General features: G+C 33.0%; 5 protein-coding genes across 7 annotated transcripts; 2 read left to right on the top strand and 3 right to left on the bottom strand.

Annotated features, from left to right (window-relative positions):
• Positions 1-4,836: 4,836 nt before the first annotated feature.
• Positions 4,837-59,895, top strand: LOC126823462 (cytosolic carboxypeptidase 2). The gene is made up of 36 exons (XM_056101829.1): positions 4,837-5,126; positions 5,403-5,457; positions 6,635-6,751; positions 11,493-11,560; positions 12,355-12,428; positions 12,908-12,990; positions 13,677-13,759; positions 14,480-14,613; positions 16,235-16,367; positions 17,592-17,713; positions 18,268-18,388; positions 18,924-19,061; positions 19,686-19,796; positions 20,267-20,436; positions 21,153-21,312; positions 22,185-22,286; positions 23,032-23,157; positions 24,727-24,854; positions 25,387-25,453; positions 25,929-25,946; positions 31,286-31,405; positions 33,258-33,329; positions 34,234-34,335; positions 34,455-34,521; positions 34,962-34,988; positions 35,495-35,626; positions 40,800-40,853; positions 42,704-42,810; positions 42,983-43,061; positions 46,083-46,208; positions 47,322-47,375; positions 50,077-50,344; positions 50,676-50,754; positions 51,179-51,466; positions 55,335-55,383; positions 58,011-59,895. Exons 1-36 carry the CDS (start codon positions 5,076-5,078, stop codon positions 58,136-58,138), a joined length of 3,813 nt encoding a protein of 1,270 aa, XP_055957804.1. The 5' UTR covers positions 4,837-5,075; the 3' UTR covers positions 58,139-59,895.
• Positions 59,896-61,156: 1,261 nt separating this feature from the next.
• Positions 61,157-72,844, bottom strand: LOC126823589 (RNA-binding protein 1). Of its 3 annotated transcripts, XM_050552507.2 has the most exons (7): positions 72,744-72,843; positions 70,771-71,014; positions 67,814-67,948; positions 65,360-65,443; positions 64,474-64,494; positions 63,886-63,921; positions 63,643-63,685 (listed from the first exon to the last, which is right to left on the bottom strand). In XM_050552507.2, exons 2-7 carry the CDS (start codon positions 70,992-70,994, stop codon positions 63,658-63,660), a joined length of 528 nt encoding a protein of 175 aa, XP_050408464.1. In that variant the 5' UTR covers positions 70,995-71,014; positions 72,744-72,843; the 3' UTR covers positions 63,643-63,657. The 3 variants fall into 3 exon arrangements, with proteins under 3 accessions (XP_050408465.1, XP_050408466.1, XP_050408464.1); XM_050552508.2 differs by lacking the exons at positions 63,643-63,685; positions 63,886-63,921 and adding an exon at positions 61,157-61,865 and having other exon boundaries at positions 72,744-72,842; XM_050552509.2 differs by lacking the exons at positions 63,643-63,685; positions 63,886-63,921; positions 67,814-67,948 and adding an exon at positions 61,157-61,865 and having other exon boundaries at positions 72,744-72,844.
• Positions 72,845-74,880: 2,036 nt separating this feature from the next.
• LOC126823734 (importin-7) lies at positions 74,881-94,522 on the bottom strand. Its single transcript, XM_050552704.2, has 28 exons — positions 94,324-94,522; positions 92,737-92,818; positions 92,173-92,329; positions 91,060-91,218; positions 90,130-90,286; positions 89,124-89,213; positions 88,752-88,846; positions 88,473-88,543; positions 87,914-88,016; positions 87,165-87,210; positions 86,195-86,294; positions 85,043-85,236; positions 84,604-84,693; positions 84,249-84,414; positions 83,829-83,870; positions 82,704-82,822; positions 82,217-82,339; positions 81,776-81,842; positions 81,409-81,534; positions 80,883-80,980; positions 80,032-80,124; positions 79,427-79,647; positions 79,062-79,207; positions 78,310-78,378; positions 77,693-77,763; positions 77,389-77,530; positions 76,819-76,935; positions 74,881-76,502 (listed from the first exon to the last, which is right to left on the bottom strand). Exons 1-28 carry the CDS (start codon positions 94,405-94,407, stop codon positions 76,420-76,422), a joined length of 3,111 nt encoding a protein of 1,036 aa, XP_050408661.1. The 5' UTR covers positions 94,408-94,522; the 3' UTR covers positions 74,881-76,419.
• A 205-nt stretch (positions 94,523-94,727) lies between these two features.
• On the top strand, positions 94,728-101,804 carry LOC126823575 (vesicle-associated membrane protein 8). Its single transcript, XM_050552482.2, has 4 exons — positions 94,728-94,901; positions 96,793-96,920; positions 97,158-97,301; positions 99,267-101,804. Coding segments are annotated over exons 1-4 (345 nt in total). The 5' UTR covers positions 94,728-94,899; the 3' UTR covers positions 99,338-101,804.
• Positions 101,805-104,976: 3,172 nt separating this feature from the next.
• LOC126823573 (3-hydroxyisobutyryl-CoA hydrolase, mitochondrial) lies at positions 104,977-109,343 on the bottom strand. The gene is made up of 2 exons (XM_050552481.2): positions 109,220-109,343; positions 104,977-106,945 (listed from the first exon to the last, which is right to left on the bottom strand). Exon 2 carries the CDS (start codon positions 106,868-106,870, stop codon positions 105,728-105,730), a length of 1,143 nt encoding a protein of 380 aa, XP_050408438.1. The 5' UTR covers positions 106,871-106,945; positions 109,220-109,343; the 3' UTR covers positions 104,977-105,727.
• Between the last annotated feature and the right edge of the window lie 5,425 nt (positions 109,344-114,768).

Below are 114,768 nucleotides of genomic sequence, written 5' to 3'. Positions count from 1 at the left end.
CATTAGGTTTACTTTCTAGTGCCAATATATTTTGTACACATAGAAGTTGGAATGGGGTTTTTGGTTACATTCAGACCCAGCATGTTCATAGGGATCAGTTTTTTTGTTGATTTTCAGCCGTTACTCCATCAAGTTAAGCGAGGGACAATGCTCCTATAGTACCATTATGATAGCATATGGACAATTTAACCGGGCATTGGTTTTAGTATACTGTTACTTTCAAAAACAATTCTTGTTCACAATTCTGGTATGTTAATTGACATGAGGCTAATATGATAGATCATGCTCTTAATCTATTTACACTTTGCTAAAGCTTTAGTTCCTGCATGGATGTATAGTAAACATTAAAGGAGATTGTCCTATATATAAATAATGTCCGCTACTCAAATCAATTCCTTTATGATCGACACTTTCCATGACAAAATCCGGCCTCCAATACCTCTGTTTTATATACAAAAGTACCTGGACCATTTCCAAGCCAGGAAATAGTGAAAACCTGAAAGCATATTAGCCAATTTCTAGTTTGTAGAGTTAACTATATTCAGAACTGTTCTTATAAATTGCAGAAATCAATAAATTTATGAAATGGGGGTTTAACGTTCTACTCCGATTGGACTACACCATACAGTGTGCTAAAGGGAAATTTTACCTCGACAGTGGCGATATGGCCTACTCTAACATTGAATCCAACTGCCAAGGGTTATAATTACGAGCCTGTCAATGTGTACACAGGACCTCTTTTTCAGCCCATTAGAACAACTATACATTGTCCCTTGCCAAGCCATCTGCCCTGCACCACTGACGAGGAGATAACCAAGACAGAAAATCCAAACCCAGGATCAAACAAGGGACTTTCCGGTAAGCGAGCAAACGTCTTTTTTTCTGAGCCACTGCAGCTTCCAGAAATCTATAAGACAGTAGGCATTCTACCAAAGTTAATAAGTGAATTAACATTCTGAAGCAATGGATTTATTACAGTTTATTTGTTTTTACAATTTAATGGCCGACAACACATCCACCAAGCTTCAGGTAGAGACTGAATTACACAAAAATAACAGGACATCTAGATCTTGAGCTTTGTTCGTCTCCAGTGTCGGCGTTTGGCATTGTATCTGGAATAAATCAAAATACAACATTTATTATTTAATCATAAAAATGATTGGCATCAAAACACCACCAAAGCTAAGAGTTACATGTAGGTCCAAGTTCTCCCTTATAAAAACATTCAAATTTTATATCCATCTAAAAATGTGATCCCTGACCAGATAACTTGCAAAAGACAAATTGCAGAGATGAAGATCAGTTTCACAATTTATATACATGTACAGTACTTACCATTGAATATCAGTATTGTGTGAATTGCCAGCAATACTCTTTTACAGCCAATTACATAATTACTGGTTGATATCTCTACTAACTAATAATTTTATACTAACCTGATTGTGTTGCCAGTCCTAAGTCGTACCCACTGTGGGACTGGGCGATTCTGTTTCATTTTTCTTGCCAGTTTGAGTTTAATCCTAAGGGATTTGTGTGCCGCCTAGAAACAAAAACAAAACCTTTAACAAAATATATGCAAACAATAAGAAACGGGTGATTATGTGAAAACGTGCCAGATTATTAAATTTACATAAGGAATGGGGGGCATAAAGGGCCCGGGATTTTCCATTGTTACGGCTCACTTCATTGGTGAATCTGCACCCTAGTTTTCGAGGGATTTCAATAGAGCCAATCAAACGATATATAATATTTTGTGATTATCATTATGGTGCATGATACACTGAGCTACAACAATTAATGGATATCCGAATAGTAGTTTCAACACTAAATATTATTCTATTTTGGTCGAGGGCGCATTTCTGCGGGTTTTGGTTTTTAATTTAAGTACTTAGACTGTCAGTGGTTTATGTTTTTCCCGTAAAATCGTGCTTCTGCGCCGAACTTGCAAGACGAGTTGTTTTTAATGTTCCAAAATGGTGGAATATATCAGGAATCGACAACTGCACGTCGAACGGAAGTACGGCTAAATAGTAGGGTGACCCACCATAAATAAATATCTCCAAATATCTCGACAATTACGCCACAATATTTATATATATGCCAAGCCTCAAATCAGTTTCACACAATTATAGTCACTAAATAAACGATTATGTTGTACTTAATTAGCTATGACCATTAATCATCTATAAATAATAGACTGAAAACTGGTTCCAAATGTCGTCCATAACATCCAGACACTTTTGAGTAAAAGATAGGTTACGTGCCCTTGTTTTGAAATTAGTCTCGCTTAACCAGTCTATCGACCATTCTACATCTGATTGACAGGTCGGGATAATCAAGACTACTTTTTTTTACCAAACATAACAGAAAGCTAGAACAAGAAATTGAATTTAGAAATAAGCACTTTAGACAACTCAACAATTGTTTTAAGAAACTTAAGTTAACTTTTACTGCTATTCAAAATCGTCAACAATAGATTTTTTACGGCTGTAATAGTTGATATATTTGTAGAGAATTGCACGAGCCATGGCTATTTATCGACTCAAAAGAGAGTGCGGGGTAGTCAGAAATCATTTCGAGACATGCAACTGAAGCATGCACATTTAGCCGTGTCGAGACCAACTTTCTGTAGAGTGCACGGGTCACCCTACACTGTATAAATAGTAAATAAAGTAAAGAATCGTCGGACGGCAAAATATACACTTCGTAATGATTAATGTGCGGATTTTAGTTTTAAAATTGGTACGAGCTATTCTGAAGAAGGGGTTTCAGGTCAAAGTTTCAAATGACAGAAAAAAAAAAATAAAAATATTTTGTGAAAATATACATAAAATGCTACCCAAATTTGTTTATTTCATCAAAATATTCTAATTAGATCCAAAGTTATGGAATTTTAAAATCCGAGATCGACGTCAATGTAATCAAAATGCTCTATACCAGTCAATGCGTGGCATGACACCAAAGTGAGTGCTTTTCAGTCATATTTGAGTGACGTCATAAGCGGTATTTTCCCTTCAGAATCGCTAGTACCAATTTTAAAACTGAAATCCGCACACTATTGTCAGCTAAAATTTATTAAAATTGTAATAATTTGAATGATAATGTCAAATATTTATAATCTGGATGATACCTCAAGAAAGTTTTTTATATTTAGTCGAAATTTAGCAATTTTCAGTCATCAAAACAGATAAATCCCATTTTCTCCGGGTCTAATTGTCCGACCACATGGTATCAACAAGCATAATAATCACAAAAATGTTATCTATCGTTTGATTGGTTCTATATCAAAATCCCCCAGTAACTAAGGTGCGGATTCACCAATGAAGTGAGTCGTAGGAATGGAAAATCTCATGGCCGCGTGCATCAGAGCGGTATTTTCCCGCGAGCGTCTCATGTAAACAAACGGTAATTTCGCTTACATTTCGATAATTTTTTAGCCTGAATCTTTGCAGATATTGGTATTGATATTAAACTATTGCAATATAATTGCTAGTAATGCATTTACATAAAACAGTAATTCAGAATCGTAGATTGAAGTGGGGTATATTTCAGCCTCTGGCTGTCTGATTTCACGCTAAAGTCACGTGACCTGAAACTCCTATCTGAAGGGTAAATACTGCTTACATCACTGCGATATGACTGAATAGCATTTATTTTGGTGCCATGTGGCACGCACTGACTGTATTGAGCATTTTTATAACATTATTGACGTGAACCTCGGATTTTAAAATTCCATAACATTAACTTGGCCTTGGGATCTCATCATTACATTACCGGTGTAGATTATTTTGACGAGATCAAAAAAATCTTGAGCTGCATTTTTTTCTGTCATTTAAAACTTTGACCTGGAAACCCTACTCACTGAGCCACTCTAGAAGAATACGACAAAATGCATGAATTTGCAAATAATTATGCCAAATCAGAAATACCATTCCATACATCATACATGTATTTATTTTCATGTTTGGCCATGTGTGTAACCATCCCGAATGGTTTTAATTTTCTCGCAAAAATATAATGCATCAGAACCCAATCTCTAAAAAATCAAAATTTTCATTGATTTAGGTGTTGAATTATAGCTTTCATTAGGCTATCGGATGTCTTGAAACATGTGTATAATTCAATAAATGTTTCATTACCATTTTCGGACACCTTGATGTTTCAAAGATGGCCTCGGAAAGACCGGAAGTTTATGTCTTTAGAGTAATCTCGCAGTTATTAACATTTGCAAAATATAAATTTATTGATGGCCTAGTTATTTTGATGGATTTGTAAATTCAGAACAGAACAATAACATGGAACTTTTTGTGTTTGATAATCTAAAATCTAAACCAAAGAGATTCTGCGAAACTGTGTTAATTCCTTAGTTACCGATTCCTACGCATCGGACATTTTTGAGCTATGTTTCCAGTACTATTGCAAAGAATTATAATAAAATTACACAAATAATTTTTGTCCTAGTTTAGTTTTTTATTCAACTGTCAAGACTTCAAAGATAGTGGATATAATAATAAATAACTATATACTTCTGCGAATGGATAAAAGGGCATTATTTGTAGTGATGAGGCACCTGTTATAGAAGCGGTTGCACGAAATATTCGCGTCAAGAAAAAAATACAACTAATTTATGGCGTAACCAAATCCCGTTACCTTGCGCTATCCCGTTTATTAGAATCGACAAAACGAAATGGGACCTATATAATCATATTTACGTGTATTAGGTGGTCCAAATACTATATCGATGTACTTTTTCGATACGAGCAGTCAGACTTTTTTCAGATTTTCCTGCTTTCCTTTGTTATCCGTTATGGTCATTAATATGTTTTTATGAATGCAAATTTAGGCTTAGGCACACACATTACCCCATGCATAAAAACATACACATTTAAAATTGTTACATACGAGAAGTAAAAGTTAGAACTTTAATCTGGATGTCAGTAAATAAAAATATAGCCGGTTTTCTCTTGCCCCTTGATGGTCATGGCTTTAAAAACAACATTCAAATTCAAGAAATAAATATATAGAATTAGTAATTATAAATTAAACTAGGGTAGGCCTAGAAGATAAAGTTAAACATGTGGCAAGATAAAGAAGTGTCTGATGATGAGAAAGAAACATATGAATTGGTAATGTTTTGTCCTATAAACAAAATTTTAATTGCTTTTTGTTTCTTTTTAATTTATAAGAAGACAGTTAGAAAACATGATGTTAATTAAGCAGAATTATGAATTCAGAGCACTTAGCTAACTCGGCCCTTGCTTCCAAATGAAATTGTAATGCTATTGGGTGGGGGTATGTTTATAATAATACATGTAGTGCTATTTAAAACCTATTAACGATCCAATGTCACATTCATATATTATTACTATTACAATAAACTAATAATAATGATTATTTTTTAGAATCCGTATGATAGTTTTATGAGAAAACATCTTCAGCACTATGGATATTTTACAGGTAAATTGATCAGGGTTGTCTTAGTTAACTTCTTTCAAACGATTTGGAGGGATTAATCTGTGTATAATTTGGAGGTGATGTGTTGCTGTAAAATATAAAGTAAAGTCTATTAAGTGTTTGAAAGTTTCTGAACTTTTTGTTAATTAAATCTACAATTATCTACAAAATAAACATTTGTAAATAATAGGTGGGTTTAGAGTCAGTATTTTATGGTTGATTATCTAAAGTCCTTGGAGTCTAGAAGTGTTTGGATCAATACATATTGAACACCATACGTCTTTTATGTGATAACATATTGCACTTATGAAAGATTAGGTCAAAATGTTACATTATTATAACAGGTCTTACAATATTTAACTATATACCTACACAATAATAGTATTATATATCCTCAATGCTATTAAATTATATTAATAGTAACATAATGAATAATGATATAGTTCAGCAGTAGAGGGAATAGTTAGCCTGCAATTAATAAGAAGTATATAATCCCTTGTGGCCAACGGTGTATGTGTGGTTAATCTGTTATATGTGTTTTTAGCTACCGGTACACTGTTCAGTGGAATGATTGAAATATTTGAAGGAATATTAAGGATGCAACAATAATTCAGACTTCAAGGAAGTGATCACTTGTTCAAAATTTGTCAAAGTTTTAATATGCTAGGGACAAAATAAATTTTTGATTAATTAATAAACACCAAATCTTGGATTCTTACTTTATAAAAAAAACTTTTCTGTTTATTTCAAATGGTTATCTTTTATGAGAAAGCTTATCAAAATCTGTGAAATCTCTTTATTGTTTGTCCAATGCTCTCCTGCATTGAAAATGGTTGTTGGGATTTTGTTTTAGAATCATAAACTACATGAATGAAGCATTAGGATTAATAATATGAATAATGAGAGGAAGTTTTCAATATTAGAAGAAATTGACATTTCTTTTCGTCACTTAGAGAAAGGTATTCTGTCTTTTTTGTTGAAAATTTTTGTTGAAAATATTATTAAAATTAACTCATCATATAGTCAATCCATAAAGCGTGCCCCTTCTCCCATGCTATCAATTATCACTTGCTGTATAATCCTATTAATACAGGATACCCTCAACCTTCACAGCGGCTTCACTGGGCATTTTTATATGGAATGTATGAGCAATTTGAAAGTTTCATATTTCTTTTTCCAGGAAGAAATCAGAATCATAGAAATGCATTTCGATCTTATGCTGATTGGGAGAAAACCCATATTTATATTGATAGTGAATCTGAGTCAGATTCCGATGATGCCAATAAGTCTGCCCAAGGTAAGTTAGAGATGATACCTGTTGATTTGAATTATATGTGTTATTTCAAGTTATTGTTTCAACTTATGTCTCGCTATTCATTCATTAATTAGACTTCACCTATTAGAACAGTAACTCAGTCTTAGTAGAACCCCATTGGATTCTTGAAATATTGGCATACGTCAGACAGTGGGTATAGAATCCAAATTTCAAAACACAGAGAAAAAAATGATGGTAATTAGTACTTGGACTTTCAAACAGAATGAAATACCCTATTTGTAAAATTACCATATTTGCTAAAAAAACCCAATTTTTTTCAAAATCTCCTTTTAGATTTTTACATTTACTTGACATGATCGTCATTCCTCAAATTGTGTAAGAAGGAAATCTGTTCAAGACCCCAAAATACCAGAATAAAAGTTAAATAGAGTGTTTAATGTTATCAAAGTCTTTTGTCCATTTTACAGGAGCTAAATCGCTAATATTTTGGACCTAGAAATTGGCACAAATGAGTCGCAACACATATAATAATGTAATATGAATTCATATAAACTGTTTTACATTCAATCGTGCCCGTTTTACTGTGAATTGTCATCAGTTATGTTCGTCGAAATACGCCAGAAGTCTCAAGCGCAAGTCAGTTTCTAGCGTCTGGTTATTCCAGTCAACACCGATATTATTTATTGTGCATGCTCTCCAAATAAGAATATGATATTTCCGTTTGACATGACTTGTGGAATATGTCTAGCCTCTTCTTTGAGCACCTTGTTACAAATGGCGCTGAAACGCATTATGATACACGATTCGTTTACCAATGGTAAAATGTTTATTATGTCTTAAATATCAAAAGCCCATCTTTTCCAGGTAAGATCACAACACCAATGCTGATTTAAATTGCAAAAAAATTTGAGTTTTCAATGTCAAAGATTTTGGATGTTATTAAGTTACGGACTTAGCTATTTTAAAAGTGGAACTAACGTATATATTTGGTACATGATTAAATTCTTTCCCAGAGTTATACTCCCTTTTCCGATTCCTTGTGAATGCATTAGAGGCTACAGTTTTAACTTTTAACACTTTTTTTTCAAATTTGGAATGAAGCATTGAGGTCATGGCGGTCATGAATAAACAAACCCTAATCATAATCACCATTCTGCGCCCTTCTTTACTGGAATTATGCGCCCTCTTCAGAAAAAGATACGTTTTTTTAAAGATTTTATTTTCAAATTTGATGTGAAGCATTGAGGTCATGAGAGGATGAATCCTATCAATGACAATATTCAGCATTCAGCACCCTTCCTGGAGTTTGGGGCCACTTTTTTGGAAATTTTGTGAACATGTCTATCTTTGTTTCGTAATTGAATATTATGGTGAACAACAATAATATTTGTGTATTTAGTTGGTATGACTATTACATGATATTATGTTAATAGTATTACAACAACCATTAAGTATATAGATACTATTACATGATAAATAATAGCCTAGCACATTTCTTACATAGCAGTATATAATATTATCAACATTGTCTTGTCTTGTAACAGAATAGCTGTTGTTAATTTACTGTTTTTCTTAAACTTTCAAACAAACTGTTATAAACCTTGGAGATTGGTTTTAGTGAAGTTATATACAATGTGTATTTTATACTGTTTTTCGGAAAATTTTAAAACCAGCTATTAACAGTCTTAATGGTTCTGAAATGTTCAATATTGGATTAGTGCTTAGAAATTAGGTTGTGAAGTTTGACATGACTGATTTTTAATGATTTAAAAAGGTAGTGCAGTTAAGGAAAGCGATCGGGGTAGATTATAGGTAGTATTATCTTTGATTACTTATAGATTGTCTTGCCCTGGGAGCTGTGGTGGCTCAGTGAGTAAGACCCTGGCTCGCTAACCAGGAGGTCTCAGGTTTACTCCCAGTCAGTGTTGGCTGAGAAAGTTCCTTAGGTTTTTCCGGTGTAGTATCCCATTGTCAGTGGCACAGGACTGAGGGCCTTGCAAGGAACAGTGTTTAGTTGTTTGGATTATATGAAAAATGGGGTCCCCCATAGCACACTGTATGTTGTACACCCATCTTCATTAGCAGTGCAGAAAAGTAGGACGTTAAACCCTATTTCATTTTTGTGCATTAGACTTGATTTGGATGAAGAATTTACAAGTTTCTAGTTCAGGCTACCATATATATTATATATACATCTGAAGACGCCTATAGGGGGCAGATAGCTATCTTATGATTTGATGTTAACAAAGAAGTAAAAGTAGTTGGTTTTTTTTAACAAAGAAGTAAAAGTAGTTGATTTTTTTAACAAAGAATTAAAAGTGGTTGATTTTTTTTAACTGGACGTATTTTTAATTTTTGTATGTATTTGTCTAACGTAAACATAAAAGTGCTTGTACCTTGCTTTAACCAGTTCTATCACATATGTGATAATGACTGACACCAATATTGTCCTTTAATCTATCTATTTATATGTATATATCCAGACAGTCTAATTTAAAACAAAGATTCATCTTCTTTTTTTTTATCAGTTGTTTTAATTGAAGTCTTATCATTTTCATTAATAATAAATGAAGCATGTGTTACTAGATAATCAAGTTGGTGGAGGAAATTCACACCAAGACTTTTATTAGTTGTACTTGATTCTTATCTATCATGATAGAAAATACGCACAGCTAGAATATATAAAGGCACTATATATTCAACCAAAACATCCACATTGCATTTAGAGCATGAATAATTTATTTATATTTCAATGAACTAGCAGACTTGGTGTGAAAGCGAAATCCATTAGATATTGGAAGTGTGAAAAGGGAATCTATAGGATTAGAACTTAGAACTATATCTTAACCATTCTGAGAATAAGTCTAAAAGAAAGTTGTTCCTCACAACCAAATCAGATTTTACATGTACCCGGTAACTAAAAATGGACTACTTTGTGCTTCATTAGTTTTGATTGCTATGATAATAATATTAATATTGTGTTAAGAATATGCAAATAGTGTATTCCATAAAAAAAAAAGATAATTGCATAACAGTAATTGGTTTCAAAACTAAATTGATTTTCTTGTTTACCATGATAGTATAATATTTCATGAAAACAGATAATTATATAAGTAACAATATTTTCTCAGTTTACTATTACTAAATTGATTTGCTTGAAAACAGATAATTATATAAGTAACATATTTTCTCAGTTTACTATAACTAAATTGATTTGCTTGTTTATCTGATCTACAGTAGTTTTGGAGGTGTAGGTAGTACTTATCAATAGATGAATATATAAAAAGATTAACACATAATCCTGGATTTTAAAAGATTAATTATCTTATAATCTGGGTGGAGGAGATTGGTAATTTATAATTATAAGCTGGATTATGTAATTATACAGTAATATCTATTAATAGTGTGTTAGGATTATCTGAATGGCCATAGACTACTATTACAATTTATTGTCCTTACAGTTAGTTCAACTTAAAATCTTGCTGGCAATAGGATCGTAGTGTGTAGACCCATGTGAAATTTGAAAAAAATTGACACTTCTTGAATTATCTTTACTTGTGAATGAGTCTGAGTTTTGTGAAAAGATACCTATATATGCGAGATTTAGATGAAATTGACATAAATTCATTTAAATAATATTTTTGTGATATTATTCTACATATTCTACATAACATATTGGATATTATTCTACATAAGAATTCCATTATACCTTTATTTGTGGAGTGAACTTGTGAGAGTTTGTTTTAAAAGTGAAGACTGTTGTTGATATCGTATCAAAATGAATGAGGTATATGGAGTTATAAGTGAAGACGGTGAAAGTGATTCGGATGTATGGGAAAAGTTTATGTCTTGTAATGAACAACATCAGTGGCATCCTACAGCTCTTGTTAATTTAGATCAAGTACAACTTTATAAAGATGCAGGTATAAAGATAGTTCATCAGAGTTTTTAAACTTTCTTCATTATCTTGAAAGACCTGGTTTTACTTATTGAGAGCCATGGTGGCTCAGTGAGTAAGATGTTGGCTCGATGACCTGGAGGTCCTGTGTTTGATCCTGTTGTTGACTGAGAAAGTATATCGGGATATTCCGGTGTGGTTCCCATTTGTCAGTGCTTCTGGAAAAGGGGCCTGACAAGGGACAATCTATTGTCATTTGGATGGAATGAAAAAACCAAGGTCCTGTGTACACATCGGTGTGAATGTAAAATAACCCTGGGCAGTCAGAATTTGATATAATAGTATGCCATAGCGCCGCTATCCTGGCAATAATTAGCCCAAATGGAGCAGAAAAATAAAACGTTAAACCCCATTTCATTTCATTTTATCTGCTTATTGGTCCCCTACCTGATGTAAACTTGGGGAGACTCTTATAAAATTACATGTATTCTCTCTGCCCCCCCTCTCTGTCCCAATAAACATACATTGTACATCAGATAAATTTATGAAAGTCAAAAACAATTTGCAGTCATAATTGGAAAATAAGGCATGATGACATATCATGTTTATTATTGTTTTAAAGGGTTCACATGCCAAGTATTTGTAAAAGTAATTGACTGTTGAAATGATTTCTACAAAGTTTCTTATGTATCTAAGAAAAGTGTCCTTAACAGTTTTTGAATGACATATTTTACACGAAGGTCAATAAACGAAACATCACATAGGCTTCATTGTTGATGACCACAAAATTCAACGTGGGGTATTTAATATATTTATTAGTTTTATGATAATTGAATTCCATTATAAATTTCGCTTTATTTGTAGACAACAGAACACAAGAAGAACTGTTGCGTACAACTCAACTTATTTATAACTTTGAGTCCGGTAAAATGGTAAGTACTACTCATTTTCTCAAATATGTGTCATCTAGGCAACATACAAGAGAGTCTATAATCAAAGATCAGGAAAAGGAGGTGATCGAGTGGTCTAAAGTGTGCGCTTTAAATTAAGGATCGGGGGAAGGCAGTGGTTGAGTGTTCTAATGTGTGCGCTATAAATCAAGGATCAGGCGAAGGAGATGGGTGGTCTAACGTGTATAATTTAGATCAGAAGCTCTGTCATTGAGTCAAGTGACATGCTTTCGATCCAACCAAAGCATGCATTTGACAAGAAATAGAGTCACCTGCCAACCTCTGGGGTTTTCTCCATGCCCTTATGTAGACCATTGTCTGAATAGATTTGGTATGATGATTTAGCTGTGTGCCCAAACCCATGAACTGCTCAAAAATATGGGATAATTTGTCAGTGCACTTAACCTAAATTTGAGCTAAGAAAGTGACATATCCCCGAGAAGAACCATGAGATTTTCAAGCCTGATCCCTACTTGCCAGGGGCTGCTTCTGCGAGCCTGAAGAGGAAAGTGTTTCTAGTTATTCAGATGGGATGAAAAATCAAAGTTTAACTGAAAGACATCTTGACAGCTTGAATTTGATGAAGAATAGGCAGAAATGTTGCTGTTATCTTGGCAAACTTTGCCTCCTAATAGAGAGAGAGAAATGGGGTTTAATATCCACTCGAGACAGACTGTCATTTCGAGACTAACATATGTTAGTTTTTGTCACAAATTGACTGAAGCATTGTGTTGACACTCCATTTCATTCCTATGTTTTTTTATTCTGTATTTTAGGTTCCGAAGTTACGCGAGCCTAGAAATTTATATGCATTGGCTAAAGAACCAGGACCTCAACAAGCTGCCAGATGGTAAATATTTACAATATTGTTATGTATAATTTAAGATGGGAGTACCCATCTACAGTCATTACATGAATGAGTCCAGTTATTTTGTAAACAAAGCTTGAGGGGGTTGGGGTGCAGTTAATCCAGCTTTCTATAACTGGTCAACATATTTTGCTTCAATACCGGTCGCATCACACCTTTCTTGTAAACCTTACGGCTGGCCCCTGGATCCATTCACTTGAATTTATTTTTGTTGTTTATTTCTTGCAATGTCTGTGTAGTCTTGTCCGCAGGTTTGTCTTATCAGTTTTGTCTTGTGTGTAGTGCGGTCCTCCGCCTGCACTTACTATTTCAGCTGCTCCCTCTTCAGTGGATATTCAGAGGGACAAAATATGATCTGTTTGTGAAAGTGTCTTGTTGTTTAGATGGGATGCCATTAAAATATTCTATAGACAATATGGTTAAATCTATTTTGTATATTAATCTTTTTCTATTAATTTTAGGCCATCTGAATTGCAAGTAGAAAATGAAAGAATAAATCATATTCGATATATACCTACAGAACCAGAACCAGTGTATAAATTTAGTAAGTTATATACTTGTTTCTACAGGTGGGTGGGGTGGAGGTGGGAAGGATCTTCAGTGTTGCACAGTGGATATTATATCTGTCATCATTATTGGTTGGATTCATCAAGAGCCATGGTGGCTCACTAGCAAGTTCACAGGTTCAATCCCAGTGTTGACTGAGAAAATTCCTCAGGACTTTCCAGCATGCTTTCCTCATGTCAATGGTGCAGGATAGAGACTGGCAAGGAACTGCATCTGGTCAGTCAGATGTCATAAATAAGAGAGGTACCGTTACACATTGGTGTGCACTTAAAAGAACCCTTGGCAGTTGAAATTTGACTAAGAGTGGGCAGAAACGCCACTATAAATGCAAAATTTCCCTCATGTCATAGTCATAGTAAACTGCATGATGGTGCTTGTCTTCATTTTGCCTGGATGGTGCCGAACATCCTTTCATTTCATTTCATTTATGATTTATCCATTGTATGTAAAAATAAATGTCCTACTTAATTTTATGAATCTTACAAAAAAGCTGTGGATGCAACCCAGTCATTGAAATAAAAAAAGCAATCATGCAACCCTCTCAAATTCAGGAAAAACAAAAGAGATTAAAACAAAAGCAAAACAATGACCTGTAAAATATATTGTAAGTATCAACATTAATCTGGCTTACTTACTAACAGTAAATGATTTAATGTGTTTTAGCGGGTTTCGAGAAAACTCCAATGGTGAGAGGAGAAGAAAATGGAGGTAAAGTGGTGTTTGATTACGATATAAAATCTAGTTTTGTAAGTATATTTTCTCTATTTGTTTAGTTGAGAAAAAGTCTTCGACATGTATGATTAGCGCTGGTGATTATTTATGATGGTGGAAAATACACGAATGTCATAGCATTGGCCTACATAAATGGAATTCCTATTTTGAAACAAATTTTCACGGCAGCGCTTTATACTAAATAAAAAATCAGTGAAAACTTCCAATCATGTATTCACGTCCCTTCTTTACCACTGTTCATTGACAATAGTTAATCAGTGGCCGATTATTAGTTCAACCATGTGTGTTGTTTTATAGTTAAAGGGGAGCCGCAGTGGCTCAGTGCAAAAGATGCTGGTTCGTTAACCAGGAGGTTTCGGGTTCGCTGTCAATGTTGGCCGAGAAAGTTTTTCCTGCATGGTTCCCCCTTTGTCAGGAGAACCTGACAAAGAATAGTGTCTAGTCATTCACTTGGATGAGACAAATGACCGAGGTCCCATGTACACATTGGCGTGCACATAAAAGAACCCTGAGAAAGTTGGAATTGGGAATAAGAGTAGGTTGTAGAGTCGCTGTTCAGGTAAAATTTCCCTTATACTTTAGCGCACTGTATGGTGTTTGTTCGTCTTCTTTAGCCCTGTCGGTGCAGAAAAGTAGGACGTTAAACCCCATTTCATTTCATTTAACTGATACAAAGCATGCTGTCCTTGTATATTTTAAGTTTCATAAAGGTAAAATTTATATTATTTTTTTAGTTTGTGCGATCAAGAGTTGGTGGGTCTAGAAATGGTTGTGAGAATTATAGTTATCAGCCTACTTCACCAGATGATACAACTCTTGTCTTTGAATCAAGATTTGAAAGTGGAAATTTAGCAAAAGCTGTTAAAGTGTAAGACCCATCTGAATCAATTTTAAAATTATACATACATATGTTTTGTAAGCCAGCATGAATAATAGTTCATTATGTATAACATTTAAGAACCTAAAAACAAATTGTGTTGGGGTTTTCTAGGGTGTGTGGAGGCAATGAGTATATGTGATAATGGCACAAGCTCCAGACAGTATAGACCGGGAGCCCAGGGGGTCAACCTAGCTGAAAAGTGTACCAATTTTCTCCTATATGGTATCAATGTATGTATATCTGGTATCATCAGAATGTAAGTCTGCCAGGTTTCTGGTGGTGGGTGTGGTATTCCACGCCCTAAATGCCATGATCCCCAACTAGGCTAGATTAGCTCAAAAGTGTACCACACGAAAATCTTACTGCAGTGTACCGTACATCTTCAGGTATTACAAAAACACTCTGACAGACATTTCTAGTGGTGGGGTACCCCTGACAGAGCTATGTAATTGCCAGACATTTGTAGTGGTGGAGTATCCCTGACAAGAGTTATCTAATATTTAGACCAAAGCTAGGCTAGATTAGCTGAAGTCTGTACCACCTAAAACAGCTTTGGAGTTGTTCAGTACCACCACAGGAGTCATGAATGACCACTGCCAGACAGTTACCCCTAACAGACACGCCCCAAAATGCCACGCCCCCAACTAGGCTAGCTTCGCAGGCACTGTTTCCGTGTTCTAAAAAATTAGATTTTTAGCCAGGATGCGTAGGATACTAATACCTAGCACGTATGGAAGAGGCGATAAACTGCGATTGCAAGAAAATGATTTTTGGGCAAAAAACATTTTTTTGGGCTAAAAATGCGTTTTTGAAAAATAAAATTGTTCCTACTACCGCAGTTTATCTCCTCGTCCATATGTGCTAGGTATTAGTATTCTACGCATCCTGGCATAATTTTTAATTTTTTGGACCACAGGAACAGTGCCGACTAATCTATCCTAGTTGGGGGTCGTGTTATTTTGGGCGTGTCTGTTAGGGGCAACCCACCGCACAAACTGTCTGGCAGTGGTCATTCATGATTCCTGTGGTGGTACTGAACAACTCCAAAGCTGTTTTAGGTGGTACAGATTTGAGCTAATCTAGCCTAGCTTTGGTCTGGAAATTAGATAACTCTTGTCAGGGATACTCCATCACTACAAATATCTGGCAATTACATAGCTCTGTCAGGGGTACCCCACCACTAGAAATGTCTGTCAGAGTGTTTTTGTAATACCTGAAGATGTACGGTACATTGCTGTGCGATTTTCATGTGGTACACTTTTGAGCTTATCTAGACTAGTTAGGGGGCATGGCATTTTGGGCGTGGAATACCACACCCACCACCAGAAACCCGGCAGACTTACATTCTGATGATACCAGATATACATACATTGATACCATATAGGAGAAAATTGGTACTCTTTTCAGCTAGGTTAACCATCTGGGCTCCTGCTCTAGTACCCATCACATTCATGATCTTGATAAAATCTATTACTTATTCTTGGAAACCCTGCAGCACTCTCACCTATGGGACAACGGCATCAAGCGAAATCGTTCATTCTTCTCAAAAGTCAAAAATATGTACCATACTATTTTAGTGTGATGACTGTTTATATCTTATGTTTTTCAGCGGTGAAAATGATTATGAACTACATCTAAGATATGATTTATTTACATCTAAACATACTCAATGGTTTTATTTTCGTGTTAGAAATACAAGACCTAATATCAACTATAGATTTACTATTGTTAATCTTATGAAGGTAAACAGCATAAACATTTCTAGCCAATGAGAAATGGCTTTGTAGATACATTGATTTTTATTTCAAAGTGATTTGTTTTACCTGAAAATGAAAGAGTGCCAACAAATTTGGATGAGACATATTGACAAAAATGTTATCATAAAAATAAATAATATGTCAATGTAAGAGCCACAAATCAAAATCTGTTTCTCTGCTTTGTTGGTTTTTGCAATGGGGAGTGAGGAATGGGGTTTAGTTTAACCTCCACTTGACGCAAACTAGGTCATTTTGGGACTAGGTCATCTCAGGGAGAGGGGTTTTACATAGGCTAAGCCTGTTCCCCAATCCCATTCAGACACCCTGAATAAAAATATTGTTTATAAAAAAAACAAAAACATATGGTGCAAATTTATTTCAATATTTTACTAGCGATTATGGATCTTAGCTGTGGGAGGAAAACCAGAGGACCCAGAGAAAATCCACAAGGTTGGACAGCGACCATACTCCTTATCACGGGGAATTGAAACCACTCCACTCTACTCATTGACAGACCTTGTGATCTAACACGCATGCATTATACCATTTGGCCACCCAGTCCCACTTTTTGTAAAGGCATTTGAAACTAATATCAGTGAAACTAGATTTAAAGCAGTCTATCAAAAAACACCAGAAATAGTGTAAAAACAAACAAAAGTATTTGAAACAGATATCAGTGGAACTCTGTGGAAAACATACATAATATTGTAAAACTGTTATCATTGGAACTATAATAAAAGAAATATTTAAAAAATCTACTTGGTATATTGGGAAAACTGTGATCAGTGGAACTATATTTTTTAAAAATTATAAAAAAAACAACCCACTAGTTATCAGTAGATCTATATTTTCAAAAAATTATAAAAAACACACTAGGTATATGGTAAAAACAAACTGCTGTCAATTGAACTATATTTAATTTGGTCTATATAAAAAAAACATGTATAGTGTATGAAGTTATAAAAAACTAATGAAACTGGTGTCAAGGAGAAACAGTGCTGGAAAATCAAGAGGGGAACCTCGACCAAATCCAGGATCTAACCCCGAACCGCTTGGTTAGAGAGCCAGCACCTTACTGAACCATCGTGGCTTCCTGTTTGTAATTTAAATAGTCAGTGTTGTACACGATTATAATTAAGCGTACCAGCTTTAGACTATTATTAAACAATATTTGTTCTTGCCCTATATTTAGTATTTTATTTATTATAGCCTGATAGTTTGTATAATTATGGTATGAAACCTCTGATGTACAGTGAAAAAACAGCACAACAGAAGAAAATAGGCTGGGTTCGTGCTGGAAATAATATCAAATATTACAGAAATAATCTCAAGTAAGCTAAAACATATTTTGAGAGAGTAATTAAATTGACTTTTAATGATTTACTATATTGTAGCCTCACTATTGTTCATTAGAAGGCAGACCTAGGTCAGCAGAACTTGCAACAGCATTTTTATGAAGGCCTTAGTTTTAAACTAGCAATCTCTAATTGCTCTATGACACTACATTGGGTATCAGTGTAAGGAAATACTATAAGGTTAGACGAGCAACTATACACCTTATCATACAGTCATGGGTGCAGACACGTGGCATGCATAGATGACAGACTTCGACTGATCTGTTGTGAAACATTTGGATACTCTATCCCCTGGATCAGTTGGTTTTTAATTCTTGAATGTATATTATTAAATTATTCCGATACTCTTAACTAGTTAACCCCTGAATGTTTTCATTTCTTGTATGTATATTATTAAATTATTCAGATAATCTAACCCCTGGATCAGTTGGTTTTCAATTCTTGAATGTATATTATTAAATTATTCTGATACTCTAACCCCTGAATATTTTCAATTCTTGTATGTATATTATTAATCTTTGTTGTTTCAGATATGAAGTACCTAAAGGAGATAAGCCATTTTATTCATTAACATGGATGTCACAGTTTTCACATACTCATGATGATGTTTATTTTGCTCATTGTTATCCTTATACCTATACTGATTTACAAGTAAGACTTGACTTTTGTTAGTTTATTTCCTCTTATTTCTATATTCTTCATGAAACTTGAATAGTGGTAGCTTAGTGAACTTCCCATATTGGTGAGAAGTGGCATCAGGTGTTCTGTAAATAATACATACACTACTTCATACTGGACACACGTCACTACTAAATGAACTGATATAGTTATGAGACGGACTTCCGGTTACGAAACTACTTGTGTGATTGAAGTTATAACCCTTTATCCATGCCAAAAGGGAAATAACCCTGTAATACATTATTGATAAACCAGTGGGGGGGGGGGGGGTCTGAATATCGCTACATCGGCTGCTGCGCAGCCTCGTGCCTCCGGCGTCACAGATTGTCAACATTTTATATAATTTCATTTGCAGACCACTCGAATATATATTTCACGGCTACGCCTCTGGACTCAGGTATGAAACTACCAATAAATTGGGACAAAAAATCCCCTTAAATTAAAGATTTATAGGACAATTTACTTCTTTTGATTTACATATTTATTGAAAATGCATATATTTTTGTAGGATTATTTATTAGAATTGAGCAACGATCCAATTAAATCCCGAATCTGTAAACAGAGAGTATTATGTAGAACATTAGCTGGTAACCTAGTCTATTTACTTACAATTACCTCCCCTTCACAAAATCCAGATGACTTAAAGGTAATTTTTTTTTTTTTTTTTTTTGTTAAACTGGAATATATTTGAGTTAAAATTTTGTGGACACTGTATATTGAATGAAAATATCAACATAATCTGATTTGTTGATGTTGTGGTTATACATCATACTTCTTGATGTCAGGGATAAGTTTATTATTGAAGCATTGGATACAACTTATGACATATGCTTCAATGAGATGATGCCATAAGCACAATGATGTCACGAAAATTAAGGAAACAAAGTAGAATAGATTAAAAAGAAAAAAATAGAAAACAAAGCCTTGAATAATAAATGGACAATAAAACTGCTATGTCAGTACATAAAAGTTAACCATGATTAACGTATGTTGAAGTTCCTTAAAGTCTCATTGCGTAATAGGAATCCCTTGCAAACTACAATATTGTGAAAGATGAATCTCTAATAGAAATATCAGTCTGAAACTGGTTCAATTCCGTTCAGTATTTAGCGTGGATTAAGCTATGAGAAATTTAATATTTTACATTTTAGCGAAAAATGCAAATGGTGTAATGGAACTATAATGTCCATAACATTTTACATTCTGATTACCTCTTTCGATGATAAATGTTGATTGATAATAATATCTATAAAAGTATTTTTTGTTACAGCACAAGAAAGCTGTAGTAATAACATCTCGTGTTCACCCTGGTGAAAGTAATTCAAGTTGGATGATGAAAGGTTTTATTGATTACCTCACTGGAAATTCAGCTGATGCAAAGGTACTTATATCACTACCTGTTGAATTAATTGTCGAGAGCATAAATAATAATATTGAATACTCTAATTATTAAATTGTGATTCTGTCATTAAGTTGAAAAAGCTGTTGGAGACTCGTTTTAATTCCACAATATGTTTCAGTCCACTACATACTCTTTGATATAAGAGATTAGCAAATGAAATTGTCTGTTGATTCCAGCTTTAGTTTAGGTGTGCACTGAATCATGGGAGACAAGTATAGAGCAGTACAAAACAAAACAAAAGTAATATATATATTTTACATTATTCTGTCAAAAGTTCACCTATTTGACTCCTCGACGTGACCTCTGTTGCAAACAGTCATATCTATGTGATCAAAAGTATAAAAAAATGAAATGAAATTTAGATCTGTATGTTAATCAGATTAGATCAAGTTGAAATTTTTTATAATTCAGACATAATGTAATTTAGTAATGATTTTTTTTTCTATCAGCTACTTCGTGATACATTCATCTTTAAAATAGTTCCCATGTTAAACCCTGATGGTGTGATAGTTGGTAATTATAGATGTTCACTAGCAGGACGAGATTTAAACAGAAATTATAAAACAATGCTTAAAGATTCCTATCCATCAGTTTGGCACACCAGAAGTATGATTAGAAAGTAAGCCGTCTTAATTTGGTATTAGATTTACATAGGTAGTTCTAATTTGCAGGGGGGGTGTTGGACAGCTGAAAGGCCGAATGGTTAGTGTGTGCGTGTTGTATCTTAAGGTCTGTCATTAAGTCAACTGGTGTGGTTTCGATTCCTGGGTTGTACATGGTTTCCTCCCACTGCTAAAGACCCCTATGCGCAAGCAAGTTATTGAAATAAAATTGAACCATATGTTAGTCCCGAAATGACCTTGTTTATGTCAAGTGGATGTTAAGCCCCATTTCTCTCTCTCTCCATTTTGCAGAGCACTTGGTGGCCAAATTGTCTAACAAATGTGCTTTAGATCATAAGGTCTGTCATTGTGTCAAGTGGCATGGCTACGATCCCACACTTGCCTGCCTAACCTCATGAGTTTTCTCGGGTTTCCTCATGGCTGCTAAAGATCCCTACACAAAAGCGAATTATTGAAATGAAAAATGCACCATATGTTAGTTCCAAAATTACCTAGTTTGTATTGTGGTAAACCCCATTTCTCTCTCTCGCCATTTTGCAATTCTTCAAGCTATTGTGTATGTGTGTTGTTACAAGTGTTTTCAAGCGAGTTATCAGTTTAAATAGTTTAGATCAAGCTCTTTTTTTTATCTACAAGACAAGACATAAACAGAAGTCTAATTCCATCTCCAAAGTATAATACCAATTGTTCACAAACTCATCATTTATTCCAGATTATTACAGGAAAGAGAAATTGTTGTATATTGTGATTTGCATGGTCATAGTCGTAAACAAAATGTTTTTATTTATGGCTGTGAAAATAAACATCAATCTGAGAGACGACTTCGAGAGAGAATTTTCCCCTGCATGTTAGGAAAAAATGCACCAACAAAGGTATGCTAAATATAGTAAGAATCGAATAAAGAAAATTAACAGAATTAGATCAGCAATATATCTATATATTACCAATTGCTGATTATGATGACTGCTCTGCAGCCATGGAGGTTATTCATGAAAAATGAAACCGGCATTATGCAAGAGCTAAATCTGCCTATTGGAGGTCTTTCTTTATGCCTGAAATGTTATATAAACTATTAATTAGACATTAATGACATGACAAGACCATTATCAACTCTCGATGCCTGCTGATGGATCCAATTTTAAACAAACTGCAATCCGATCAGCGGTTCAACGGCCATTGAAGATTAGCTGCAAAAATAGATAATCAAGACTTTGCTTATTATTGTAACAATGGTAACAATGACAATTGAGGCTACAGTGTTAGTAAAATGAGGATTTCTCGGATCGGAGTGAAGTAATTTGATTGAAATTTTCATTATATTTTTCCTTTACGTTATCTATTTTTTAACTATTTTAGCAAGGAACTGTAAGCTCTTTATCTAATCTCCCAAAATGCTGATTTAAACTTAATTTAGATAAACAGCTTTGTTATTGGCTGAAAGTTAAAATTCAGTACAAATTTTAGCTCCTAGCCGATGAAAATGATAGATCTGACTCCTGTTCAAAAGGGAATTTGTTTGAATCAAGTTGTCTAAACTGTTCTCAGTAGATGATTTTCAGGAATTAAGTTTAATTGGAATTTTCTTCAGTTTTTCCGCTGAACAATGATACAGCTATTCGTAACTGGAAATACTACAAGTAGGGGAATTAACAGTGGGCACATGAATCAATTGGTTTTGTCTTTTTACTTACTAATTATGACAATTTTCAGGATTTGATTGCCAATGTTTTGTTATTTATTACAGTTTAGTTTTGATTCGTGTAAGTTTAAAGTACAGAAGAGTAAAGAAGGTACAGGACGTATAGTTGTATGGAATATGGGAGTATTAAATAGTTTTACATTAGAGGTAGGTCAACATGAAATTTTATTTTCCTCAGATCCAAGAGCTGAGGTCATGTTCATGCCCCTATCCTGAGCCCTTAAAACCACAGTGCGTAAGACATTGCTCGCTAACCCAGAGATCCTGTGTTCATCATGATTTTCCGGCATGGTTTCCCCTTGTCAGTGGTGCAGGATCTGGCAAGGGACAATTTATAGTTAATTGGATGGTACGGAAAACTGAGATCCTGCGTACACATTGGCGTAGTTGGTAGTTGGATTTCGATGTAAGAGTAGGCTTAGAGCGCGCTGCATGATGTTTGTCCATCTTTATTAGCCCACTCGGAGCAGAAAAGTAGTGGCAAGGGACAATGTATAGTCGTTAGGATGGCTTGCACATTAAAGATCCCTTGGTATTTCGAACTCGATATAAGAGTAGGCTGAATGCTGCTGTTCGAGCAAAATTTCCCTCATAGCTTACTGTATGGCGTATTCCTGTCTTCATTAGCCCAGTCGGAACAGAACAGTAGTATGTTGAACCCCATTTCATACAATGATCCTGTTTGATCGAATAAAAACAACTGTGATCATACTCTTTTGTTAAAATACACTCAGTGTCACAATTCTTCCCAAATATTTTAATGAAACCATATGAACATTATATTCCTTTAAATGGTGATGTGCTGCCTTCCAACCATAATTTTCAGAAAATGAATTTATTAGACTACAGTTGACCCATTGTGAATTTGTTACAAACAAACTTTCTTTTACAGGCAACATTTTGTGGATCGTCTTTAGGTAAAACTAAAGGACATCATTTCTCGGTGGCTGATTTTGAGTCGCTAGGTTACCATTTTTGTGATACATTATTAGATTATTGTGATCCAGATAATACAAAAGTAAGTTGCTTTTACTCAAAAATATCCAGAAAATATTTTTTAGAAGCAAATAAAACTGCAACCTTGTTAGTTTTCTTTTATGTGCTTGATTTTAATGCTTAGCTGAAACCTAATTAGCTAATTAATTTATACCTTCCAATTTGATAGAATTCTCTTCTTTCTAAAGTAATTTTACAAGAATCATTGCTATTAATACCATCCTCAATTAAAAAGTATCTATTCTGGATATATTTTGTAAGAATTTAAGCTATAATTTCCAGTCTTGATTAAAAAGTATGAATTTTAAATATATTGATTGTTTATAATATTAGTATAATCATGATTTTTTTTATTAATAACTTACACTGTGGTCTATTGATGTTGTAAAATTATCTATGTTTAAATGGTAACTAAATACTGTTTATCTCCCTTGCATTATAAATGCTATCACATTGCACAATATAGAGACTAGATATATAGTAAATACAGTAGACACAGACAATAGGTCATACCCACCGTCCACCACTTATATACTTTAGCAATTTTGATTTTTTCGGTATAAATAGCTTTATGAATGTTTGATATTTAGTAATTATTTGTAAGCTATTACTCTTCAATCTTCTACTAAACGAGATATTAAAATTTGATTATTGATATTTAGCTAAAATATAGTGTTAAATGCTGCACAGAGTATTCTAGATGTACTTCATCATGTAAATTATCCCCTTTTAGTAAACAAAATTATTTAGATAACAATAATATATATATCAAATTCAGTGATAAATATAATAGATAAATGCCCAGCTTTATTTGTTTTATACATTGCACAAAATTTAATGTCAGATATATGTATGTACTTTGCGATGTGCTAGACATCAGTGCATGGAACCCTGTTTACCCTAGTAAAAAGCTATACATTATGGAAACTTTCAATAGCCCTTTATTTCTCTGGTATGAAATATTTTTTTAAAAAATGTCTTTTTCATGGTAACTCTCTAGAGGAGAATGTAGTACAAAACTTCACAAACAAATGAGAAATGTTTTAGTCATGTTTCATCAATGTTCATGTTCTAATGGCATTATCAAATATTATGTGGAATGGTGTGCTAATATCTCATGGAATAGTGTGTTCTTTAAATATATCTATATGATAGGTGTTATATCAAGGAGTGGGCCAATATCAATATTAGTATATTATTGTAAACAGTGTGCAAATAAACATGTTAAATATTATTTTCAACTGTGTGCTAATATATCTGTTGACTGTTTTTGTGGACCATGTTATAATATGTTTAGATATTATTTCTAGGAGTGGTCTAACATCAATGTTAAATATTAATTTAAGCAGTGTGATATCATAATTGTTAATTAAATGTGTTTTTTCAAATAGTGTGCTGATATCTAATATTTTTTTTTGGGGGGGGGGGGGGGGGGTGAACCATTTACTAATAGCGCTGTTAAAAATTATTTTTGACAGAGTGCTAATATCTCTGTTAAATATTATTTTTGACAGTGTGCTAATATCTATGTCAATAAATGTTATTTTTGACAGTGTGCTAATATCTATGTGAAATGTTATTTTTGACACAGTGTGCTAATATCTATGCTGATTTGGAGGATAAAATAAAGAAGGAGATATTGAGTAGAATGGAGAAGGAAGGTGTATCATCACCACAAGATATAGATCTCAGTGATTTCTCCTCCGAGTTGGAATCAAGGTAAGTCAATAATCTTTACATCTTTAATTATATCTAACCAAGTATTGTGCTCAGTGCCATTAATTCATAGTGTAGTAATACATGTATTGAGTGTCTAAAATCAAGGACTGATATACTACTCAGTTTGTAATTTCCAATGGTGAACTGAAACTAAATTACAATCTTATACACAACTATGTTACATTTAAATCATGTCATATCATTGAGGGGGGTTGGATGGCCGAATGGTTAGCACGTGCGTGCTGTATCATAAAGCCTGTCATTGAGTCAACTGGCGTGGTTTCGAATGACAAGGAGTAGGGTCGCCTGTCCAACCTCGTGGGTTTTCTCTGGGTTCTCTGGTTTCCTCCCACTGCTAAAGACCCCTACGCGCAAGCGAATTATTGAAATAAAATTAAAACCATATGTTAGTCCCGAAATGACCTAGTTTGTGTCGAGTGGACGTTCAACCCCATTTCTCTCTATCTCTCTCTCTCTCATATCATTGAGTTTTTATTGCATTTAAATAGAGTATTATGTTATTATTTTGTAGTGATGGTGGATCTGATAGTTCTGTGTCTGATGGACCTCCAGTACATTTACAGTATTCTAATCAACGAGTAAGTGTTTAAAACAATCTGTTATCTGTTATTTATTTGGAATTTAATTAAAATATAAACGGTTTGATTCTTTTCCAGTCCCCCCAAATTCGTCCAGGGAGGGTCGAGGAAAGCTGCATTCCCCCCAACCTAAATTTGTCCAGAGTGAATTTTCTCCACAGCTTTTTTGCGAAAAAGTATTAATTTCAGTCAATATTCATTGATAAATTCAGGCTAAATTTGTACTGTCCTTCTAAATTTTGGGGTCCAGTATGCCTTGGTAGATATTGTAAATTACATCTGAAATTAATTGATAAAAATCAGTAGAAGAGTGGATTGATTATTGCCAACAGGAATAATCTATAATAGGTGTGTTTACCTTTGGGTTAGAGTTTGAATAATATATTTTTAACCCTCCATATAGGAAACAATTGCCATATTCAGATGATACTCTTGTGAGGATTTGTTCATTTGATCTAATGCTTTTATTTATTAGTTACAAGAAGAATTACAAGTAAAACTTTTAATTCTGTATTTGTTTGTTTGTGTGGCTTGATCTTTTTATACTAACTTTCAACTGCTAGGAATATTGATAAGATTGCTATTGACAAACCTAATGCTATAGAAATTACTGAAAGGGATAATCTGATAAAATTTAAAATTATTTTTATTCATGTTAATGAGATAATATTCTAATTATAACAAGTACCACCATACTAGTAACCAGGAACCACCGAGCATGACGTCATCGCAGTAATCTTCATGTTAATGGTGACCAGGAACCGAGCATGACGTTATCGCAGTCATCTTCATGTCAATGGTGACAAGGAACCGAGCATGACGTCATCGCAGTCATCTTCATGTTAATGATATAATATTCTAATTATAACAAGTAACACCATACTAGTGACCGGGAAGCGAGCATGACGTCTTCGCTGCCATCTTGGATTGTGATGTCATATCAAAGATCGATGTCTGTCAATCGATGCACAATTGTCCAAGGAACAAGCATTCCAAGTTTCACGTCGATCGTACATGAATTTGCGGAACCTTAGAATGTGTTTGAAGTGCGTCACCCCCAGGAGAACAACAAGATAATGAGTGCTTAAGGACAGGTTTCTGGTCAACTGGATCTCCCACAATGTTCTGAATTCGATCTATTATTGCTTTATATGATATTGTGATGTTTATTGCTTGGGGATATTTGTATGGATTATTTCTAAGAATTATTTTGTGATTGCTGCATCTGTATCAACCATGCTTGATCTGTATAAGGAGAGATTCGAGAGAGAAATGGGATGAAACATCCACTTGACTTAAACATATGGTACAATTTTTTTTCAAACAATTAGCTTGACAGACCTTCTGATCTAAAGTGCACACATTATACCACTCAACCACCCAACGTTCTGATCTGTACATATGATTTTTCTACCCACCAATTATGTTGTCAAGCTTCAATATAGATTAAGATTTAGAACATAATTAAAGCATGACAACATATAATTGGTGGGTAGAAGAATCCTATGTACAGATCAGAACATTGGGTGGTTGAGTGGTCTAAGGCATTAATTTTTGAAGTAAATAATAATGCAGTTTGGGGTAAACTGATTTTAATATACAAAATCTGTATTTTGGTCCAGTGTTACTGTATTGTTTTAGCCATATCAGTCACAGGTTGGTTTTTTTTTTTAAGAAACTCGATCAAAAGCCATTTGAGAATGTTTCTCTTTGATTAATTTTGATGAGTGTATATGTTGTTACCTTTTCATTGAGATACAAGTGGCAAAGAAAAATAGATTTTATAGCAAACGAGAAGGTTTTCCCCGACCTAGAGCAGTTCTTGAATAAATTATGACGTCATACACATCCGTTACATGATCTGCAGTAAACAATCAAGTAAATATTTACTTTTTACAGCCAAATTGTTGTATTTTAAAACTTGTTGTGGAAGTGTTCAAGGAATTTACCAAAAATCACATAATCTCGTTTGAAGATAAATAATGAACAAAGATTTTGAAATACTTCGAGTAGATATTTTTTAACATGTTTGGTGTCGAAATGTCATCTATAATCTCTACTTTTGATTGAAGGGAGGGATTATCGATATATCTTTTTAGTATGAACTTTTAGAACTTTCAAGAAAACTCATCATTTTCTGGCATCTCCATGGATACCAGGCAAACCTTGGTCTATAGTCAAGAAGTATCCCTTACGTTTCTTAGGCTTGCATTTAGCATTGTTCATGCCAAACTTGATAAAAATCCATACAGGGATAACTGAGAAAATTTGACTGTTGTTGCCATCAGCACTCATTTTTATTATCATGCTTTTGGGCTAATTTTGGAACACAGTTGGTAAATACAATTGGTACCGGGATTTTTTTTGTGATTTATATGTAGCTTATCGCCCTAAATAACAAAAAAAAAGTCATTTGTTATGAACAAAACTTAGAGTGCTAGCTTTAAAATGTGCATTTGGGAGTACTCAACACCCATAATTGACTGTGGCAAAATCGAAGTATGGTGACCTGCAGTCCTGCACATTCAGTTACATATATTGACATTTATCTTATGATTTATAATACTACATCTATACAGCAGATATTTAATATGCGCAAATAATGGCAGAAAATCCATTGCAAAAAACACTTTTTAACAAACGATATTTGACAGGTGCATTTTCTCCAATACATCAGCATTATATTTTATAAGAAACATAGCAGTAAATTTGTGTATATGGCATTACAGTAAAATATGTGACATGTGCTGGCAAAATGAGTCGCAATGAGGAATTTTGAAAATTGAGTTATTGTTATTTTCATGTTCTCAATTCCAATACCTTGACTAGTATAGATGTCGGTATCTTCCAAAGCAAAATCACATAGCAACCATGCCATTTATTTGCTATTTTGTCGTTTAATAATTCTTCCTATAGGTTTTCAGGTTTTGGTGAAGGCCAAAATCATAGTAAAAATTTGATCCGACAATTTCCACCAAAATGGAAAATAATTTTTATATAACAAAATGTTTTTTCCCGCCAACTGGAATTTTTATCTCAAGCAATGCACTCTTTTCGTAACAAAACATATGGCATGTAGTGTTATGATGTAGAACAAATGAGAATGGTCCATACATTAGAAATCTATGTTTTGTATATTATAACTTTGGTGAGAATAACTTCTGTTAATCTCTTCAATAAATAGCACCTTAGTTATTAGGAGATTAAAATTGTTGATTGGGTAATCAAGTTTAGTGTCTTGATCATCAAATAAACCACCACAGCTGTATGTGTGTTCTGTTAACTTTGTCACATGACTGAATTAAAATAAGGTTTTGCATATACAATAGGTCCATTGTTATTTTCAAGTATTGACCGGTCGTTCTGCTATTATAGCAGAGAAAAATAACCAACTTCTCTGAGAATTTTAAGAAAAAAAAAAGATTTGTGTATTTTGTGAATATGGTACTCTTAAAAAAACATCCAAATAAAGGTGTTTTAAAATGTTTTATTGCTATTTTTAACTTTTGTGAACATCTCAATTTCGATCGAAATCAATATTTTCACTTGTTTTGTCTGTAGCTCGTTATTAGACTTAGCGCATTCCGACTCATTTTGCCACGGGTCACATATTTGTCTATTGCAATACAGATTGAGGGTACAATATTTTATGTTGCAGCACTTTTGTTAAGTATGATATCTTTTTATAAAGTGTTATTTATTCAAGAAAGTGTCTGGAGAAGGATCTGGGAACCAACAAGGACTGTTAAACCCTTCTAAATTAAATATCTTGATCTTAAAGGCACAACAATCCTTCATATCATAAGGTCTGCCATTAAATGAATAGTGGCATCGTTCCGATCCCATGGTTGTATGCGACAAGGATAAAGTTGTTTGCACAACCTTGTGGATTTCCTTCAGGTCTCCCAGTTTCCTTCCACTACACTTGCTCTAACTGTTGCCTTTTTTAAAGCAAAACTGCTTCCCAGCCTGCTAAATACCGCTACGCACAAGCAAAATATTAAAAAAAATTATACCATATGAACCAAGCCCATTTCTCTCTCTCACTCTCTGTTTTTTGCCTATTCAAAAGAAACATATATATCCCCAGTGTATATAAGTTAGGTAAGATATTTACCATATTAAAGTTTAAATTGTACAGGATAACCCATATGTGATGATCATGTAATAAATTACACTATATGCACAAACAAACATCTACTATTTTGAAATTTTGTATTGACTATAATATATTATATATATGAACATGTCACATATGGCCAACTCATTTATTTTGTATAAGCTTATTAAAACTCTTAAATAACTTACAATTTGTGCTTAGATTTGTCACAATCAATATATACACTAAGAATGAAAAATGAGTTATGAGTAAGAAATAATTGAAATCTGTTTTAAAAGCTTTCAAGCTGGTACAATTTATTTCTACATTATATCAGAGATCAGCTGTTTTACATCCGTTTTATTATCTACCACACTGACAATTAATTTCTAATCATTTTTATGTCAACTCTGAGCTGCAAATAATTATTTTCTAATAAATCTACAAACAGTTTTTTTCTAATAAACCTACAAATAATTATTTTCTAATAAACCTATGATTATTTTTTCTTCATATTTACGTCAACTCTTTTAAAAAAACAAAATTTTCTAATAAATCTACAAACAGTTATATTCTAATAAATCTATGAACAGTAATTGTTTTCTAATAAATCTATAGATAATCATTTTCTAATAAATCTACAAACAGTTATATTCTAATAAATCTATGAACAGTAATTGTTTTCTAATATATCTATAGATAATCATTTTCTAATAAATCTATGATTATTTTTTATTCATATTTATATCAACTCTTTAAAAAAAATTAAATCTACAAACAATTCAAAATCATAGCTTAAAGTCATATTAATAAAATAAACTGTATTTTTTTTTTGGCAATCGGTTTATGAAGGAAAACAGCATTTAATATCAATATAAATCTCAGAATTAGGAAGGAAAGCATCTCAGAGAATTGTGCTAGTTTTAAATCTCAAACCGAGCATTTGACTTATTGAAATAATTTAAGTTTTAAAAGAGTTGATATCTTCTACTAATGCCATATTCTCTACTAATTAAAGACAAATCTTTGATTTGCATGATAGGGGAAAGTAGATTTGAAGTGTTCATTATTTAGCTATCCTTAAAATTTTAAGCCTGTGTTAAAATATAACTGTTTTACTTTTAGAACTGATTTAAGCCGAAAACTGAACTAAAATTAATAAGCAGAATAACTTTGTTCACTCTGAAGAAATTAGATTGTAATCTTGGTTGAGAGCAAGTCCTATGATGGGAATAATACGTCAGACTTATCGATTGGTTGTTACTTATTGGCCTAAATAAAAAAAGTCTTGCTCCTTTAAGAAAAGTTACATTAAGGGAGCTGTCTTCACATCTGTAGAAATCTAAAACCTAGCACATATTTGAATCCTAACACCGTAAAAAACAGAAGCACTCTAATATTTTTTAAATTATAACCTTTTTGTGTGGATAAGAAACCTTTAAATTATGTCATGGTGGAGTTATTTTTGTATCATATTAATTTTTAGAATAATGATTATTGAAAATCAATGAAAAGTTTGAATTGTTATTGACACAATGTATTTACATTATCAATAGTGTGACTATAACAAGTATGGATTGAATATTTATACTTTAAAGGGAAGCTAGAACATTTTAACATTTTGAAAATATCTTTAACCATAATGATTCTAATAGTAAGTTTGGAATACAAATGTTTTAAAGTTTCTTAATTTTTTTTATATTAATGGTAATATTTTCTCCCTGAACTTTTAGACCCAAAAGAAGAAGAAGAAATTAAAGTCTCGCAAAGAAAGAGATCGACAGAATCAAAGAATAGTAAAAGAAGAAATAAAGAAGGTTCCGCAGACAACACAATCAGTTCCTGCTATTTCTGTTAGTTTATTTAGTTTTAGTTTAGTTTTACTAACAATTTGCCCCCAATTGGGACTCCATCTTGAATGACCCAATTCCGTGAAATACCTTATACATCCCATTTGTGAAACACTTCCATAAACGACATTATATAAAATATTTCATAAATATTGGTAAATATTTTTAAAAATTGTAATCCAGAACGGAAATGTTCTCATTAAAGCCCAATGATATATTTGATAAGTAATATTTTTGTAAAATCAATCCGTAAAACATATCCATCAACTCCATCTGTTAAATATGTTCATAAAACTACTAGCATAAAACCAATAATTGATATGCTTTCAGAAAACCTAATCAGCAATGTATTTTCATTTGGCCCCATTAAAGATATAATTTGATGTTTTTATTTGGGGGGGGGGGGGGTATAATCTCCTTTAATCAGTAAATTATTTCCATAAACCTCAATCAATCAAAAAATATTTTCATGAACCCCTTCAGTAATGACAGTTATAAATTGTTAATATTTACAATCATACAATAAAATTGACTTTTGCTTTTGAGGGTTTATGGTCATAAATGTAAAGGTAAATAATGGTTTTAATGAAATTTTCCTTGATTCTATGAAATATTATTTTTTTATTTTAATATGTATAGCTTTAAAATTGAACATTTGCGTTATTCTTTGTTTGAATCAAGAAAGTTGCTTAATTACCCATAATTAACTGTCAGCAAAAATGTGTTTATTTTAAGCTTAACATTTATTCGCTTTATAAATGCTTAAATTAAAGACTTGACTAGAATAAGACCATAACTGTAAAAAAAAAAAAAGAAGCATTAATAGACTATCATACTTTAGAATTTTAAAGTGACTTTTTGATTTTTATTTTGAGTTGTTTTTTGGGGTTTTTTCATTATTTCTTTGGGATGGGTTTTATTTTTCATTTTTACTTTTGGTTGGGTTTTATTTTTCATTTTTACTTTAGGTTAGGTTTTATTTTTCATTTCTATTTTGTTTTGCCTTTCATTATTTTGCATTTTAAAATATTTTTTTTTCAATTGCTTGCATTTTTTATGTTGTTTTTAAATATTTAAGTATAAATTACATAAACCAATTATACAACTCAAACTCTTCTGAATTGATTGTTGTTTACATATTTTGGACAATATCTAATTTTTCATGACTTGATCCTTACTGGGAGCTACGGTGGCTCGCAAACCTGCAGGGATCGTTCACGGGACCGATAAAGTTTATTGGGATTTTCTGGATGGTTCCCACTTGTCGGTGGTGTAGAGTGCCTGGCAAGGGACAACGTACATGTATAGTCATTCGGATGGGACAAAAAACGTTACAAATTAACGTTGGGAGAGGGAATTCGATATAAGGGTAGATCGTAGTGCCGGTGGCCGGGCTAAATTTCCCTCATATCATACTTCGTGGTGTATGCCTGTCTTCATTAGCCCAGTAGGAGCAGAATAGTAGAACGTTAAACCCATTTCGTTTCATTGATCCATGCTAAAAAGCACTCAAATTGATTATTGAACACTTTATTAACAACACATAATCAAAATATCTTGGTAAGATAATCTCTCGTCTTTGATTCATTTGCATCAAAACGAGGCCAATAAAAAAATGGTGCTAGCTTGTTTAATATTCTGCATAGGATGGCAAACAGTTTTGGCCTTTTAAAGATTTAACTTTCACAGTACAGTATAGTAATTTGCAAAGGATTCGGAATTCCATTTAATGATGATCAATGGCTTAAACTATCAATGCTAACCATCTCTTATACAAAAGCCAAAAGTTACATGAAGTTTATAGGTACATCTATTTTAATAAGACCATATATTGATGTTATATTTTTTAATTTAGGAAACACCAACAACTATTCCTGTAAAGAAACCATTCAGTGGACATCAGTTATCACATGTTAAACAGGAACAGGTAAATATAGCAACACAAAACAAGACATGTTTGTCTTGAATTTAGTTTAGGCCTATAGCTAGAGCTATACTTTAAATTCATGTCAAATTTCTATTGCTGGAAAAATTAGAATTTTAATACATAATATAACTTGTTCTCACATTTTAGTCTCACTATATTGACATTTGCATTTATTTCATGACTGTTATTTTAAAGATACGTTATGGGAGATTAGATAAAGATTAGATAGTTAAAAACTAGATAATGTAAAGGGAATTTGCTGAAAAATTCATTCAAATTGATCCACCCTGAACCGAGTACTTAGCGATTGAATTATGGGCCTAGCCTCGATCATCGTTACTGAAGTATGATAAAAAAACATAGTCTCGATTATCCATTTTTGATTTAATCAGAAGCAGCAGACTGGGTTCGAATCCGGTAAATATCACAGGCTAGCGATGCCATCGAGAGTTGATTATGGTCTGGATAAGTTAATTATAATGTCTAATTAATAATTTAGATAACATTTCAGGCCTAAAGAAAGACCTGCAATTGGCAGATTTAGCTCTTGCATAATGTATGTTTAAAGTAAAATGTTTTTAATTTGTATGAGATAGATTGGTGTGTTCTGTAAGAACACTTCAAATGAAATATATTCTGTTTTACTTGAATATAAGGAAAGGATGGATAGTTTAATTTGAAAGAAATACCTGTTTTTTATTGACTTTGCTTATTCGGCTCTGAGGACTGACAGAAGGAGCTTCACCAACTGAAATCCAAGTCAAAAGTATTGTATATTTTGGGGTATTTCAGATCCTAACCATTAATTCAAAGGATTGATCTGCACCCTAGCATTGAGTAATAAATTGAAAATAATCCAGCCATTTAATAGACAAATAATTTATAATTGTTTTGCTTTTTTAAGGCAATACCTATCCAGACGCTGAAATATACAATGACACATAAACAACCTCAATCAACAGAAGAAAAAACCAGCGTTCTAGAAAAAGAAGATAAAGCCAAAAGGGTGAGATATTTTTGTAGAGTTTTCCTGCATGCATACACTATTCCATTATTAAAGGATATTGGGACAAATCTTATTTGTAAAATTATTAGAATTATTTTGTGTTTTTCATATGATTTCAGAATGATTATTTAGAAGCTTTGACTGTAGCTTATTTAAAGAATGGAATTCCTTTACTCAATGATCCAGGTTAGTGTTTGATAGACAACTGGTGGGGGTATTATAGACAGAAATATCTTTGTTCATCCTTGTAAGCGATTTGGGGTGAAACCCCTAATTCTAGCATGACATTGATTAGATAGAAAATAAAATTAAAATATCAGATTAATCAATGAATTTTGATTGGTAGATTGATCTGGAGTCGATCAATGACAACCGACACAATTCTAAATTCTCCTTATAAAGAAATGTATCTATAATAAAACTTGTATAATTTGTATTAGACTGAGTTATTTGAAAATATTGGAAACAGACAGAAATAAGGACTCACAACAAAGCCCATAAATGATCTTTTTTGGTCTAATGTTACGAATCAGCTCTAATCATTTTGGAAGAAGATTATTTAATTGTTGAATTTGATTATGTCCAAGGAAATTTGAATCTTTAATAATAATGTATTATTGGTTCAGTCTTTGTTAGATTAGATCCAGAGAAAGGTATCTATACTAGCGAAAACTCATAAAATCATTTGGAATATATTTATACTATTTTGCTTTTAAAATGTTTTCTGGTTAGATTAAAGCTAGTATCTACTTAGGACTTGAAAACATCAGGAATATGACAATAGAAATATGTAGAGTTTAATTTTAAATAAGCTTATTAATTGCAGGTTATATTATCAAACATATAATTTGTATGAAGAAAACCTCTTAAAAATATTTAGTTTGATTTTAACATTTTAGTTTTATTTTGTTTAGTAATTTAGTTTTATTTTGTCTAAGCAGAGATTAGTTGGAGAATTAGGCCTAAATGTGCTAAAAGAATAAGTTTTATATATAATTTTAACATGATATAATATTACATTTTATCACAGGAATTATTTATTACATTTCTTCTCATTATTTTTCACATTGCACATAATTTATGTTCATAATTGTTTATCTATTTAGGTTTAGTCAATTTCTTTTTTTTTTATTCTAAATCACATTTTTCCTATTGACAGTTCCGCACTTCCGATACTCAGGTTCTGATGGATCCGTTCCAAATCTCCCATTTAGTTTGGATGGCTTATGTCCACATCACGAACAAACTTTTGCTGCTCATTACGTTGCACATCAGCTTCACACATATGGAGGTACAGTAATATCAACACAAATTACACTACTACTATTGCCGCATGTTTTCTGTTTGCTGTAGCTTTAACTGTGGTATTTGGTTTGTTGATGTTGACAATTGTATTATTTACCGTTATTCAGTTTGATTTATGATTTAACTATTGTGTGTAGTTTGTATTTTGTTTGTTTGTATCAACCAATAAACTGAAATATTAATACTCCTTTTAGATTGATCAGGTAATCATGACTAAAAATCATTGAATTCCCTTTATTAGTGCATAAATTCATAGAGTCTATACCAAAGGTTGAATAAATATTGATTTTGAGATATGATATAAAATCATTAATGGACGATTCTCTGCCATGTGCATAATAAAAGGCATGTAGCTTCAATTTATTTTCGAATCTCCGGTTGTACATGACAAGGAGTAGGGTCACCTGTCCAACCTCGTGGGTTTTCTCCGGGTCCTCTGGTTTCCTCCCACTGCTAAAGACCCCTACGTGCAAGCGAATTATAGAAATAAAATTGAACCATGTGTTAGTCTCAAAATGACATAGTTTGTGTCGAGTGGACGTTAAACCCCATTTCTCTCTCCCTCTCTTTTTCAATTTATTTAAAATGAATTAGAATGAAATCTTGTAAGTTAGATTGCCACAGACTTTACCTCGTACTAAATGTAACTAAATGAGCATGGGATATCCTTGTAAAGTATATCAAAAAAGGCTCATTTATCATCCCCTTAGCCATTATGTTTGTACAATGTATTTTGTGACATTCATTTCTTAATCTTTCTCATCTTTATTCATAAATCTGCTTGAAGCTTATATTGGTGTCAAAACTATGTGACTAAAATGGGTTTTGTTGTCATCTTTCCTGGTAATGGTTCTCAGTTTTTTTATTCCATTTATGGTAAATGTTACAAGTCTCTGCGTCTTGAATTTAAATCACCAATTATCTGTATAGTATCTAATTGAAGTGTAGTTTTTTTTATCTGAACATTAGTTCTTACCATGGTAGTACTAGAAATAGGGTTACCAGTAGTAAGATTACTGTAGCTGATTGTAGAGAAGTAAATATTGGATCTTAAAAATATTAGATATAGATAACATTAATGTCCAGATTAGCTAGATTAATTTGATCTCTAAACTTAAATATAAAGTGATATCCTTAAATGACATTTAGAAGTGTTAATGTTATTATGAATATTAGATATAAAGGTTTTATCATGAAAAACGGCAGTAACAGCTTTCTACAACAAAATCAGTTTCTCGGGAGAAGAGCCTTTACAAAGAGGGGCTTAATATTCCAGGTTCAAGAAGAGGCAAATGAAAATAGATAATTACTCTTTATTTTTTACTTTTCTCTATTATTTGAAATGCATAGATGGGATTTTATTGAGATATTTGAAGGGACAGACTTAAAAAAACTCTTCTTATGTAAAATTTCCCAGCACCTAACATAGCAGAGGGCTTCATAAGAAAATTAATACTGCCTTAATATCAAATATTAACAAATTACACATTCAACACAATTCTTACACTTAGTTGTACTAGTTGTAGTGATAAAAAATAAACAGTCATATTGTACACCAGCACTTTATAAAAGATATTTTATATTGAAGAATCTAAGTAAATTAAATTTTAATAGTAGTCATAGTAAATTGTGTAATAAGATTTAGATTAAATGATGGATTATGAAAATTTTACACCTACGGGTTGTTGTAGTGATGGAAAAAGAAATCAAACATTCTACACAAGCACTTTATTATAGATATTTTGAAATTAAATTTTAGTAGTAGACATTTAACTAAATTGTGGATGGAAATTTAAAGTAAATTATGAATCGATTAAGAATTTAATTTATTTTAATGTACATACGTGCATTGATGGATAACATGAAGTAGTAGTTAGAGATATATGTTTGTATGGCCATCTGTCTGATTATAGTTTATTGTGAGGGTACAGGGCAATTACGCGGAAGTAAAGTACCTAGTAGAAGTAAAAAAGCTACAGATGCGGAGTTTCGACCAGTGTTAAGTAATCTGAAACTACCAACAGGCGTTAGAGGTATTATTTATTATAAGAGAGTAGACTAGCACAGAACACATAGAGAGAGAAGTACTAACACTAGATATGTACTAACTAACATTTGTGAAATGAATTGTAAAGTGACAGTGTTTTCCATTTTTTTCATGAAAATAAAGCAATCAAAAAGTTAACCACATTCATTTCAATACTCGTATAAATGTAAACAAAGAGAATGGGGACTCTTCAGGACTAAATCCCATTTTTTAGCCATCTGTAGTGAAAGTTTTGAAGTTTGAATCCAGTTTGATTTAAATTGATCCAAATATTGTCTAACTGGTGACATAAAATTTATTTCACAGTCATAGGAGAAATCTGGGGTGGATACATGCCACTTATTGTATAAATTAGCAAAATGAATTTTAGAGTTATTGACAAGGTAACACCCCTCAAGCTCAAAATTAATCAACAGATATGGCAGATATTATATGCTGGAGTGACAAACATTTCTTAAAGTGAACAATGCTAAAACTTAATATCAAAAGTTAATAACCACTATTCAATTTCAGTATGCATTTCTTGGATATCACAAAAACGAAATCAATTTGTAGTATCAGCACAATATTTGATTGTAAGCTATTAATGGAAGCCCATGTCAGTAATAACCGTTTTTTAAAAAAAATCATATCTCCAGTGCTTGATAACTGTAACTCTTTTCTCACAGAAACTTCACTTAAACTCTGAAGTGACTTTAAAAGGTTTAAAACATTGCATCAAGATTAATTTCAGGCACACTAACTGCCAAAAGCATTTTGAATACAATATTAAGTACTTTAACTTGTCTTTAAGTGCTTGAATAATTAAGCCCTACCCTATTTATATGTGTTTTTTGAATATGACAAACCCATAAGAAATTTGCAATCCTCAATACATGTACATTGCTCTTATTATCATATGGTTATGGGTCATTTTATGTGCAAACACATTATTATGGAACAAATTACCAATTGAAATTCACTTCTAATTCTATTGCTAAATATATCTTTTACTTAATGATCCTTTTAATAGATAGATTATCTAGAGCTGTTTATGAAATTTTATCTCAACAATATGTTTGTAACAATAAAAAAAATCTCTCTTGACTAGAGACTACGAAAATAAGATCAATCTTCATTTTTTTACAGTACGTACATTTAAAATGAAAAAATATTGAAACATTATATTTTGAACATTGCTAATCTGGCATAATGCAAAATGATTTCAGCCAGTGTTTCAAAGAGCTGTATATATAGTTACTATATAGAACTCCATGCTGCAGACTCACCAAATAGTGAAAACAGACAATTGCTATGAAATGACATAAAAATTAAAATTTATATACATTGTGCGTAAAAAAAGTATAAATGTGTAAGAAAAAATTTGGCATTCTTTTATATGTGAGAATTTTATGTGATTTAAATAATGGCTGAAAAAAGACAAATAGTCAATAAATGAATTTGATTTGTCAGGATAAGGAATGGGAAACTGACATCAAATTATTTTACAAATTACAATGATAAATACACGGCCGTTTTAAGGTGATGAAATTGAAAACGAGAGTTGATCTGGATGTCTAAAAGAAGCCAACAAGGTGGCTCAGTGAGTAAGATATTGGTTGCTAACCTGGATGTTGTCCGAGAATGTTCATAGCAATTTTCAGTCACGGTTTCCTCTTGTCAGTGGTGCAGGAGGGCCTGGCAATGGACAATGTATAGTTGTTTGGATGGGGAAAAAAAGACCAGGTCCTGTGTACACATTGGCATTCACATGAAAGATCCCTTGACAGTTGGAATTCAATTTAGGAGTAGGCATATACCTGTCTTCATTAGCCCAGTCATTGCATAACAGTAGGATGTTATACACCATTTCTTTTCATTTTGATGTAGTTGAAGTGAAGACAACTACGTATCACCTATACTACATTAAAGCTTTACTCTCGTTTTATAGATGCCATAGCAGGAAAAAAAAGTGTTGTACTAGGTTTATTTTGACACAGCATTCATCAATAAATGAAATTACTGGATGAAAAATCATGTCTTTTTTGTCATTAATGCCTGTGGGATGACCATATAATGGTAGACGTCCTTGGCAAGATTATGAATGTTTTGGATTTATATGATAAACGCTCATTGAAGATATGAATAAAACATTGGACAAAATATATGTACTAAGTGAACCTCAGAATATCAGTTCAATTATTTAAAACACATACACAATTTTTTTTTTAAAATCCATAATTAATTCTTGTTTTAAAGTATATATGTATCAATATCTGACATATATTGTTTTTATGTAAATTTGATAGATTATCGTAACCTTTATAAAAATAAACATTTGACCTATTGTAAAGATAGTATAAGATGTCCACCTAACTCTTTATTGAACATCTGGTACCACTGTAGAAGTCGGTGAGAGTTGCAGTTATGTTAACCAGTTCACTCAGCTTGATCTATTTGATATAGCTGGTATTTTTTAAATTAAATTTTTTTTTAAAAATTGCGATTCATTAAGATGTCATTGGCAGGTGGGAAAATGAACAAATGATTTAAACTTCTGCTTTTCATTTACTAATTTATTTGGTTTGAAGAGTATTTATTTTGAAGATCTTGTACAATTTAAAGTCGTTAAGAATATGATACAGAACAATTCAAAGAGTATCTTAATTTGCATCTTATTATTTTTGTTAGAAAAGCGTATTTTTCTCATTCATCGGACAGGTGTTGCTCTAATATCAATTATATACATACATGTATATTTCAATTGTGGAAATCTTCATTATGATTGATATTTATATTGTTCATCCTCATATCTAATAATTAATAAACAATGATACATAGAAACATGTTATACATTGTAGCATTTAATTTAGTCCTATAGCTTTTTGTGTTTTATTTTTTTTATGTGATATTTTCTTTACAAGTTACTATTTTCAATCCTGATTTTTTTTTAGGATAATATGAAAAATAAAACTATGAGCTGTACATACTTGGCCGATGGAACTAATGTTTTCTTTCTTTAATATTTTGTTTGAGTTTATGAAGAATGCTTACTAATTTTATTGTGATTGAATATTTGAGTTACAATTAATTTGCTGTGAATCACATTATGTTATTTTATGCATGTTTTTAGGAAATTCCTACTTTAAAATCTGGAAATTGTCAGCGAGACCAGATCCCACCCAGCGTAAGAATAATAAAGAATATTTCATATTTTATATGATCACTAACATTATTTAGCACATATGCTTCACTTCTGATTGGTGTTGGGAAGACTGGTAGCTTTAAATGTAGATTTTATAAACTCGTTGTCATAGAATGTAGATAATATAGAGTCTATTGTTTTTGAAATTAAAAATCTTTTTTAATGTAGAAATCTATACTTTAAATATATTTCTGTATTCTTTTAGCATTCACAAAAATCTCAAATAGTAGTGATTAACTTTTCCTCCGACACAAGGAGTTAACATGGGGGTTTATATGTGACAGTCCATGGTAGATGTGCAATTGTCTAGGTTCAAATCCTGTGTTAATCTGTGAAGAACAATCAAGATTTTTTAAAAACTGGTTCCCACTTGTCATTAGTAATACTTTCAAAGTGAAATATAAAACATTTACTAATTATTAGAGCAAATAAATTATACCTTGGCATTTGGAATTCCAGTAGATGGATACACAGGCATTTTGTGATATTCAACCCCATTCTGTCCCCCATTGTTTCTTGAGAATTGATTAAAAAAAAAACCTTCTAAACTGTAGCTTTACTAAATGTGTAGTATTCTTTAAATAATTATTATACATGTTATAGTCTTAGTTCATAATATAGTAAACAGTATAGTAAATAATTATTATACATATATTTCATAGTAAACTGCATATAGTAAGTAATTATTATACATTTGCATGTAGTCATATTTCATAATATAGTAGGGAGTCACAGTGGCTAAGTGGGTAAAACACTGGTTCGCTAATCTGGAGGTCGCGTTTTCGCCCCCTGCATTGGCCGAGAAAGTTCATCAAGATTCTCAGTGGAGCAGGACAGAGGGGCTGACAAGGACAGCTGACTAGCCATTCAGATGGAATGAAAAACGGAGGTCCTATGTATACATGGCGTGCACCTAAAAAATCCCTTGGCAGTTGGAATTCGATATAAGAGTAGGCCATAGTGCCGCTGCCCGGGCAAAATTTCCCTAATAGCAAATTGTATGGCATATGGCCGTCTTCATTAGCCCAGTCAGAGCAGAACAGTATAGTAATGTAGTAAACTAGATAGTAGTAATATACATCATAATACATGTAGTCTTAATTCATAATATTATAGTAGACTTTTTTTTATTTTTTATGTGTGTCCTTTTTTTTTTAAATCAAAAAGTTTTATTCAAAGATGGATGAAAATAATTGAGAAGAACAATTTAATTTGTTGTTGTGACTTGGAATTAAACATCCCACCAACCATCCCCTATAAGTATAATTGTAATTGCTGCCATGTAAAGCTTTTAATGTTTAAGTAATTAGCATAAAAGTATCATATATTCATATTGTATATCTTGCTTTATATGGGTGCTTATTGGTAAAAGTTTATATGTAGCTTATTTTATGGTATTGCCTATATGTAATTATATAATTCAAATATATCAAAAGCTGTGTTGTCTGAGCGAATTGTTAATCAGGATAGTTTCGTTAGTTATTTAACTATATATGTGATTAGATAAAAAAAACGCCAGTTTTTATATACTCAGAGCAAGGCAGTTTGGAAGGTCCATGCTTGAACTCTTTGCATTAAATACTAAAACATGATAAAAAATACTATTTACATCAAGCATATCTTGTTATGGTACCAAATCTGTCAGAGTTCAGGGGAGGGGAGGAGGCTGTCACATTCTACTTTAAATAATAACATGAATTTCAGTGTTGACTAAATGTATTTTCAGATAATAACAGTAATTTCAGTGTTGACTAAATGTATTTTCAGATGGGATGGGGGACATATTAATTCTAGATAAAGGAAATTTTAGTATTGACTCCATGTGTTTTCAGATCAGAATTCAGAAGATGTGAGATCGCGTAAAGAATTTCCGCGTCATTTATTCGATATATCATCATCTCAACAACGTCAAGATTCACATCAACGTAATACAGCATTGGTAAATAATTTTTATGTACATTTTTAATTTGAATGGTGCTCATGGCTTTGGACTACATACCCTTCATTTTGAACTTCATAGTTCTTTATCTAAGTGCAACCTTTCTCTTTTCATTAGGTCTGCATGTTAATGAAAAGAATACATGTAGATGCATATATTTTAAATTTTTCAGAATGATAAAGGTAAAACTTTAAAACAGCATCCAAATCCATTTGATGAAAACCAAGAAAGGTCAGCAGATTATAAAAGAGGTAAGAATTATATTTAATTTGATTGATTGTAATATGTAAATGTTTAGGTTCTTTGTATTTCATGTCTAAATGTTTAGTTTGTTTGTATTTAATGTCTAAATGTTTAGTTTGTTTGTATTTAATGTCTAAATGTTTAGTTTGTATTTAATATCTAAATGTTTAGTTTGTTTGTATTTATCCTAAATGTTTAGTTTGTGTGAATGCTCAGTTTGTTTGTATTTAATGTCTTGTTTGTATTTAATATCTAAATGTTTAGTTTGTTTGTATTTATCCTAAATATTTAGTTTGTGTAATTATTTCGTTTAATTGTATTACTGTGTAAATGTTTAGTTTGATTGTATTAATGTGTAAATGTTTAGTTTCATTGTATTAATGTGTAAATGTTTAGTTTGATTGTATTAATGAATAAATGTTTAGTTTGATTGTATTTAATGTGTAAAGTGTTTAGTTAGTGTACATTTTTAATGGTTAAATGTTTAGTTTGATTTTATTAATGTGTAAATGTTTAGTTTGATGTATTAATGAATAAATGTTTAGTTTGATTGTATTTATTGTGTAAATGTTTAGTTTGTACATTTTTGGTTGTTTTTAATGGGTAAATGTTTGGTTTGTGTAAATGTTTAGTTTGTTTCTATTTAAAGATACTTTATGTAAGATTTAGATAAAGAGCTAGCCATTCTTGCTATAATAGTTCGAAAATAGATAATGTAAAATGAATAACTTAAAAATTTCATTCAAATTACTCTATTGTGAGCGAAGATATTAGCCTTTGAAGGTTTGACAAGACGTGTGCAATAATTTCAACCAGCGTACTGGTTATTCAAAGCTAAGTCTTGCTCCTCCATTTTTACCTTCAATCAAAATATGGCTGAACTGTTCTAATCTATTTAATATCTCTGGCGTGGTTCTCCCTTGTCAGTGATGCAGGACGGAGGGTCTGACAAGGACAGCTCTCTAGTCGTTCGCATGGTACTAAAAACCGAGGTCCCGTGTACACATTGGCGTGCACATAAAAGATCCCTTGACAGTTGGAATTTGATATAAGAGTAGTCCGTAGTGCCGCTGTCCAGGTAAAATTTCCCTCATAGCACACTGTATGGCCTTTGCTCGTCTTCATTAGGCCAGTTCGGAGCAGAACAGTAGGACGTTAAACCCCATTTCATTTCATTTCTATTTAATATCGGAGAATTGATTATGGCCTGGATAAGTAAATTAATTTCTAATTAATAATTTAGAAAACATTTCAGGCCTAAAGAAAGACCTCCAATAGGCAGATGTAGCTCTTGCATAATGTATGTTTAATATATTCAGTATTAGGTTTTCTCTGTTTATGGAATTGAGTATTTGTGACTTATGCCCTAACTTTGTGATTTATACACTTGAATTCTTTCACATGCTTATGTTTTGATACCAATTTTTTGAGTACTACATAGGCCATTTAATTTTACTTGACATTTTACTACATTTTACTAAAATTGTTAATTGTATATTTATAATTCATGTAGCACATGGCCGATAATGACTCAAACTAGTAATAATATGATACAACGTTTGGGAAATATTCCCCTTTTTAAACGCCCACAATTTTTATGTGGACATATATAGTCGTCGCCCCCATCTGTCCGGATGTCTGTCCCCAATTTGTTTATGGACACTCTACAGGTCACAATTTTTATCCAATTTTGACGAAAATATCAATTCCTTTTTATATTGGCATGTATTGGATCATAGCTTCATGGATTATGGCGTTTTTAGCTTGTGGACACTTTAGAGGTCTCAATTTTGTTCTGATTTTGATGAAACTTGAGATATCTCGGTTACTTTCGATATTCGCGCATATCAGACCGTAAGTTCCTGGATTATGGCAATATTTGAATGAAAAATCACATTTTTAGGGTGTGGTCCCTATAGAGGTCACAATGGTTGAGTTCGAATTTTGTGAAAAACGATCGAAACTGCCAGACAAAATATGTAATATCAAGGGTGTGGACTGTGGACCATCCGATTTTGATGAAACTTAAAACATGTGTTTATATTCCAAAGATCTTGAATATTTGTGCATATCAGACTGTAAGTTCCTAGATTATGGCCTTACACCCTGATGATGATTGAGTTTGAATTTCGTAAAAATCGGATCGAAACTGTCTGACAAAATGGCAGCTCCTTGAACACAAATTGTGTAAAAGTATGTAATACCAAGTTTGTGGACCCACTAGAGATCACAATTTTTGTCTGATTTTGATGAAACTTAAACTACTTGTTTGTGTCCTAAAGATCTCAGTTCCTTTGGATATTCGCACATATCAGACCATAACTTCCTGGATTATGGCCCCTGATTGTACAAAAAGTCACATTTTTAGCATGTGGATCCTCTAGATGTCCAAATTTTTATCCAATTTTAAAAAATGTTTAAATATATCACCATTCCACCATAATAAAGGTTGAGTTCGAATTTCAGGAAAATAAAAATGAAACTGCCTGACAAAATGGCCGCTACTTGTACGCAAATTGGGTAAAAATATGTAATACAAAGGTTGTGGACCCTCTAGATATCACAATCTTTCTCAGAATTTGATGAAACTTAAAATGTATCTTTATATCCCAAAGAACTCGGTCCATTTCGATATACGTGCATTTCAAACCATAATTTTTGGGATTATGGCCTGTGATTGTACGAATAATCATGTTTTGTTTTTTTAGCCTGTTCTCTATCCATCTCTTGGAAAATGTGGTTGTATCTTGCCTGGCAACTGCTGGTTCTTTTTTCTTGAGTTGCTGCCCTTATTGATAATTTGTTTTTCATTTTCAATCAAATCTGTATCACAACAGTATCACTACTGCGTGCAGTGGACACGTATGGCTAACTCCCGGATCTATACAAGTGCATTTGTAGTTTGTGATGTCTTTGTATTGTGTCTTGTCCATAGGTTTATCTTGTGTAAATGTTTGTGTACGGTGCAGTCTTCGTGCACTTACTATTAATATTATTTGTCTTTGAAAGAATGATTGACTATTTTGTAGGAAAGCAGTTATATCCACGATCACAAGTTACATCGAGTACAAATGTTGATACTCATCATGTTGATGGTGGTGGTGAAAATCAACAGACCAATACTCATAATGATCAACTTTTAGTTACAGCTGAAGGTTTGTAACAAAATACTCCCACGATTGTCTGTTATGAAGGGGAGGATCACTCAACTAGCCTTGTTAGTTTTCTCCAACTGCTAGATAGCCCAGTGAGCGTTCATATTATTGAATTATGTCCCAGAATAAATGAAATGGGGTTTAATGTCCTACTTTCTGGTCCCAACATAACATGGATATTGTTAATCTTAAGTGATGTGAACGACCTTGTCTTCCTCACGTACTTACATCTGATGTAGACATCTTTGTTGTATATATAGAGAGGGTGCAGGACCGAGTGCCTGGCAAGTGAGAAAGTATACTTGTTCAGATGGGACGAAAAACCGAGGTCCCATGTACACATTGGCATGCACATTAAAGATTCCTTGTCATTTGGAATTTGATATAAGAGTAGGCCGTAGTGCCTGTGACTGGGCAAAATTTCCCTCATAGTATATTCCAAACATGTTCAATGCTATTTTCCAAACGTCATCAAGATATGGTGAATAATATTCAAAATTCCAAAATTTATATAGTCTACAGAGTACAGATGATGTGTATAACTACCACTCAACCCAATTATCAATGTTAATAGGCGGGATCGATTAGGTAATTAATTAAGTGATGAACGTATTTATCGTGCTATACCGTCTATACACTGTACTATACTGTTTAGCATATGACCGCCTTCATTACCTCAGTCGGAGCAGAACAGCATTTCATTATAGGGTTATGATGTGTGATTGGATACTACCAGCATTGTGCACAGTATAATATAATCTTAACGGGACTACTAAATGCTGTTGATTTCTGTGATTAAAATCTTGTTTCACCTCTTATATCTAATTAATTTTACAATCTAAATCAGTTCATTAATGACAAACATAAAAATTAATAGGTGGGGTGGGTTATTGTTCAGTTAGTGTGATTTCTATTCACAGCGTAGAGTCATCTGACAACCTCCCACTGCAAAAGATCCCTACGTGCATGCAAATTATTGAAATATAATTAAACCATGTTAGTCCCAAAATGATCTAGTTTTTGTTGAATGAATGTTAAACTTCATTTCCCCCTCTCTGTGGTTTCCTGCTTACATGTTTTACATGTTTTGTATGTTTTTGTTTTACCTTACAGATGATGATAATCAGTCTAACTCAAGAGATAAGAATGGTAGAAAAAGCAGAATGGGTGAGATTTATAAATTGTTGACAAAAACACTGTATCATGGATTTCGTACAAATACAACTTTATAATTTCATGTACTTTTAGTTATTGCTGAAAAAAATGAGCCAATAAATTATGCAATAACTGACCAAAATGGACAAACAAACATAAACTTTGGAAACACTTACAATTTTTATTATGTTAATTGGAAGTGAATATAACTAAAGAGTACCTGGTTTCTAGTTTTATTTTGTAAGATTTGAAGTGAGTATAACTAAAGATTACCTGGTTTCTAGTTTTATTATGTAAGATTTGAAGTGAATATAACTAAAGATTACCTGGGTTCTAGTTTTATTATGTTAATTTGAAGTGAATATAACTAAAGATTACTTGGGTTTCTAGTTTTATTATGTAAGATTTGAAGTGAATATAACTAAAGATTACCTGGGTTCTAGTTTTATTATGTTAGATTTGAAGTGAATATAACCCAAGATCACCTGGTTACTCATTTTATTATGTTACTTGGTTTGTTAGATTTGAAATTATTATAACTAAACATTACTTGGTTTCTCATTCTAGTTTTATAATGTTAGATTTAAAGTTAATATAACTAAACATTACTTGGTTTCTAATTCTAGTTTTATAATGTTAGATTTAAAGTTAATATAACTAAACATTACTTGGTTTCTAATTCTAGTTTTATAATGTTAGATTTAAAGTTAATATAACTAAACATTACATGGTTTCGAGGCCTATTGGTAATAAGGTTTGTAGTTTTTTAGTACAAGTATTTTTGTACATAATCCATGTGGTACAGATGGTAGCCAATTGATAAAAATCCATATACAATTACGGTAACAGCAGATAATTTCGAATAATATATTTGATCAATTATATTAAAGCAATAGTTGCATATTTTCTAAGAAAGTCAAAACATACTTATTTCTATTTCTTGCGAATATGTTGTCAAATCAATATTATACAACCATAGGAAAATTAGCATTCCTAACTCCCTTGCTTTATATGTTCCAAAGAATTGTCAAAGCTCAACATTGATGTTTCAACTTGAAAATGGTATATTTGCAATTCCTCAACTGGAAATAAGAATTATAGGATTATTCTTGAAGGCAGGACTTGTATAAATTCCATGTGGTTTAAGGTTTAATTTTAAATTATTAAAATATTCTAAACATATGACTTACAAAAAGGCAACTATCGCTTTTTAAGCTTGGAGATGTCATATTGGCATATGTGGTAGCAGTGATGACATCAGTAAATACAGTCTTTAATCAAGTGTAACATTTGAACCAGGAAACTAGAATTTTTTGAGAGGTCGATATCATTTCTCAATCATTAGTCTACATTTTACACCTTTAATACTAATATCCATACCATTAGCATTTAAAAAATGGCTCATTGAACTTTATGTACAAAAACATTCTTCTGCAAATTAGAAACCAATATCGTTTATTGTGTGAAGCTGTTTACCACATAGTTTGCCCATGATTTTATTATCTAAGAATCAATAAGAAGTCACAGGTTTTGCCATAAATAAAGACTTAACTGATCTTAAGAAAACTAACCTAACATTTAAGATTCAATCAATCACGCAGAATTAGGTTCTTTGGTCAGTAAATTAACATATGAACAAAATTCTTGATCCTAGGCTTTCAGAGTAATAAAAAAATCCATGCCCAAATGCACACCCATTTAGGTTTATTTTGGCGACTTCAAATTGGTAATACGCCAAGCGAAGACTTAAATTGACTTCACATTTATGGGTATTTTCTATTGACTATTAAATCCTTTGTAATTTTCAGACATTATCTAATTTTTTATAGTTTAATCCACACTATAATGTACTCCTTGTTTATTTCACGTTTAACTGAGAAACGAAACCAAAATATTAACTGTAGATACTTATACAGCTTGGACTCTATCAGAATATAAAGAGACCCATCAAATTTTTTTAGCAAAAAACAGGTGGCACTGGCTTGTTTTGACCATATCCTGTTTTTATTGTTGGGCAGAGGACTTTTCTGTGCATAATATCTTTTTAAAGACTGAACGAAATTGAACCGTATTTAGACTGATATTTCTTTTAGAGATTCAACCATGACAATATTGTAGGTTACTAGATACTAGAAATGAAGAATAAGATTTATAAATAGCAAAATACAGAACTACTCATATGTGTCTGAATAATAATTGCTTGCCACAATCTGCAACAAATTTATTCCATGAAAAATGCAAAAAATTATAAACCCAAAACTTTCCAATTGCCAAAGGTGCAACACCGTGTTTGAGAACAAAGTTTGATATACTAGTAGATATCTCGAGTGGCCCATGAGATATGCTCTAGAACCCCCCCCCCCCCCCTGTATCTTCTCTTTCTCTGTTAACTATAATTCGTGGCAAGATAAAAATAAAGTTGTTTTGTTGTAGAGGGTGTGTTGGGTGGCCGAATGGTTTAGCATGTTAGATCACCACTAGGTCTGTCATTGAGTCAAGTGGTTTGGTTTCGACTCCCCGTTCGTTCGCCTTTACAACCTTGTGGAAAGACCCATATGAGCAAGCAACTTAAGTAAAATTGAACCATGCGTTAGTCCCAAAATGACCTAGTTTGTGTTGAATGGACATTAAAAAACCCATTTCTCTCTCTCTGTTTTAGAATTTATTTGATTTTTCAAAATAAATTGACGTAGTATATATGTATTTGATATAGGTATGCATTCTGATGATAATGAAGAAGACGATGGCATAAGGACATCCCAACCTCTTACAGTTGCAAAATCTGGCCGAAGTATAAAATCAACTCCCATCACAACTACTGCGATCGGCAGACACACACCTAGTAAAATACCAACTGTTCATTCTAGTGAAGAAATAAATGAAGCTGTTAAAAGTATCCATGATTTAAAAAGTTCCAAATCATCGTTACCTAAACCTACTGTTGTTAGTAATAACATTCAAAGACATACTTTATCTAATGGGTAATTATTTTGATGATATATATTCCTGATTGGTGCTTCACAAGATTTCATAATATTTACCATAGAAATTTAACTAAAGCTCAATCTTTCCAGGGCCAGGTTAAGCTTGCATGGGGCCCCTAGTTAAAAAGGGAGCATATCCTTGGTGGGGAGTAAAAAGGTCATATCTGGCATTTTTTTTTTACAACCCGAGAAATTAAAAATAACTAATTATCATTTCATTTGTCCATTTTGTGTGAGAAAATTAATTTAAGATTGCAGCAGATTTTTGAGAATGGAATATTAAGATTTCTAGACAAGAAAATGATTTGTTGATATTTTGTATTTTTAGGTCTAGCTATATACAAAAGATGATAAAAGAAACTAATGATGAAATAGAAGTATTAAAAAGAGAAATAAAAGATGATATAGTAAGTTTTGGTCGCCAGCCAAGCCTTGTGGGTTTTCTCTGGGTAAAAATATATCATGTTAGTCCCACTCTAGTTAGTGGTGGGTGAACATTAAACGTTGTTATTTGTATGTTAACTTTTTATACTTCAAAATTCAAAATCTATTCTAAATTTCTAGTTTTCCCAATCAAACTTCAAGGACATATTTTTGTTTATTTCTTTATTAACAGGTCCACTGTGGCTCAGTGAGTAAGACAAGTTCCTGTCATGCTCGTAAAAGAACCTTTGACAGTTGGAATTCGATATATAAATAGACTGTAGTGCCACTGTCCAGGCAAAATTTCCCTCATAGCACACTGTAAGGCGTATGCCCATCTTCATTAGCCCAGTCAGAACAGAACAGTAGGATGTTAAACCTCATTTCATTTTATTTCTTTATAAACAGACAGAGAAAAAAATTTCTAAAGAAAGAAGAGAAATATCAGTGCTACAAGAAAAAATGCTGAAAACACGTCCATTAATGATGGATAGACAACCCAGCGAAAATAAAATGGCAACATCAATTAAATATTTAAAAAATAACCGATCTAAAGAGAGAGTAGGGGATATGGAAACAGAGCAGGAATCTTTAAGTATTTTAAAACTACAGCGTGAACCAAGTGCTTCTAGTAATAGTAGTCAAGACAAAAAGACATACAACAAACCATCTAATTCACATCAAGAGTCAAGAGAGGTAATTTAAAAACTATAAATTATTTCACGTTTATTAGATTCTATGAAACATCATGCCTGTTAGAATTATTAGATAGCTCTAGTTAGTGGATGAAATTTAGTGATATAGATATTTGCTGCTTCTAATTGCTAAAAACTTTCTCAAATTCAGTTCTCAGTTCAGTTACACTGTAACCTTGATATTGTTGACTAAGCAACAAATAACTGTTATGAAAACATATGAAACTAATAGATCAAAGTCGTCATATGCAATCAAAAGGACTTTTATTTGAAAATTTTTTGATCTAAAAATTATTCCCATTTATTGATAAATTCTGTCTAATTAGTTTATGCACACTGTATGGCATATGCCCGTCCTCATTAGCATGTCCTCATGTCTTGGTTTATAGCCATTTAAAGTTTACATTGGTATTTATTGACTTCACACCACTATCTTTTTCTCTCAGACATATTGGGGGTTTTGGCGTTGAATCATAAGGTCTCTCATTAGTCAAGTGGTGTGGTTTCGATTCCCTACTTGTACGTGACAAGGAGTAGGGTCGTCTGTTCAACGTTGTTGGGTTTTCTGTGGGTCCTCCGGTTTCCTCCCACTGCTAAAGACCTCTATGCTCAAGCGATTCATTGAAATAAAATTGAACCATATGTTAGTCCCGAAATGACCTGGTTTGTGTTAAATCGTCTTGTACGTCAAGGTCAAATGTCCAAAAACTGAAATTGAAAAGTTTCATTTCAGTTTTCTGTAATATGACCTTGATCCACGACTTTGACTCAATCATCTTTTCTAAAGGGCATCTTCTCTGCTTTCATCACGGATATTAACCTCGATAATACAGCAAGAAATGGGGGCATAGCACAAATAAGCGCACTGTGCGCAAGTTCGATGGGAAATTTGAAGTCAGGGTCAAAGTCATGGTTACGGCAATATTCACACCAAATAGTCATTTGTAGAAAATGATGGCTTAGCGCAAAAATTAAAATATGAGAAAATTACTATTATGAACTGCAGCGGCTTGGTATTCAAGTCTAAATAGTCAACAAACAAAATGGCATCAATTGGATAAAAGTACTCGGTAGAAGCTAAAAGGTCGGTAAAATGTAAAGTTATTCATCGGATCGACTAAAATTTGATGTGAGGTCATGGCTAGTCCCCCTGAATATCCCCCTGACAATTTCAAGTCTCTGCGACCACAGGATCTGGTAGAGGTACATTTCTGAAATAGAACCATTTAAGCTATTCAAGTTATTTGTTACATTATATACATGTAATACATTTATCAATAAAAAAAAATTCCCACTTGTGTGGTAAAGGGTTTGATAATAAATCATATTTACACAGCTGTGTTAAATCAAGTTTTAATATTTCACATTTTACTCAAATACAAATATTTACTTGTGTTTATATTTTTATCTCGGGGAAACATTTACATATTGTAAGATTTTCAAATAAATGATTGAATTGAGATCAAATATTCAGTAAGTTGGTTAATGCGGGGGATTTGACCTGTTTTATTTTACTTTGTTGACCTATTGATGCATCAATAGAAGTATTAAGCATATATCAATATCATGGAAATGATTTTGTATATTAACAAAATATGTATTTGCTAGGCAGTCACAATCCTAAATACATAACCATTGATTGACAAACATGATCATACTACCAGGAAAAATATCTGTCATGAATGATATATCATTTCAAATTTAAGAAGGTGATTGTATTGCTGAATTGTCTAACGCATACTCATTAGATCACAAGTCGTACGGTTTTGAGATCCCACACTTGTATGTGACGACGAGTTGGGTCACCTGTCAAACCTTGTGGGTTTACCCTGGGTCCTCTGTTTTCTTCCAACAGCTAAAGACCTTGCCACATTTATAATCGAATTATTGAAATAAAATTCAACCATATGTTAGTCCTGGAATGACCTAGTTATGCCGTGTGGATGTTAAGCCCAATTTCTTTCTCTCTCCCTAATTTGAGGGAGTGAGTGGGTAACCACTCCAGCAATCTTTATCTATTATTCTTGGTCATTAGAAAAGTCCTACTTTAAGATAAATGTAAGATGTGGGATATGATAGTTCATCCATTCATATCCCACATAACTTATCTTTTTATAAAGCCGGTACTGCATGTTTCTTGGAGCATAATTATATTTATAAAAAGATAAGTTATATGCCATTAACTCTTATTTGATATACAATAGTCATATTCATGTTTATATCACTTCTAGATAGTAACACCATGTTGCAAGCATGATATCTCATCTAAACTATATAAATTATTGTCTCAGTCAGACCTTAAGAGAGTTATCTCTTACCATATCAATTACCATGGATCATCTGTTCTAATTTACATACAGGCCAGTCTTATATTTTTCATGTGAATTATGAAATATATCTGACATGAAAATGGACTAAATTTTCAGCTTTTTATTAACCGGTACATCTTGAATCCATGAACAGCTACATTAATGCTGGGTATGCCACTGCTGTCACAATATGATGCATGTACGTGTTGCGATTTAGTTGCTACGATACGATTAATATCACGTTTCATAACCAGGCCAATATTTACCAAGAAATAAAAACGGAAGTGAGAAAGACTTCTAAAAATTAAAGGTGAATTGTTTGCTTTCATTTCAAGAATAATTGAGGTGACTTTTCATTATGATATTGATTAGGATTACGCATAGGCGTACGGGGAAATTTTTGACTCAGGGGGCGGTGGTGGTTGGTGCCCAAAAAATGTAGTTTGGTTCTTAGTATGTTACATAATAATAATAAATTCGCTGTTAAATTGGACACATTCAAGAACACAATATCCCTTTTTTATACAACTTTTACAAAATACAATTGTGTGCCCAAATTTTCCCAGCGTTTGGTGCCCAAAATGCAGGGGCGGCCGCCCCCCCCTCCAGCCCCCCCAGCTCGTACGCCTATGGGATTACGTATATAATAGGAAAGCTGTTGTTTTCTATAAACAGGCTGTTAACTGGACAATATATTGACATATTCAGGGATATTGTTTATTGAAAATCTATATGTACACAATTATAATTTTGTTTGTATAGGAAAATAATAATATAAATGGTACTTAAATTTAAGAACCATCTGCGGATTTAGTGTGATATATGATGTTGCATACAAATGCATTATTGAAATCAGAGGTCGCAGTTGATCAATTTCAAAGTTGCATAAAAATACACAGCTAGGTTCCAAAATTTTTTTTTTTTTTTTTTTAGGGGGAGGGGGGAAATGAAACGTTATTCGCCAGGGTCCAGGTCCAATTCACTCAGGGTCCAAATTAGAAGGCCTAAAACATTTGTGGGGTCATGCTGGTTAATTTGATACCTCATATGTGGGGGTGGAATGTGGCAACGAAGCGTGACGGGCAAACATACATATACACATACACACAGACATCTTTTATTTTATTTATATAGATTTAGATAAAGAACTGACAGTTCTTGCTATAATACTTCAAAAATAGATAGTGAAAATGAATATATTGAAATTGGAGAGTTATTTACCTATTTACATTTTGAATTTGGAACAGAATTGTCAATGGGATTTTTGGAATAAATTTTGAGATTTATGGCAACTCCAACCAGACTGTATTAGGCCAAACATATGGCAATTTATACAAGCCAGACATGTTGCTAGTAGCATTAATTGAAATAATGGTAGGACAACATGAAAGGATGATATCACATCTGTATATGATTTATAATGTGCATTATAGCAAGTCATCTATATTATACTATATTATAACATGCTAGAGATATACTAGTATAGTCACTTTCTTTAGTATCTTTTTATCGGTAGTTTAGTTTTATATCAATCTCACTAACTTATTGCCATGTTTCTAGCATTTATCATCACGGAATAAATCGGCTAAAAGCAGTCGTCAACTGTTTGGTAAGCATGCTATGTGTTGTGTGTAATAATAATATACATTAATAAGCACTTTTCTTTTTTCTTGTCTGCACTAAGTTTCTCTTAATTTAATTTCTTTCCCTAGTGCTCCAGCTAACTTTTAAGCGCAGATCCAAGAAAGGGGGGGGGGTGCGCGGGAGATGACCCAAAAGAACAGATTTTGTCAATTTACTGCCGTCTATACTTATACTGAGATCAGTTCTGGATCGACAGTGGGGCACTGGCCTGAGGACTCTCCACATGAGGGGGTCCCCCTACAACAAACAATGCAGTGAATGTAGATTTGATCTGAGGAGTCCTGAACGAATCCGAGTGGAACTGATGAGACCATACCACATTTCAGTCGGTTTCAATCCCCTCCATGATTTTTCAATCATCAAGTCAAGAGGTCGGGGGTTGCATCCATAAATCAAGCATGCTAAGGCTTGATACTTTGAATACTTCAACATAACTGTGGGTACTTCTTTTTTCTAATGCATTATAGCAATGACTGCATCATGACATATTGAATTTGTCCCATCTATTCATTACTAATGAAATACACTTATCTCATGATTCTCATCTCTATATTTCCCACAGAATTACTGTCATGGTGTGATGCAAGTTGCAACTGGGTCACAGTGTTACAGTGCCAGTTTACATCATAACTTAAATGTGCATTATAGGAGATTAGATAAAGTGTTGACAGTTCTCGCCATTATAGTTGAAAACTAGATAGCGTAAATTTTAGTCAAATTGCTCCACTCTGAACCGAGATATGAGCTTTTGAGATTAGGCTAGCCACGATCACCATTACTAAAGTCGATACGATAAAAAACAAAGTCTTGACTATCCATTTTTAGATTTAATTGGTTTTCAAAAAATGTATCCCAATCCACTATAAATATCACAGACTAGCAATGGCATCGAGAGGTGATTATGGTCTGGATAAGTTAATTCAGGCCTAAAGACTAAAGAAATAGGCCTACGCGCAATAGGCAGATTTAGCTCTTGCATAATGTATGTTTAATTTATGCTGGCTCCAAAAAGCAACATGTGTTCCAGTAATCAGATTGTAGGGGAGATGCACTTAGCTTGTTTCCAATTAATTTCACATCACAAAGGATTTTATGCTGTGAAACACAAGGAATTAATAATGTATTTTGTCTCTTTTATTTCATTAATTTGTTATTTCATCCTTTAGCACTTTACCACCTCCCCTATTCCCCCCCCCCCCACCCCCTTGACTATTTTCTGGATTTCATTTTTAAAATCGTTTTCAAACTTTTATAGTGTATCTTTATATATATATATAAATGTTAATTTTGATAAAATAGAATTATCAACCTCTTAGACATACCCCGTTTCTCTGAATCCTTTCTTTGGAAAATCGAAATTGAAGAATAGATTATTTGGGAGTGTCTCTTAAATTAGCATAAGCATTGTATTTGTGAAATGACTTGTTCATAAAAAGAAACCCCAGATATTTATTTTTTTAACAGTATGTCACCAAAACCTGTTAATTTGAACAATAATTTGATTCTTTTTAGATCTAAATATTACTATTTCTCGACATATAATCAATGATGGGTATTTATTAAATGTTATTTATTATTCATATATAGAACCATGTGTCTCTATTATTTACATATTATTGACTCATTGGTTGTTTCATATTAAAAACATTTAGTTTCTTTACTCCATCATGCATCAAAGTGAAATTATAATTGTTTTTGAAGAAAGGGGAATTTGATATAATAGGATATAAATAACTTTGCTTTAGTTTAAAATAATTTTGATGGATCTGATGTGTTTTTTCGATTAGTGGTGGGACAAAATCTGTAAGATTAAATTTTCGTTTCAAAATATTATGCAGAAGTCAGTTTGTTTGCTTATTTTAGTTTTGTTTTGGGCTAAAGCTGTCAACAGAGGAACATAAAATCTATTATATATCAACAACACCAAACTTAATTTAATGGACACTTTGTACGTTTACTCAATTCCAAGAGCTTTAGTCGTTTATCCATACACTCACATTTAATATGGACGTTTAATATTGTCACCTCTTTAGTCTGTTGATAATTATAAATACCTAATGTTAACCTTATATCATGGAAGTCAAAATTATATGATTTTCTTTTAAAATAGTTTTTTTTCCCAAATATTACCATGGCAACAGTAGCAAGCTATGCACATCTATAAAGCTAGAGGGCATCTTTTGTTGTCAAGTTTTCCTCCGTACAAGATCAACAACATTCATTTTTCAAAATGATTTCTTGAAATATGTACTTTGCTTATCTGTCACATGAAAATGACATCTGTACATTTACCTTATCATCTTCATACTGCTGAGTATATGCCACTTCCAAGGATCATGTTAGAATTCAAAATTTACTGATAGCAAAAAGAATTTTGTGTATTAACTTTTAAAGTGTGTGTCCTCAGTATGTTTGTTTATTGTAAGATGTCCTACCTCAAAATTCTTATTATATGGTACCTATGGCAGAATCACTGGCAACTTGCTGCTGATGGACATTGTTTGTTTTTTTTCTTAATGCCATTCATGCTTTTAATTTTTAAACATAAATTACCATTAATAATTTTAAATGTTTTTTTTTTATCTTTTTTAGAAGCAACACCAACAAGAATCTCGCTAATGATTTGTAGTGATCACCAAGATGTCAAAAGCCAGTTTTTACCATTACATAATAACAATCGACCACCTCTGGCACGTCAACCAAATAAAAAACGATTCTAACTGCTGCCTCTTTTTAACCATTCATTAACAATGACATCCATTTTACTATATTGACGTAGACAAAACTGTAATAGTTATATCAGTAATGTTTTAATTTGTAATCAGGCTGCATTTATTTACTTCTGATATCTTGAAACAGATGCTTATTGATAGATCATTTGAACTGTACAATTTGGAGGTATATTAAACAGGCATTATGCAAGAACTAAATTTGCCTATTGCAGGTCTTTCTTTGTGCCTTAAATGTTATCAAAATTATTAATTAGACATTAATTAACTTACCAAGATCATAATCAACTGTCAATGCCATCGGATAGTCTAGAATTTCAATAGATTTAGAATTTTCTGCTTATGCGATAAGCAATTTGATTGGTCAAGACATTAGAAGGTAACAACTCTGCTTTTAATTGAGTTCAATCGTGAACATTTTCTCCTTAAACTAAGAATATATCATCAGTTTTATTGCTCGATACTTTTCAAAAAAATATGTGTGCAATTAATTAATATGTGTCATCTATTTATTTTGGGATGGCTGCCCTGGGACATTTGCCTAATTGTTAGCTTGTTAACTATTATAGTGAGAACTGTCAGCTCTTTATCTAATCTTACATATAATAATGCCCCTTTAATACATCTTTTAATCCAAATGTTTGTCAAATCTTTTGATTAGAAGTAGGTCTACATTTATATGAAGAATTTCGAGTACCAAACTTTCTTACCTCAGACAATATATATATTGAGTTTAAAAAGGTTATTTGTCCAAGTTCAATAGATTGACAGATATTATTATATGCAAACACAAACACATATATTTGCATAATATTGATTAATAGAGTGCAGTTTATTTGTCTATAATGCTAATAATTGATTTTATATTTCAATAATTTTAATAATTGATTTATTATAATCAGTCTAAAATAACTAAAACAAGAAATAAATGCTAGACATTAAAGTGTCAAATGCTGTGTTAATATCAATATACATTTTGCTTATGTAAGATGTTTAAAGTTGCTTTATGTAAGATTTAGATAAAGATCTGGCCGTTGCTACTATAATAGTTTAAAAGTACATAATAAAAAAAATGAAAATTTCACTAAAATTACTTTTTTCTAAGAGAAATTATGATTGAAAAGTATTGATTATCCATATTTACATTAAATCATTAAATGGCGAGTGTTTTAATCCATTTAATATTACAGCCATCCAATGGTCTAGAGGGTTGATTATTTATTGTCTTGCCACATGAATAAATTTATATAACATTTTAAGCCATAAGAAAGATCTGCAATAATAGGCAGATTTAGCTCTTGCATGGTTAACGTGTGCACGTGAAATAACCAGGTCAGTCATCGAGTCAAGTGGCATGGTTTTGATTCCCTGCTTGTATGTGACAAGAAGTAGAGTTGCCTTCCTAACGTAATGGCTTTTCACTGGATCTGCCAGTTTCCTCCCACTTTTAAAGACCCCTACACACAAGCAAATTATTGAAATAAAAATTGAACCATGTTATTCCCAAAATTACCTAGTTTGTGTCGAGTGGAGGTTAAACCCCATTTCTCTGTCCCTCCCTTTAAGTACAAGTAGCATTAATTTCTTGTTTTAATAGTAATCATTGTGATAGATCATACACAACCATGTTTATTGATATATTATACATCTATTATTATTGTTCATTATTGTTTTATTAATATCAAAATGTTATAGAAAATGTAAATGTTGATAATTGTTACGAACTGTGATAAAGATAGTTAAATGTCTTCAAATTAGTTATTTATTTTGATGTCTTTTGCCCCAACACATATGAATTGTGAGGGTAATTGTGAAAAGTTGTTCCAGGGTAGTGCATATAAAAGATCCCTGGGCAGAAAAATAAAATTGAAATAATTTATCTCCAGGTGTCATCATAAAACTGTCCAATGTTAGTTTCAAAGTGAGAAAGTATGTTATGTTGAGGAAACTAACACAATCTACTTTGTATACAAGTTAATATGAATATTTCTGCGAGTTGGAATAAAAATTACCATCAGTGACATTAGTAAATATACTGGTCTGTTATCACAGTGACAATGAAAATGTTACATTGCAACATTTATATGCCACAGCATTTTGTAAAACTGCGTAGAATGTATGAACACTCTTTTTCATTACATTATGCCCCCACCCATACTGCACTTTTCATCTTATTCATTGGTGACACCTACCATGCACCCCCACCCCTTACATTTTCAAGAAGTAATGTACGTACTTTCCATACATAGTGCCACTGTTTTTCAGTTTCAGAAGATAATTTGGCGTTTTGAGAAGCATCAAAATTGTAGAACTGGCTATAAAATTTAGCTCAATTTGTGATTTTCATATTTTTTGCAATTGAAACCATAATCGTATGATATACTGCACCCATTATTATTTATTGGGCTACAAAAAATATTCTAAATTATTCATTGCTACCTGAAAATGTCTTCGGGGGAAAGCTAACTTGGAACCCCCCTGGCCTCTGCTGCATTTGAAAGGAGATAATTTGATGCAAGTTTTGCGAGCACATATTACTGCCTTATGAAAAAATAAATACTTTAAGGGTGCTCTGTCATTTTGCTGGGCATTTCTGGGGCACAATTCCTAATAAATGAATTTTCCGCAAGGAATTGATATTTGAATATTTGTGGCCGTACTTCTTTGTGATACATCAGGGGCGGATCAAGGAAGTAGTTAGCCAGGTTCCCACGGGTTCATCATATAAACTATTCGTTTATTTTTTTCAAACATGCCAGGGCATAGATAACTTGACAGGAACTTAAAATAGAGTTTTGAACAATTATGACTCAAACTATAATGGGGAGAATAAGTAGCATGGATGTTATTTGATGAACTGTTCTATGATGTCATCGATATCTAGCTCAAAAATATAGTTAACCTCCATTAGGACTAAGCTTTTTTGTAAAGAAGCTTTGGTAATTTGAACCCTCCATTTGTTATATTTTTGAATCTTGGAAGCTAAAGGGTGAAGAAAAACTTTTGATACTCAGTAAAATCTTTATTTGTTAATTATAACATATCAAGAAAAACAATTTTCACACATTAAGAATGTGTTGAACTGAATATAATACCAAGTTAATGTATAAAACACATAACAAATTATGACATGATAAAATACAGTGTACAAGCATTAAACATACATACATACATGAAACATGGCCTTAAAACGCGATTTTCACAACTTTATGAAACTGGAGCTATAAAAACCCAAAAAGCAGTTATTTGGGAACTGATGACACCTATATGACTACCAATCAAAATGTTCAGAAAACAAAACACATGGAATTGCATTAAATTAAAACTGCAAACTATTTGTTGCCTAGCTATATGAATTGTTTATTACTATAGGCACTAAATAAGATGAAGCATGTTGGTTATCCTACAATGTATCAATACATCCACATCTGAACTTTTGATTTAAGTCAAGTTACTTACATTATATATATCTAATACATAAACACAAAATAAACAATATAATCAGGTATAACAAGCTGTTTGTGTATCTTGTGTGTGTATTCAATAATTATCTACAGCGGTAGGTATAGGAAAAATTCACTTGTCCTTGTCTTATTGATATTATATCTCTCCAGGCCACACCCAAAATAATCTTTTGATGAAATAAAAGTTTGTCTTCTCCTCATAAAAATTAGAAGAATTTCCCTCCATTATATGATTTGTTGTCTGATTCACTTATCTGAAAAATAGAATTTTTTGTTCAATTTAAAGATGAATTTTTATGCAGACTAGGTAGCTGATATTAAAATCAACGTATCTGATGGAACTTTGTCAACTTCCACCATACATTATTACATTACTCATTACATGAACACTTTCGTATAACTGTGGACTTTATTAAGGAACTGAAAAAGTAACAAAAACAGCATCCTTGTGAACTGCAGGTTTCACGAGTCCAATCTGTATGACTCAATAATTATATAAAATGGACAACAACACGTGCACAAATTTACAGCTATATAAAATACCATCTTTGCAGCTTCAAGCAAACTTCATGATACTGCTTATGAAAATCATTTAATAAAATGTCATAGCATGGGGTTATATTTTCTTTACATAAGAAACCTTTTAACTCTTATGAGGCATTACATAGTAAATCTGGAAAAAAATAACTACTACCCTACCAACTACAAATCTACATAAAAAAAAAAGAACAACTTTGGATAAAGTCAAATGGAATACAAATAATAACAAATTCTATTCACTATAAAGACTACTTCAGTGTGTAGTCAATATATATATATAGTCAATGAATAGAAATTCTGAAATAAAAAAAACACCATGATCCCAATAGAATGGAGACAGAGAGGGTCAAATTAATTTAATACATGATTAATTCTGTGAAACTCATAAAACCATAGAATGGACATCTATCTGTGAGACACAGATAAACAGGTGATTTAAAATACCACTTGGGGTACAAATCTTGAGTAAACCCCATATGGTCAACAAAACCTCGTTATATGTTGTTTTTTTGTATAAAAAAAAAGGAGGGGGTGGGGTGAACAAAAGAATGAATTCATATAAAGATGGGGTTTTCAGGCAGTGAAAAATATGCCCACATAACAGCCAAGTCTTTCTTGTAGCCCTCAAAGACCAGAGCATTTTAAATCTTTGTAATTAGGAGTATACTTCAAAAAACTGATCAAGAGTAACAACCCATGAGGTAATTATTAGAAAAATAATTAAAATTTGATTGGCTTCTAGTACATCCGGGTGCTAAATCATTAAGTATTTGCATATCATGAAAATAAGGAGATCACGTGACTAAGTGGGTAAGACGCTGGCTCGCTAGCCTGGAGGTCGGGTGTTTGATCCCTGTCCTTGTCAGTGATGCAGGACGGAGGGTCTGACAAGAACAGTTGTCTAGTTGTTCGGATAGGACGAAAAACCGAGGTCCCGTGTACATATTGCTGTGCACGTAAAAGATCCCTTGGCAGATGGAATAAGATATAAGAGTAGGCCGTAGCGCCGCTGCCCGGGCAAAATTTCCCTCATAGCACACTGTATGGCGTAAGCCCGTCTTCATTAGCCCAGTTTAGGAGCAGAACAGTAGGACATTAAACCCCATTTCATTTCATTTAAATAAATCATTAAATGTTTGTGTGTTGTGAAAATAATAACTATATATATACACACACACAGTGTTTATTTTCATGATATGCAAAGACTTAATGATTTAGCACCTGGATGAACTATATATGTATAATAATAGAAAATATCAATCAGATAACTTTGGCTTCTAGTTAAATGGGCAACCACATTTCAATGTAGGCTTATAAAAGTTGTAATGGAGAAAAGAGATCTAAAATGGTATAAAATGGGAATCTACAAACTTCAACCTAAAATTAAGATTTTTGATAGCAGTTACCTTGAATTATATGTAGAGACTTGTATACAAACTCTCCCTACAGATGAAGAATATGACAAAAAGTATGACTTTAATGATGAGCTAAATGAACTCAGCAACCTTATGAAGACCACATGTAGATGAGTAAACTTTTGAATAAAAAAAGCAAAAATTTCAACTGATGAAATGTGGGTAAACTAAAAGAACTCCTCACTAAATACTGTTTCACTTTCAAGAATTAAACAGGGTTGATGCTTCTTTTGTAAAATATCACCTTGACTTCATAATTTTGAAAAGACACACGTAAATTAAAATCAGTATTGTTCACAATATTTTAAAATAAATTTACCTTTTCACCCTGTCATAGTAGTCTAACATCATTTTCCTGATAACATAATATACAGTGTATAAATATATATCGCCAATCAATTAATCAAAATTACATCCACATTTGTCATTAATTTCTTTACCGTTCAAAACCATTATTCTTTCAATAAGCATATAGTTGTAATCAAATTAATAACACTAATTCTGTTTACTTCTAAGAAGTATAATTAAATTTTCTCATAATCAAGTAAAATACACATATGGAAAGAAGTTAAATTTAAACAGGCCAATTTTATGTAACCATGATTGAGCTACAAGGAGTCCAGCAGAATTGGAGAAATGGGAGAGGTGAATTGGATACAAAACTAAAAACTAGAAATAAGTTGAAAACTTGATGTAGAAATGTAAACAAACTATTGTAAACTGATTTTAATCAAATCATTTGAATAAAAGGAGGGTTGAAAGGTAAAGAGAGGATTTCTACTGATTGAAACTATAAAATCCAATCCAGTTAATAGTAAAAGATAACTAACTCCAAAGTATAATATGACCAGTTGCAGTAGAAAATAGATATAGATCTCCTTAATCCACACTATCAAGCAGCACAAACCTTTCTTCTGAATAGATGCTCCTATAAACAATATAATCATAGTAATCTAACAAACCATGATATAATACATGTATAACTGATGATGTAACCTATATGTATGATATAATGACTATAATAACTGATAATGATGATAATCATCTTTATTTCTTACACAATATATTGCCCTTTCCCCCCAATATCAGTATGAAATAATTATCTTAACAACTTCAACTTTCAAAGAAAAAACAAAAAACAGCATCCTTTAAACAAAAAAAACAAACAAACATGGAAGTACATAAATGAAAGGTAATTTGGAAAAGGAAATTTCCAATTTAACTTTTTCTATGTGTCAAATCAACAAAAAAATTTATTTATAAAGTATGGTATGATTTCCGTCAAGTTTTTTCTTTGACGAATCAAATGTGACTCTTTCTGATTTATATGTGGAATAACTCTACTAAAATGATCTAAATGATTGTAGGCAGTATGGTATTAAATAAAGCATTTTTGGGGTTCTAGTTAAAAGAATATAGAATTACAAAAATTAAAAACAAATCTTTTCTGTAAATTAACTGAAACAAATATCATGTTTTACTAGTTTCTATGTTGACTGAAAAAAGGCATCCTATTTTGTTCTCTATTCGTTGTTTCAGCTTAAGTTATCAAAATCCATTTCTGATTTGTTGTTCATTCAAATTTTAAATGAACTCATTTAAAGCAAGCGACTTTTAATTAGCTAGAAGACACATACCATATGCTAGTCTTTTAGACTGACATGGATCGGTTTTATGCCCCTTTCTATCAAAATGATGGCTAATAATTTCAAAATTAATATAGCTTTCTGGATAGTATTTAGACAAGTGGAACCAGTCTAGTTATAAGACCTAATGCTGAATTCAAACTGTACCTGCTTCTGCTGCGTCGTCGGGGACTTGGAGACCTTGAGCGCCCTCTTGACAGACTTCTACTTCTGCGTCTTGGAGAAAATGACCTGCAAACACACCATATAATTTGATTAATGCTTTGTACGATTTTCATTTATCATTCCTACACAATGTTATATAACAAAGCCAGTATAGAGTGACTAAACTTACCGACAACTAAAAACGAAAGTGCACAAGGTATGGTTATACTAAACTTGCCAACTGCATGTACCTATGCATTTCAGCTCTTGAAAACAGAAAGTCAATAAGCTTACATTTCATAATACAAATTATAGCACAAGCATGTGCATGCATCTGATTTATGAAATTTTTGAAACAAAGTAGATCAAATGTGTAATAAATCTTAGTACAGTTAAAATGATATCAGTATGTCATTAATTCTTAAAGTAAAGGGTCTTTCTTTAGGCCTTTTCATGTTAAATAAACTATTAATTAGACATTTATTTACATGACAAGATCATAATCAGCTCTCTTTGCCATCCGATGAGTCTGATTTTAAACAGACATGATTCCGATCTTCGGCTCAACAACGGTTGACTATTAACCATGAAAATGGATATTAAATCGAGACTTTGTTTATTGTAACAATGACAATCACTGCCACAGTGTTACATGTATTTGACTGACAATTTTTAACATATATTATCTATTTTTTTTTAAGTATTATACATGTATTTCTTTATCTAATCAACCATAATGCCACTTTAAAACAAAAAGGGTGTTGAGCCCATAAAACCTTTGGTAATACCCAAGTTACAAATTGTGTCAAAATTATGAAAACAACAATAATTATAATACCTATGTTATTCTCATTTTAACTGTACAAAACAAATCACACATGTATTTAAAGATTAAAAGTTTTTGTGGTATTAGAATTAGTGACACAACAACCAAACTATAGTGTATTTCATCAGTTCCCTAATAAAAATTTGGGATGAAATGCACTAATTTAATTTTTCTAATTTCAAATATATTTACTGGTAGTCCAACTAAGAAATGGATTTTATTGATATTGGGCGCTTAAAAATATTGACATAATTCTAAAGATATTTCCCCTTTAACTATGCATTTTGTTCTTTCAATGAAGATCAGAACGGCTCTGAAATTATCTAACTCAATCAGTAAAGGCCAGATCACAGGGGAAACTCCTACTAAGATAGTATAGGAAATCCCTGCAATTTACTATCAACAAATGTTATATATTTGTTGATAACAGCCTGTCTGGTTGGCAATTTTTCATCATTTAAATATAATATATCAGCCAATGGAAAACTGTGTTTCATATTGTACACAAACCGACCGATAATACCGTCTTGCCGCCAGAGTAATGAAAACTAGCAGCCGATGTCTTAGTTAGGATTTAATATACATGTATTATGAGGAACTGGATGGAATTCATTTTAAACTTGAACATTATTCCAAATTTTTTTTTTTTTTTTTTTTTTTTTTTTTTAAATGGGATTATGAAATACACTATAGTAATAGTAAATTTTATACACTGTTATACACAAATATTTCTACTATATGATAGAGAGACAGCCTTAATCCTACACAAAACCCATACCCTTTTATAGAACTATAGTTGGGATGGACGAAGGGTGTTACGATGAATACCAGTGGTGAAATCAACTGGTAGATAATGGTGAAAAGTTGAAATCGATGATCGATGGAGGAATTGTTGAGCAAAGTTGATGTCTTTTGAGGTGGAATTGTTGAAGACTATCAGTTGGAGGGAGGCGGTGCCATTTATTTTTTGTAGCCAAGTTGGAGAACTGCGCTGATTTATTTTTTGTTGAACAGCACACGCTGGCAGCAGCAGAAGCGATGTTAGGCTGACGTTATCGTCCCAATATTTGTATAGACGGACGAAGATGCCTTGTTTTCGGTGAACTGACTGTTGTTCGTAGAGTTATCACTAGTAGAATCAAGATACAAGTACGCGGCGATCAACGGTGAACTTTAGTCTAGGATGTTGCAGAAGCCTGTAATTGTTGCATTGAAAAGAAAAGGAGGATTATGACCAATCGTTTTTAAATGTGCATAATATTTCCATTTTTTTCAACACATAAATAAAGTAAGATATATACATAGGCTAACAGAAATCGACAACATACACAAGGAATAAGAAAGAAAAAAATATTTTACATTTATTCATAAGTCCTTGAGAGGGAGACTCAATTCAAATCTATGCTCATCGATATTGACATCCTTGAGATAAATTGTAATCTGAAATCTAACCTAAACTATTTCTTAAATAAGAGTATTTATGGTTTGGTTGGACAATCATAGGTATCTTATGACTGATTAATTTCATTGTTGTTACATGGCACTGATCCCAAGTTAGTTATGGTTGTTACCACATTATCCCTTCTCAACACCATGATCCCAAATTGTGACAGATTGACTTATGTTCTTACCTAGATCGGCCACGTCGAGGAGGTCTGTAGTCATCATATGAACTTCCTCCGCCACGTCTCACTGGTGGTCCACGACTTCCCCATCGTGATTTTCCAGAAGACATCTCTACCCTCACTCGTCGACCATTTATTCTCCTGTTAAAGGTAATATGTTGATTAAATGGAAGTAATATGGAAGCCAAGTTGTACCATTATTCGTATGGGTATCAATATAATGTCTTAGGATCCTAATGTACATGTACATGCAGTCTTACATGTATCTTGTTAAACAAATGAGGGTTCACTGTCTAATCAACACAATATATTATATCTGTCATTTGGTCAGGTTTTAGTTACAAAAGTTAGGGTGACCCACCATAAATATATATCTCCAAATATCTCGACAATTACGCCACAATATTTATATATATGCCAAGCCTCAAATCAGTTTCACACAATTATAGTCACTAAATAAACGATCATGTTGTACTTAATAAGCTATGACCATTGATCATCTATAAATAATAGACTGAAAACTGGTTCCAAGTTGTGTCCATAACATCCAGACACTTTTGAGTAAAAGATAAGTTACGTGCCCTTGTTTTGAAATTAGTCTCGCTTAACCAGTCTATTGACCATTCTATGTCTGATTGACAGGTCGGGATAATCAAGACTACTTTTTTACGAAACATAACAGAAAGCTAGAACAAGAAATTGAATTTAGAAATAAGCACTTTAGACAACTCAACAATTGTTTTAAGAAACTTGTAAAAGTAAAATGAAACTACTGCTAGTATCATGTTCCTGCTAAAGAAAGTGATTCAGAGATAGTATTTGTACTAATCCAAAAGATGCCGCTCTTAACGATACAGTTAATGATAAAGCAATTTAAAAAATAAAACAAACGTAATTACTAAAGCTGCTGTAATAATCAAGAAGCTAAATTTTACTGCTATTCAAAATCGTCAACAATAGATTTTTTACGGCTGTAATAGTTGATATATTTGTAGAGAATTGCACGTGCCATGGCTATTTATCGACTCAAAACGAGTGCGGGGTATTCAGAAATCAGTTCGAGACACGCAACTGAAGCGTGCACATTTAGCAGTGTCGAGACCAACTTTCTGTAAAGTGCACGGGTCACCCTACAAAAGTGTTTTATATTTGATTTAAAATTAATTAATCAGGCATCACAGTCTTCAAAGTGTTCAGTTTGAATACAATGTCATTGATTTGTGACATGTCCAAGATAGTGGGTTGTTGCTCTTTTACTTTTTAAATTCAGATGTGTTTAGGTGAGAGCAACAAATCACTCTCCTTTTATTTAAAGCAATGTCAGTTACGTAAGAAATGATAAATCAGGATTCAGGCCCAAGATGTTCCAAGATGATGAATCCAAAAGATGCTCTAGGTGAGTACATGTAATTTCCAAGGTGCATGGTAATAGTTATGATATTGATATGGTATATGTACAGCCTACATGTACTTCGTGTACATCTTAACTCAAATAAGCTAATCTTAAATAACCACATTGTCAGATTCATATTTCTGACAGGGCCTTTTGGAATAAATTCCATCTGAATGAGGTACAAATATAAATTTAAAGTAAAGATTTAATTTGTTATAATACCAATACTCCAGACAAGGTACATGTATATGGTTCTTTGTGTTTCAGTGTATTGGTAATGTAAACAATAATTCAGTGGTTTGAGTTCAAAGAAAGGTACATGTATGGAAAAAGACTGGAAAATGGTTCTGGTGTACATTTAGTCCAAAAATTTTCAACTTCAATGACACTGCTACATTATTGTTATTGTCGTTGACAAATCAGTCGAGTTTAATTTGATCCAAAGGGGCATGACCCAGCACAGATTCAATCAATGCATCTACTGTTAATTTTGCACGTCATCATATCATTATACATGTACCATCCAAATTTAAAAACCAGCTGTTGCTCCATTGTCTGATTGAATTGTTAAAGCAAGATTAACTTGAAAACAGTACAACAATAGATTTATAAACACTATCAGCCAGTATCAGCATATCAATAACACCAACCTACATATGTATGAGCCCTCACATCATTGACTCGAGTAGAAGTTAATGATTGTAGGATTTCTAGTATTGACAATAAGATTATATAGACCCTACTTATACTACTATGGTATTGATTTACTTTCTAGACATTAAGATATCGGTAACAGTCTTTGACCTGTAGTTTAATATCAATCTTATAAATTACAATATGTTGACAGTTACATTCATGTGTACACTATTTAAAAAAATAAATCCAACAGGATGAATTACTGAATACCACCACACTAAATATTATAAAGTGATAGAATTGTTTGATGATCTCAATATCACGGAGTTAATTCCGGGACAATTTGCAAAAACTGTACAGTCAACTCATGTCTATTGATGTTCCATGAATACATGTACATGTACCTTCAAACAAAATTTCTGATGTCTATCATATAATGAATTCTCTTTACTGTAAATATGTCTTCATCAATGTGTGGACAGAAGCTGTAGTTTACACACTTGTAATATAGTGAAGAGAAAATTTTGGAAGCATCTATCAATAAAAAGGGTGAGTAATCGATCGACAAGGCTGAGTATATACAGTCGATAGATTAACTCTTTATCAGAAGGAATATTAACTGTTGAACTGTCAAAATTAACCACTCTGCTTTACTATTTATGGTGTATTTCTCTGTAATTTGAAATCTTGCCACATGAAACATTTTGACACATAAGTACATTATCTACATGTACTGGATTCCTAAAATGGATAAACTGTAAATGGTTATTCTGAAGAGAATAGTACAGGCTGCACGTATGTCCCTTGCTTAAACTTAAATTTAAAAGAAATTAATGAAACCATTTAAAGGAAAAATAAAGAAATGTAGTAAAATAAACCCTCTACCCAAGGACCCATTTTTCTTAAAAATTATGAAAAGATATATGCTACTCACGATCCATCTAAACCTCGAGCAGCATCTTCAGCATCTCTTGGATCTTCAAATTCTACAAATGCGAATCCTGGAGGTTTTCTAGCTATCCACACATTTCTTAACGGTCCATATTTTGCAAATTTTTCCTCCAGTTCTTGTTTTGCCGCACCATAGCCTAAATCTCCAACATATATTTTACAGTCTAATTTCCAATCTTTGTGGTTGGTTGAATTACTTCGTGACATGATGAATTATAACATAAAGCCTAAAAACAAACAAAAATGGTAAGATTGAATAGGGTGCGGAAAACAGTGCTTTTTAATATCAATATGGAATAGTGTAGATGAAGATTAAATCATTCATATTTTTAACACATTCCATCTACAGGAGATACATTCATGTACGCATTTCATATGTTTTACAAGATAAGGTACCGTACAAGTGTGCAAAGTGGATATCAAAAGGAACGCAAACCAAAACGGCCAAACTTCATCTTTTGTCAAAACCACCAAAAAGTTATCAAAATATATGGTCATTTTTACTTTAAAAAAACTTTTCTCTGTTTTGCCCAAATATTTTCATATCTTGTTTAAGGGACCGTACAAAGACTTTTGTCAAAAATTTATATTTTTACCAAAGCTTCTAGTGGAATTTTATGATTTGTATTATATTTTTCAATAAATTTTTTTGACATTTTATCAAATTCTATATTTTTATAACGTTTTTATCACATTTCATGACTTTTTATATTTTTATCTCCAGCCCATGACATGAAGTCGTGATCAGCCAGTGTTATGCGGATAAGGACATCCCACCAGTAGCACTGGTGGTATTAATGGTCACATTCATCTTCTCCTATGTTCATGAAATTAAATGGGGTTTAACCTCCTACTGTTCTGCTCCGACTGCGCTAATGAAGATGGGCATATGCCATACAGTGTAGTATGATGGGGGAAGTTTTTCCCGGACAGCTGTGTTCGGCCTGTCCTTATATCGAATTCGAACTGCCAAGGGATCTCCCTTCCCAGGCCCACAGCCCTGCACCAGTGACATGGAGGAACCATGGTGAATGAACTTTCATTGCCAAAGCAGGTTTCGAACACAGGACCTGCAAGTTAGTGAGCCGTCTTACCCGAGCCACCATGACTCCCTCCTATTTTCATATATACACATATCATTGACTTAACACAGTCAAATAGAAAATGAAGCCGCAGCGAGCTGGTGGTCATAAAAAAATGCCTAGATCATCTTACTGACATCCGGATTTATTAGTATTACAAATACATGTATGAATAGAAATTTATTATTGGGAGTTTTATATTTCTTATGTTATTTTTCAAGTTGGTGATCATTTTATGAGAAATGACTAAACTTTATCAAATATCATACTTTATGAAAATAGAAATGTTTTTATATTGTACGGTCACTGTTTCCCTGTATCATTACGACATGAACATAATCATAAACGAAACAGATGGGCTAATCCTAATTGGTTTTAACATACAGTATTGATATACATGTAAAGGTATGAACATTTCAAGTGCTGATTGGTATTATGAAGCCATTGATTAGATTAGGCTAATCATTTGGATGAAACTACAAAGACTATGGATGGAGAAAATGACGGGTCCACCTCGAAGGTATTGGTGGAATGGTGAGACTACCCAGAATTAAGAGGTTTGATGGTTGAAACCAAATGCAATTGGCATTAGCTAAAATAAAAATATTAACAGAAGTTGAAGCAAAATCGAGCTTTACGCCTCGCCGAAAAAGTTAAGCCGATTTTTGGTAGCGTTGCCGTTGGACTTATTTTACAGAAAACAATGGCTGACCTCACTCTACTCTATAAAACACAACAGCGGTTATTCTAATTCTATTTCTCCTTTAATCCAGAAAGACAGTGTATATTTATCCAAAGCACAAAGACATTCTTACACTCCAGTACAAACCTTAAAATAAAGAAATTTTGAGATAAATTTACGTTAAATACCAACCAACTCTTTTGATAATGCACTTCTCAAGCATAAAATTTAGTCTCGCACAAATTAAAGTAGGTCACTTTTCATTGGTTAAAATTCCGGAGGTGTGCTGACGTTTACAGCTGTCACGTGTCTCATTGGTCAAGTTTACCAGGGCTTTTATTACTGGACACCAACGTGTTTATTTTAACTCTATTAAACGAACGACACATGAATTCTAATAGTGTCATAATAATGCTTTGATACAAAGTGTATTTTCTCAAGCATAGAGAAAAGAAAACATATTATAACCCTGTTAACTTCTGTTTGGTTAAAGTGAAATCAACATATCTGAAATTCCTGTTTATTTGTCTATAATACTAATAGTATAGTAAATTAGTATAATAAATTTTATTGCCAAGGCTATTATTTCAATATTTGCCCCCGGGGGCCTGATCCTTAAATCCCCACAGGGCCACGTGTGTTCATTGAGTAAGGCTCAGGCTTACAAGTTCGATCCAAGTCTTTGACGAGAAAGGTGCTCAGGTATTTCCACAGTGGATCCCTCTGTCAGTGGGGCAGGACGGAGATTCTGGTTGGGAACATCATCCGGTTGTTCGGATTGTGTGAAAAACAGTGGACCGTTGGTAGATATTGGTGCAATATTGCTGGTGGAATTCAGTGGTGTATACATGCGCCTGTCTTTTTTAGCCCATTTGGTGCAGAAAAGTAGCACATTAACCCACCCCCATTTCATTCATATATTCCCCAAAACGTACATATTTGAGACACAAGTCAGATTATTTCTATAAATTTCTATATAAATATTCAGATAGATTAGCTCTATAATGGTATAAAGCTGACCTTTCATTTAACAGTAGTATTAATTTTTCAACTGTGCAAGTTTGTACGCATCCCTGTATCAACACCCGCTTAATTTTTCACTGGAGTCCAATTATTCCTTACTATTTACATAAAAATAAGTAAAGAATATAAGATTGCTGTTCAACATCATCATGCATGTCCCCTTTTCTGAAGATTTATATGGTATTTTTTGCAGGTTATTTTTATGTTCACCACACTAGAACAGGAAAACCAGTCCACTTTATGCACATACATTTAATGTGGAAGTTTATTGATGTCACCTGTGTTATGTAGTTTAAGCAATACAGAAATGACTGAGCTAAAAGACTGAAGTAATACAGGACAGAGATAAGAAACTTGGGATTGGTCATTGTGGATGTAATTCAGAATTTCAAACTGCCTTCAGCAAACATTTCCCCCAGTTTAATTTATTATCCAATATTGTGCATCAGTATCAGATAAAGTTCTAGATGAGATTTTCCAAAGTCCAAAAGTGGTCATTTTGCCCCATCTCATACAAGACACAAGTGCTCAAATAGTCAAACAAACATAGCCCTACCACTCCCCTAACAATTTACACAGAATTAAAGATACATTATGGGAGATTAGATAAAGAGCTGACAGTTCTCGCTGTAATAGTTAAAAACTAGATAATGTAAAGGTAATTTGTTGAAAATTTCAGTCAAATTCGTCCACTATGAACCGAGATATCAGTTTTGTAAATTTCTGCCTAGCCTCGTTCATCATTACTAAAGTTAGTACGCTAAAAAGCATAGTCTCGATTATCCATTGTTTTGATTTAATTATCAATGAGCTTTTGCAGCATATAGGATTCTAATCCATCTGATATCGAAGGCTAGCGTTGACATCTCGAGAGTTGATTATGGTCTGGATAAGTTAATTAATGTCTAATTAATAATTTAGATAAGATTTCAGGCCTAAAGAAAGACCTGCGATAGGCGGATTTAGCTCTTGCATAATGCATGTTTAAGTAACCAAGACAAAAACAAATTACTTGAGAAAATGCCCAATTTAACATTGCGATAATTTCTATGCTTTACCATTGTCTTGCCAAGTGCCTGTGCAAATTCTTGAAACAGACTGGGCTTATTTGCTTAGTCATGAACACTACTGAAATCCGAGAGGTGCATCCAGTATTTTGCACTTACCAATGAAGACACAGTGTGCATTTAAATACCAACCATATCTACCAAAACTTAAGTTCTACATACAATTTGTTGTTATATTTCTACAAGGGATTTTTACAACATTGATAACTCAAGTCTCTAGCTAGCAAAACATAAATCAGTAAATATTTTATTTTTATTTTATTCATCCACAGTGGCATAAAATGACAGGTTAAAACAGATTGTCAACAATTTGAATTTTTTTGTATTTTCAAGTAACAAGTCAATTTTCTTAAATTAAATAGTCAACATAACTTTGTAACAGTTGCAAAAAAAAAAAAAATGCCATCGCATTTTGCATTAAGTAAAACCATTTTTATCAACAAAAACAGTTTATAATACATATTGTATATTGTATTTCTCCAATTAGGACTTTAAATTATTTTATAATAATTTCTGACAAGGCAATATTTACCAAGAGGTAGATCTAGTATCAATGTGTTTCATTCAACTGCATAAATAATCTTATTGTATTTTAACTATTGTTGACCGCCTAAGTCATTATATTCTTCAATAGAAGATTTTTTTTCCTTTTTTTTTTTTATTGGTGTATACATATATGGATGGAAGAAAATGTACACATGTAATGAAAGTAAAAAATACAAATAATTTACATAAAATTGTAGAATTCATTGAAATAAGTCAACTGTAACAATCTATTGTAATTTAGTGATATTGTGACATAGACTTAAGATTTTCTTTAAGACCCATTCACAGTTTAAATCTCTTACACGAAAAAAAATCTTCGGAATTTCATACATTGCAACATATAGGCCAATACATGTATTAGTATATCTGATAATTATTAGTAAAATTCCAGAAACAACTTTCATGCAGACCACATGGGCTGTAGAAACGACATCTACTCAATTTAATATTGTCCTATTTAGCCTACAAGTTTTCAAAAGAATCATTTTTATTTAGAAATTTATTATAACTACATGTAGGTATCTTCTTTCTTCTATTGATGAGTTAATCAAAGATCAAATACTGAACTATGAGCAAAATTGGGCCATTTAATAATCTTTTGACGATCGAACTAGAAATGGGTCTTAATAGTACTGTTTCTCTTCTTATTATCTGGCATTAAATAAGAATGGTAAGATGGTGTTGAACACATCAGTGTCTGGATGTCTGTCTCTTCCCAAATTTGTATTAATAGCACTTGTTTTACTCTTTCGTTTATATAAACATATTCACATGAAACGAAATACAATCACATCGCAAAATAACTTTATAAAGCGCATCCTGATAGAATATATAACGGGAGAGTTATCTCCCTTCCTAAAGAGGCAAGGACTTGAAACGACAAGGTCTATTATCTATTGGCTAATATCACAGATGTATCACATATTATGGAACAGAAAATAGTAGCCTGTGGAATCTTGGTGTAGCATCAAACATCCAAAGAAAACAAAATCATTTGACTGCAGCAAGGAAATATATCGACTAGTTAGCAGTGTGTCTGTGCTGGAGAAAGTCTTGGTTTTAGTAGTTCTTGAAGGAATTAAGCTGAAGCAAGAATATGTCACTATCACACATTATTCATTTCTTCTCAAATAGAAGTTTATTTCACTTGCTGCTTTTATGTTGAGTTTTTTTATTCAAATATAAAATAGTAAGCCAGTCAAATAGTATATTACTATCGCACACACAACTTGTTAATTTCCACCAAAATTAAAACTTGGTGGTACTGATGTGTTGGTGAAATTATAGCCTCCTCGTTCCTCTATTTGCTTCGATTCTGAAATACAAATAGTTATAATAATCATGTTATTAAGTAGATATAACATTGTATTGATCATTGTTCATTCAATAAATCTGGAAATTTTCTAAAGTCAATGGAGCAAAACACAAGATGAAATTCTGAAAAAAGTTGCAGAGAGAGAGAGATGGTGTTTAACTCCACTAACACAAACTAGGTCATTCCGGAACTAACACATGGTTCAATTTTATTTCAATAAAGGTGTCTTTGACAGAACTGTAAGAACCCGGAAAAAATCCTACTCCTTGAAAAATAAAAGAACTGTGGTTCGCAATAATTAGAATTAATCTCCTACCTGCTGCAGCTCGTCTTTGATCAGCTAATTTAAAGACATCTTCTAGTTCTTTTCTCTGTTCATTATTTAACTGGGATGTTAATGCATTGTACCAATTAGGATCTGTTTGTTGTAGATCTGAAAAATAATAGGTTTCCTAATCAATGCCTATCATAGTTTTCCTTTTTTTAGGGTTGTATAATGATATTGTTACAGTTAAATGTGGTGAGAATGCAGTTTACCTGCATGTGAAAGGAATGAAGTTCTTCATTTGTAATATGTAGTACCAAAGAATAAATACATCATCGAACTAGTAACTTCAGTTCAGAACAAACAAGTATAGAAAACAGAAAAGATGAAATAATCTGACACGCAACATTAAACTGGATTCCTGAATACAATTCTACTATGAAGTTTCAGATGCATGCACAAAAATTACAAGAACTTATTAGACAACTTGATAATTTAATAACAATGATTTATAGCCTTGGAATTCCAACCAAGTGTCTGTTCATAAACACAAATTAAAGGACAAGATAGAAATAATCCACAACCATCTACAGTTTATGGATGCAGCATGGATGTACTTACGAACTAAAATATTTTTGAATCCTATATATTCATCTACTGGACTATTATCTTCATCAATTGGTGTTTGAAAACTTTCTAAAGCTGTTTCTTCTGTTCCATCATCAGAATATTCATCATCACTATCACTGTCATCACCATTTACCTACAATTATATATTACCGGGGTTTACAGAAATTATATAGGCCTCCTTTGAATCCAATCAAACATACAAATTTTATGTCCATTGTATGAAAAATGTGTACAATCTGGTAGAGAACGAAAAACCATACAGATGGTTGCTAACTTAGTTCTGGATAAAACTTACAGATTTTTCTAACTTTTCGAGATATTCTTTTCCATTTTCATCTATATCATCTTCATCACTATCTAAAACCTCTGTAATAAATAATATAATTCATATATTAAACATACATTATGCAAAAGCCAAATCGTTTATTGCAGGTCTTTCTTTAGGCCAGAAATGTTATCTAAATTATTATTTAGACATTAACTAACTTATCCAGACCATATTCTACTCTCAATGTGAACACTAGCCTGTGACGTTCACTGGATTATGATACCATTTGCTGCTCCACTTTCGTTCTTGATTTAATTATGAAATGGATAACCAAGTTTTTGTTTTTTTTATCGTACCGACTTTAGTAATGATCGAGGCTAGACCGAAAATTCAATCGCTAAAATCTTGGTTCAGGGTCGATCAATTTGACTGAAATTTTCAGCAAATTCCCTTTACATTATCTAGTTTTAACTATTATAGTGAGGTCTGCCAGCTCTTTATCAAATCTCCCATAATGTATCATTAAACTATTTTATCTTTGTGTTTAAAACTTCAGCCTTTCAACATATTCATGTAACTCAAAATAACATTTTTTTAAACTGCTTCCATGTTTTTCTGTTTGTGCTACAACAATAATTATTTACCTTCATCCCCATCCCCTTCCTCATCTTCTTCTTCGTCATCATCATCATCACTATCTTCCTGTGCTCGACCTGATAAATATGGTTTTAGTATTAACGATACACATCCATGAAAAGTGTAGTTATTTCCCCAAAAAAGTATAGAATATTTTCAAAATAGAGACACTCAACCTTACTAAAAAATATAAGATTCCCTGAAAAATTGGTAGAGGAAAATTCAAGAATTTAATTAGGCTTTGATATTTATGGCAAATGGACAGAGCGTAATGACAAATACAAGCTAAAATTGGATTCTCCCACATCAAATCATGTGACAAACAAGGCAACTTACTATTGATTCTTGTGGCATGGGGTAGTTTTCTTGCGATTAGAATGTTTGCAGAGGGATTTGAAGTCAAGTTTGAATATGTTTTTAGACATCTTTAAAGAAGCTAGGATCATGATGTATTTGGATACAACATTAGACACAACCTTTTATTATGTTAAATGCCAAGTCAATACAGCTATCAATAAATATTCTTCATATCTGTTACATGTGGTAGGAGAGAGAGAGAGAGAGAGAAATGGGGTTTAACGTCCACTCGACACAAACTAGGTCATTTCGGAACTAACATATGGTTTAATTTTATTTCAATAATTCGCTTGCGCGTAGGGGTCTTTAGCAGTGGGAGGAAACCGGAGGACCCGGAGAAAACCCACGAGGTTGGATGGTAGGAGAGAAGTTCTTAACTCCTGTCTTTAAAAGATCAACTTACTTGCATAAGCTCGTTTTAAACCTTGAAATAATAATAAGGAAGCTGGTAATATTCTAGCAGCGACTGACGAAATTTCATTAGGTCTATTATTAGGTGTATTCATCAATGAACATAATCCTAACACACTTATTTTTCTATCATGTAACCTGTAAATATACAAAATAACATACATATATAATATACACAATTCAACATCAATAGGCTTTGCATGAAAAACAACTCTACTTCTCTATTAAAATTAATTTCATCAAGTTAAATTTCTTGGCATGAATTAAATGGCAACAGTTCATTTTTTTCTCAAATGGCTAAAAAAGAAATATGCAAACTAAATACGATATGCATGATATAATTTAAAGTAAAATTACCCGAGGAAACAATCTGCATCACATATCCACTGTTTCAGGAATTGTGCCATAATAGAACCGGTAACATTAGGAACTTGTAATTTAGTTAGGGTATCGAGTAATAGGGGAGTATTATAATACAAGGCAGATATAACAACTTGTAAACACATTGTACGTAATTCAGACGTCTGTACTTCTCGTGTTAATCTCTGTAATACTAATTCTACAAATGTAGGTATAACCTGTGAAAATAAAATAATCTATTTATCAACAATTTAATCAATAATTCAAATAGCTTGCTTATCAAGCTTACCTTGTATTGCATTCCATAACTTTTCACAGTTCCGGTAGATGTAGAATCACAACAAAATTTAACACTTCAGTTGTTATTTTTTTTTATCAAGATAGAATTGTGTTTAATCTGTTCAAATTTTTTTCATTATTATTAAAATGTGTAATATTGAATCTATTCTCTTCCATCTATACAGCCTTTGATTAAGTGTACAGTTTGTCAGCAATACAGGATCAAGTTAGTTTTATTTATTTCTGTTTGCAAGAGGATAATACTTTTAAGAAGGGGATTAATCCTGTGAGGAAAAAAAAATAGGAAAGGTATAAAGACTTACTGGATCTACTTTTCCTGGACATTGTAATATAATAACTTCTAATAATTTAGCTGCATGACATTCAGCATCTTCTCCTTCATCACCATTCAATACCTACCAAAATATGTTACAGTATTATCAAACAAACTATACACAAATCATCAGTGGTAGTAACAAATTGATAATTACTAACAGAAGCAAAATATTCATATACTTGGTAAATGTTATAAATAAATGAAAGACAAATTATGCCAAATGACAAGAACAGCACTTAAACATGCATTATGTAAGAGCTAATTCTGCCTATTGCAGGACTTTTTCCTAGATTCAAATGCGACAGGATCATTAGACATTTATTCACATGACAAGCCAATATCAGAGAGAGAGAGAGAAATGGGTTTAAGGTCCACTGACACAAACTAGGTCATTTCGGGACTATAACATGGTTCAATTTTATTTCAACAATTCGCTTGCGCGTAGGGGTCTTTAGCAGTGGGAGGAAACCGGAGGACCCGGAGAAAACCCACAAGGTTGGACAGGCGACCCTACTCCTCGACTCGATGACAGACCTTATGATACAGTGTGCACATGCTAACCATTCGGCCATCCAACCCCCCAAATGGATTAGAACACATTTGTCATTTAATAAAATGAATGATCAGGATCTTGCTTATTACCGTAGGAATGGTACTTGTTAAAACTCGAAAAACTCGTAACTGCACTTAGAATAAAGTAATTTTCAATATTCATTTCTCATTATCTCTTATTGAACTATTATAGGAAGAACGGCCAGCTCTTCAGCTAATTCTTACATAACGCATCTTTAAAATAATGAATGCATCTTTAAAATTGATATTTCATAAAGTACTTACTGCTTTACACATTTCATAAATAACTTGTATGTGTTGTGGATTAGATAAGAAGGCATCGGTATCAACTGTGATATAATTATGCAAGGCAGGCATCATATCTGTTAATAGATCACACAAAAACATTTTCTATTAATTTACAAATCAAATATAACGTTGTGGACATTCTAATCAAGTTAATGTTCCATAAAAAATATTATTCTTTTTAAATAGCTTTGCAAACTAAAATCATCATTAAGAAATATTACTGTTCATTCTGGCTAGATTGCTTTGGATACGGTCTGGACGAAGGGGAAAATGTCATCTAGCTATTTAATAAATCATGGTTAAGATACATACATCCTCAAGCTAGAGAAAACTAAAGTATACTTGGCTACTCGTATGGTAGAGTTTTCTGTGGTTTCAAAAATGCTGTAGATGGATATAAATTGCCATTCTAGGTCGTTTTTGCTACAGCAAGAAATATGTACCATAATAAAAAATCAAGGCCTGTTTAATACGGAAATGTAGTTTTGAAAGTTTTACAAACCTGTGAAATAGTCCATGCCATCTTTCTGGAACATTTGATATATCATACCAAATACTTCCCACATGTGATGTGATATTTGTGTACTAGTTAAACTATAGATCAGAGATAAAACTTCATCATAAAAATCTAAAATACAAAAGAATTCAATTCTGTAATGTTCAATGTGTAATGAAAGGACACTTATTTTCTTTCTGGTATTAATCGTAGAACTGTATAATCCCATTAGCTTAAACGTAGAAACAATTTTTACATTTGCAATAAGATAAGGAGTCATAATTTGCTCATACAACAGAATATCTTCAAATCTGATCTACTCCACTGACAAAGAAAGTTTGATGAAAAAATCCTAAATGTTTAAAATACTAACCTATCATTTGTTGTTGTAAAATAATTCCTATAACATTGAGCACTATTCCTTCTAACTGGGTTATAATCTGAAATATATATTATCAAAACTTCATTATCTTATTATTCGTTATTCTAATCCCCATTTATGTTATCTAAATCTTCAGAGGTTGGGTTGACAGTAAGTTGTGTACTGTTTAACTAAAGTAGTACTATAGCCTTTTTGAATTTATCACAATAGCTTAAGAATATTCTATAATTAAAATATATGACATCCAACAAGTATCCCTTAGATATTATATCCAATATACTTAAATCTGCCCTTTGATATTACAGTAAAGTATGACTTTAGATGGATCTGTTTACTCTGTTGTAATGATTTCACAGATATACCCATAAACAGGACTACAAATTGACAAAGTTCAAGGGCTTGCACAAGACTCTTTAAGTATGAATCACCTACCTCTTTTTGGTCCTCCATAACATTTAATATCGTTTCCATAGTATTTAATATTCCTAACGCTGTAATGGCTTTCTCTTCAGATCCATCAAAATCGGTTGTCAACACTTGGGCAAATGTTTCTGCCTGAAATTACCAGAAGCAAAAATTACTGGTGTGTTACAAAGAAATAAAAAGAGCATTACTTTCTTCTTGAATGAATTTAATATTGATATCAAGCACAAAACATACATATCTCACACTTTTCTCATTAACAGTATTCTACTAATTGGCTCATCTGTGTCTATTTTAAGAAGATAAAAGTTTTCTTCTCCATATTATAGGAGCAGGTTTCACTAAACTACATTCTAATAACATTTTGAAGGAAACAATGTCTGTTGTTTTTAGTGGAAAACACAGAATTATTCAGCAGAAGCACTACAGCAAAATCAACAAACTGTATTACTACCATTTTGATTAATAACACAAATGATAAAGGTAAAATACTAACTAAATGGCTCATCATTTCTACTGCTACTGGTATCATATCCTCAACATAAGTACACACAAATTTCTGCATAACACCAGTTAAATCATCATTCTCAGTTTCTCGAATAATCTTCAACAATTCTTTAAACAAATAATATATAATTTTAATTAAAAAAAAACAACAAATAGTATATAGATATAAAATGACTATTGTATGTTGATATATTGTACGTGATCGAACAAGTGCTCCTACTTCTATTAATCATTATTTTACAGCATGGATAACAAGATTAGATGCTATTTGCTATGTTTGATCCAAGTACCCTCCATCTGATATTTGATGTATTAACTTGCAAGTAGATACTTGTAATTAACATAACCACAACATACAGTATATTTTACTGCTGGGTATTGATAGAGATTTTTACTATCGATAATCTACATCGAAATGTCGAATGATAATCAATAGTATCGAAATACCAATATGTCAGACAATTCGTTGTCAATTCGCGTGCTAAAAGTAGAGAAATATTAATAAAGAGCTTGTTATCACGAATTCGTAAATTGTTTATCATCATTAAATAATAACCTTGATTCTGAATGAAGAAATAAAAGTGTTTTGTCATCAATGAGGGCGATGTCATTTGTACTTAATAATGAGTCGACGAATTCTGAAAGGGGAAAAGCTCCCCGGGCATCTCCGATTTGGCGAATTCCATGATATGGTGATTCAACAGAAATTGTTTCAAACTCAAAGTATTGTTTAAATAAGGGCAAATTTAATTTTAACATTTTTTTTTAATATACTACATTGATTTTTTGAAGTAATTTTAGTGACCGAAGGTATTGTATTATTACATATAGGAAGGAGGTATTGTATTATTACATATAGGAAGGAGTAACTCACAGAAAACATTGAGTCGACTCCCTACACACAAAAAATAGATGAAGAGAATAATCAATAGTAACATACCTCTACCAATAGTGCTTTTTTGGCATGTCTAATCAATACTATCGACTTATATCAATATTTTACCCAGCTCTAGTATATTTACCAAATTAAATATTGTAGCAGTGCATTTTGTTGTTTTATGTGAACTAATGTCAGTACAATATACAGTAAGATAATAACCCACACTATTCTTACCTAACACAACTTGTTTAATATGTGGTTTTAAGAAAGTCTTGGCTGAAAAATAAAAGCAATTGAAAAATATTACACTTTAAAATGCCTTGAATGAAACTGTAATTGATGTAGATGTATGTCATTGTTAGTCGGGAAAAGCATGGTATTTTTTTCACCTCAGGAATCAAAGACGAACACAATGTTTATTGAAGTAATGATTGGGTCATGCCTCCTAAGGAGTTAAAAATACATACCATCTGTTAAGAACTTAATTATTTGTTGCCTGATTAATTAGTAAAGTATAACAGTGCTTGAAATTAGGATTGTTCTACTACGGCACCAAGCCCATCATCACCGGATAATTATATAGTAAACACAAATATTTCACGATGTTATCGAAGACACTGACATCATACTTATGGTCATCCAAGTATCTCTCACCTTTTTCTTGATCAGTTATTAACATTTGTAAAGCAATAGCTGCTTCTACACGGACAGGTAAATCTTTATCAGTACAATGACAAGCTTTGATCAGTTCGAGAGCCTGTGTTAAATTAGCTGGATTACGATACTTTAGTTTAGAGAAACATCTCATCACCCAACATGCCTGAAATTAAAAATAATAAGTAGTTAAGTATTGCAATGGACAATATACTTTGTTTGAATGCAATTGTATTTGAGAATCCCAGACAATCCCCTTTTTTTAGGTGATGCAGTAGTATCTGAGAACTCAAATATATCTCTTACATGGACCAATATGTCTTCTATTGTATTAGACAATAAAACATAAGCTTACCTTAGCTCTAAGATAACCCATTTCACTGGTAAATTCGGGAAATACGTGGGACGTAAGCATCAACTCGGCTTGATCTTTATATATTTTTCTCTAAAAAATTAACCATAAAAAAATATTTCTATTTCACATACTTTAATAAATTCATTATAAAACTATTCTTACAGTCAAGATATTTTGACACATGTTCTATGTGAAATCCACTGTCCCTAAATATTCTAATCAATAATCAGAGGCCAATTCTAACCATCAATTACATTTTTTATCACAAATTAAAAGTATTATTTATATCAAATTCAATTAATGTAACATTATATCATCAAATAATTGTTTCTTACGCAATCTGTAATTAAATTAAGTACCAAGTCCCAAAGGCATGTAGATTATTCTACATTTCTGCATTTAAAAATCAGGAACATTAAAATTTGGAATTAATTCTCACCTTCAATAAAACTTCTGCTACAGCACCTATCATATGTAATGCTCCATCTCTTTGCCTTGGATCAACATTTTGTCCAGTTAAAATAGACATACAGAAACCCATTGCTTTATTTAAAACTTCTTTACGTTTGGCAGCTGCTGTATAAAACACTGTCTGAGCAGCCATTACCGGGGAGAAAAAATCCTCAAAAACATCTAAAAAAACAAATTTAATAGGAATATTACACTGAGAATAAATTGATTCATCCTATGAAATATTTGGATTTAAAAGGTACATGTGAAATTTAATAAACAAAGATGAAAAGGGCAACAACTCAAATTTACTTGCTTTTGACTGACAAGGGCAATACCTTTGTAAATAATAGAAGAATCGCCTCCAAAGTTGTCTAATGTAAACATGTATTATACAAGAGCTAAATCTGCATATTGCATGTCTTTCTTTAGGCCTGAAATGTTATCCAAATTATTAATTATACATCAATTAACTGATCCAGGCCATATCAATTCTTGATGTGATTAACCTGCGATCTTTAGTGGATTTGAATGCATTTTTTTATTGATAATTTAATGTAAAGATAGGTTGCCAGGCAACAAAACATACACCCACAGCAGCTAAATCATCCAAGCGGTCCACAAGGGTTGTCGCATATTTATTCCTTTGTAGGTAATGGGGGCCTTTATAAGACAGTTCCATACAGATCAGATTATAATTTTTGCCGTTTGAGGGTTCACAAGGTTCTACAAAGTGAAACAAGGGTCTCAATGATGCATATAAATTTCATACATATCGGATGGTAACTTTCATCAATTGAGCATTAACAAGGTTGAACAAAGTGAAACAAGGGCCATAGCTCTAGAAGTAATAAATGGAAATTACTGAAATTCAATAGGATTCTTCTCTTTACTAATTTAAATGACGCATGTAAATTTCATACAGAGCGGCAGATAACTTTTGATGTTAGAGCGTTCACAAGATTCAATAAAGTAAAACAAGGGCCATAACTCTAGAAGTAATAAACGGAAATTACTGAAATTCAATAGGCTTCTTCGTTTCCCTAATTTAAATATTCCATATAAATTTCACTAGAGCGGACAGACCTACCCAAAAAGGGTCACCGGCAGTATACAACCACATTAGTATTTCAATACATACCATATTTAACACGAATATATTCATGTGGATTAGTGTTCCATAACTCATCATCTTCATCACTATGACACATCAATGGAAATATAACACTGGATATCATTGTCTGAAAAATAACAAAATTATCTCATATATATTAAGACTAAATAATTAGCAATATTGAATGTATAAGATATGAAATGTTTTGGTGCCGGTTACAAATTAAACACAAGAGTTATCCTACATACATATTCCTGAAGCAATGGCCCGAGAAATCCCTCTCTGGCCATTGCTGGATTTGCTTCTAATACTAGAACTTTCGAGGGGGTGTGTCTATTTTCCCGTTCAATCAACATATCCCCAGTACAGCAACATGACAGCCCTTCATTTAATCTGGGTCTCCAAACAGTATTGTTTAAATTGTATCCGTGTTGGTAGCCTCATTTGTCACGCAATTAGTTTTTTCTGCAATATTCTGCTATGCACTGGTTAATTGGGCATAATAAAATCTGAGTCATGACGCAACGTTATGTAAACATATTTGGTCCAATTTGGAGCTCTGTTTAAAGCGTAACGATATTGTTATGCTGTTAACTATTGGTTGTTAATCAGACTATTGACCAGTCATAATTTGGAACAGAAATTTGCTTCCTTTACAGCAGTGTTAAGTGGGATTAGGTCTAATCAATCGAAACACTGCAAGGAGTATGTCCTACATATTAGTCACATATTGACACTGGAATATTTAGTCTATCATAACTATAAATGGCAAATGCTCCAGGACAAATGTTCTATTTAAACCAAATATATAAATAAGCCGAGCAATTCTATAATCTGTAGAATTATTTCTAATAAACAACCAAATCCAGTTTCCTAACCCTTCCCCATGTCAGTTTGTGTAAGTGGTAGAAGATTCTGATTTCTAGCAAGTTATGAATTTCCAATCACTTATCAAAAAACTAATCTTTAGTAGTAAAATAATTGGAAATCAACATACCTGTACATGAGGTTTAATAAATCCCCAAGAAAAAGCATGACCAATTCTGTAAAACAAGAAAATTAACTTTAAAAAGTTATCAAAACAAAACAGTGATTTAACCAAATTCTAAATGTAATGAAATCAATAACAGTGTTCAAGTGCCTCAGACTGCCAACTGTAAAGATTATATTAAGATTTTCAGGATTTTACACTTCTGATGGATAGAAACATCCCTTACTTTCACTTTATGATACAACTTTTAGATTTCAATCCATGTCTTCATTATTAAAATACTTAACCTTTTTAAAACACCAACAAGGGGGCCAAATTTAGACCCCAAAAAGGAGGTATTGGGGAGGGGGCAAACAATAAATACTTTATTTGTACTATTTCGATCATGAAATTATGTTTGTTGTCGCTTTATCATGTTTCATGTATAACCATTAAGAAATAGAGTGGATTTGTCCCAGGTGTTTGAAAGATATCAATTTACCAAAAAACATGTTTGTTATACATCTATCGTGGCTTACTGAAATTTGACTACAAATGTCAATATATGTTGATGTATGAGTTTAAGTATGCAATTGCAAAAGTATTGTTTATTCAAGAGTTTTAAGTAGGCCTATTATCATTCTGAATATGTTATGCAATTATTGTTGTGCATAGAGTATGGCATAACCAAACATGCCTGTCATTGCAAAGATGATTATCTGTTACCACTGGCAGGTTCATTTGAAAATGGATTAAGAACCCTGGTATCAACTTACCCTTCATTAATATAATTGAGAGCTTGCTGTATAACTCTAGGTGCTACATATATTTTCTGTTGATACTGATCTAGCACTTTCATAAGCACTTGTAATATACCACCTATAAATATATACAACATACTGTTACAATAAAATCTCACAGTTATCAACTTCAACAAAACAGGGTTCTAAATTGTACACAGACTAAGGAACAATAATTACATTTGATTTAATATTAAAAATACATTATGGAAGATTAGATAAAGAGCTGACAGTTCTCACTATAATAGTTAACAACTAGATAATGTAAAAGGAATATGCTGAAAATTTCAGTCAAATTGCATTACTCTAAGATGAGAATACCTTATCTTAAATCATTTTAGCCTTGATTGTCATTGCTACCATTGTCACGATGGGTGTTGAACAGTAGATCGGATTCAAATCCAGTAATAAATGCCTAATTAATAGTTATAACATTTTGGGCCTAAAGAAACACCTGCAATAGGCAGATTTACCTCTTGCATAATGTATGTTTAAAGAAAAAGCTTATCAAATTGTTCTCAGATGCCATACTTACCAGAGAAACTCTTCAGATACCATTCAGCAAATTCTGTATAATCCTTTGTAACATTTCCTGGACTTCCATATCTGTAGATTAATAAAAACATCATTAACAAAATTCAACAGATTAATGTTTACTAAATCCATTTAATTTATGTTTTGACAAGATATTTAGGTGCTGAATTATTAGTAATATAGATTCACTTCTAAGTAATCAATCGCACAAGTTTATTCCCCATCTGTAAAAACAATTATTAGGTTTAAACATTTTTTAATCTAAAACTACCTAACCCACCTTTCAAATAATCTGGACAATATATGAGCAGCCCATTTTTTAACTTTCCACCAAGCCAATTCTGGTCTATCTTCTTCATCTATTTGATTTGTTTCCTTTTAAAATAATATCAAATACTAATAATTTGATTATATTTAACAGAATACAGGTTTAAAATTCAGATTCTCTAAGGCTGAGAGATTTGACATGGCTATTTCTATTACTGATCAGCTCAGGAAATGTACAGCCAATATATACTGTTAAAAAACATATTTCTTTAAAGCACAGAAATAATGAAAGCTGTAATTGTTTTAACACAAAAACATTTAACTGAATACATATTAAGGGCACAGTAACTTATAATTAAAAGTGACTAATATATTAGACACTTACTGGTGGAACCGGTCTATCTACTATAGCTCGAAATACTTCCATCCATTGTGTAAAAACATCTCTCGTTATTGTATCTAATGGTAGGAAATTCTGAAATAAACAAATAATTTCATTGGCACTCATAATCTTTGCTAAAATCTTTTTATGGGATATCTTATTAAATCCAAGCCTGGAGATTATTCACTGTTAATATTTTGATTTATTAATCAAATAATCAATCTGAATTAATTTTAGCATGGATTAAGCTGCGGACAATTATAATTTTCCAAAAGATGCACATGACACAGACTTTAAACAGGATTTCAAGCATTTTAGACTTTCGATTTCTTCAAGTAGAAGAATCAGGACATTATCTGAAAATAAATTTGAGGTATAAAATGAAAATCTCATTTCTAGGTATTGTTGAAATTGTTTTTATTTATATTTATTGCTGAGGGCAAATCAAGCGAACATAATAAACTTAAGATCTGTAAGTCTGTTGACACATTCAGCAGTTTTCAGTGGGACTACTAAGAAAATGCATATTCTTAGCCCAGTAGCTCAGCAAGGCAGGATGCTACTAACTGTAAGGTTTGATCTACAACCCTAATGAAAAAGCTGCTGTATGTTTGCAGATGTTCTGACTATTGGATGCTTTAGTATTAGCTTAATTCAAGTGTGCTAAAGAAAAGATATACTTTACATGATTTACTTCAACCACCACATAGACCAAAACTTGTTACTGTAACATCATTGCTTTAAACTCAAAACCTATTACATTCACTGAACTATGACTTGAAGTCAACATAAAAGCCAATTGGAGGAACTTATTTTCTAGAGCTTTTCCTACCACAATAAGTAGTGCATTTTTAATGGAATTTCCTTTTTACATGTTATATAAAAATCCCTTCAACCTATGATTCTATTTACCGGTACTTGAAATGTGAAAAGTATGATCTTGCACAGACACCTTGTGTTAATTACAATATAGGGAATATTCTAAAAAAAAAATAAAAAAATATTTTACCTGGGTAAAGGCATAAAAGATCTTAAGAACTTGTTTCTGTAACAAATTAGAGATTTCGGAAAGATCGGGTAAAAGTTGTACCACACGTTCATATAATAAAGGTAACAGGGCTGTCATGGTTTCATCAAATGCTTTTCTTTCCTCTAATCGTTTATATCTGAAAACATAAATGGATTATTTACTTCCTCAAACATAAATGGATTATTTACTTCCTCAAACATTAGCCTAATTCATGAAAAAATATTCTAGAACTAATTTACTTTCATAAAATACATGTTGTAGGAAATATACACAAGCCAAAAGTGAGGCTGGTGTCCACTGAATCAATCTCAAAATAAATAAATAAAATGTAAATTACGTTTAACACTATGCATAACTATTTAGCACTGGGTGGGGGGGGGGGGGATTGGCTGAATGGTCAGCGTGCGCGCTGTATCATAAAGTCTGTCATTGAGTTGACTGGCGTGGTTTCGAATCCCCGGTTGTACGTGACAAGGAGTAGGGTCGCCTGTCCAACCTCGTGGGTTTTCTCTGGGTCTTCCGGTTTCCTCCCACTGCTAAAGACCCCTATATGTGCAAGTGAATTATTAAAAAAAATTAAACCATATGTTAGTCCCGAAATGACCTAGTTGTGTCGAGTGGATGTTAAACCCCATTTCTCTTTCTCTCTTTTTAGCACTTGGGACCCCCACCCCCACCCCCAAAACAAGTGCTCCTTAGAATGTCTCAAACCATCTGTGACATTTGATTAGCTGCAGACATAGTCTTCGCCAAAAGACACTGAACAATTAAATAGTTTAAAATTAATAAACAGTAAAAAAGCTGTGTTATATATGATGTGTTACATATGATATGACCTGTTTACCCATTGTTTATATCTGTATGTTATGTTTATTGTAAAAACTTAAAATAAACTTGGTATAAACTTACTCATAAACTTTAACAAGTTGATAAAGAGACATAAGACCACCCATCCATACAGAATGATTGTCAGTTCTTATATACATGGCCATTTTCTCAACCACAGTTGGCCACCTTCCAGGAAAGTCACTCTTAAATATATGACTAATGCAGACACAAAGTTGAACTCTGAAATAAATAAGTAAATACTTTTAAAACTTTTACTTGTTAATCCCCTCATTTGACTTCAGTAAATCATTTTTAGACTAAATAAATTCCACTATGCTTGATTACATCAATATCTTTTACAAGAGTTATCTCCTTTTCTTGGTTGAAATTTTTGTGAATGCAAACAATACAATGGCCAAATTCAATTTTACTGTATATTTGCACTTAGGTTTCAAACTGTTTACTAATTATGACCATCAAGATATGGAAAATGAAGTTCTGTGTTATCAAGGCAAATTTCACAATAAAGAATTTGTTCCCAATAATAATTACCCAAAAGTAAAACACAACAAGCCCAACAAATGACCCCCCCACCCCCCAATCACAATTTCTGTATTTTACTTTTCAATTTGTCTATAAGGGAGCCACGGTGGCTAAGTGAGTAAGATGCCGTCTGTCTAGCCTTGAGAACGTGGGTTCACTCCCGGTGTTGGTCGAAGAGTTCATCAGGATTTTCCGGCGTCGTTTCCCCTTGTCATTGATGCAGAACTGAGGGCCTGACAAGGACAGCTTTCTAGTCATTTGGATGGGACAAAAACCGGAGGTCCCATCTACAAATTAGTGTGTACGTAAAAGATCCCTTGGCAGTTGGAATTTGATATAAGAGTGGGCAGTAGCGCCGCTGTCCAGGCAAAAATTCCCCCATAGCAAACTGTATGGCATATGCCCATCTTCATTAGCCCAGTGCGAGCAGAACAGGACATTAAACCAGATTTCATTTTTTCAATTTGCCTATAAAGTTGACAATGTAATGCACCTTTATATGTTTATATAAACATTTCTCATCAATACAGAAAGACAATAAATCTGTGCTTAATACCTTTAGATTGTCAAAAGTTCATAAAATTAAATTCCTGCAAAAGCATTCATTTGAACATAATCACAAAGTTCAGGAAAGTTTTAAATCAGACCTACCTCACTAACTCAGGAGCGTGGATAATAGCTTCAATGATATTTTCTCGTATAGCGGCACGGTCCTGTTCATGAATACTAAAAGGTACTGGATCACCAGGATTCTCGGCCTCTCGTTCTGCCCAAAACTGTGTTACCATATTCTTCATGTAAATTGCCCCTACAAATGCAGAAACATTATCAAAAGCTCTATTACTTTTTTACTTATGAAGAATTAAATGCTATATTTGTACGTAGAATTAGTTCGAATAAAATTTATTATCCTATCGACAATATACTTGAAAGTTGAACTATCACAGCAACCCCTCAGAAGTGAGAATCAAACTTTAAGAGATCTTGAAAGCTTGGTTTAATACCTGCCCTACTCATTAATAACAATTACAAATTCTTCCTGAAAACATGCTATTACCAAAAGGAAAATTTTTTCTACCGACATTCCAAAACCAACAGTACATGATTTAAATAAATCAACAGCTTATTTTTTCATTCAACACCAGCAAAACAGTTCAAAAGAATATTTTATTTAATGCAATAAAATCAACTGGATTTCTAATTAATAGGAGGTACCTGCTTGTCTAACTGGCATATCAATTTGATCTCCCATAACCAACTGCAGCAAGACTGGTGAAAATCCAATTATTTTGTGTATCTAAACAGAAAAAAAATCATTGTGTTTGGTTATTCAACTCTTACAACATAGATTACAAGTGATTTAACCTATTACTGTGCCATGTTACCGATATGTAACATTATATAATTAATGCAAATCTAACTTTTAAAATTGTATGTGAAACTTAAGATACATCTGACCATCTTCACAAAAAGTCAATTTAAAATCTTGTTCTGAGAAATCATACTCTATTTAAAATTTAAAGCTTTAAAAAGGTGTGTACTGCTATTCATTGGAACCTTAAAATGGACGAAAATGGTTCTATAAGCACATGTTCAGGTCAGTATAATATGAGTGTATATTATGTGATTGGCATTCAATTTTTAAAATTTTTATTGTAATTTCTAAGGATAAGACCATAATCAGGTCCGATTTTAAGTAGCTTAGGACGGTTCGGCCATTTAATGTTGTAACTTAAAAATGGTGAAACGCGGCTAAGCATTGAACAACCAGTATGGTGGTTACGATCAATAGTCAATATTTTTGCTCAGAAAAAAGTAATTTGAATAAAATTTTCAATATATAATTTTTGCATATCTATTTTCTAACTATTTATAGCAAGAACGGCCAGCTCTTTATCTAAATCTTACACAATGTATCTCTAATTATGTTCATGTAATATGTGAACAGTTCAAATTCAACAGCAATCGTTTGCATCAACTTAGTCCAATTTTCATGTTTTAGACTATTTTTTTGTCGTTGTCACTCAGTCATCTTTAATCACCGGTGCGTCTGCATTGTCTTGTAGTACACAACATTGTGCACTGATTTTAAAATGTTGATTGTGTCGTAGATATTGGATATTAGGGTACCATTTTTTCACAGTAAAAAGATAACTTCAATATTGATTGAAATAATATTGAATTCTAATTGTCTTTTTTTAAATTTTGAATATTATGGATAATATTGAGTTAGAGGTTTAGCCCCATTTTTGTTGTTTTAGCTTTATTTAAAGCAAGCTAATATCAGTAATAATATGGATTTGTGGTGTGAAACAATCTGGATATACTATCATATTGTAAATATAACAACCATCTGTTTAAAAATTAGATTAATGAACAAACCTTGGACAAAACATACAAGAATTGTATTCCAGTAGACTTAGTCACTTGGCGCTGTGAACTGACAATTTGTGCATCCAAGTCTAAATGTAGCTTATGTCTCTTTGGTCAGAGAGTAAATTATTAAATGTCAATTTGAACTTTGAAGGTAAAAATCATTTATAACATGAAACATGCAAAAATGAATAAAATGAGTTTTGATTAAACTCTATAATAAGATAACTTAAAACTACACAAAACTGACAACTTAATAACAAAATTGAAATCTAAATGGGTAGGAGTGGGTAATTATCCGATTATATTTATTTGAAACTGACAGTGGGATTCGCCAAGTCATAGAATAGGTATTTCACCAACGAAAAATGTGGCTGCCATTTTGTCGACAAAACGTGGATTCTGATATTTCTGTTACAGAATAATCACCTCTGTCAATTGTTGTTCGGCCTGTTCCCGTTGACCTGGATCGAGCGTGGCCCGAAGCACTTCAACAAGTTTCGCTGGTTCCATGATTATCTTTTTGTTATGGTCAGTTGAATAATTTCTTGGAATTACTTAGAATTATTACACTTTTTGCAGTAAAGTGCGTGACCGACCGCGCCAATCGGGAACTTTTGTGCTCATGCGCATTGAAATCTGGCGTAAATGTCGTAAAGCCTATTCCTCGTCTTGGTTTTCTATATGAGATATATTCCTCATCAAAGATTATGAAACTGGAAACTTTTATTGTCAAGAGATCTATCAAAATATCTGTTAGGTAGAAATTGGTTTATATGTCCATGAACAGTGGGTGTTTGAATATTTACGACAACATTTTTATGTATGGCATTAACACACGTGATAACCTGTCACTTTAAGAAAAAACAAAACAATAACAAACTCAATCTTGAAGATTCGCTTTTCAGGCGGTCCCTATGCTCTGTGGACCTTTCAACGATTGGCTGCAACTGATGTTGTTTATCGTTTTGTATACCCGTAAATAAACAGACTGGGCTGCTAAAAATGTAAATAGGTCTAACCGTGTAAAATTTAAACTTTAATTATTATAAAGGACACGAGACGAGACAGCTGGCTTCTTAATTATTAATTAAATTACAGTCTTACAAGTTTTTATATACCATTATGATATATATATATAGAGAGAGAGTGTGTGTGTGTTTGTGCTTTTGAGATCTATAAAGAACACCAAACTCAGACCTATCCTATTGCACACAACTTCTGAACTTGTGTGACCTACATCCTATGGCAGTCAGGCCAACTCAATGTTCATCAAAGTCGCTGAAATGTTAATCTTAATGTAAATAAGGTTATAAGGAACTTGATTGTTGGCAGGGTTAGGGTTAGTGTTAGGGTTGAGATTAGCGCTAGCTCTGTTTACATTTCGTGACCTTTGACCAAACTTGAAGTTGGCCTTATCAGTTAGATCTAACCCAGCCCAGTAGGCTACTCTAAGTCTTAGGGGCTTGCTCCGGAATCCGAGGAAGGGGGGGGGGGGTATCAAGTATGGCATGAGGTCAGAGGGATTACGCAGGAAGCTGAGGTAATATTTCTGCTCACTTAGGTTTATCTTGTACATAGATTTTTGTTTTGCGTGTAGTGCAGTCCTCCTGCACTTACTATTATACTAATAGAGTGAGGCCAAAACGTCAGCATTGCTTTGAACGTTTGTTTGTTTGATTGACTTTATTTTCAATGAATGAAGGAGAAAAAAGTATGCTTTGCATGAGCATGGAGGTTTGTGACCCCTCAGCCCCCCCCCCCTCCTGCACACACACACACACACACCTAACTATACATGGTTCAATAGCCCAGGTTTATTTAGTTGGCCGGAAACACGCTCACTATTAGGAATAGGCACCTAGGTGGACTATAAACAGGAATTCAGTATTCAACCATTTTCATATCCTCTACTATGTTGTTAGTAAAGTCAAGCTCTCTTTCAGCTAAGCTCAGCTGTATTCCCATCCACAAAAAGAACGGTTCCATTTGACCTTTCATTTTATTTATAGTTAATTGAAAGAATTTTATTTTTCTGCATTTGTGTTGTTCTGATATATTGGCAAGGACCTACTAGGCCATATTCTAATTTGGAACATGAACAATATTAATGTTGCTCTTCGACTCGGTATATGATTATACATGGAGCCTTCATGTGAAGAAGCATCAATTGAGCATGTATTTGGTTCCTGCAGTGCTTTTCAACCAATCAACTGTTTGTATTCCTATAAATCTTTTATTTGTGGTTGTGTTTCTTGTTTATTACGTCTAGGCACAGTATTGTTTTTTATGTGAGTCTACCATGTAACTTGAAAATATATAAATTCTTTTAAGGTACAGACAGAGACAAACAGGGTAACAGATCAAATCAAACCCCGACACATAAAAGTGTAATATTTCAACCATAAAATTAAGTAAATCGAAGATGGTTAATATACCAATTCTCAACATTTTAGCCTTATGATTTTCCTATACACAATCTTTCCATTTAATTTGGGTATTTGTTGTGAAGCCCTTTACTGAAATTGATATTTTTTATTTGTAATATTCAGTACATGCCTCGAAATAAAACTAAACTACAATTTTCTGGTTGTACCCTAATCTGAAATCTAACAGCAGTACAGTCCAACAACATTGTTAAGAAGGTTGTGTTCACTTCATCTGATCTACCCTTTTAGATGACAAAGAAAAAATTTAACAGAATTGTTGCAAGTTCCAAAGTAACAGCTGCCTTTAGGATTTTGTCAAATATGGATAATGAAAAAGATTTATATTCCTATGCTGCATTATCTGCTTATTTGGATTTGGAAAGATTTCTTGGCATTGTCCAAAATTCATAAATGATATACCAGTGTCAAAGTACATGTTTATGTCATATCGTTTTCATAATATTTCCAGGAGTAGAAAGTATGACCGACTTGGAAATTTAGAGACCGAAGTATCAGAAGTAACATCACTGTTGAGAGATGATGTTGAAAAAGTTGTTGGCCGTGGAGAAAGAATAGGAGACTTACAAGATAGAACAGGTGGAAGATTATTATTACTCATTTTGTCCCTCATGTCAATTTCTGAATCAGACAAATTTCCTAATGAACAAGGACACTATTCATTTGACTAATAATCTTATAAGTAAGCTGCTAATTTCAAAGACATGATTTATGGATTGATCACAAGATTTATTTATTTGTGTGAAATCCTGAAAGACTATGAGTCTAAATACATTTGAAGCATTGTAAATGAAATTTTATTCTTTATGTTTTCAGAGGATTTGAGTGCTAGTTCACAAGAATTTCGAAAAGCAGCTGTTAGAGTGAAAAGAAAGGCATGTTGGCAGAATTGTCGATTAACATGTATAATAATATTAGTTGTAGCAACTATTATTGCTGTTATTGTTATCGTTGTTGTAGGTAAGAAACATTTATTTATTGTCCCCCGCCTTTTGAAGAAAGCTGCGGACTATTAAAATGGGTCTGTCTGTCTGTCCGCCTGTCACACTTTTTGGGACACAATAACTCTGCTTCTGATTGAGCTAGAATGTTCAAACTTAGATTTGTAGGTGTTTATTAGGTAAATACCTGGATGGAGTTTGAAGATGGGCATTTTCTGCTTAGGGTAAGCAGAGATTTGCAATTTCATTGGTCGATGCTTTGGGACACGACAGCTTTAGTTCTAATTAAGTGAGAGTGATGAAACATAGTGTATAGTTTCATTACATCAATACCTTGACTAAGTTCGATAATGAGCATTTTCTGCTCAGGGTACGCAGAGTGATAAACAATTGGATTGGTCGAGACTTTGGAACACCATAACTCTCCTTCTAATTGAGGTAGAATGTTCAAACTTGGTGTAGGCGTTCATTAGGTGAATGCCTTGACCGAGTTCAGCGATTAACATTTCCCGCTAAAACTAAACAGAGCTAAACAAATTTCATTGGTCGATGCTTTGGGACAAGATAACTTTGATTCTAACCTATGGAGAGTGATGAATCTTAGTGTATAGTTTCACTACCAGGTACTTCAAATTTTATTCTTAGACTAAATATAGATAATCACTTTGATTGCTCGATAATTTTAAAAAATAAATGTGCAATTAATCCATATGTGTCATCTATTTATTTTGGGATTTCGACTGGGGACATTAGTCTCACTGTTGGCTTGTTATTTCAATGTTCTTATCTTGCTTTCTCTCAGATATTGAAATGTTCAAGAAAACATATTTAAAGATGCTTGCTTTCATAGGGCCGTGAAATATCCATTCTCTGATCTTCGTGGAAATATCAGAAAAGCAGTGATTGTATCACACGTCACTCACTAATGGTGGATGTTTTGATCCGATATTTCTCAGACTTGTCATTTTGGGATTAAAAAATGGTTCAATTTTAGGGCTCTTTAGCAGTGGAAGGAAACCAGAAGACTCGTAGAAATCACGAGGCTGGACAGGCGATTCTACTCCTTTTGGCACTACACAATTAAACCACCCCAGTTGACAAAATAACATACCTTATGATCTAAAGGAAAGGGTTATACCAATTGTCCACCCAATCCCCCCAAACATCTATAATCAGCTAATGGATAGGAATGGGTCAGGGATATCCATTATTAAAACCGCTGCCCTTTTTTGCTGTCCAATTTCAATTATACCAATTATTTTGTTCAGTTTTTGTTGTTTTGCTCATCATTATTGTAGTTAATAGATTGAATTAAGATCCTCCCACCAGTCAAAACCTATAAAACATAAAATTGATTATTGGAACATTTGATGCACTCTTTAATCTAGGTCACAGCTATTATTATGCTGTAGATAAACACAGAGTGACCATCTGAATAAATGAAATGAAATGATATGAAATGAAATGGGGTTTAACGACCATCTGTATAAACAGAATGAATATAACATCTTGGTTTAATTGGATCGCATTTTATATTTATTGGAAATAAAATGAGGTTTAACATCCAACTTTCCTGCTCCATCGGGGCTTATGCAGATGAGCATATGCCATGCATTGTGCCATGAAGGATATGTCAACTGGATGGTGGCACTACAGCCTATGCTTATTTCAAATTCTGACTATCAAAAGTTCTTTTAAATGCTCGCGATCTGATTAAAACACAGATTCTATTTCGTTTCATTTTTAATAGTTCAAAATTTTGTTTTACTTGTCTTTACTACACTTGAATCTGCAGTGGACGGGACTGTGTTTAGACATTTACAGCAAAGACAAAGCAAAATTTGTATTTCTTAATATCCACTGGAAACATCAACACAGGATCTCTTCTTTTCTTTTTGGCTCCATCTGAACGACTTATATTGATTGGAATCTTATTACTTTGTCACTCCAAATAAATGCTCAACATTGCTTTTGTTGATTACAGTTGAAAAACCATGGGATAAATCAAGTGATGATCACCATAAGAATTCAACTTTAATGATAAAACGGCCATAAATGCTGCTTTCTGTTGACACAGTGCTGTACCTTTCTATATGTTAAACATAATTTAAACTTTTGATGCAGAGTTAATATAATATTTATATACAGTATTTATAAAAGATACATACATGTAACAACTGATATTGCTCAAATAACTAAACCACTAAATGTTGAGCATCATTTAAATGAAGTTAATATAATATTTATATACATATTCATTATTTGTATCAACTATAAATTGTTAAAAGTCCAATGAGGAAATTTTGTGTTTCACAAGTTTCATTTTAAGATGCAATAAGTAAGATAAAACTAATTACAAACATGGTATTCAATCTTGGGGCATGATAACAAAAGTGTTCATTTTGCTGACAGTAAAATACGTGTATGTTTGTCAGACGTTTTTGATTTAATTTATCATTAGAATCAGAATGTATTTATAGCATATGGATGTCCTTCATTTATTTCATTGGAGAAAAAACGAATTCTATGTGTCTACAGAAGTTTACGAAAAAAACTTTTTGACTGTTGAATTCCTCAAAATCTTTTTCATGGTTAATTGAATAGCTAGTATAGATAGCCCTTTCATAAAAGCTATTTTGACACTTATCTAAAACAATATTAATTTAATACAAATGTATGTTATGTCACTTTAAGAGTGTGTATTATTCCATGTTAAAATACAGACGTGACATCATTCTTTGATGTTGGCATACTATTATTTCAAATAAAGGCATGGGAAACATGCCAATCGTATATTATTTTATACTAGATGAAATATTGGACTTGCGTGACAATTTTATTGATATGCACGTGTGAAATAGCATCTGCCTTTTAAACCACACATAATCGTTCAATATCTGGTAACTATTAATAATCTTATAAGTGTATATAAGAACCTGCAATATGTTAATCAACTGGTCCCGTTCTCTGGAATTTGTTGATACCTCAAATAATATTTTTATTGTTACTTTGTGATGTAACATGTTATTTTTAACTTTCATGTATTGAAATCCTGAAGAATTTTTAGTATATTTTTATTGTTTAAAAAAATTATTTATTGCCATGTATGTTTATTATATCGGTGTAAATATTTGTATTACAAAATTATCTGTGATTAAAGATGTATTATGTTAAATCTGCTGATAACAGGTTATTATTTTGGCTTTAAATGTTATATAAATTATTATTTAGACATTTATTCACATGACAAGCCTACAATTAACTCTCTAGACCATTGGATGGTGCAGATTTAAAGAGATTAAAATACCATTTAATTTAAAAATGGAGAAGTGAAGCCAAGTCTTGATTAACAAGTAAAGTTGCTACTATAATAAACAACTTATGCCAAAACTTCAAACAGGGATAACATCGCTCAGAATAAAATAATTTGAATGAAATTATCATTATAGCAAGAATGGCCAGTTCTTTATCAAAATCTTACATAATGCATCTTTAAAACGCTTATTTGGCCATATATGCACTGTGCTTGCACTTTGCTTGCTTGAGCAATTTTAAATTTCTTAACTTTAATGTGGCATGATTATTTGTAAACTTGATATTTAGAATGTTTCATTCTGTAGTTACACATTTTAATTTTAAAATTTTTCAGTATATTAATTCTGCATTATCAATTTTGGATCTATAATAGCAAAGCACAACTTGGGTAATGTGATCCAGTGAATGCAGTCATTAATGTGTTGGTCTTAACTAAATCAAAATATTTTTATTTTTATATGTATTATAATGTTTATACGGTGATAATTGGTTGATGTTTAGTGTAGAAATTCTAATCTCTGTGATTGATATCAGCTATTTACCACTCCTGCTTATCCTGAAATTAAAACCACACTATTCACTGGGCTATGTTTACATTTACAATAAAATAAAATTGTTCTGTCAAAATATTTGTTGGCCATCTGGCATACTGATGATGTAAATTACAGATTGGAATGATCAAGAGAAATACACTATATTTTGTCCATTTCATGTACCAATACCTTTCCTTCAAATTTCTGAATATAAATAAGAATTGCAGCTAACATGCTCAATTAGATATTTTAGAACAAATCAATGAGCATACCACTAGCTGCATTTTCATTTTAAAAATATGATAATCCAAACATCTTAAACATAAATATATTAGAGATTCAACTTTTATCCAGTTGAGCTATAATTGTGTTCAAGTGCTATTTGTAAAATTAGGTGCACATGCACTCTTAACCATGATTCATTAAAGGTGACATCCCAGATACTAGCAAGTAATTCATTCTGAAACTCCCCAGAAAAAGGTGTAGTATGACTTAGTCAGAGCACAGTGATATATATTTAAAATAAAGTTTTTAATTTGATGTTTTAAATAACAATGAATGATTGTTGAGGTATTTTGTTTGGGTTCATTTTTTGTAAACAATTGAAAATATTTTCATAGTATAATGATTGATTTTTAATAAGTGATTAACAATAAAATTAACATTTTATACCATGCCATCTTTTTCTGTTTGGTTGGGGTCCAATATAAGGATTGCCCAAAGGCTTAACCAACTCTCAAGCTCTTCCCTTCCCTGTTTTGTTGGCCATGGTATGCAGAGTTCCAACATCATGTTGTGGAATCTGTATGTAAAATTCCAATATTTGCTATTACTGCACTGTTGGGAAAGAAGCTCATTGGGTTACCAGTAACAGTTTGCACCCCAAGTGAAAATGTAGATTACCCAAATAAGCTAACTGGCTCAGGTCACTGGATAGAGAGCACATAAAAAATATTTATGAAAACTTTATCTTAAATCTGCTCCTACCTATAGCATATTATGTCAACAAGTGGTTACAACATGTACATGTAGGAATGGCACCAGTTGGTCAGACAAGGAAAGTTGTCATAACTCAGATTCGACCATGTAGGCTAAACTTTGGTTCGAGCTTTAATTAACAGTTAACAGAAAGAGTAAATTTAAATGCCACCTCAAAATGAACCTGTAGGTCCCCCTATTCATAATAACCTTTGGATAGTCCCTTTTTTCATGGATTGTCTCCCTTGTTGTGAATCTATCTTCATTTAAGAGAAGCCTGTATACAGTGTGCTATGAGGGAAATTATTGCTCGGACAGCGGAGCTACAGCCTACTCTTAAAGTGAGGAAGAGTTGTGGGTTCAATCTTGGTGTTGGCCGAGAAAGTTCATCAGAATTTTCAGGTGTGGTTTCCCCTTGTCAGTGGTGCAGGCAGAGGGCCTGGAAAGGAAAGGGAAAGGGCAGCTGTATAGTAATTCAGATGGGACAAAAACTACGGTCCTGTGTACACACTGGTTTGCAAGTAAAGGATCATTTGGAATTTGATATAAGAGTAGGCTGTAGCACCACTGGTGGGGATAAATTGCCCTCATGACACTGTATGACGTATGCATGTCTTCACCAGCCCAGTCAGAGCAGAACAGTAGGACGTTAAACCCCATTTCATTTCAATTTATTTTGTTTTTTAATGTGTAGTGTGGTGCTCCTACACTAACAGTTGGTACAAATGTCACTTTCTCAATGGTATCCTTATATTTAATAAGTTTGTATGAATCAATAAGATTGTCAAAATCAATAAAAAAAATACCAGCAAGTAGAACACAATTGCTGTGTAATGAAGAGTAATATTATATCAATTAAAAATTCATGCAAGGTCTTATACTTTTATTAATAATGAAAAAAAAGAAAGAGAGATTATCATTAGCTCTCAATGAACTATTCAAAACTTGCTGAATTCAGTGCTAAATTAGACAGTAATTAGCAGAAAATTCAATTTTTGATTTTTTTCTTTGTCACTTTTTTAAAAAAGATATTTGCAATCATTATAATGATGTGGGATATTGATCTGGTATATTTAAAAGATTTGGACCATACTGGTATTTATTTTATATTGACTGGGTTGTATTGAATGTAACCAAAAGTAAAATAGCAAAGTGAGGAATTTACTTGAAGAAATCAATTGTTGCTAGGTTAAATTATCTGTTAATATGTTAATGAAACAATGTCTTATTATTCAAGCAAAAAACAAAAGATATGATTGCCTTTATATTTGCCATTCCCATAGAACAATCTGACGTCTCTCTATTCACTTCTAAATACCATGATCCAGTCATTAAAATTATCCTTCATCTTTTTTACCCTTTCAGACTAAAGACTTTGGTCCGTCCATCCAATACAATTGATCATTTTTTCCGGCGTGGTTCTTCCTTGTCAGTGATGCAGGACGGAGGGGCTGACAAGGAAAGCTGTCTAGTCGTTCGGATGGGACGAAAAACCGAGGTCCCGTGTACACATTGGCGTGCACGTAAAAAACCCCTTGGCAGTTGGAATTCGATATAAGAGTAGGCCGTAGTGCCGCTGTCCGGGCAAAATTTCCCTCATAGCACACTGTATGGCGTATGTCCGTCTTCATTAGCCCAGGTTAGGAGCAGAACAGTAGGACGTTAAACTCCATTTCATTTCATTTCAATTAATCATTTTCGACTTCTCCCAAAAGAGTTTTATGGATTTTAACCAAATTTGGTATAGGAAGGTATGTTGTCAGGGTGGTGTTTATTCATATTTCTTCCAAAGAAGTTGCTTTTGAGTTTATCTTTCAAATTGGCTGGATTTGTTGGACTAATAATAAGGAAGAATCCAATTGCTCACTTATTTTACATAAAGACATTGCCCTGGAGTGCTCAACTTGCCCTATAAATATTTAGAGTTGTATAATATCTGTTAGCTGGTAGGGGGATTGGATGGCCGAATGGTTAGCATGTGCGCATTGTATCATAAGGTCTGTTACTCCGTCAACTGGCGTGGTTTCAATTCCACGGTTGTATGTGACAAGGAATAGGGTCGCCTGTCTAACCTTTCAAGGTCCACGGTTTCCTCCCACTGCTAAAGATCCCTACAAATGCAAGCGTATTACTGAAATAAAATTGAACCATGTGTTAGCCCTGAAACGACTAAGTTTGTGTCGAGTGGCCGTTAAACCCCATTTCTCTCTCTTTCTCTGTTAGCTGGTAACACTATGTTTTATGCCTTTGAATGCAGAGAAATGAGGCTTAAAGTCCACTGAACACTTCAGGACTAACATGATTATTTCAATAATTCACATGCACTCTTGAAATGTTAGGAAATAAGAGAGATGACCTGGGTTTTAACCAATGATCGAAACCATGCCACTTGACTCTATGACAGACCTTGTGATCTAAAGAAAGTGCATGTGTTAGACCATCTGTCCATGCACACACAACCACCCCCATCCCCACATATTAATTACCAATTATCAATACACAGTAGTCGTAACTCCAATGCCCTTTATCAGATAATTTGGTCCAGACCTTAGCTCCAAACATAACTAGCTATAAACAATGAAGGGTGTCATGCACTGGGAAGGGTATGCTTGTTTTTAGAACAAAATGAAATGAAATGGAGTTTAACGTCCTACTGTTCTGCTCCTAACCTGGGCTAATGAAGACGGGCATACGCCATACAGTGTGCTATGAGGGAAATTACGGGCATACGCCATACAGTGTGCTATGAGGGAAATTTTGCCCGGACAGCGGCACTACGGCCTACTCTTATATCGAATTCCAACTGCCAAGGGATCTTTTACGTGCACGCCAATGTGTACACGGGACCTCGGTTTTTCGTCCCATCCAAACGACTAGACAGCTTTCCTTGTCAGCCCCGTTTTTAGAACAGCTCATCTTATCTTACACACACTCCATAATCAAAAATAAATGTCCATAAACACAAAATGACAAATTAGAATATTAGTATGTGGATTTTACCAAGTGAACGTGCCAAATCAATTGTCACTGCCATGGCCAAGTAGTGTTTGGTATTTTACAGTGTATAACATCTACCACTACTGTAATAGCCAACAAGGACTGGATAACAATGCCTCTGACTCAGTTACTCAGTACATTCACTGATAATTAAAATGGAGTTTAGGGAATGTTCACAAGAAATTTGAGAAGATGGACAGACCAACAGCAATACACAACCCTATTCCATTGCATGCATAAACCTCAAAGTCTTTTCATAAATAACATATAATTTTATTCGATTGTATCTATAGATTTGTCAGTATTCATTATTCTTGATTGGAGATATACAATGTCTTAAGAACAATGTCCTCTTTGTCAACATTTTGGAAAAAAACTGGTAGAATACACACAATTTGCAGCACAGCACTAAAATTCAAACTAATTCAATGAAACTGGCCAAATATGTTTGGTAGTAAACAAGCATTGGCACTCTCAGCTCTTGAATATGTAAAATCACTTTTGCACACCCCTTAGAACTTTTAGTTGAAAATTTAACACAATTTTGCATAATCAGTCATAGCTGGCTAACATGTTGCTATTCACAATATCATAATTGTTGTTGACCTATGTTTATTTTTCATTATGGTAAAGTCATCTCTCTACCATTGGGTAACTTGGAGAAATACCAGTCTACTTTCTCTTGTGTTACTCCTTCCAACGTATCTGGTTTCCATTTGGGTTTTTGATCCTTCTCAACAAGAAGTGCCCGGACACCTTCATAGAAATCATGATCTTCCATACAGCGCTGGGTCAATCGATTCTCCATAAGAAAGACATCTTCAAGACTCAGGTGACCACCTTCAGTAATCTGTCGAAAAGTTACCTTCATAGATGTTGGGGACATCCTTTTAAGTTTGTTGAGTTCTTTTAAAGCCCATTCTGATCCATCCTTTTCTAAATTTTCAAATATCTGTTCCAACGATGCCCCACTAAATACTTTATTTATTTTATCAATTTCAGATTTCAATATAAAATCATGTTGCTCGCTTGTGCTCTCTTTATGAAAACTATCTAAAATTTCATTGACATTTTTTATTGATGGCTGATCTAGCCCAACCAAAGTTTCTTCCAATTCTGTGATCTTGTTCGATTGGATATAATGTGTTGCTACGCCAGCTAGCTGCACATCTCTTCCTTTCAATCTATAACCTGTTAATGCTAAATACATTCCCAATTTTCCTTCAAGACGTGGTAAAAAATATCCTCCACCTACGTCTGGTACTAAACCTATACCTGTTTCAGGCATTGCGAACAAGGTCCGCTCAGTCGCTACTCTAAATTGACCATGAACAGATAATCCTACACCCCCACCCATTGTAACGCCATCTATTATAGCTATATATGGTTTACTGTAGGTACCCAAAGCGTAATCTAGTTTGTATTCATCTGGGAAAAACGTAAAGCCATATTTTCCGTCCTTTTTATGATTCTCCGTTAGAGCAACAATATCTCCGCCAGCACAAAATGCCTTCTCTCCAGCCCCTTTCATTATCAACAATTGGACATCGGAATCTGTTTCCCATGCCCTTATTTGGGGATGTATTTTTTGGATCATGGAATAATTTAAAGAGTTTAAAGCCTGAGGTCTGTTTAAAACAATCATGGCAGTTTTATTAACCACTTGGTGGATGACTTCATTATGACTTCCAATAGCCATACCTGCAGAACACATTTTTGCATGATTTAATACAACTTGAAGTCTTTTTAGGGATCTGGGAAACATTCTTTATGGTATCTTACTTGTGTCCTCTAAGAATGGCAGACAGGTGATGAATGGCAGACAAGTGAAGATCACTACCTACAAAATAAAATAATAAACTTGAAATGTCATTTGATTGAGACTTCTGGCATATTTCGCCAAACATAACTGATTTAAAATTAGAGTAAAAACGAAAACGATTGAATGTAAATCAGTTCACACACATTCATATTACATTATTATATGCGTTGTGTCCCATTTGTCTCAATTTCTTGGTCCCAAATTATTAGCAATGTAGCTCCTTTAATCATGGACTTATTTATAAGGTATGGTAGGCCTGCTAGCTCCAATTTTTAGCCATAATAATTCTTATCTACGGCTGAAATTGATACACTTTTCAAGGGTTTGAGCAAGTAAAATTAGCTTCAATTGCAAAATTTTCAACGCATAGCTTCACAGTTTGCATGAAAATAAGTAATTATGTTACAAATAGTGAAGAGTGGAACACTGAAATCATAATCTTACAGTTATTCGAGTGACATGACACTCTGTGATTCTGTTTTGGCAGCCATTTTAAACTGAACAGAAATTTCGCAAAGCAGTTAAGTTTAATCAAATCATAAAATTATATGGTAAGGTTTTACCATTATAATGTAATATGAATGTATATAAACTAATTTACATTAAATCGTTTCCTTTTTTACTCTAATTTCAAATCAGTTATGTTTGGCGAAATACGGCAAAAGTCTAAATCCTATGGGAATCCATAGCTTCTGGTTATTCCAGTGTGGGGATCATGGTGGCTAAGTGGGTAAGGCACTGGCTTGCTAGCCTGGAGGTCGGGTGTTCGATCCCTGCATTGGCCGAGAAAGTTCATCCAGATTTTCCGGCGTGGTTTCCCCTTGTCAGTGATGCAGGACGGAGGGCCTGACAAGGACAGCTGTCTAGTCATTCGGATGAGATGAAAAACCGAGGTCCCGTGTACACATTGGCGTACAAGTAAAAGATCCCTTGACAGTTGGAATTCGATATAAGAGTAGGCCGTAGTGCCGCTGTCTGGGCAAAATTTCCCTCATAGCACACTGTATGGCGTATGCCCGTCTTCATTAGCCCAGTTCGGAGCAAAACAGTAGGACGTTAAAACCCATTTCATTTCATTTCATTTATTCCAGTGTACACCGCTAGTATTTATTGCACATGCTCTCGAGATAGGAATATGACTTCACCGTTTGAATGACTTGTGGAATATGTATAGCCTCGTTCTTCGAGTCCCTTGTTACACATGGCATTGAAACATATTATGGTACACAATTTGTGTACCAATGGTAAAATGTTGATTTAAATTGACAAATAATTTGTGTTTTCAATGTCAAAGACTTTGGATGATATTGGGTTAGAGACTTAGCTACAGTAAACTTCGCAGAAGTCGGATGTAAGTGGACTGACCAATTTTATCCAAGTTAAGCGAAGATCCAAGTTAGCTGAAGACCGAAATTCAACGGTAGCTCGATTAGAAATAAACTGCAAGAGCCGGATAATAATTGATTCAAATGCACATTTCAAGCTTTTGTTCGTATGTGCGAGTAGATAACTTCCGTTTTGGTGTGAGTAGACAACTTCCGTTTTGGTGTGAGTAGATAACTTCTGTTTTGTCACCATCGTTGAAAAATGTCCTAAATTTTCCCTAAAGTGTCTCGTACAGCTGACAGCGAGTTTCGAATTTTCCGGAAAATATTATTTTTGCGTCACGTCAAATAGGCTGATTTGAGTCAAAATGATAGGGGAAAGTATTTTGGGGCTCTGTGCATGGAATAGCTAACCGTGTTTTAGACCATCGAGACGAAACTGACTTAGTCAAATTCTGGAGATACTGCCGATCCGACAAAGGCGAAGTAAAAAAAGCCGGAATTAGATCAATTAGATCAAAGCCGAACATTTTGATCAGAGTTGAGCAAAGATCCGACTTACGCACATAAATTTAATAAGAAAAACGTGCAGGATCAAAGGGTCCAAACGATTTTATCCGAGTTGAGCAAAGATCCGACTTACACAAATTCGACTATGCGACGTTTACTCTACTGTACTTTAAGCTATGTACAGTACAGTTTGAGATCAGTGTTATTGGAAATTAAGGGAGTTATAGTCCAGTAATTATTTTTAGTCAACTGACGACAAAATTTGCCCAAAGGATGGCCTTAGGACGGTCCACTACTGTAACTGGAGCAAGACAGAAGACATCAGTAAGTAGTCGAACCATTTCTAAATTCTATGCAAGCTACATGATAATATTAATACACAAATATGCCAGAATTGTTAGAACTTTATGACATTTCTTATGAAATAAAAATATACATAGTTAGTCCATCAACATACGATTAAGTTTTAGTTAAAGCTGTCTCAGTGTTTATAGGACAAAAATGCAATTTTTAATTTAATGCTGGACATCCCAAGCAACTTTCAGTTTATCATGCCCGTGAAAAGGAAATGACGAAATTTATTAACGCCAATGCGCAGGTAACCCTAGACTATCATCCGGATTTAGACGACTAATTAATTCATGTTGGCAAATCTATATTTTTTTCTATTAATTTGTTTAAATTTAAACATATCTGGCACATAGACTATGGGACAGCCATTGATCAAACTCTATGACGAGTATATTGGCCGTCTTCATTTATTATAATATAAAACGAAAGTGGACTACTTCAGTTGTTACTTTGTTAGATAGTAAAAAGATATAATATAGACCTACACCCTTCAAGTCCAAATTCTTTCTCTGCTCACTTCTAGAAGCACTTGGGGTGTATGCGATGTTTGGAAATAAAAGCTTTTGAGAAGAGCAACTAAGTACTGTTTATTAGTTTTATAATTATTTTTTCCCCGAAGACATATAAGATGCAAAATTTTAATAAATGTTCCCGAATAGCAAATTTTCAAGTAGGCTTAACCGGCCTAGGGTGACTACCCGTCCCGCAAAATGCTTCCAAGTCCCGCATCCCGAAAACCAGCTATAATGTCCCGCAATTGTTCACATGCAAGATTTAACTATAAAGTAATATGCGTGAATGATAGTCTATTTCAGTATTACATTATCTTTTTTTTTTTCAAAGATTCACTCGAGTATTTTTAGACTTAAACTTAATCTACAACTTCAGTCAACTTATCTGTTTCTCAAACTTTCTGCATGCGCAACACGATTCGTATGTTTACGTGTGTGTCATATAGCACTCGTACACCTGTAATTTTTACGAGTAAAGTACCGTGTAGGAAAATTCGTTCATAAGTAAACTTACGACTTAACGTGTAGTTTAGAGAAACAGACTTGATTTACAAATGACATTTCTTCTAATGAAATTGATGAAACATGGACCTTATAATGTCCATGGTGATAGTGATTAATTCTGCAATAATGTGTCGTACGCTACACCAGCGAATTTAATAAAATTATAGTTTCCTTTGTTCTTTCCGTGACACTTTGAAATGCTTATATTAAAGGACAATATTGGTGCCAGTCATTATCACATATGTGATAGAGCTGGTTAAACACATTCCAAATATAATTTTAACACAGAGATCATTGCTACGATAGCTGAGTAATACAGGTTTCCTGAGTCGGAAGTGACGAACGCCAAAGGAAAACACGAGCCATCTCTCTATATAACTGACTGATGTTACGAGTGATAACGGATATACGGCCGAATTTCTGCTCACTAATAATTCATTCGAAGACCAAAGGTTGATATATGGGACTGTAAGAGGATACCTGACAATTCAATAAAGTAATTGAATGTCATTAGATAAGAGAACACGAGAAAAATCAGACGACTAAGTGGGTAAGGCGCTGGCTCGCTAGCCTGGAGGTCGGGTGTTCGATCCCTGCATTGGCCGAGAAAGTTCATCCAGATTTTCCGGCGTGGTTTCCCCTTGTCAGTGATGCAGGACGGAGGGCCTGACAAGGACAGCTGTCTAGTCATTCGGATGAGACGAAAAACCGAGGTCCCGTGTACACATTGCACGTAAAAGATTCCTTGACAGTTGGAATTCGATATAAGAGTAGGCCGTAGTGCCGCTGTCCGGGCAAAATTTCCCTCATAGCACACTGTATGGCGTATGCCCGTTTTCATTAGCCCGGAGCAAAACAGTAGGACGTTAAACCCATTTCATTTCATTTCATTTCATTTATAACAGAGACTTTTGGCAAGCGGAATTTTCCCATCCGTATCACGTATCCGTATCGTATACGTGATACGTTGCGTCAATGTAGTTTTAGAGTTTTGGCAGATTTTCGCGTCGCGAACGTGTGCGTCGATCAGCTGAGCTTAGTTCTGTTACAGCATGATGGCATCATCAGTACTAGTCAAGTGCCTATTAGAGCCGACAATTTCCCGGAGGGAATGAAGTCGCTCGACAGTCGCTGAGCTATTAAAAAAAAAATTAATGTCGCATCTTATTAAAAATCTTCGACTTCGACTCGACTGCAATTTTTGGTTTCACAAAAGTATCATTTCAAAAAGTTTATACCCCTTTACCACAGAATAAAATCATCTACAGATTTGCAAGGTTCCGCCTCCCTAAATTCGTAGATCAACTATCATGGTTAAAATCACATCAACTATACACCTTCGTGTTCTAGAATACATAAAGATTCATAAAAACGCTACGATACAACATTTCAGCGTCTAAAAGTAGCAAAAAAGACGGTAAAAGGACACGACAATGTTATACCGACCTTTTCCGCATGACAGCTGTTCGATACGTGCTGTCGTATCCGTGTAACGTATCACGTATGAGAAATATACACACATTGATGACGTCACACGCAAAATCCATACGGATTCGCAATACGGACCAGAAATTAACGCTTGCCAAAAGTCTCCAGTGTTTCTGCTCCACGTGTCACATCTGCTAAACAACCTTTGTGTAGCTCACCAACTAGAAGTTGCCAACCACTAGATTACCTGAAGAAATTATAGGATCTAGTCGAGCAACATCATTCGTTCTAGTAGCACTGCTAGCTTGTAAATACCAAAGTTTCAGCCTGTAATATAATACAAATATAAATTTGTATTTACTTCTGTAAATGAAGTCTAAATGGTCTTTAAGATAATCTAGGCAAACATGTCAAATGGTGGAGAACTGTTCAGAAGAAGGGGGATAATTTCCAAGATCGGTGGTGCTGGCCTGCTGATCCACACATCACTAGTTGATCGGTGTATAATAACTACTTAAAATGTTGAACGGATAGATAGGATTTTTCCCTGACATATTTTCTGATTTACTTCCGGAATCTTAAACTCTGTACAATATTCAAATCCTTACAAAATAAATCTGATGCGGGAGGGAGGTTTTTATTTTGTCAAAGGATTACTGGGGGCTAAATGACTTCTTATAAACATCACACGTCAAGGAACGACATTTATCTTGAAAACGTTGAGAGAATACTCTTCGAAACGTCGCCTAAATAAATCAGTAGCTGTTTTCCATAAGTATGTTTATAGGTTTTTTTTATCTGCCCAGTTACTAAATGCCACTTAAAGAATATGACTTTTATCTTGATCATGTTTTTTTTATAGTAGCCTACCTGATAAATAAGCCTCACACTTCTGGAGTCATTCAGATTTTTATAATCCTGCAACCGAGGTAAAGCATTCACAGATGTTAATTAATAAGATTGTTTTTAGTTTTTAGTTTTGAAAATGAAAATTGGTCATGCGGTATTACTAGAGAACCAGGGTTTTTTTAATTTTTTTTTATACTTGCTTAGTTTATATTTGTAACGTGTTTAACATAAGATCTGCTATAGCTTACAAATTGTCGGAAATGAGGTTTGCTTCCAGAAACTTGTGCACAGCACAAATCGCCTAAATACACAAGCAAGGAAACGTACATTAGTTTAGTACAAAAAGTTGGTGAAGTTTCTCAAATCATGCATTCCGTTATACAAAAATCCTTCTTCTCCTGTTTTCTGTGTATAATTTTTATGTGGTGGGCCAAGGGAGACCCCACTCCGTATTTAGTGGATTGCTACATTTATCCAAAAAAAAAAACCAAACAAAAAGAAAAAACCCAACACATTGAGTTAACTGTGGCTTTTGCAGTCAATTACCTTAATTATTAAGGCGAATCCCTAAAAAAAATTGGCCAATCTCGGATGTTTGTATTTGGACCTTGTTGGATGCTCTTGTTTTAAAATAACATTGGTCATGTTCAGCATTCAGTATGACACTTTCCAGCTTATTTCTTTTCAAATATAATTCACAAAATTATGCTTGTTATAACATTTGTTTTGTACACTTTATTCCTTATTTATTATTATGCAATTTAACAAATTTAGTAACATAGACCGAGTACAAATACCAAAAAACAGACCAAAGCATTTATACTAATTACAAAAGGTTATGTTGTTGATAACAGTATGGCACTTTTCTGCTCCAACAGGGATAATGAAGACAGGAATACACCATGCGGTGTTCAATGAGGGAATGTTTTCCCGGACAGTACTTGGAATCCCAAATGTGAATGGTTCTTTTACCTAAGATCGAACCAGGGCTTCCAGGTTAGCGAGCCTGCGTATTACTTACTGAACCACCGCCGCTCCAAGACCCTAGCAGAGCGTTATACCCTCGTCAGACTTGGGTGGCGACCTTACTGGGCTGCTGCGACCGTACGGCGACCAGAAAATGCACAAGGATGCCGGCAAACGTGAACACAACGCGAGAAAATGTCCCCAAAAAATTACAAACTTGAAAAAAGTCGTGTTCTCATAGCTTTCCAGTTCAGATCGCAGCAGAACCTTGGCGTTTGTTTTGAACATGCTCAAAACAAACGCCGTAAATCGGCGATCATTGGCGACCATGGTGACCACAGCACGATAGCTGGTGTTTCCACCACGCTTATGGCGATTTTAACGCGCTTTAAAACCATTTTCCGTCGCCGTAGCAGCGGAGTAAGGACGCCACCCTAGTCTAACGGGGGTATTAGATAAATGCGTAAATGTAGCAATTAGAATACCGTAAGAACACCGGAAACAACCGACGCGGTTTGCCTAGAATCCCAAATACAAGGAACTGAACCAAACCGCGAAACCTGTTAGTCAAGTATAGAGCGTACAGAGCGGTTACAAGGTTTAGACGACAGGGACAATCAGTCTGCATAAACTTTTTGCGATTCTTCCTGATAACCATCCGCACAGGTTTGAAATTTGTATATCGTAATGCGAAAGAAGATCACTAAGCGTTTTCCTAAATAATAGTATTAAAGTTGGCAAGGGTTGAAATGTGTGCTATATAATTTTAATTATTAAAACAAACAAAATAATACTGTAGATTATAATAACGATCTTGGTCCCCACGTTCGTAAAATTAATATAGAAAGTAATATGAACTTTAGATTAGAACGGTTCGGACCTTTAATGATTTAATTAAAAAATGACGAAGCGAGGCTAAGCCTCGAACAACCAGTACGATGGTTACAATCAGTGCACACATCTTGTCAAACTCCAAAGAGTTTGCCAAAGGCTATATCTTCACACAGAATAAAGTAATTTGAATGAAATCTTCAATATATTCATTTTGCAACGAACTATTTTTGAACTAGTATAGCAAAAACGACCAGCTCTTTATCTAAATCTTAAGTAATGCTTTTTTATAGCGTTTTATTTCAGTTAGGATTCGCGGCGACTCAGTGTGTAAGGCACTGGCTCACTCACCTCGACGTCGTCTGGATTTTCAAACGTGATATTTATATGTGGTGTAGGACGGGGTGTCTGACAAGGAGAGAGAGAGAGAGAGAGAGAGAGAGAGAGAGAGAGAGAGATGGGGTTTAACGTTCACTTGACACAAACTAGGTCATTTTGGGACTAACACATAGTTCAGTTTTATTTCAATAATTCGCTTGCGCGTAGGGATCTTTAGCAGTGGGAG

The sequence above is a fragment of the Patella vulgata genome, chromosome 6 (genome assembly GCF_932274485.2).
Source record: "Patella vulgata chromosome 6, xgPatVulg1.2, whole genome shotgun sequence".
Classification (NCBI taxonomy): Eukaryota; Metazoa; Mollusca; class Gastropoda; family Patellidae; genus Patella; species Patella vulgata.
This window is presented reverse-complemented; position numbering and strand designations above follow the sequence as displayed.

What these genes read in the sequence shown, in the direction of transcription:
- LOC126823589 (XM_050552507.2), bottom strand. Translation starts at nt 70,994, where the DNA reads ATGTCACGAAGTAATTCAACCAACCACAAAGATTGGAAATTAGACTGT. An exon ending in CGACGACGCAGCAGAAGCAG is followed by an intron (nt 64,495 to 65,359) that starts GTACAGTTTGAA and finishes TATTGTTTATAG; the next exon opens with GAGCATCTATTCAGAAGAAA. An exon ending in TACTATGACAGGGTGAAAAG is followed by an intron (nt 63,686 to 63,885) that starts GTAAATTTATTT and finishes TTTATTCAAAAG; the next exon opens with TTTACTCATCTACATGTGGT.
- LOC126823573 (XM_050552481.2), bottom strand. Translation starts at nt 106,870, where the DNA reads ATGTTTCCCAGATCCCTAAAAAGACTTCAAGTTGTATTAAATCATGCA.
- LOC126823462 (XM_056101829.1), top strand. Translation starts at nt 5,076, where the DNA reads ATGTGGCAAGATAAAGAAGTGTCTGATGATGAGAAAGAAACATATGAA. An exon ending in AGAAAGAAACATATGAATTG is followed by an intron (nt 5,127 to 5,402) that starts GTAATGTTTTGT and finishes ATTATTTTTTAG; the next exon opens with AATCCGTATGATAGTTTTAT. An exon ending in ACTTTGAGTCCGGTAAAATG is followed by an intron (nt 11,561 to 12,354) that starts GTAAGTACTACT and finishes TCTGTATTTTAG; the next exon opens with GTTCCGAAGTTACGCGAGCC.
- LOC126823575 (XM_050552482.2), top strand. An exon ending in AGACTTACAAGATAGAACAG is followed by an intron (nt 96,921 to 97,157) that starts GTGGAAGATTAT and finishes TTATGTTTTCAG; the next exon opens with AGGATTTGAGTGCTAGTTCA. An exon ending in TATTGTTATCGTTGTTGTAG is followed by an intron (nt 97,302 to 99,266) that starts GTAAGAAACATT and finishes TGTTGATTACAG; the next exon opens with TTGAAAAACCATGGGATAAA.
- LOC126823734 (XM_050552704.2), bottom strand. Translation starts at nt 94,407, where the DNA reads ATGGAACCAGCGAAACTTGTTGAAGTGCTTCGGGCCACGCTCGATCCA. An exon ending in TAGATAGACCGGTTCCACCA is followed by an intron (nt 88,847 to 89,123) that starts GTAAGTGTCTAA and finishes TTATTTTAAAAG; the next exon opens with GAAACAAATCAAATAGATGA. An exon ending in GATGCAGATTGTTTCCTCGG is followed by an intron (nt 79,208 to 79,426) that starts GTAATTTTACTT and finishes GTATATTTACAG; the next exon opens with GTTACATGATAGAAAAATAA.